Below are 144,179 nucleotides of genomic sequence, written 5' to 3' on the forward strand. Positions count from 1 at the left end.
CTGTCTTTCACCACCTCATCCACGTCAGGAACGGGTGTGAATTTTAAAGAGCTCCTTGGTCTCTGACTTGGCTGTGGTGATCCTGTTGCTAAATGAATTCTTCTTTGCTTCCACTAGTGCGGCTTTATATTTTCTAGCCGCCTGCTGGTAGGCAAGTAGCAAGATAGAAGAGTAGTTTGCTTTCCAGCTATATTATTGCTTAAGCGCAAAAACTTTGAGTTTGCGTAAGGCAGGCGTGAACAAAGGTTTATTTATGGGTGCTGATTTATGCTTCCTCAATTTCTCAGGAGCTAACCGGTTAGTGATGTCCATGAAAGAATCCATGAGAGCTTTGGACAAGTTCTGTACAGAATCTGTGGGCAAGAGGTTGGTCATATGATTGACCAGAGGGGTAATTTTTTCTAAGGTAAGAGATTTAGGATTTTGACCCTTAGTAGGTTGCAATACTTTGCTTTTGTGCTTTACCGGAAAGGTTGAGCAGATATCAAAGTTGACAAAATGGTGATCCGACCAAGGGCAGGGAGCTGTCGTCAGATCTTTTATGGACACATTGGTTGCAGCTACCCAGTCAAGGGTGTGTCCAAGATGATGTGAGGGGTGATGCTTATATTGGGTGAATCCCAAGGTGTCTATTGCGGACTCCAGGTCTGACCCTCTGGAGTCATCCTGGTGCCCAAGCCAATAGTTGAATCACCTGTGACGATAAAACTAGAAACTAGAAAACTACAGTAGCTTGCCATTCCCAGCAATGACCTGACTTCACTAACATCTTTTGGGTACTCTATCTCCGAGATGGCGGCCACTTATTCTGGGTCAGGGGCTCATTCTTTCTGTGTGAGAAAATGTGTCTGAAAAACTTCAGGTGTGACTTGTGGAATGCACATTTTTCAAAGTTCAGAGTCAGCTCTGCTTCCACCAGTGCAGTACACACTTTCTGTAGAGCTTGGTTGTGCTGCTCAGTAGTGGCTCCATATGTCAGAATGTCATCACTGTAGTTGAAACAGTACCTCACATGATGAATGACTTACCTGACGCTCTCTTGAAATATTTCTGCCACCAACGATATGCCAAAATGGAGTCTCTTGTATCTAAAGAGTCCGGTGTGCGTGGCAAAAGTGGGATTGCTCGTCTAGTTTGATCTAATAGTAACCTTTGTTTAGATCAAACTTTGTGAATATCTTGGCCCCTTTTAGTAAGCCAATTATGCCATCCAAGTGCATCCCGGGGCGTCTCTAACACCCAATCGCTTTGTTCGCTTGCCGTATGTCTATGCATATGCGTATCTTGTCCTGTGTTCCCTTCTTTCTGATCACTACAATGTGGGGTAATCATGGTGTATGACCACTGGCTGATTCAATTATATCTTTGTCAAGTAAGCATTGTATCTATTTCTCTACTTGAGGTTGGAGATGAATTGGTATACTCTTCGGGTGTTGTGCTACTGGCACTATGAATTAATCAATGTGGAGAGTAACTGCATGCCCTTTCAGGTATCTGAGGCTTTTAAACAGAGCTGGAAAAGCTTGCATCGTTGGTGTATCATGTTGCATGGTGTATGTCACTGCTGCAATTTTCATCTCAACGGTCATGGGACGGCCTAACAGATTCCTCCCGGTGGCCTCCCCTTTACGTGAGTGTTGTATACAACTTTCTGTGATTGTGTACTAGGCTTTTCGCAGCCCACTGAAAGACTTTCAGGTCCAACGGCATTAACTGCAGAGGATGTATCATTTTGTGAAATTCTGATATGCATTTGATGTTCAGGGTCCCACCAGTATTGATGACAAACTCTGCTTGATGATCACCTACCAGCAGGCCAACATCACTGTTAGACACCGTTGTCAGATTGTTCATCATGTATGCATAATAATTCTGATCTCTTTCTCTGGATGGCGAGGGTGAGAGATTGTCCATTCACTCGTCTCACATGACTTACAAGATCCTTTCTTGCACTCATGTCTCTTCTCTGAGCTGATCACACTATTTTCTTGTCTGATGGGTGTGAAGTTCTGACGTTGTGCTGTGCAGGTTAGGGAATGTTACACATTTTGGTCGTTGGTCCCTTTGGCACCATAGCCGCTTATGCGGATTGATCAGATTGAGCACATCCAAGATGGAGGACTGCAGTACTACCTGGGCGAAGAGCAGCGGTTCAGTCTCTGCACGTCTGCCAGAGACGCCGGGGATCGCTCACGTGATTCCTTATACAGAACCGAGATCCAGTTTCCTTTGCATCGCTACTGTTGTTGCAGGCGCTCCGTGAATTCGCTTCTAGGTGCTCATAGAGTTAACATTCCTTCCCAGACCTGTCTTCCTACCTTTCATTTATAACTCTGTGCTTCTGTTCCGTTTAGGTTCTATCTGCAGGCTCTCCTGTTCGCCCAAGCTCCTCGACTGCTCACTTCAGATTACTGCGTTCCCTTTCTTTCCGCTAGTTCAGCTTCATCCCTCCAGGTACCACTTCTCTCATTATATCAGCTAGAGTGAGTTCCTTCCTTCGATCATTAGGGAATTACTTATCCCGCAAGTCATCCTCACTTACCCTCTGTCCGTTTCCGGGATCCTGTTTCCTAGTGACTCCACTTCATGGACGCTGGTAATCACCCCCTGATTCTTAAGTAATGCCGCGCTAGAAGGCGAGGGACTCCTTCCCTAATTGCACTATTATTTAGCCCTACTTTTTCTTTCTCTCTTAAGAAAAAAACCCTTTGTTTCTCTGTTACTAGAGGAAGCCTTCCCGAATCCAGTACCATCCCAGGCGTTGGTGAGAATCATCGGCATGGCTATCCATTCACCAGTACTCAGACTCGTCCAGGGTTTTCTTCCCCAGAGGGTTTCCCTGACGGTCGTGTCCTTTCCTCCCGGGTTTTTACCTCCAGGTAGGGAGGGACAGGTCGGTTGGGGGAGCTTTCACTTACGGCATTGGCTCTTCCATCGGATATTCAGCTGTCTGCCAAGGTGAGATCGTATTTGCTTCTACAACTGTTTGGTTACAATTGTATTGAGAAGTGAACAATAATAGGCTCACACTATCATTGTAACAGGGAGTTGCAGACAGTCGCCAGATGGTTCTCTTTGCCACATTTGGTGCATTGTTGTCAATATGCAGGGCACCTCAATCCTTCTTCATGAGGGAATGGTAGGTCACAGAGGTAGCATCTTCCTGACAATGCATACATCCTCAGTGAATTGTTTGTGACATATTTGTTCTTTCTACTTTGACTGATCTGATATATTTGTTCTTTCACAGATCCTTTGCTGATTTCTACAATGCCTGTGTGTTTGCTCTAGCTTTGGTTCTGGAAAGCAGTGATATAGTGGCGAGAGTGAGTGGTTTTCAAAGTAATTTCTTGTGAAACGATGATGACAGTCATCCCAGATGATCCTCAATCTGAATGCGTTTTCATTCGTGAATTCATGGAAAAAGTAGTGTGCCACCAGTTTGCCAAGGAAGGTGCTGGACTGCTCAAGTGGGCGGGACAAAGACTGATATGCAAATGGATATTCTCCCTTTGTGAAAGGCATAGTGAGCTAAAATGTGGCTGCAGACTCTTGAATGGGTACTGTATGACAGGCATGGTATCAACAGTAAGACAGACACATGTGACCACAGTTCAAGAGTGTTTTTTTAAATTCAATTGGGTTTGAAAAACACCTACCTAATCCTAAATCTAAAAATGTGAGCAAGCTACGACCATCACATAATAATAACGCAGTCCTAGTGGTGTCTTGTCAAAATAAAAGTGTCTTACTAATAAACATATTGCCAATCTTTACCTCTAAATACAAATAGTGTGGGAAATACTGTTATGCAAAAGAAACGTGCTAAAGAAATGATATGTCAGGATATTCAAGCCGTTGGCTTTCCTTCCCCACGTTTTCAGCACGAGACAAGGCGGAACACTCAATCTTAGCACAATCTCTGGCTTCTCTAGCATGAGGGTGCAGTTAAAAACTTCAACATCATGGCCTTCTCTGCAAAAGTCACTTTGCCATTCAAAGTCTCTTCTTGCAGAGGGCCTGATGCAACAAACAAACAATAAAGTTCCTTTCCTTTTTGTATTTCACATATACACAATTTTTTTTAGGTGATTTACAATTCACCTCGGATCCCCCTCCGCCAGGCTCAGATCCACTTTAACACAATGTTCTCAGGATTTCCACATATCCAATTTCTTTGGTGATTCGCTGTTCACCCCAGATGCCCCTCTGCCGGGCTTGGAACCGCTTTAACACAAAGCTTGCAATTGATCTCCTTCTGAGAGGCTCGGACCAACTTTATCTACTTTGTTATAAACTTTCTTTACTGCATCAACATCAAAGACTTTCGATTGTGCGCAGGATTTTGCTTGACCTGTTGCAGGACCACTTTGATTCACAATCCATTTCCACTCTTTCACTTTTGTCAACTCTCAGCTGGATACCTTACAGAGACCTTTGGTTGAGCACACACGCGGTCCCGGACCACTCTGTCAAAGGTATCGTATCTTGGTTTCAAAGTTCAATTACTCATCTGCAGTTAAACTTTACTCGCATTGGTTATCACATGCGTTTCATACAATGTTCGTCTCAGAGCTTGCCATACAGCAACCTGGACTTAAACACAGACCTGTCTTGTATTGGTCTCCCCAACTCACCTGCTGTGTTGATTTCACTGATGCTGCTTTGTTGTTGGAGCCAAGGACAGTACCACGGCAGCTGGCAATTCTCCCTGCCTTGATTATCGATTCAGGAGGGCCCCGGGAACCTCCGACATACAATGCAGGATTCCTCAGCATGGATTCCCGGTCTTCTGCTTTCTATCCACGAGGCTTCCTGAAAGTAATGGTTCCTTGTCAAAAAGGTCAAGTGAACTTCCCTCCTTGCCATCCCCTTCTGTTTCGCCGTCTTTCTCATTTTGTTAAACTGCCAACTTGGAACTGTTGTTTCCTTGTGTGCTTTGCCTCACTAAGAGCGTGCTCTCGTGCTCTGCCTTTTATCCGTGTGGGAAAGTGTAATGGAAGTCAGATGTGTGTGATGGTCAGTCATTGCGTGACCTTGCCTGACCATTGTATTGTGACATGTCAGGTATATGGCTTGGGTGTTAGTTCGTTTTCTCTCGTTGTGGACTGTCTGTGAGAAAGTGTTTGTGTTTTAAAAGAGGGTCGGCGGATGAGTTCCTAAATATTCTACCTGGTAGGATGGGGTGAAGGTGTTACAGGGAAGGGGATACTGCGCCTCACCATCCGGTGTCCCACTCCCCGAAGACCCCTCATCCAGGTGATCCTCCTACACTGGTCCACCCCCAGGAACTGGTTTCAAAAGCGATGGCCATGTCCTGGCCACCTGCATGACAGATCCCTGGGGACTAGTGGGTGAGACATCTTCTGGTTACTCACAGTACCTTCCCATAGAACAGGTCATTAAGCCATGTTCGTTTTTGGAGAGGGGCGCCTGTACCTCTTTTTCTATGTTTAAGGAACTTGGGGTTGGCCACTCTAAGTTACCTAGTGTTATCCAGATGTGGACCCCTTGCTCACTGTGCTCGGAGAAGCATAGCTCCACCTCGCTCATGAGGCCCTACTAGGCCGAAACACGTGTCTGGGGTTGGTGTTGGTATTCTTGTTCAAAGGGGGATTGCCTAGCATTTTGGTGCTGGACTGCTCAAGTGGGTGGGACAAAGACTGATATGCAAATGGTTATTCCTCCTTTGTGAAAGGTACAGTGAGCTAAAATGTGGCTGGGACTCTTGAGTGAGTACCTTCCCATAGAACAGGTCATTATGCCGTGTTCGTTCTCGCAGAGGGGCGCCTGTACCTCTTTTTCTATGTTTAAGGAACTTGGGGTTGGCCAACTAGGGTTATGCAGACATGGACCCCTTGCTCACTGTGCTGAGAGAGGCACAGTTGCACCTCAATGATGAGGCCCGACTAGGCCGAAACACGTGTCTGGGGTTGCTGTTGGTACTCTTGTTCAAAGGAGGATTGCCTAGCATTTCAGTGCTGGACTGCTCAAGTGGGCGGAACAAAGACTGATATGCAAATGGATATTCCTCCTTTGTGAAAGGTAGTGAGCTCAAATGTGGCTGCAGACTCTCGAGTGGGTACCTTCCCATAGAACAGGTCATTAAACCGTGTTCGTTCTCACAGTGGGGGTGCACATACCTCTTTTTCTCTGGGTTGCAAAACCATCCATGGATTCCACTTCTATTTGACATACAGTGTTGAAGGTGTGGCTTTCATGATCTATGTTTCATTGGGGGTCAAAATAGGTGCTTAGCGCTTCTTTGATACCCACAAAGGTTTCAATCTCATCAGGTGGGAAAGTGGAGATTAGATCTTCCACTTTGTCTCCTACTAAATTCACCAAGAGTCTTGTAGCGAACGTATCAGCTCATCATGGGCTGCAACGTAATTTTCAAATCTTCTGACCCAACGCTCCCATCGTGGACCTAATGCATGCTGGTCACCCATGTCAACGGACGCAGGTCGATGGAAAGCAGCTACACTGGGCATGTCTTCCTCAGTCTGCACACCTTCTGCTTTTTTTAGAAATGAATTGTCAACCTATGTAGTTTGGGAAATGGGTGTCTGTTGTCCATGCAGTATGTTTCTTTGTAGTGACTTGCCTCTGTGTTCTTGAGGGCATTATGGGCAAGATCCCATCCTCGTCGCCAGTTTCCTGTGCTTGTGGGAATGAAGGACAGTGATTCATGCAGTAAAACTGGGCAGTTCAAGAGGGGCATGCAGTCGCGGTCCGTGCAGGAAAACTAAATGACTACATTGAGCCACTGGTGATATAGTGACTCGCCTCGCCTTCTACTAGGTTAAAACAAGCACATTTGTTCAGAAGGATGGCATTCAGTTATTTGCTGTCAGTATGTACACTAGCAGAGAAACAAAGATGTACATATTATATCTCTATCAGCTAATAAATTAACACACAAAGTCACAAACAAAACTGAAAAGATAACAGTAAACATAATTGCCTTAGAAAGATAATATAAAGTAGGCCTTTGACTTCCAACAAGGGGTGTAGCCAAAACAGCGCAAGGGGAAACAGAGGCACATTTGTCAAACTGGTGCAAAAGAGGAAAGCTGAACAAATAATTGAACGATAAATATAAAGAAAATTAAAATCAATTGTATCCTCAATCTTTATCACATATCAGGTTCCCACATTTGGGTGGCATGTTTCACTTGATTGTGCCATGCAATCAATTCAGCCTTCATCTGCTCAAAGCAAATTTGAGTTTTAGAATGTGTAGACATTTTGGAATGATGCTAATTAATCACTGAGAAAAGGCACCGTAAAGGAACACACAAGTGCAAGTATACAGATGTGTACATGGGCATTCTACTCACAATGGTAATTTATGTGGTTCAGAGAAAAAACAACATATGCATTCGTTGGGCGTGGATTTTTGGTGTCGTCCCTCGCGGGTCCACCCCAAGCATTTAGGAGAAGTGGACACGGAGCTGGAGAAGTAACTTCTTTATTCATTTACATCCCAACTCCACATCCTGTCCCTCCCCTTAAACCCACCCCAGACCCAGTAGTTGATAAAGAATGTTCTCAACCGGTTCTACTGTCAGATGGGCGAGTTGAACATTACTCTTCATGTTGCTCATTAAACATTCCACCGTTCCGTTGGCCTGCGGCCATAACAGTGTGATCGACCTATGTTTGAAGCCCATGTACTAAGCAAAGGACTTAATGTCTTGCCCGGTGAATGGGGGTCCATTATCTGATTTAACTATTCTCGGCATGCCATGTTTGGTGAACATCATGTCCAGCACCGGTATGGTGTGATATGTGGCTGTCAACTCTACCAGTTGAATGTCAGGGAAAAGGGAGTATTCGTCCACCGATAACCTTGATGTACAGGTCAAAATCTCTCACCATCTCTTCCACCGGGGCCCTAAACTGCTGGTTTCGGTAAGATCAAAATAAGTAGGTAGTTGCATGACATGATTATCCTGAACCCTCAAGGGCACCGTCAGGTTTTCATCTTCCGACATGATGGTTATGTGTGCAGAAACGGTGGCGGTTGGAATTACTAACCACTGGCACACACAGCTGGGTGGGCGGACGGCCTTTGATTTGGCTTGACTTCAAAACCTGCAGAAATGCCTTATCTGATGTGTGCAATGTGGCTCTGCTTCTCACAAGGTTTTTTTTCTGGACTCTGCGATCCACCGTGTGGAGACTGGTGGAAGGCACAATGGGTGCTATGCAGAAAATAGGTGCAACTCGGCCTTAATTCATGTACAATGTCTACAGTTCAACATCTTGCACCCACATCTTGCAGGAACTTGTGGTAGAACATGTAGGATCCTGCCTCTGGCAGCACATGCTCTTCACTCCCCTTCAGCGGCGCTATGTGAAATCCTGTATCGAGCTGCGCTGCCATTCACTCCTCACTTTTTTATGACCGCTGTGTCGTTCCATCGGCACAGTTCCTTTCAAATAGTGGATTTGCACTCCGACGAATACGAGGGCTGCACCAAGCCTCGTTACGATGTTGCAGCTGTGATCCACCAATGCCGCACCGGTGGAGTTTCCCTCCACGACGGCGCCTGACACCGTAGGCTCCCGGTGCTGACCCTTATCGTTTGGGTCACAGAGAGCACGAGCTGGCTGATCGCCACGTTGCAGGTTTGGTGTTGTCAGTGGTCGAAGTGTACGAAAAGAAGTAGTGGAACTTTGTTCCCTGCTTTTCTGGCCCACTCCCCACAAACCCCATCCCTGCGCCCTCTCCCACACACAATCCAAACACCCAAATAAACACACCTGCTATTTATGGGAATGTGCAGTGCAGTGCACTAAAGTGCGAGCTTTAACTTCTTCCTACACTTTTATTTTAAAACTAAACCATTCCAGAACGGTTTCTTTTTAAAATAAGTATGGGAGCACTGCTCCCGACCTCTCCCACCCACTTCGACCTCCGGGTGTCGTCCCTTGCGGCTCCACCCGAAGCATTATGGAGAAGCGTTTACAAAAAGGTAGCAGGCGGCCCTCTCCAGAAAGAACATGGCATGATAACCTGTTCTGTGGTTTTTTTCCCACTCAGAGTTCGCAGCCATCGCTTTTTGCTCACTGTACCTTTTTTGCATTAAGGAGAAGCGGACACGGAGCTGGAGATATAACGTGCTTATTCATTTACATCCAAACTCGAACTAACTTTTCCCACATCCCGGCCCTCCCTTCCGCCAACCCCGCACCCCGTGCCCGAAGGCTCCCTCCCTTCCCACGTGATTCCTTCCGTGGCTTCACTGGGACGTCATAGGATTAAATCCTAAACTGAAGCAAACACGCCATTGTAGATTTTCAGAAGGTATACGATGTTAATAGCAGCTAAAGAAAGGAATCAATAGACTAAAGATAAAGGGATATTATAGGTTTCTGGTAATCAGAGAAGTTATTAAGAGGGATAGTGTATCAGACAGAAGGTACATACTCAAAGCCTGCTTCAAAAACAGAAGTTAGAGTGCAGCATTACCAGCAGGTATCCTGTGTCTAAAAGCACGTGCAGCATGGAGCTTGGAAAGTCACCCAATAGCCCCTGACATGTGCGCGCCTCCCCATCAATACCTATAACCTCACTTAGTGCTACATTCCCGTCTCACTTTCTCACAACAGACACGTAAGCCTATCCAAGTTTTTTAAAAAAATCGACCAATAAACAAGATCAGCTATTAGGGTTGCAACCAGAGAAAGAGCAATTGTGCACCAGTAAAAACGTTCACTGCAGCACATGTGAAGAAATGCGCTTGGTAGAGCTAACGTAAAAATGTAAACATTGCATGTGGAATGAATCGCGATGTCTCTGCCCTTATGTTGCCACTGTTAGCAGCACAGGCAGACGCCAACAATTTTGCATGCACGTTCTGCTAGCTACGTAGTCAAAAGAAAGGCGCTGCGGTTGTTTTGTCCTGCACCATAACGCCTTCTGCTGGCATATCCGTAAAGGGAGTTAGCGTTCCATGTGCACTCAGCCTTGAAGGACTGCTACAGATATCAAAAGAGGACGAACGTTTATTCATTTTACGGGTCTGTCACCATGGCAACAGAGGAAATTGCCATCCGTCTCCTTGGTTTATTCTAAAATGCTAATTTACTACTAATGGGTTATAATGAAAAATAAAAGGGGAACGCGTTTTACTAGCAGAGGATGTTCTTGTTTATCAATTCTGTTTCTACGAGAAAAGGACGAATCGTCGAATGGTAGGACGTGCTCATGAAAACGATTGTGTCAAGACCTCCATGTTTTTTTCATATTGACTAAATAAAAAGTTACTTGTTTTGCTGGTGGAAGCACCTACTATGCAACATTCACCTGCTCCAATCAGATAGCAACACATGTAATGAACTAATCAGAAAGTAAAGTCAGGGAGCCATATACCAATTAGAAGCACACTATGCTTTGCTGAGCAGCACAGTCCATGTGCATAGAGACAGGGTTTGGCTAGCTCCGGGTCTAAAGGCTCTGCTTCCTATTATGTGCCCCATGCTGTCTGGCACCCTAGACAGTCTCATGGCCACTATGGGGGGATTGGAGTACACTTGGAGCAACAATCCCAGTGAAGGGGTACAGCATGCACTGGGCACAGAAGAGCTACCTGGGCTCAACTGGTAGGGTTATGGAGGCAGAAAGGGACCCAGAACAGGCAAACATGGCCCACGCACTAGGAACAATGAGACTTCGGGGCACATCTTGCGTGGTTTTGGACGGCCTACAAGAGGATGCCATGCCCAGCACTTCGTGCAAGATGTTCAAGGAAGCCTGCCTGGAAGGTCTCTGTCACCTAAATCTATTCAGCCACCCTTCCCAGAACAACCCAAGAAGACAGAAGAAGGAAGCATGAAGAAGGAAGATTGGTATGGAGAGACAGAGAAGAAAGCAGGAGGAGGAACAGGACCAGACGTACCTGACTGCACCACACCTCTATCCCTCCATGGCGTCGTCTTTTCGGCCTGTCGCGCCCACTTTACCCGAAAGGCAAGCAAGGGAAAGGCAAGGTTTGTGCAGCTAAAAGCCTCTTCTGGCCCTATCCATCTGCTCTGATGTTGCTTAACTGATTGCCTTGCTCTGTCGCTGTTCTCTGTGGTTCCGCTCCTAATCTAGAAGAGACAAGGGAAGAAAGAAATAACGTTAAAACAGGACACAGGAAACAAGGAACATGTACCTAAGGACACAGGAAACAAGGAACATTTAAAACAAGACCATATTACAGCATCATTATGCCGACGGCCAGGGTGCAGTTAACTCCAGCGTCTAGTGCAAACACCCCAGAAGAGTGAAGTAACCCTATTACGCCTCCAGACCCTCTTGGACCCTAGGGCATTGCAGGCCAAGATCTGGAAGATGAGAACGTACTTGTGGGTTTCCGTGAAGGATTCCTGATGCGACAATGATCAGTAATTAGATCTCAAATGATGATATCAATGATAGGTTGGTTTGTCACATTGCGTATGGACATAGAATGCTCCCACTGCGCTCTTACTAGCAAGACATTATTCAATGCCACCACACAAATTGCACCAGCAAATAATATTTTATTCGGCCGAAACACCTGTCAGTAACGGACAATCTCATGAATAAAATATTATTTGCTGCCGCAATTTGTGTGGTGGCATTGAACAAGACCTGGAAGAGCCAGTCCCTGATTCATCAAGGGACCAGGCCAAGAGAAGAGACACCAATCTTAGAAACAAAGATCTTGTCTTGTCAAACGAGGGGACTTGACACAGACACACCCACAAGAGAGCATTCCAAAAGAGGCAGCTGGGAGGAAAACTGCTATCCATCCTCCTTTGAATGCCTCTTGGTTGTTTGTGCTAAATATTACCTGCAGCGCGGGTTCAGTGCAGGCAGACAAGCAAAGGCTACTGGCATCAGCATTGTAACGTCCCCAGAAGCTGCGAGATCCGGTAGGACGTTACAGGCAGTAGCCACCCATTACCTCCTTGTCCCTCTTCCTTGTCCCCAGTCTTAGAATATGACGCTTCTGCCTAATGAGACAGGAATCTCCTGCTACATAATGTCCACCAATCAGCCCCCTAAAGGGGGTGATCCTTGTATGTCAGCGTTGGGACAATAAATCCACACCACGGTTAAGTAAGTAAAGGTTCCTTTATTCGCCATACACTCCACGTCATCCTACGTCAGTACTCTGCTTCGTTCTGACTGGTATTTTGTACCGGTCCCAACCATCATCCTCAAACCATGACATCAAAACATTCTATTCCGGGGCATTGTTGTGCAGCAAGGTGGAGTAGAAGCAAAGCCTAAACGCTCCGCTTAGTTGAAGGTGGCCACGGTGGATGGAGTAGAAACTTCTCCGGAGACTCTAGTCTTGTAGGAAGGATTGATCTGGACGAGTGAATAAGCACAGAAGGCACAGATGGGGGGAGATCAAGCAAAACACACGTGGATATTAAGTGAAATCAGAAGAGCACTGGACCCGAGGGACAGAGTTCGAGTCATAAAGATGGCCGCCGGGGCCACTGCTTGGAGAAGGAGCTGGGATCGACCGAGGTGGAGGGGAGAACAAACTAGATTGTCAAAGGAAGGTGAGAGTGCCTACACTACACCCCACCCCCTTTCTTTTACGGTACCCGAGCTGAGAGAGTGAGCTTGAGAAGGAGAGGAGGGAGGAGCGATGACGAGGTGGGGAGAAGGCAACACAAACACGGAGCCGGGACGAGCGGCAATAGAGCCGCAAGACCAAGCAGGCAATGCTGCACCCAAGCTGGGTAAAGTCAAACGCAAGCTAACTGTCACGGACACTAGCAGATAAGGCTGCCGGGTATATAAAGGGATGGCGACATTTAAAAGAAACAAAGGGTGTATTGTACAATCATCTGCTGCTAACCCTTAGAGTCTCTGAGGAATGAAGGAATGGCAAAAGAGACACTTCCTATTAATAGACCCTATAACAGGGCCCAGGGAACACAGAGGACAGGACTGAGAAACCGCCCCTGGAATAACTCTGCTGATCCACATCTAAACCTCTGGCCATTGCTTGGAAGGGCACATCAAAACAATAACAGGGTGGAAAAGGGCGCCAGCAAAGGAGAAATATATGAAGATGAGAACTCAACGCAAAATGGATGCCTACACCACAAATGGAAGCGGGTAAATCAGTGGCCAGAAGCGAAGGTGAGGTGGCAGGAAATCAATCCACACAAGTTATCCTAAAAACTTACAGGAGGCGTGAATGATGCTAGAACACAAAATAGATGTGGTAGGGCTAGACGTTGGGCTGTGGAGACAGGATCTACAGAAGGGCCAGAGACAGTGGGAGAAACAGAAAAGGGGATATCGATTGTGGAAGACATAATGACTCCCCTGCAGGCTGAGGTGAAGAGCCTGATAAAAGAAATGCACCAGCTCGAGGACCAAAAGGAACACGTGCAACGGAGAGTGAAGAGGAACAATTTATGGATCAACAGAAAAAAACGAAGCCCCTCCATGGAATTGTTTTTGGAAGGGTGGGTAAAAGAATGGGTGAGGCCCAATGGGCTCTCCAGGTTCTTTCCAACGGAAAGGGACCATAGGATACTGGGCAAGGTGCTGCCACCCAGAAGTCCTCCAAGACTGGTGATAGCGAACAGGGACTTTATATTGAAGTATAAGTAAATGAGGCGAGCGTCACCATATAGCCTGACTTTATAAGAGCAGTCCAAAAGGAAGGAACACAGGGCAAAATAGATCAAATATGCCACAATATACCAAGCGACACTCAGGGTAATGGGGCCCGAAGGAGTCTGGTTCTTCACAAACACAACAGAGGTGTGGCACTGGGCAGAAACCATACACCCGAATAGAGGAGGAAGACTGGGAGGACAGCGTAGGAAAATTAAGGAAACCACAAAAACTGGAGGAAACCAACAGGAAGACGGCAGCGAGATACCAGATTGATAGAAGGTGCAAGGGACCTTGAGTCATCTATAAACTGGAACAGACATTAATCAATATGTGGGAGCAGACAGGAGGGAGCCGAGTTTGAGTGGAGTGATCAGTGGCACAGGCCCTCAGTAAATCTGACCCTCACCCCCTGCCTCCTGGCGTAGATGAATAGGCTATGCTTTGAAAGGGATAACAGATGCTTCAAGTTGGGGGAAGTATTTGTGGGGTACTCAAAGGAGTTTTTGGATGTTGCAGTATTTGTTTATACAGCAGGATTTGCATCACGATTGGAGGCTTCTAATCACCAGTATCCCAGAGCATAAACGTGTAATGATGGTGGAGCTGTGCTGGGACATTATAGGGATGGGAAATGGTGGAGGGTGATGAGAAAAGGGAGCTGACTTGCTTAAAGAGGCAAAAAAGGCGGCCAAGAAGAAGTGCACCCTTTAAGTAAATGAGGCGGCCTGTTACCCTGAGTGTTGCTTGGTATATTGTGGCGTATTTGATCTCTTTCGCCCTGTGTTCCTTCCACACTGCATCAAATGATTGGCTTTTTGGACTGCTCTTATAACGTCAAGCTATATGGCGACTTTTTCGGTGGCTGCAGCCGAAGCATGGAACCTACTTCCTTGGGCTCTCCGTGCCACCGCCAATCATCTGGCCTTCAGACATGCACTGAAGACTCTTCTCTTCTAGCTCTTCTTGAATCTCTTTCTCTCCTTCTACCCCCTAGCACCAAGATGCCTTTTGGCGTACGCTGTGCTCTACAAATTCACATAACATAACATGACATAAAGTGGAGCGTAAATGGTTTAAACAACACAATAAAAAGGGGATTGGTCTCAAAATATCTAGGCAGGCATAACGCAGGCACAGTATTCGTACAAGAGATGCACCTTATGGACACCTCATGCGGCTTCCAGGGTAGGGGGCAATATAAAGTGGTCGAACACACAAGCTACTATAGGGGATTGATAAGGTGGCCATCATGGTGATACAGTCTATCCCCTTGGAAGTGAATGTAGTCACGTGAGACCTACAGGGGAGTTATATCTTGGTGACCGGGAGCTGTGGGGAGAGAGTGTTGCAGTGTTGAGTATTTACGCACTTTCCCTCTCAAGCAGAATTTCTGGCGGAAATCGAGACACTATTGGCGATGCACAGGGCAGACCTAATGATACTGGGTGGAGATTTCAACAATGTTATGTGTAGGGTGCTAGACAGAACCATGCATTGGTGGGGCACCCCATCCCAATCCCTGAATAAAACCATGCTCGCCACATCCCCTGAAGCAATAGGAATGAGAGATCTAAGGAGAAAAATGGAATGTAGGGAAAATGTATTCTTCTCTACACGGGTTTGGGGTGGGTCACTGAGGCAAAATATTTGCAGAGGGGTATTTCGGAACACCTCCCTCTGCTGGTCAAGATAACTTTGAAACAGTTGAAGGGCCAGGGAGAATGATGGCTTAATGCATACTACCTGGGTAATGAGGAAATAATGAAGGGGCTGAAAGAAGGGACGGAAGAATACTTAAATAAATGAGGGAACAGTGGAAAGTAAAAGTACCCTCTGGGGGGGGGGGGCATACAAATCAGCCCTCAGGGGTAGGGCCATGACAGAGATCAGTCGACCCCGGAAACAAATACAAGCTGAATTGGTAGATCTAGAAAAAGAAATCAAAAGGAACGAAGAGCTATACATTACAGTAAAAACGGCGGGGGCAAGAAGGGAATTACTGCAGGCCGTGCTCCACTTTAAAACTGGGGCAACCAACGAAGCCAAAGAAACATACTGGGCATCCAAGGCCAGAGTATACGAGACAGGGGATAAGGCAGAGAAAATGTTGGTATGGTTACAAAAAAGAGAGCAAGAGATAGTGTTGAGTGGGGATGAAGGCCACATGTGAGGTAGGCAGATAGCCAAGGAATATGCCACATACTATCAGGGCGTATATGGGGAAGTGAGAGGACCGGACTAGAGGGGGATAAGGGAATATTTGAGAAGGCTGACATTGCCAGAGTGATCAAGGGAGAGCGGAAAAGGAGAGGGAGATTTCAGAAAAGGAAGTACAAACAGTGCAAAAAAGGGGGCACCTGGCTATTCTGTGATCTCCCCAAGTAATACAGAATATTTAAAGCAAAATGATCAGAGCGAACCCGGTTGTACAAAAAAGACTCAAGAACAATTGAATGGTACTTATAACATAAACCTCGTACAATTTATTTCATACATGTCAGGGGGCTCATTCCGTGTCCGGCTGTAAAAATCTGGTGTTACTGTGATGGTGGTCCCACCGGTTCCAACACCGCGGGCCGCCGGAAACAAGGTAGCATTATGTCTTGTTGGCCGCGCGCATCCCATATATGTGGAACCGGTGCCACCACCATCACGGTAACACTGGCGGAGATGGATGTACCACCACCAACGTTGGTGGTGCATCCGCCTCTGCCACCTGTATGCCGGACGTAGCGGCGCTGCAGAAATAGAGCTGGAAGCACCATAACCTGAAATAATGTGATCAGTGGAACCAGAAAGAGCTTGGCAGCCATTACAAAAATCACAGTCCACTGCATCTCCCTGTGCTGGAAGCCATCCACCTCTTCTGAGTGCCTGAGCTAATCAAGGGACAGGACAGCCAGGATCCCGCAAAGCCGCCAGCGCAAGTCCCGCTTTGGTGAGGCCGAGCTCAACATGCTTGTTGATCTCATTGTGGAGCATGCTGGGGAGCTTTTCTCTGTGGACCAGCGCAGCAGTATGCAGCTCCGGAGGAAGGGAATCTGGGAGGAAGTTGCCCAGAAGGTGACTGCTGTGGGGGTGACACAACACAGTGTCAAGGACTGTCACAAGTGCTGAGATGACCTGCACCTGAGGGTGCATAACTTCCTTGCTGCACATCGCAGCCACTGTACAGCTACAGGTGGTGGACCATTCTCCCCCATCAAGCTGTTGACCTGGGAGGAGAAGCGCAGTAATGTGCTGCATATGGAGGGGATTGAGGGAGTCGGTGCGTCAGAGGCGGGAGCCGGGACACACATTGAGGCTGGTGAGCACAGAAAGTGCCCAAATGTAAAGTGCACACCTGCCCCCGGTCCCACCTGTACCACCACTGCACTGAAATGGCCATAGCACTGCCCACATCACCAAGACCTGACCCAGCAATAGCATGGCCCCCCACCTAGTCAATGTGGAGCAAAGCAAGTCACATGCCCTGCCTCCCATGCATGCCCCATACCCAACCACATGACAAGGCACCTAACAGTGGCCCACATCCTGACTGTGGGGGTCCCGAAACAAGGGTGCCTGTAAGTTCACCGGCACACATGTCACTGGACCGGCACAGCTGTGTTGCATGTGTCGCCTGCACAGTGCCTGCAGCTGTGGCTACACAACACATGCATGAGTTTGCCATACGATGCAGCACTGCATGCCCCCACATTGTAATGCTGCACAATCACCATGTTGCATGTAACTGTACAATTGTTAGCCATGCAGGTCACTGACATCATGACTTTATTTGACCCACAGGCACATCATATGAAACGGACGGCGGCCAACGAGACACATTGAGGGGCACAGGGCGTGCAAGGCAGACGTCACAATGCCCATCAACTTCCCGTGGCAGTACATCTGGCAGTGTGCACATCCCAACTGCTACCATGCACCAGGCAGCCCCTGTGGCGGATACCCCAGCTGCCCCTGTGCACCAGGCGGCCCCTGTGGCAGATACCCCAGCTGCCCTTGTGTACCAGGCAGCCCCTGTGGCAGATACCCCAGCTGCCCCTGTGCACCAGGCAGTGCGTGTGGAGGACACCCCAGGTGCCACGGACCACCTCACAGTATCCACTGTGGCACAACGACACACAAAGGGAATGGCATGGAGACAGGCACTACCCCGACCCCAGCAGCCTGACTACCATGGGACTGACACCAGTGATGGGGATGCAGCTGGAGATGCTGGACTTCACACAGGGGATGACACCGATCACAACCCGGATGTGGGTGAGACATTCAGCCCCATGAGCCTATGAAGCCCACAGCACTCACCCTACCCCTCTGTCAGGGAAGTGAAAGCACATCTCAGATGCATGGAGGAGCGTCAGGACACCATCACTGCCCTGGTGCAGCAGCACCTGGAGGAGTCCCGCCTCATGAGGGAAAGCAACCAGGCCATTGGACGACGAGTTGCCCCTGCACTTGGCCGGTCAACTGCAGCCACTGTACATTTGGGCAGGAGGGTCCGTGAGGGTAATATAGTCCAGTCTACCATAGCAGAGACAATGGCACTGGCCCTCCAGGCATACATGGGTCGAATCGCTAGCGACCACACACCATTGGCCTCCACCAGCTCCACACCTCCGAGCTCTCAGCCAGGCAGCCCTAGGAGGCGATCCATGCGCCTGTCTGGCATGGCACAGAAGTCCACACATGCCGCCAAGCGTGGGCGCAAGTAGGGCATGGACGTGGCAGGGATAACACATGGGCATTGAATACTTGCACCATGTGTGACTAGTTAGGGGGGCCTGGGGCAAGGTAAGTTGGGGATGTGGAGGGTAAGTTGGGGAGGGGGGATTGATAGTTAGGAGCGATAGTTGGGGAGGGAGAGGGAAAGTTGGCGAGGGGAGGGTGGAGGGAAAGTTGGGGAGGTGGAGGGGAGAGGGTAAGTTGCGGAAGGTATTAGTGGTCCACCTGCTGTTCAAATACTTAATTTACAATACACTTGGTTCTGCATATAAATCACAACTGGACATTCCATTTCGGCGTGAGTATAAAGTGTTTTAATGAATGTGCTCAAAAATACTTGCCACCAGTCGTGCACCATGAGGTTGTGACTAGTATTCAAAAGAAGTTGTTTATCAGTCCATCACATATATGTTGTTCATCCATGGTCTCCCGGCGGGGTCACAATGGCATGCCGTCATCGTCGTCATCCCCATCCGCCTCCTCAGCAGGGTCCATGTCCGTGGGCAACGGAATGTTGCATCTAATACACATATTGTGCAACATTGCACAGGCCAGGACAATCTTGCCCACCTTTATGGGGCTATACATGATGGCACCGGCAGGTCTGTTGAGGCAACAGAACCTTGCCTTGAGTAGTCCAAATGTCCATTCTATGGTGCCCCGTGTACGGATATATGTATGGTTGTAGGCCTCTTCATGCATGTCCCGTGGCCGTCTAACAGGTGTCATCAGCCTTGGTGTGAGGGAGTATCCAGCATCACCTTCATGGGAGTGACAGAAGGGGGATGGAATGATTGTGGTGGAAATTTCAGGTCAGTGAAGTGTGCATGTACCGATTTCCCACATTCACTTAGCACAAGACGTAGCACATGGCACAGATGACCCTAGTGATTGGTGCAATGTCACATGTAATGCCATAACCACATTCAAATTGGTCACTCATTTGATCTGAGACATTTTGGTGTGCTTACTGTCTTCAGTCACACATTGAAATGGCCTTGAATGCTTCTACGTGTACTTTTGCTGGTCTGGAAACAAGCGTGCGTGGCTGCCTAGTAGGAGCCTCGTATTTGGTACGGTGCTAACAATCTGTCTACCGCAGCGTCCAAGAGGCCTCACACTGCTGTGCACTGCTGGCCCGGTAGATAGGGTGCTCACGGGAGCACTAGCAATTTTTTCAATGGTGCCAATCCTCCCATGTCCATATCCACATTACGTACTATGGCACGGACTTGCAATTTACCGGCACCTGGCTTCCTGGGCCACAGCAACCTGTAATGCCCATGTGGCACCAGTAAGCCAGGTGTATGTAAGGTGTCTGGCACAACCCCGGCAAGGGCACGCTCTGGCTTCCCGCAGGCCTCCGGATGTGGCCCAAATGCGTGTTAGCTTTGATGGCTCTCACATATTGATGCCCAATCCTACTGCATTGTTCCTTCATGTTATGTGTTTTGCTTGCTTCACCTTGCATTCTACATCTTCTGAGTGCTCATATGTCAATTAGCATGTATGCGCTCACAGGTACAATTTGTGTCATGATGGCACACATGTGCATCAATTTGGGATATATGTACATGTGTGCAGTGATACGTTTCTCGTTCATCACACATGATGCAGCATGGGTGTGGTTGTCATTCGTTGTCAGAATTAGGTACTGTTTGCAGTGGGTATATGCCATGTGATGTGCACTTGGTGCTTGCTGAACAGTTGTGTTGGGGATTGCGGGTTGCCGATAGGCATGGCGACAATTGCCTTGCTCCCTATGCAGGGTTGTTGACTGGGTGTTTTGTAGTAAGTTCTCCGTCACTGATTCTCACACACCTTGAAATGTTGGCCTATGTCTCCATGGCGTCCTTCTATGCCCATTGCGTCAACCCATACTGTATCCCTTGATATCTGGTAATTTGTTCATCAATGCCATTCATTCATTCATTCATGTGTGCCACAAATTTGGTCCACACACGTCACATGCATTTGGGTATGTTCTCCTGTGACAGGCATGCGTACTGGCTACATGCTGTAGAGTTCATACTGATGGTGTGTAGGATTACATTTATTTGACTTGTCTGTGATGCAGGTGGTGGGGGATGTGCACAGTCTATTAGCAGACACTTTTGTAGGTTGTGTGATGCATTCTGGTACATGTGGTGCTTTTGTGTTGCCTCAATGATTCCTAATTGATAGGGATTGGGTGTGATCCGTATGCCCGTTTGGTACATGCATTCCATGCCTTTGATAACAGGGATGCAATGTATGTGTGTTAGGTTGCATTTACCACATGCTCTGCTCACTGTGCATCTACCCCCCACTACACAGCGGTCATGCATTGGTCAGTTTTGCAGTTTTGCAGTTTTGTAGTTAGAGGTAATCTGCAGAGCGGGCGCTTGGCGCATTTGTCCCTCTCCCTCTCCCGCTTCCTAGTTCATGCTAATCCCTACCTCCCAAGCGACCTGATTGGCTGCTGAGCCAAAGCACACCGCAGGACTCACAACCCGGTGCTCGGCGAGCTGGCTGCTTTTTTTCATACCATCTGAAGAGCTAGAGGTAAGTGGAGCCAAGGCCCAGACCCCCAGGCACCTAAAATTGCAGTTTTGTAGTTAGGGGTAATCCACAGAGCGTGCGCTTGGCGCATTTGTCCCTCTCCCTCTCCTGTTCCCTAGTTTGTGCTAAGCCCCGCCTCCCAAGCGACCTGATTGGCTGCTGAGCCAAAGCACACCACGGGACGCACAACCCGGTGCTCGGCAAGCTGGCTGCTTTTTTTCATACCATCTGAAGAGCTAGAGGTGAGTGAAGCCAAGGCCCAGACCCCCAGGCACCTCAAATTGCAGTTTTGTAGTTAGGGGTAATCCACAGAGCGCGCGCTTGGTGCATTTTTCCCTCTCCCTCTCCTAGTTCGTGCTAAGCCCCGCCTCCCAAGCGACCTGATTGGTCACCCCTCCCATAACAGACTCACGAACCAGGGCAGCACCTGCCTGGCAGCCCTTTCAGCTAAGGGCCCCAACAGAGGTGGCTCCAGAAAGTGTCAGCAGGTGTCCGCAGGGGTTGCCAGTGAAGCCAGCGAGCGACCAGCCGCCAACCAGCAGCAACCAAAAAAAAGTAAGTGTGGCATGGGTGGGGAGCAAAGCAATTACTCTACTTCCGAAAACCCTGCCGCTCAATACTACCTTGCTGCAGAACTGTAAATGTCACCAATGCCACAATTAGTTAGAACTGCGAATATTAGCCTGAATGGTAGCATGTCCCAAACTTAGGTAGAATTGTGATTGGTGTACCACAATGGTAGCATGGTGAATAGTAGTATGTAACCCATTTAAAAGGCAGCGTGTCCTCTCACCTACGTCACTTCTAGATAGGACTGAGAATTTTAGCAATGCCACACTTGGTTAGATTTGTGAATATCAGCCTATGCCAGTCCAGACAGGATTATGAGTGTCGACAATGCCACACTTGGTTGGAGTTTCCAGCTTCTCTGGACCTTATGTAGGATGCTTATTTCCATGTTTCAATCTCCTGTCGCTGTAAACCCAGCCCCGCTGTCTGTGTGCCACTCTGTTCCCTGCCGTCCAGTTCACGTGCTTGGTCTCGGGCGCTCTAAAGATAACCATCATATCACATCACTACGCTTACTCTCTACTATACACCACCATTCAACTAGAACACAGATATACCCCAGTTAATTCGGCCTAGCTGTTCACATACGAACACAACCCCACTAACACCTCATCACCCTAATAAAATGCAACTAGCCGAGCACATTCCGGCCCTGTTGCTCACATAGGCGTCCTTCAGGCCTAACGCAGCCAGAGCCCAGTCTTGGTGTCCACCCACCAGACTGCACACATCCAACTGATATCTTCAACACCACACCTAGCACTAGGATGCAGCTACCATCCGGCAATTACATCAGCTGCACACATATCCGGTGCACACACGCACCCTACGACTCTATCTCTCTCTACTGACCAGAACTACGGTTCCCGAGGGCGTTCAACCTACCAGCGCTTTGAGGTCATACCAATGATATATAAAGCGCTATATAAATGCCAAGTAACATAACAGTGTACCCACCCAACAGCCAGGTGCACTCTGGTGAGTGCTTATTTACGCCCCCGCCCCCACTTAACAGAGGTCATGCATTGGACAGTCTACTCACCCAACAGCCAGGTGCGCTATCCGCTGTGCCGTGCCATGTACCCTGGCAATGTGGTATTCCGCAAGACCATTGAGTCATGGGTGGATCCGGAAAACCGTGCGCAACAATGGGTGATAAGGTGTTCTGCATCACAGACTATCTGTACATTGAGGGAGTGGAATTGTTTGCGGTTCGATAGACTGCCTCAATGGCATGTCTGGCCACCAACTCGATATGGGTGCAATCTAACGCACCAATGCAATTGGGCATGCCTGCCACAGCATGGAAGGCCACTTTGGTGGGATTCAAAAATATTTTCAATCTCACTAACCATTAGTGCATCTTTAGAATGTCTAATGACTCAACAGTACGTCCCTTTATGCTTAAGGGGGGACTGGTATTGGTATCGATTGAAACAGCAAACAATAGTAAGTGTCCAGTATGTGTGACAGACAGTGTACATTTTAAAAAGTCGACACAACTGTGTTTTGGTCTTAAGCCTATTTTGATGGCTGTAGGTAAGACAGCCTTCGTTAAGACCAGGAATTGTGGTCTGGGTTTAGACGAACTCTCCTATGGAGGAATCGTGCCTGAATACTGTAGCACCTGACTTCAATATTGTACTATGCTTCTAGCTGTGGCCACGCCAATCCACCAAAGGTGGATGCGTAATTGAACTTAAGTTGTCCTAGTTTAAGACCCCACTGGTGGGTGATATCCCATGCACATATTATAATTTCAATGTCTCATAGCTGAGGGTCCTTTTGCATTCCCTGTAGCTTCTTCTGCTCGGTGAACCCAGAGCTTGGAGCACCAGCTCATGGCTGCTGCGGTAGACGGGGTGGCTTCACGGGACGCCTATATCACTGCTTCCATTTCTCCCAGCTCTCTTTCCATCTCCTTCGCTGTCCCTTTCCTTGCCTAGGAATGAGTGAGGAAGTACAAACAGCCATAGGTCAATTGCAAGTGGGGAAGACTCCAGGCCCAAATGGGTATCAACTTGAATGTTGGAAGTAATGCAAAGAATGCAGAGATAAAGGGGAGGTGCGGGAGGACTTGAGATTGGCTACTATCGTGGTTATCCACAGGAATGGGAAACCAAAGTAGCTGTGCTCCTCATATCGGCCAATCTCATTGTTGAACAGGGAAATGAAAATACTAGCCAAAGTACTGGCGAATAAATTGATCCGAGTGATAGGCCAACTTATACATTCGGATCAATGCGGCTTTGTCCCAGAGCGGGTCACAAGAATGAACATTAGAAGGGTGCATAATGTGTTGGCAAAAATGTCAGAATGACAGGGGCTGCACGCCATGGTGGTATTGGACTCTGAAAAGGCCTTTGATTCTGCCAGAGGGGATTTCCTGTGAAGAACGATGGGGAAGGTCGGATTTAGGGTAACTATATGGCGTGGATTAAACTACTATACGTGAAACCCAAGGCAAGGGTCAGGGTGAACGGCTTTATTTCTGAAGGCTTCTCACTCCAAAGGGGGCAAGGAAGGGATGTCCACTGTCTTCACTATTGTTTCTCATCGCGATTGAACTGCTGGCAAAAATAATCAGGCCAGATCCATGTCCGAAGGGTTTTGCATGGCTGGGGGGATGGGAAGGCCCCTTCTCATTATATGCAGATGACTTTCTAATATATCTGGGTGAACCAAGATGTACAGGCCCTAGAGCAATAGCAACGATATATGAATTCAGAGAATATCGGAGTCTTAGAATAAGCTGGATCAAGTCGGTATTGGTACCAGTGAAAGACAGGGGTGAGGCGACCCCAGAAGGGTGCCCTCTTGAGACTACAGAGGGACCATTTACTTCTCTAGGGATCAAAATTCACAAAGTGGAACAAGAGTTCCTACAGAACAATTTAGAACCAATTCTAAATAGGCTACATCATGATGCTAAACACTGGGCGACCTTGCCATTGCATCTTATATGGAAAGCTAATCTGTATGTCTAACAGAACACCCCAGGTCGGTCTTTTGTAGGCTTAATTATTATTATTATTATTATTATTATTATTATTATTGTATTTATTGATTGATTGAGCTTGGACCTAGCTACAGAAAGCAATGGAGTGCTTTACAATCATGGGGGAAGAACACAGTGAGGGAAGCAGAGAAAAAAGGAGCAGGGCGCTAACAGGGCGGGGGCGGGTGGCAATTGGCAGCAAGGGATCTACAAGCAACCTGGGAGGACACTGGGGAGAAGATCACTGAGTCTCAGGTAGGGTGCAGGGTATGTGTCCTAGGTGTTAAGGATGAGCCATTCCTTGAAGGAGAAGGTCCTGAGATCTTTCCTGAACTGTAGAAGTGATGGGGCAAGTCTGATGTGGATGGGGGGAGGTTCCAGACTCTTGGAGCATAGACAGAGAAGGCCTTCTGGTTCTTTCCTTCCTGCTCCATCGCAATTCAAGTCTGCATATTTCCTTACTTCTGATGGATCACAGGCCTCTGGAGATGCTGAGTTTCTCAGTTAGGTAGCTTGGGGAAGTCAGGATCACATCCTTGTAAATGATGCAACATGATTTGAAGATGATACATGCTTACAGTGGGAGCAAGTGCAGTTCTATGGGGGTCGGGGTGATGTGGTCAAATTTGAGTCCTTAAATGAGTCTTGCTGCAGCATGCAAGACATATTTTAGGGGTACCAGGCCATTTGTGTCTTCTTTGCTATGATCTGTTTGAATGTGAGGTGTTTGCTGATGTTGAACCCGAGGGACTTGGCACGAGTGCCAGCTGGGGTGTGAATTCCTCAAAGTTTATAGCAGAGTGCCAGTCTGGATGTCAAGGTGTTCAGTGTTGTTTGTCAGCAGTAGAAAATCATTTTGGATTGGTTGAGCGTTAGGTAAGCACTGGAATTCCATGACTGGATCAATGTGAGGCAGGCCTTCAGCCTGTGGATGTCTTCGATGGAGGATATCTTGAGGTAGATCTGCGTGTCATCTGCCTATTGGTGAATGTGGATGTTGTGTGGAGCGTGGAGGGTTTCCGAGTGGTTCCATGTAAAGAGTGAAGATCACGGGGACAGAATGCATCATTGTGGAACTCCACAGGTGATGGGTAGAGTTGGGATCTGGAAGAATGCATTTGTACAAACTGTTGGCAATTCGCAAGGTAGGCTTTGAACCAGCTGAGGACGATTTTGCAGATCCCCATGCAGTGATGTAGATTGTCGATGAGTGTCTGGTGGTCTATTGTGTCAAATTCTGCTGAGAGGTCAACTAGAACTAGGAGGCCAGGATGGCCATCATTGAGGATTTTAAGGGCATTGTCGATCACCTTGATGGTAGCCGTTTCTGTGCTGCATCTGGGTCTGAAGCCACATTGTTAGGAATGAAGGAGGTTTTTGGCTTCAATGTGTTGGAGGAGTTGCATGGCTACTGGTTTCTCAAGGATCTTACCTAGGAAGGGAAGATGGGTGATGGGGCAGTAGTTGCTGCTAAGATCATCAGTGTCCAGTGTTGGTTTCTTAAGAAGCGGGAGAATTTGTCCGGTTTTGGGGGTCGAGGGGAAGGTGTCTTCAGTTAGTGGAATCTTGTGGGAGAACAGCCACATGTCGATTGCATTCAAATTCTTGACAGAATTGGCTTGGGAAGGGGGATTCGGGGCACTGCATGTGCTCAAATACTATTGGACATCACAGTTTGTAGTGGTGAATGAATGGGTGCTAGGCGGAGAGTATAACGCTCACACAAAGTTAGAAGTTACATTAATGGGGAGCAGATCAGTGTTAATTCTGTTCATGAGCAATGAAGTGGAATATTCCAATGGCAGAACCCAGTGGACATTTTGGACATTTTGTAAAGGCACAACATGAACTGCGGGGGTGGAATTACTGAGCACAAAGAACAGTCTAATTACTTTGGTCAGGAACACAGTTTGTATCGTTTCAACTAAAAAATGTGAACATGTTAAACAACTTTGTAGACGTGAATAAGCCCATGGAATGAAAACATAATCTACTGCCATTACAAGTGTCCGCCATAATTTTACATTAAGAAACCTGTCTCCCGCAAGATTAACTACATGAAACCTAGCCAAAATGGCCACCATTTCCGATATAAAAATTAGAAGGGGATCACAGGTAGTCACACTACTGCGATCCTGATGCCCCGCGCATGCTCTGCCAAACAATTGAGAAGGTATGAATACATCATGTGGTGTACAAAAGACAGAAAGTATGCACAATCCCACCTAACTAGTGGTATATTTGAATACAGGACACCAGGAGAGGAACCCATGAAAAACCCAGTGAGAAAGAAAGGTAAGGTGATTTTGCACTAGATACTACATGCAAATTACAGAAAAAGTTAGTTCATTTGGTTGAACATGAATGTATTGCAGATCTACACAGGGGTTCCAGACCAGAAAATGCATCAATATTGCTAATGCACTAACAGTGTCCAAGTAAAGAAACAAAAGCCTGGTAATTATGACAATGTAACTATTAAGGAGCTGATAATATTTTGAAAATAATAGATTTTTTGGAAAAATGTTCACAATTGTTATAATTTCCTTTGCATGATATTCTTTCTAGAAATTGTCCCTGAAGGTGGTCACTAGGATTGAAATACATTGGACTTTGACTTTATAGGCCTTTTCTTTCTGTGGAATAAAATATCTATAAATATATTACACGTACGTGAACTTTTTCGACCGACAGAATCATATAATTCTCTGAAAAATAGAAAATAATTACTAAAATAGACCCATGACAATGAACTAAGAGTGAGAACTCACACAGGACCTTCCAGATTTTCCTCAATTGTGCCTATAGCTCCACTGTGCAAGTGGGGTATTACCTGGCGACAGGACCAAATAACATACGGAACAAGAAAATGACATACTAATAACCAACAATAATAAAGCGTTGCCCGCTCAATCCCATCTGGAAATCTTCTCAACACAGGACTGGTGGTGGCAAAGTGGAACCTAGCTACTAAGTGGGGGGTAGCTGAGATGCCGACAGTGGCTCAATGGAAAGAAGGGATGGATCACTGCAGAACCCAGAAAAGGAGGTAGACACAGGGGCTGCTCTGTGAAATGTAAACAAATTTGGGGGGGATGGGATACGGAAGAATAAAGCAAGACATAGGCATGGCATGTTTGGGGAGGAAGGGTGTTTACACATGCACGGGAAGGCACACCAGGAAAGGGAGTTTCCTTCTGGAAATGAGGGCAGGGTGGAGTGGACAGGATAATGGTGGTGGGATGTGGGGAGGGTGAGAAAGATGCTTACTGCCCTATGTGAGGGGTCAGAAATGCGAGACAGACAAGTAGATCGTTTTTTCACAAGTAGCCATTTTATTAAATAATAAGGATATGACACACCTCACTTCCCCTAACCTAACGAGGATTGACATGCCACTATTTGTTGATGAATTCCTAGAAATGTTGTCATCCGTTAACAAACTGAATAAAACAACACTTGTGCTGTGAGACTTCAATAGGTGGTATGACAATCCCTAGGACATGGAAGCCATCTGCCTGGCACAATGGCTTAAGACATGTGGTTTTGAAGTCCACAACAAAGATCTGACTCATAAACTGGGCAATACACTGGACTGGGTTGTTAGTAAAAACCTGACCCTAAGCCCCCTGGACATCAGACCATGTATTTGTTCTGACCACTTTTTTGTCGAATTCAATCTGACCATACCTATCTTTACAATGGCTTAAAAAAACGCATTGAGAAAAGTTCACAGTAGGAATTATAATAAAATTAGTCAAGAGGATTTAGCGTGCTGCCTTACATCAGACTAGAACTCTCTTGAGCTACTGTTAGCAGAATACAGTAGGGCTATAACTGAACTTCTGGATCAGGTAGCACCTATTAAAGCTAAGATCCTCAGAGAAAAAACGGACAATCAAAAATGCTACACAAATCGGAAAAAAGAAAAACAAAGTGCCGAAAGAGCCTGGGAAAAAATCAATTTCAGGTCAATAAGGACATGTGGAAGTGCCTGCAGAAATCTTATTGTGCAGAGATCTTTCTTGCTAAAGATTTCTACTTTGATTGCCAAATTGCTAGCTCTAAGAACGACTCTAAGAAACAGTTTGAGATCCCTCAAGCCCTAGAAAACCAAAAGTTATGGCACACGCACCTACACCATCCAACATTGATTGCAAAAATATTCAGAAGGCTTTATTAGACAAGATAGTAAAAAGCCCATATACATTTGACAAGGGTGGTTACAATATTTCCCCACTCAATCTCTCTCAATATAAGTGATAAGTGTTGCACCAAAAATACTTGAATTCATTAGCTTGATGCTCAAAAGGGTTACTGGTAGCGAGCAGTCTATTATGCAGCACCCAGGGGTTATCTAACAAAGGCCAACTCACCATTCTTTCCCTGTGCTTCCGTCCGACCCGCTGCTGCTGGTACTTCTTATATCGTCAGGTCCTGGGCGTCTGATAGCTGCGGTCACGCTCCCACAGCACACACTTTCTACACAGGGAGCCTGCCTTCATCTTCGCATTCTCTGGTGAACGCCAACCACTGGAGAGGAATGCCAGACCAAGAGAGCTTCTCTCTCCTACGGGATAGCCAGTAACAACTCTCTCAGCACCATGTCCCGCTTCAAACACAGCAGTGGTTCTGGTGTGTTCTTCTCTCTGCTTCTGCTGCTTCCACTGGTGCTGTCTACTTCTTCTAATGGCTTGCACCTGAAGGGGCTTTAAATATTTAAAAGTCCTGCTCAGGTGTGAGTCATTAGAACTACTAGACTGCACGCTACAGTTCTGCACCTCTGAGCTCCTCTTCTTCGTCCCAGTGCCTACAGTATTATTGGACTTGAAGTCGCTAATGTTCTGAGTCATTTTAACTGTATCTAGTTCACTATGTTTAAATGATTTTTAGACTATGGGCCTCTCCGAGAGTTGGGCGGTATCCGGGCGCATATACCTCTGAGCATTATTTGTGTTAGCGGCGTGAGTTGTGGCGCAAACAACACCCCGTTACGAGTTGGCAGGTACGCGCACACGGCCCAGGCATTAACGCAAATACCGCTTGGCGGTGATAGTGGCTGAAAACCCAAAAATTCAGCGAACATTGCGTTAGTGCCTTTGGCTAGCGCTATTAGCGTGTGTTAATAGCTCCGCAGGAAATGCGTCACCGCCGGAATGGGAAACAAAGCGGCAGCCATTTTAGAAATCACAATCCACCTAAAATCGGAGCCCCCAGAAACCATCCACTCCAACAAATTGCAGAAAATGTCACAGGAGCATGTGAGGGACAAGTCTGCCCTGGATAGGCTGCGCAAGCCCAAGTTCTCAGACTCTGAACTCGTAATACTGGTGGAGGTGGTAATTTCCCACCAGGATGTACTTTAGTGACCCCAGCAGAAAAAGACAGGGTCACAGCGGCATAACCACATCTGGGCAGACATCAGCTAGAAGGTCACTGCGGTGGCCTGTGTCCCCAGGGATGATGAGGACTGCCCAAGCGATTTAACGATCTGCGGGTCCGTGTCCGGGGCCTCCTGGCACAGCACAGGAGTGAGAGCATGGCGACTGGGGGAGGGCCACCATCACCGGAGCTGGCACCATGGCAGGAGCAGTGCACCACCCTCATCAACATGGCATCCATTGAGGGAGTGGGAGGGGTGCAGGCACCGGCACCCAGGAGACTGGAGGTGAGTCACCCCCCCTTGCAAATTACATTGTGAATAGGCCACCACTCCATCCCCAGTGTGAATGCCTGACAGCCGCGCACTGTAAGTGGGTGCAGGGCATGGGAGCAACCACAGCCACCCGCAACAGCACCCTTGTACCAGTGCACCTAGGCGACCCCTGTGATCCAGAGTCATGAGTAGGGCAGCCAATGGACACATGCAAGCACCATGCTACACACATCCATGGCAGGGGCACAGCATTGTCAGGTGGGCGTGTGTAGTACCCATCCCGCCTCACTGACTGCGGCATGCCAGCTGTGCATAAGCATCATATGCATGAACTGGCTAGGTCAACAATTCCAAACTGTGTCACCCCCTCATGTAGTATGCCCCAGTAATACCAACACCGTGAAAACGAAACAGGTCAGGCCAAGCATGAGTGAAACTCTCCTGTACAACCCCCACCCCTGTAAGCACTAAAATGCATGAGAATAATTTGAGGTGCTCTGTCCTCATGCCATACCCTATGTCCCTACAGGCATGCAGGCATCATCAGAGGGCAAGGTGGATGACGAGGAGGCAGGCCCATCCCAACGTGTGCCCAGACACGCCTCCACCAGCACCACCACCCTGCAAAGGGCCTGGCAGGACATGCCAAGGCAGAGGACCCACCCCACCCCACCCCACTGCAGCAGTGTCACACCACCTCGGCGCACCCAAGCCACCAGAGGCTCAGCGCACACAAGCCCACAGGGGCTCACCACCTTGGCAAGCACAAGCCACCAGGGTCACCTCACCAAGCTCATCCCAAGCCACCGGGGGCTCACAGGATGTGGAAGTTGCCACAAGTGCAACCACCCCAGAGGAGGATGTGTCATCCGGTGAAGAGCAGCATGCTGTATCTGTCTTGACAAATGATACACAGTCTAGTGCAGCAAATGGTCACACCCGAAGGGACCCCTGACCATGTGGAGACTCATAGCCACAGTCCACATGTCTGTGCACGACGCCGCCGCGCACACACACCAATGGCGGATGAGGACACACCCTCATATGGGTCATCTGCTGGCAGCCCCTCCATCCACAGCAGCCCCACCAGACAGCCCAGCACCTCCAGCGACAGCAGCCCCACAACACTGCGCAGACCTGCTTGGCACAGCAGCCCCACATGGGACAGAGGAACAGGTCCCGCCACCGCTGTCATGGCATGCCTGGATGTGATGGAGGCACGTCAGATGATGATCGAGGGCATGGCCAGCTAACACAACCGCCTCATCAAGGCCATCAGCAGTGCAAATAGGGGGGCTGCCAAGACCATGGCGCGTGACAATGCAGGCCCACGTAAGGTTATGGAGGCATGCACTGCAGCCCTCACAGGGTTTGGCCAGCGAGTTCGCGAATTGTGCGAGGGGCAATCTGCACATGCAGAACAGAAGCATTAGGCGAACAATCTTCTCCGCCAGCAGCTGCAGTTGGCTGCATCGGTGCCATCAACCTCAACCACCCACACAGAGGGCTTCCTACAGGGGTCACCCAGGCATAGGTCACTGTGTCATTTGCAATACCGCTCACCTGAAGGCGGTGCACGTGGGAAGCGTCAACGTCCATGTTAGATGAACAATGCACTGGACCCATTTGCACTGTGTGGGGGGAGGGGCTATGTGTGCTGAGGAGTTGGAGGGGCACTGGGTTAGTTCCACTTTCATTAAAGCCCGACATAAAGCAAGGACATTCATGATTGTGTACAAGTGTTCTTTATTTTACAAGTGCTGTTCGTGGTATGTGTCCATTCACCATGTTAGAAGAAATTGTCAATCAACGCCTGTCTGGCCAACCTCCCCTCCCTCACCCCATCCCTGTGTGCTATAGACCTGGCACCAGGCACATGGTCATCATCACTCCCATTCCCTGGGGGTTTACTGTCTGCGTCAGGGGGTAGTGGCACATTCCTATGGCAGCAGGTGTTGTGCAGCATAGCACAAGTGAGGGCAATCTTGCCAACTTTTTCTGCTGCATATATTTGTGCCCCTCCAGTACGGTCCAGGCACCTGGATCGTGCCTTCAACAATCCAAATATCCTTTCTACACATATGCGTGTCTTACTCTGGGCATTGTTGTATGCCTGCTCTGCCGGAGTTCGTGGATTCCGCACAGGGGTCATCAGCCAGGTGAGCTGCGGGTATCCTGAATCACCTGCATGGGATAAAATGAGTACATGAGGCCTAGGTCACTTCAATGGGTGTTCAAGGACTAAGCATCAATACACTATCACTGTGGTCCTCTTTGTGTGCAACGGGGACATGCAATGTGATTGGCTGATTGGTTTACATCCATCATCTTTCAGGCCATGAATCATCTGACCCGTACATGCACCCTGTGTGATTGAGTGGACTGTCCTGTGACGGATTACATTTGACTGTACATGGGATGACTGAAGTCGTACCGGTGGATGATGCCCTATGTAAATGGGATTGTGTGTGACACGCCTGCTCATCAAGTACCGTCATGTAGCCACTTGTACTTGGGATGTGGTGTATTCATATTCCATGGGTTTGCTCTGCAATGTGCCCCATGTCCCTTGTAGCCCACTTTCTACCTGCACCGCTTCCTGGGTGTGTTTGGCACAGTGGTGCATCCATACTCTCAGGATGAGACTCCTGTCATGACTGGCTGTTCAGGGCCAGTGGTGATTTGTATTTGGATGTGGCTGTCTCAGTGGATGGTGGAGATTTAGCTACATGGAACCAGTTTTTGTTTTATTTCTCATGCATGTAAATGTGCATTCACGTGTCACACTCGCAGGGATGTTCACGTTCAGGTTTGATCCTGATCATCTACAGTGGTTTAAAGGATGGGTATTGCATTCCTCTCACTTTGCATTCCCGTGTGGTGCCCTGGGTGAGGTTACTCTTGAGTGTCCAGGTGTAAAGTAGCACTGCAACACAGACAAGGTGCATTCTGGTTGTTGTGGTCCCATGGGTTATGGTGTTTTGAGAAGTGTGTGGCCATCACCTTGTGTGGATCCAGGTGTGGTGGCTGTGTGCAGGTGACCTTATGTGCCACACGTATATGGTACTGGTGCTGTGACGGTGCTGGCTGTGGCTACTGGTGGCATGCAAGGCTTTCTGTGGCTCTACCCCTTCTTCATTTAATGTACTTTGGCATGCATTTCAGGCAGGGTTTGCACTTACCCACTATCCATGTGCGTTGTCCTCTGTGCCTCTCCATGTAGGCTGGCAGTGTGCTGTTGCACAGCACCATGGAGTCGTGGGTGTATGCAGGGTAGCGAGCACAGCAGTGGCTGATGGACAGGGCTGGCTACAGGTAATCTGTACGTTCAATGAATGGAGATGTTTCCTATTCCGGTACGCTGCCTCATGGTCCCGGGGTGCAACCAGTGAAACATGTGTGCAGTGTACGGCTGCAATCACGTTGGGCACTTGTGCAATCGCATAGAACTGTGCCTAAAGTTACTTCACCTGTGCCTGGGTGGTGAGCAATGCCATATGTTGGTTCACATGGTGCAGAAGTGCACCCAGCACATGGCCCAGGACTGCACTAAATGTGGACTGGGCCATGTCATGCATCATAGCAACTGTGTGCTGGAAGCTGCCCGTCCCGAGTTATTGCAGGACTGACACCAGCTTCACGAGTTCCCCTGTTCACTGTAAAGGTTTTCACCCAAGACAATTCAGGTAATATTGGGATGGGAAGCCTTGCTCTTACAACAAGCCCTTGGGTATTCCGGTAGTATGGAAATCTCACCCTCCAAAGATGAATGCTGCGTCCCTCCTAACAGAGTCATTCTATTCCCTTGGTGGTCTTCTCCCAGGTGATCCACCTGGCTAAGACCACCCCCCGGGTTAGGATCAGGTAGCAGCAGCCTTCCCCTTGTCGCCTGGGAGGAGACTTTAGGCAGGGATTCTGTGAGGACTCTGTAGTATTCATCACACCATCCAGCTGATGGCGATGTTTCAAATCGACTGGATGTTTATGATATGATTTGTTTTATTGATCTTGTTAAAAAAAAACAATACAAATAATTTATTTTTTAAAACATTTTATTCCTCTCATGAGGAATAGGGCCATCATTAACAGAACATGTCACCCCTCTTAAATAAATGTAAGCCTTTTCTCACTTAACTTACTGCACAGCGTGCTCTATAGTCCATGGATAGGTGTATAGAAGATGAAAGTGAGATGAAAGTGAGAAGCGCTAGGTGCTTTTAAGCGCTAATGCCGAGCTACAGCAACGAAGGAAAGACGTGATAGAAACCTTTTTGAAGCAACCTGTGTGAGATGCAGGAGACGGCTACACTGCCACTGTAGTGGTGTACCTGAGTTCTTCCTAAAGGTGTGGCCGTCACTCGTGTGATCCTGGGCAAAATGCAGCCACTATAGAAAGGTAAGTTCCTGCACCAGTTACAGTTGGAAAACCTCAAGATAACTGATGCAAATAAGCTTTCTTCAGCTCCAACTGATTAAACCAAAAGGGAGAATCTGGTACAAATAATACTACCAACAAATTTAGATTTTTAACAACCCCAAAGAGGGGATCCTTTGTATTTTGCATTTAAACACAACACGTTTAGACCCCAACAGAATATACATATGTAAAAAAAGGAAATGCTTCTTCTTCGTCATAATTAACAGTCCCAAAGAATCTCCCAATAATAATGGACCTTGCCTGAAAATAAATCTATATTGAATATATAACATTTGGAACCATTGCTACTCATATTATGCAACAAACCTATGGCATCCGCAGTCTGCCCAAATATAAAGAAAAAAAAATCAACCTTTTGGGATCCCAATAAGGAGAATATGAGTGTTCCCGCTTATTGGTGTCCCTGGCATGCAGCCCAGTCACTGAATACTTCTTTTGATAAATACTATGTTTGTATCCACTCTGCCACGGGTGGCTCTGATGAGAGGGTAACCTTTCATGCCCCCTTGAGGGAGGACAATGGGGCATGTCTCCCTGAGTGGGAGATGACAACCTTATTGAACATTTCTTGTATAGGATACCCGCTGGGCATGAGTGGCTTTGTCGAGAGGGCTCCTCCCAGGCTCTCAAGGCGTAGGGCCTAGAGGCAGGTCTCCCTGTGAGGGATGTTAGGGAGAATTATATGCAGTACCCTTTGGGAACACCACACACAATTAAGACTACAAGTGACAGTACAAATTCACCTTTGGTACAAGCCTGTACTATATACTAAAGTGGTAGCGATGGCTGAGCAGCCAGACTTATCTCAAGAGCAAGTGAGCAGTATCAATAGTTACACAAAGGACAACATTTACTATGATTCAAACAAACACTGACTCAAGGTTTCTGAGTAAACGAATATACATTTATTTACACATCAGTTGTATAACATCTCACTAAAGTAAATCAGTTGAAAAATCACACTCTTAATACACCACACCACTCCCAATAGATTCTGGACAAGTTAAGCTCAAAAATGAAGTGTGAGCAAAATGGCACTCCAACAATTTAAAAAGGGAGGGAAAGACAAAGTTAGATACAAATTGGGCAGCACCAACAGGTAAGTAAGCAGGGCAATCTAGAAAGAGGAACTACAATGATGGAATCAAATCAAAAAGGCTTACGGCCAAAGTCAACAGGACAAAAGTCTTTTGCTCAAGATCACACAGTTCTGGGTAGTTCGCGGTTAAATCTTTGCCAAGTGTTCCGGACGAAGTTGGTTGGCAGAAAAGTTAGTTTAAAGAGTAGAGATGGACAAGCCCTCGGATTGGCAAAAGGTTTCACACACCTTCACCACGGCTGGACGAAACGAACAACCGGATTTGCACTGTACCTTTAAATGGAGAAGCAGCTGCAGCTGAGGCAGACATTCCTGGCAGGTCCTGCAGGCTCACGGTTCCTGAAACGACTGTCAGACTGACATGAAGTAGGAAGACTGGAGGGTCCTGCACTGCCCAGGGAAGAAACCAGCAGCAGAGCAAAGCAACAAATAAAAGGTGTGCTCCTTAAATCCCAAGCAGGGTCCGACCTTCCTGGCTATCTGGTTCACTGTAGCTCTGTACAGCAAATTCGACCAGAGGAGGGAGTCCTGGCTTGCAGTTTGGGCGAAATGGTTGGTCCCATCAGCTCAGGGGAAGAAGATTCCTGGTAGATCTTCTCTGTCGTTGGAGTCTGAAGATTCGGACCTGCAGCAGGGCTTCACCGGGCGGTTCAGTCGTTGCAGGGGTCCTCTTCTGTCAGCTCCTTGTCGGTTCTTTCGTTCCAGTGGCGACTCTGCCTTTCCAGTCCCAGAGACCTGCTTTTTATGCACTTTTCCCCCATTCACACAGCTTGGCTGTCAATCACACAGCAGGGTGGCTGTCCTGGCGGGACAATCACCTACCCAATCAAACAGGAGTGCGACTTCGGTTACCAAGGGAACCCATGGCAGGGGTCCTAAAGTCAATGGCAACTTTACATGTTCTGGTAGACAGTAGTCAGTCCCACAAAATGGAGTCTGAGTTGGGAAGTCTAAAAGACAATTCTGTGTCACTGCACTGAAGGTGCTGTGTGACACACAGTAAAAAGATGATGCCTATGGAGTAGGTGAGGCTCCACACTCTATGAACACAAGAATGTTAAAACACACACAGCAAAACACATGTAAGAGTGGGAAAATGTAAGAGTGGGAAAAAAGGCTCACACGCTTACCAGGTGAAAAAAAATAAATCCTAGAAATCCAGCAAAGCTGCTGAGGGACTCCGTAGGTAAGGGAAATTAGACATTCTGGAGAATTCTCCCTAACAAGGGATAGGAAGCAAAAAGACTTGCAAATCTCCTTACCTGGTTAGGATACCTCTTGCAGTGGTCAGCGATGAGCCTCCTGGTATCTCCCTGTGGGGGAGATGAAGATCTCATACTGGGATAGGCTATTTTGGGGGGAGCGACCATGGGCCACAGATGATTTTGGTCTCCATTTTCTTCTTTTTCCCATTTTCCTTGCTTTCTGCCTGAATAGTATTTATGTATAGTAACAGACCTAGATGAGAAAGTGGGTAGGGGTGAGGGTATGTGAATTTTTATTAAGGAGGGAATTAGTAACCCGGGAAACAGAGGGAAGTAATTTGAGCCCTGGGTTACATTAACAATAACAAAAATTGAAATACTATATGAATAAATAACATAATTAGATTGACACTGATCGATATGATCTTTTTCCACCTCAATTACATAATCTATATATATATATATATCTACATATATATATATATATATATATATATTTGTGAAAGTATGTTCGTATGTTCGGGGTTGGCTCCAGCCCCTTAATAGTTGGTGGGCTGAAATTCTGGCCCAAGGTCGGTATACCAGTCTGGGGTGTACTGGCGATAGTGAAATTTCACCAACCTCATCTATTCGCCCTTTACATGGCTGGGTTCGGCCTTGTGCTATCAGTTTAGGCGATTTCGGGAGATTGCCGATTTCGCAATTGTTGGCTCCAGCCTCACAACCGTTGGTGGGCTGAAATTCTGGCCCAAGGTCGGCATACCAGTTTTGGGTGTACTGGCAATACTGAAATCTGACCAATCCCACCCATTCACCCTGCACAGGGCAGGGTATGGCCCTGAGCTATCAGAATAGGTGATTTCAGGAGATTGACGATTTTGCGACTTTTCCAAAAATAGGAAGTTCGGACACAAGGTCGGCATACCAGTCTGGGGTGTACTGGCCAAGTGACATTTTGCTAACCCCACCCTTTTGCCATGCACGGGTGTGGAGTGGGGTCCGGCCCTGTGCTATCAATATATGTGATTTCGGGAGATTGCCGATTTAGCAATTTTTCAGTAATAGGAAGTTATGACACAATAAAACATTTACAAGGCCATAACAGACACCCACGTGCATGTCAGCTACAGACCCGGGCAACACTGGGTGGTACCACTAGTCAGTAATAAACATGAGAGTACTATGTGAACAAAATAACAACATTAGATTTACATGGATGTAAGAGTTCTTCCTGTCTTGCCTGCAAATTAGTCTGATTCATACCTTTAGCATCAGATCCATGTTGTGAGTTTGTTTCCTCAGCAGAGATCATGCCTGAGTGCGAGAGAGCAACATCTGAACCTACGGATGCACTATGTTATGCAAAGTTAAAGACAGATCGGAGGGAAGACTCTGCAAATGAACTTCACTGCCTTCCTTCATGTTGACATATTCCATCTTGAACCATCTTCAAGCTTCACAAATGACCCAGACAGCCCAATTACATTCATAGCCACCGAATACTGTATGAAACATTTTCTCACTTTCCTCACAAGCTTTACCTCTACCTTCACCATCACCTGGAGGATAGCTTGGGGACAGTGCGTGTGTCTTGGAAGCAAGATAACACAGAGCAACACAGGTTAGAATCTCAGTCCTGCGCTTAGAGACTAGTCTGCACTGTTAAGAGCGTAATAAAAGGTTATTCAATTAATATCACCTACCCTGATTTTGCTCACACATGCACAGCGGCTGGAATCTGCAGAGAACATTAAGGCCTGTTACCGCACAGTTACCAATTTCCACGTTCACATCTTTTCTGCTACATTGGAACCTTCTACCCAGATCTCTGTGACATTCAGGGACAGTCATAGAACAAGTAAATGTTTCCCTTAATAACTCAAACGGAGTATGGCCCGTGAAGGGAGGAGGGGTTACACGATAACTGACCAGCACTCGCTGGAGCACCACAGGCCAACTCCATTGGTTAGATATTGCAATTTTGACATTGTCTTTCAAAACCCTGTTAAAGCGTTCATACAAGCCATTGGTCTGCGGGTGATAAAGCGACATGCCTGAAGGGCAAAGCCTCGGTTAGCCAGAAACTCTTTTCTCTCTCTGGAAGTGAACTGAATTCAATTGTCTGTCACAATGTACACAGACAAACCCTCCAACTGAAACCATTTCTCCAAAATACCAATCACACTCTACGTGGTAACCTCTGCCAAAAAAGCTACAATGGGCCACTGTGAGCAATAGTCAATGGCCACTAGCATATATCAACGTTCCCTTTCTAGTGTATCAAACGGCCCTGTGATGTCCATTGCAATTTTTGACCAAGACCTATTTGGAAATTCCACAGGTATCCATGGGGTTTCCTAGTTTGTAACACTTTGGGCCTCATTACGAGTTTGGCGGTATTCTGATGGTATATCTGCTGGAACACTGCCCAACCGAATGACTGTTACTGCCACTTGGTCCAGCCGATTTACCTCCGGATTACAAGTGGTGGCAGTGTTAGCCCCCTTTAATTTGGAGCCTATAGGACTCCATGGGGAATTTGGTGGAATTACTACAGCAGTAATTCTGCCAGCGGTAATTCCACCGATTTTGAAGGTTTTTTGACAGAAAGTGGGATGATCTACCTACAGCATGATGATGAAGGTAAATCTCCCACTCCAGGGCCAAACCTGTAGTATGGCACTTTTTTCCTGCACCTCCATATACGTAATGAGCCCCTTTGTAACTTCCTGAGCGTACTTTTCACTCCCTCAGAAATCTCTCCTCTACACAATCCTTTTCAGGATACCAGAAGTCTTCTCTAAGCCTTCTTTTCATTGAGAGACATTCCACAATGAAAGTCATGACACAATTTAATTATCATTTTGCTGAACTTGCTTGGTTTTGCAAATGCATAATTTCTAAGTACATTTCCATTTCCTTCAAACAACTTCTCCTTAGGCTTCCAATAATCACATAAATCTGGTGGCAAATGTTTTTATCATGAGGTAAAAGAACAAGACAGAAAGCACACCTATGTTTAGGGAAAATAAGTGACCAAATGTAGAAGGTGTGAGTACAATTAATAAATTAAAGGTGCAGGGGAGTAAACAGCAACTCTTGCACAGAGGATGCACATCAGAATACTTGGGCCCCATCTCGAGTTGGGCGGTATCCTGGCTGTAATACCACCCAACTGTAATAGCGTTAGCGCCAACCGGTCCGGTGGTATTACCGCCGGATCACGGGTTGGACATTAACGGTAAATCCCAATTCCCCATTGGGTCCTTTGGACCCAATGGGGAATAATCAGTACTGATACTGTGTGCTAATACAGCCGATGGTAATAGCGCCAAAAACAGGGCACTAAATGGGATTTTCACCTCCAGCAAAAACCCAGAGGTAAAACTGCACATTTAGTGCCCAACTCGTGATAGGGCCAGCCCTTAAATGCAGCGGCAATACTGATACCACCACATTTAAGGGCTACCGCCAACTCGTGATATGGCCCAAAGTGTCTAAAAGTAGTGGACACTCACGTCCCCTGCACACTTTCTAAGGTTGGATATCCAACAGAGGTTAAAAGTAATTTAGTAAATTGAGACAGAAAGAATTTAAAGAGTAATCAGGGTAAAAATAATCTTTGGAAAATAAAATTTCACAAATATCTTTTAATCAAATAAATAGTCATAAGTGTGCGCTCAACACGTTTCAGGAATTCTTCTCTTCATCAGGAGCACATTCAAAATGATACTTCATTTTTCCATGATTCAATCTATAATTAGAAAAATAATCAGATTAAGAAACTAATAGTACATAGCAAAAAGTAAATCTGCCCAAAATAGAATTCGGTCAAAATATCGTATATGCTGATCTTAGTCAATTTACCTCTATATGGGGGAAATCCTTCCTACAGAAATGAATTGACTGAGCAGCCCCAAGGGAGGGAAAAAACAATTTATCAATCCATAAATGACAGAAAAGAGGAGTACAAGAGATGTATATAAAACTCAAGGGTCAACTCACAATATGTTAGAGTACTAGGTTACATCACAAAGTGAAGAGCTATGCCAAAAGTACAATGTTGAATTGTTGCAAAAAGCGAGAGTGTCTCTAAAAATAGCTAATTTTCTGCGTATCTATTCAAGTTGTGCGTAGTATTTGAAGGACCTGAAAAGGGTCAGGGAAAACTGTGACATCTGAGAAGGAATACAGACCAGAGAAAACAGGGGGATAAAAGGGAGACCAGCTTACCAATCTCAAAACTGTGTGGTATCAGTACAGAATTTGGAGGATGCTGAGTCACGTGAATCCAAAACGCCCAATATTTATAATATGGCATGTGATTGCGTAAAAAACATGTGATGTCATTTTACGTACATGTGGTCATTGTGTGCTACGACATCATGACTAGCTTAATGTAAACATGGCACAAGAATGACTCATCAGGAGCCTATAACGAGACCCTATGTAGTTGTAAAGTCATCTAATGATGTAAATTTGCACATTTCCAATTATGACAATATATCCTATCTTAACTTGATTAAGACAATGCATACTCATAATCTAAATCACATCTACAGTCCAAGATAGATTCATGTCACAGCATAAGTTATTAACGGAAAGCATACTCAATTGTTTATGATCCCAAGGATGATGACATGATCCATACAATTTTCCACAAATCTATGATAGGTTTTGAGAGTACCAACAAACAGATCCATATATATCTGCAATCTCAGGTTCTGAACAAATAGAATAACAACTTAGAAGTGATGAATGATAGAGACACACTGGTCCTCTATAGAATAGGTTAGTGTACAAGGAGACATGATGTACTTGAATATCTGGATGACAAGCATATAGAGTCATTGTCAATTTAGATAGAGTCAGATGAGGAAAAAACTATGCAAGTGGCAGAAGGTTAAACTCCGCATTCATACCAAATGAATCCAAAGAGTCTAACGTGTGGATGCAGTACATTGCCCTTTGGGACATCTTCTGAACCAGATTGCCACCTCTCAGTGGTGTGTGGATGAGTTTTAGGACCACTAATCCCAATTGGGCAATTCTATGTTTACGTTTGTAAAAATGTCAAAAGGCTGGTGACTTATCACTCTTAGTGCAAATATTTGATTAATTTTCCATAAGTCATTCTTTTACTTTCCTAGTTTTTTGACCTATGTAAAATTTGCCATTAGGGCAAATGTGACCGCAGATCACATTCTTGGAGTCACATGTTGCATAGTGACAAAATGCAATTTTTCATCCTGTGTTAGGATGCCTAATATAATCATCTTTATTCACATTATTGCAGTGACTGCAATTCAGGCAAGGGAATGTTCAATATTCAGGTCCCTGGGGGAAGGTCTGCTTCACAGTAGTGCTTCTTTCTGCCTTTATTAAATGATCCCTGAAATTCTTACCACATTTGAAGACTACCATTGGTGGGTTTGAGAAACGTCTTGATAGCTGCATGTATGGCTGTATTCATTTCCAGTTTTTCTTGAGCCTTTGTGACATCTGGAAGCTCTGGGAGGAATATTTTATGAGGTGAATGATCGGAATGCCCTCATAATAGCAGTTGAGAAAACAAACACTCATGCTAGACATTAATTATTTGTACCGAAACCTAAGAATGAGGGTTTTCCCTTCCTCAATCCCCTATAGCTATCAAGACATTTTCAAAATCCACCAATGGTAGCCTTCAAACTATTGAGTGAGAGATCTGTTAACTAAATGATTGTATAAGAAGACATTGAGGAAATGAAGGAAATGTTGATACTGGAGCATCAACTCACTGTCCCCTTACTTACAGATTGCCACCTGGAAACTGCATAGACAAATACTTAAAGAGGCGATTCTGACTGCCAAAGCCGACCAGAGAGCCACGTATGACCAGGAGGCGAGTGGAGGGCTCAAGAACTTAGCGACAAAAATCCCTAGGTACGGGGAGAGAAGAAAGTCCATGCTTACGGAGACCCAGCCCTAGCCTTTCAAGCCCGGGAACCAAGCTGAGAGTCCCTACACCTGTCAACGGACAGAAACCCAGCGATGAGCCTCCTGGTGTCTGCCTGTGTGGGAGATGAAGATCTCATACTGGGATAGGCTATTTTGGGGGGAGCGACCATGGGCCACAGATGATTTTGGTCTCCATTTTCTTCTTTTTCCCATTTTCCTTGCTTTCTGCCTGAATAGTATTTATGTATAGTAACAGACCTATATGAGAAAGTGGGTAGGGGTGAGGGTATGTGAATTTTTATTAAGGAGATAATTAGTAACCCGGGAAACAGAGGGAAGTAATTTGAGCCCTGGGTTACATTAACAATAACAAAAATTGAAATACTATATGAATAAATAACATAATTAGATTGACACTGATCGATATGATCTTTTTTCCACCTCAATTACAAAATCTATATAGATATATATATATCTCATCTATTCGCCCTTAACATGGCTGGGTTCGGCCTTGTGGTATCAGTTTAGGCGATTTCGGGAGATTGCCGATTTCGCAATTGTTGGCTCCAGCCTCACAACCGTTGGTGGGCTGAAATTCTGGCCCAAGGTCGGCATACCAGTTTTGGGTGTACTGGCAATACTGAAATCTGACCAATCCCACCCATTCACCCTGCACAGGGCAGGGTATGGACCTGAGCTATCAGAATAGGTGATTTCAGGAGATTGACGATTTTGCGACTTTTCCAAAAATAGGAAGTTCGGACACAAGGTCGGCATACCAGTCTGGGGTGTACTGGCCAAAGTGACATTTTGCTAACCCCACCCTTTTGCCATGCACAGGTGTGGAGTGGGGTCCGGCCCTGTGCTATCAATATATGTGATTTCGGGAGATTGCCGATTTAGCAATTTTTCAGTAATAGGAAGTTATGACACAATAAAACATTTACAAGGCCATAACAGACACCCACGTGCATGTCAGCTACAGACCCGGGCAACACTGGGTGGTACCACTAGTCAGTAATAAACATGAGAGTACTATGTGAACAAAATAACAACATTAGATTTACATGGATGTAAGAGTTCTTCCTGTCTTGCCTGCAAATTAGTCTGATTCATACCTTTAGCATCAGATCCATGTTGTGAGTTTGTTTCCTCAGCAGAGATCATGCCTGAGTGCTCGTGAGCAACATCTGAACCTACGGATGTACTATGTTATGCAAAGTTAAAGACAGATCGGAGGGAAGACTCTGCAAATGAACTTCACTGCCTTCCTTCATGTTGACATATTCCATCTTGAACCATCTTCAAGCTTCACACATGACCCAGACAGCCCGATTACATTCATAGCCACTGAATACTGTATGAAACATTTTCTCACTTTCCTCACAAGCTTTACCTCTACCTTCACCATCGCCTGGAGGATAGCTTGGGGACAATGCGTGTGTCTTGGAAGCAAGATAACACAGAGCAACACAGGTTAGAATCTCAGTCCTGCGCTTAGAGACTAGTCTGCACTGTTAAGAGCGTAATAAAAGGTTATTCAATTAATATCACCTACCCTGATTTTGCTCACACATGCACAACGGCTGGAATCTGCAGAGAACATTAAGGCCTGTTACCGCACAGTTACCCATTTCCACGTTCACATCTTTTCTGCTACATTGGAACCTTCTACCCAGATCTCTGTGACATTCAGGGACAGTCATAGAACAAGTAAATGTTTCCCTTAATAACTCAAACAGAGTATGGCCCGTTAAGGGAGGAGGGGTTACACGATAACTGAGCACCACAGGCCAACTCCATTGGTTAGATATTGCAATTTTGACATTGTCTTTCAAAACCCTGTTAAAGCGTTCACACAAGCCATTGGCCTGCGGGTGATAAAGCGACATGCCTGAAGGGCAAAGCCTCGGTTAGCCAGAAACTCTTTTCTCTCTCTGGAAGTGAACTGAATTCAATTGTCACAATGTACACAGACAAACCCTCCAACTGAAACCATTTCTCCAAAATACCAATCACACTATACGTGGTAACCTCTGCCAAAAAAGCTACAATGGGCCACTGTGAGCAATAGTCAATGGCCTCTAGCATATATCGACGTTCCCTTTCTAGTGTATCAAACGGCCCTGTGATGTCCATTGCAATTTTTGACCAAGACCTATTTGGAAATTCCACAGGTATCCATGGCGTTTCCTAGTTTGTAACACTTTGGGCCTCATTACGAGTTTGGCGGTATTCTGATGGTATATCTGCTGGAACACTGCCCAACCGAATGACTGTTACTGCCACTTGGTCCAGCCGATTTACCTCCGGATTACAAGTGGTGGCAGTGTTAGCCCCCTTTAATTTGGAGCCTATAGGACTCCATGGGGAATTTGGTGGAATTACTACAGCAGTAATTCTGCCAGCGGTAATTCCACCGATTTTGAAGGTTTTTTGACAGAAAGTGGGAGGATCTACCTACAGCATGATGATGAAGGTAAATCTCCCACTCCAGGGCCAAACCTGTAGTATGGCACTTTTTTCCTGCACCTCCATATACGTAATGAGCCCCTTTGTAACTTCCTGAGCGTACTTTTCACTCCCTCAGAAATCTCTCCTCTACACAATCCTTTTCAGGATACCAGAAGTCTTCTCTAAGCCTTCTTTTCATTGAGAGACATTCCACAATGAAAGTCATGACACAATTTAATTATCATTTTGCTGAACTTGCTTGGTTTTGCAAATGCATAATTTCTAAGTACATTTCCATTTCCTTCAAACAACTTCTCCTTAGGCTTCCAATAATCACATAAATCTGGTGGCAAATGTTTTTATCATGAGGTAAAAGAACAAGACAGAAAGCACACCTATGTTTAGGGAAAATAAGTGACCAAATGTAGAAGGTGTGAGTACAATTAATAAATTAAAGGTGCAGGGGAGTAAACAGCAACTCTTGCACAGAGGATGCACATCAGAATACTTGGGCCCCATCTCGAGTTGGGCGGTATCCTGGCTGTAATACCACCCAACTGTAATAGCGTTAGCGCCAACCAGTCCGGTGGTATTACCGCCGGATCACGGGTTGGACATTAACAGTAAATCCCAATTCCCCATTGGGTCCTTTGGACCCAATGGGGAATAATCAGCACTGATACTGTGTGCTAATACAGCCGATGGTAATAGCGCCAAAAACAGGGCACTAAATGGGATTTTCACCTCCAGCAAAAACCCAGAGGTAAAACTGCACATTTAGTGCCCAACTCGTGATAGGGCCAGCCCTTAAATGCAGCGGCAATACTGTTACCACCACATTTAAGGGCTACCGCCAACTCGTGATATGGCCCAAAGTGTCTAAAAGTAGTGGACACTCACGTCCCCTGCACACTTTCTAAGGCTGGATATCCAACAGAGGTTAAAAGTAATTAAGTAAATTGAGACAGAAAGAATTTAAAGAGTAATCAGGGTAAAAATAATCTTTGGAAAATAAAATTTCACAAATATCTTTTAATCAAATAAATAGTCATAAGTGTGCGCTCAACACGTTTCAGGAATTCTTCTCTTCATCAGGAGCACATTCAAAATGATACTTCATTTTTCCATGATTCAATCTATAATTAGAAAAATAATCAGATTAAGAAACTAATAGTACGTAGCAAAAAGTAAATCTGCCCAAAATAGAATTGGGTCAAAATATCGTATATGCTGATTTTAGTCAATTTACCTCTATATGGGGGAACCCTTCCTACAGAAATGAATTGACTGAGCAGCCCCAAGGGAGGGAAAAAACAATTTATCAATCCATAAATGACAGAAAAGAGGAGTACAAGAGATGTATATAAAACTCAAGGGTCAACTCACAATATGTTAGAGTACTAGGTTACATCACAAAGTGAAGAGCTATGCCAAAAGTACAATGTTGAATTGTTGCAAAAAGCGAGAGTGTCTCTAAAAATAGCTAATTTTCTGCGTATCTATTCAAGTTGTGCGTAGTATGTGAAGGACCTGAAAAGGGTCAGGGAAAACTGAGATCTGAGAAGGAATACAGACCAGAGAAAACAGGGGGATACAAGGGAGACCAGCTTACCAATCTCAAAACTGTGTGGTATCAGTACAGAATTTGGAGGATGCTGAGTCACGTGAATCCAAAACGCCCAATATTTATAATATGGCATGTGATTGCGTAAAAAACGTGTGATGTCATTTTACGTACATGTGGTCATTGTGTGCTACGACATCATGACTAGCTTAATGTAAACATGGCACAAGAATGACTCATCAGGAGCCTATAACGAGACCCTATGTAGTTGTAAAGTCATCTAATGATGTAAATTTGCACATTTCCAATTATGACAATATATCCTATCTTAACTTGATTAAGACAATGCATACTCATAATCTAAATCACATGTACAGTCCAAGATAGATTCATGTCACAGCATAAGTTATTAACGGAAAGCATACTCAATTGTTTCTGATCCCAAGGATGATGACATGATCCATACAATTTTCCACAAATCTATGATAGGTTTTGAGAGTACCAACAAACAGATCCATATATATCTGCAATCTCAGGTTCTGAACAAATAGAATAACAACTTAGAAGTGATGAATGATAGAGACACACTGGTCCCCTATAGAATAGGTTAGTGTACAAGGAGACATGATGTACTTGAATATCTGGATGACAAGCATATAGAGTCATTGTCAATTTAGATAGAGTCAGATGAGGAAAAAACTATACAAGTGGCAGAAGGTTAAACTCCGCATTCATACCAAATGAATCCAAAGAGTCTAACGTGTGGATGCAGTACATTGCCCTTTGGGACATCTTCTGAACCAGATTGCCACCTCTCAGTGGTGTGTGGATGAGTTTTAGGACCACTAATCCCAATTGGGCAATTCTATGTTTATGTTTGTAAAAATGTCAAAAGGCTGGTGACTTATCACTCTTAGTGCAAATATTTGATTAATTTTCCATAAGTCATTCTTTTACTTTCCTAGTTTTTTGACTTATGTAAAATTTGCCATTAGGGCAAATGTGACCGCAGATCACATTCTTGGAGTCACATGTTGCATAGTGACAAAATGCAATTTTTCATCCTGTGTTAGGATGCCTAATATAATCATCTTTATTCACATTATTGCAGTGACTGCAATTCAGGCAAGGGAATGTTCAATATTCAGGTCTGCTTCACAGTAGTGCTTCTTTCTGCCTTTATTAAATGATCCCTGAAATTCTTACCACATTTGAAGACTACCATTGGTGGGTTTGAGAAACGTCTTGATAGCTGCATGTATGGCTGTATTCATTTCCAGTTTTTCTTGAGCCTTTGTGACATCTGGAAGCTCTGGGAGGAATATTTTATGAGGTGAATGATCGGAATGCCCTCACAATAGCAGTTGAGAAAACAAACACTCATGCTAGACATTAATTATTGTTACCGAAACCTAAGAATGAGGGTTTTCCCTTCCTCAATCCCCTATAGCTATCAAGACATTTTCAAAATCCACCAATGGTAGCCTTCAAACTATTGAGTGAGAGATCTGTTAACTAAATGATTGTATAAGAAGACATTGAGGAAATGAAGGAAATGTTGATACTGGAGCATCAACTCACTGTCCCCTTACTTACAGATTGCCACCTGGAAACTGCATAGACAAATACTTAAAGAGGCGATTCTGACTGCCAAAGCCGACCAGAGAGCCACGTATGACCAGGAGGCGAGTGGAGGGCTCAAGAACTAAGCGACAAAAATCCCTAGGTACGGGGAGAGAAGAAAGTCCATGCTTACGGAGACCCAGCCCTAGCCTTTCAAGCCCGGGAACCAAGCTGAGAGTCCCTACACCTGTCAACGGACAGAAACCCAGCGATGAGCCTCCTGGTGTCTGCCTGTGGGGGAGATGAAGATCTCATACTGGGATAGGCTATTTTGGGGGGAGCGACCATGGGCCACAGATGATTTTGGTCTCCATTTTCTTCTTTTTCCCATTTTCCTTGCTTTCTGCCTGAATAGTATTTATGTATAGTAACAGACCTAGATGAGAAAGTGGGTAGGGGTGAGGGTATGTGAATTTTTATTAAGGAGATAATTAGTAACCCGGGAAACAGAGGGAAGTAATTTGAGCCCTGGGTTACATTAACAATAACAAAAATTGAAATACTATATGAATAAATAACATAATTAGATTGACACTGATCGATATGATCTTTTTTCCACCTCAATTACAAAATCTATATAGATATATATATATCTCATCTATTCGCCCTTAACATGGCTGGGTTCGGCCTTGTGGTATCAGTTTAGGCGATTTCGGGAGATTGCCGATTTCGCAATTGTTGGCTCCAGCCTCACAACCGTTGGTGGGCTGAAATTCTGGCCCAAGGTCGGCATACCAGTTTTGGGTGTACTGGCAATACTGAAATCTGACCAATCCCACCCATTCACCCTGCACAGGGCAGGGTATGGCCCTGAGCTATCAGAATAGGTGATTTCAGGAGATTGACGATTTTGCGACTTTTCCAAAAATAGGAAGTTCGGACACAAGGTCGGCATACCAGTCTGGGGTGTACTGGCCAAAGTGACATTTTGCTAACCCCACCCTTTTGCCATGCACAGGTGTGGAGTGGGGTCCGGCCCTGTGCTATCAATATATGTGATTTCGGGAGATTGCCGATTTAGCAATTTTTCAGTAATAGGAAGTTATGACACAATAAAACATTTACAAGGCCATAACAGACCCACGTGCATGTCAGCTACAGACCGGGCAACACTGGGTGGTACCACTAGTCAGTAATAAACATGAGAGTACTATGTGAACAAAATAACAACATTAGATTTACATGGATGTAAGAGTTCTTCCTGTCTTGCCTGCAAATTAGTCTGATTCATACCTTTAGCATCAGATCCATGTTGTGAGTTTGTTTCCTCAGCAGAGATCATGCCTGAGTGCTCGTGAGCAACATCTGAACCTACGGATGTACTATGTTATGCAAAGTTAAAGACAGATCGGAGGGAAGACTCTGCAAATGAACTTCACTGCCTTCCTTCATGTTGACATATTCCATCTTGAACCATCTTCAAGCTTCACACATGACCCAGACAGCCCGATTACATTCATAGCCACTGAATACTGTATGAAACATTTTCTCACTTTCCTCACAAGCTTTACCTCTACCTTCACCATCGCCTGGAGGATAGCTTGGGGACAATGCGTGTGTCTTGGAAGCAAGATAACACAGAGCAACACAGGTTAGAATCTCAGTCCTGCGCTTAGAGACTAGTCTGCACTGTTAAGAGCGTAATAAAAGGTTATTCAATTAATATCACCTACCCTGATTTTGCTCACACATGCACAACGGCTGGAATCTGCAGAGAACATTAAGGCCTGTTACCGCACAGTTACCCATTTCCACGTTCACATCTTTTCTGCTACATTGGAACCTTCTACCCAGATCTCTGTGACATTCAGGGACAGTCATAGAACAAGTAAATGTTTCCCTTAATAACTCAAACAGAGTATGGCCCGTTAAGGGAGGAGGGGTTACACGATAACTGAGCACCACAGGCCAACTCCATTGGTTAGATATTGCAATTTTGACATTGTCTTTCAAAACCCTGTTAAAGCGTTCACACAAGCCATTGGCCTGCGGGTGATAAAGCGACATGCCTGAAGGGCAAAGCCTCGGTTAGCCAGAAACTCTTTTCTCTCTCTGGAAGTGAACTGAATTCAATTGTCACAATGTACACAGACAAACCCTCCAACTGAAACCATTTCTCCAAAATACCAATCACACTATACGTGGTAACCTCTGCCAAAAAAGCTACAATGGGCCACTGTGAGCAATAGTCAATGGCCTCTAGCATATATCGACGTTCCCTTTCTAGTGTATCAAACGGCCCTGTGATGTCCATTGCAATTTTTGACCAAGACCTATTTGGAAATTCCACAGGTATCCATGGCGTTTCCTAGTTTGTAACACTTTGGGCCTCATTACGAGTTTGGCGGTATTCTGATGGTATATCTGCTGGAACACTGCCCAACCGAATGACTGTTACTGCCACTTGGTCCAGCTGATTTACCTCCGGATTACAAGTGGTGGCAGTGTTAGCCCCCTTTAATTTGGAGCCTATAGGACTCCATGGGGAATTTGGTGGAATTACTACAGCAGTAATTCTGCCAGCGGTAATTCCACCGATTTTGAAGGTTTTTTGACAGAAAGTGGGAGGATCTACCTACAGCATGATGATGAAGGTAAATCTCCCACTCCAGGGCCAAACCTGTAGTATGGCACTTTTTTCCTGCACCTCCATATACGTAATGAGCCCCTTTGTAACTTCCTGAGCGTACTTTTCACTCCCTCAGAAATCTCTCCTCTACACAATCCTTTTCAGGATACCAGAAGTCTTCTCTAAGCCTTCTTTTCATTGAGAGACATTCCACAATGAAAGTCATGACACAATTTAATTATCATTTTGCTGAACTTGCTTGGTTTTGCAAATGCATAATTTCTAAGTACATTTCCATTTCCTTCAAACAACTTCTCCTTAGGCTTCAAATAATCACATAAATCTGGTGGCAAATGTTTTTATCATGAGGTAAAAGAACAAGACAGAAAGCACACCTATGTTTAGGGAAAATAAGTGACCAAATGTAGAAGGTGTGAGTACAATTAATAAATTAAAGGTGCAGGGGAGTAAACAGCAACTCTTGCACAGAGGATGCACATCAGAATACTTGGGCCCCATCTCGAGTTGGGCGGTATCCTGGCTGTAATACCACCCAACTGTAATAGCGTTAGCGCCAACCGGTCCGGTGGTATTACCGCCGGATCACGGGTTGGACATTAACGGTAAATCCCAATTCCCCATTGGGTCCTTTGGACCCAATGGGGAATAATCAGCACTGATACCGTGTGCTAATACAGCCGATGGTAATAGCGCCAAAAACAGGGCACTAAATGGGATTTTCACCTCCAGCAAAAACCCAGAGGTAAAACTGCACATTTAGTGCCCAACTCGTGATAGGGCCAGCCCTTAAATGCAGCGGCAATACTGTTACCACCACATTTAAGGGCTACCGCCAACTCGTGATATGGCCCAAAGTGTCTAAAAGTAGTGGACACTCACGTCCCCTGCACACTTTCTAAGGTTGGATATCCAACAGAGGTTAAAAGTAATTTAGTAAATTGAGACAGAAAGAATTTAAAGAGTAATCAGGGTAAAAATAATCTTTGGAAAATAAAATTTCACAAATATCTTTTAATCAAATAAATAGTCATAAGTGTGCGCTCAACACGTTTCAGGAATTCTTCTCTTCATCAGGAGCACATTCAAAATGATACTTCATTTTTCCATGATTCAATCTATAATTAGAAAAATAATCAGATTAAGAAACTAATAGTACATAGCAAAAAGTAAATCTGCCCAAAATAGAATTCGGTCAAAATATCGTATATGCTGATCTTAGTCAATTTACCTCTATATGGGGGAAATCCTTCCTACAGAAATGAATTGACTGAGCAGCCCCAAGGGAGGGAAAAAACAATTTATCAATCCATAAATGACAGAAAAGAGGAGTACAAGAGATGTATATAAAACTCAAGGGTCAACTCACAATATGTTAGAGTACTAGGTTACATCACAAAGTGAAGAGCTATGCCAAAAGTACAATGTTGAATTGTTGCAAAAAGCGAGAGTGTCTCTAAAAATAGCTAATTTTCTGCGTATCTATTCAAGTTGTGCGTAGTATGTGAAGGACCTGAAAAGGGTCAGGGAAAACTGAGATCTGAGAAGGAATACAGACCAGAGAAAACAGGGGGATACAAGGGAGACCATCTTACCAATCTCAAAACTGTGTGGTATCAGTACAGAATTTGGAGGATGCTGAGTCACGTGAATCCAAAACGCCCAATATTTATAATATGGCATGTGATTGCGTAAAAAACGTGTGATGTCATTTTACGTACATGTGGTCATTGTGTGCTACGACATCATGACTAGCTTAATGTAAACATGGCACAAGAATGACTCATCAGGAGCCTATAACGAGACCCTATGTAGTTGTAAAGTCTTCTAATGATGTAAATTTGCACATTTCCAATTATGACAATATATCCTATCTTAACTTGATTAAGACAATGCATACTCATAATCTAAATCACATGTACAGTCCAAGATAGATTCATGTCACAGCATAAGTTATTAACGGAAAGCATACTCAATTGTTTCTGATCCCAAGGATGATGACATGATCCATACAATTTTCCACAAATCTATGATAGGTTTTGAGAGTACCAACAAACAGATCCATATATATCTGCAATCTCAGGTTCTGAACAAATAGAATAACAACTTAGAAGTGATGAATGATAGAGACACACTGGTCCCCTATAGAATAGGTTAGTGTACAAGGAGACATGATGTACTTGAATATCTGGATGACAAGCATATAGAGTCATTGTCAATTTAGATAGAGTCAGATGAGGAAAAAACTATACAAGTGGCAGAAGGTTAAACTCCGCATTCATACCAAATGAATCCAAAGAGTCTAACGTGTGGATGCAGTACATTGCCCTTTGGGACATCTTCTGAACCAGATTGCCACCTCTCAGTGGTGTGTGGATGAGTTTTAGGACCACTAATCCCAATTGGGCAATTCTATGTTTATGTTTGTAAAAATGTCAAAAGGCTGGTGACTTATCATTCTTAGTGCAAATATTTGATTAATTTTCCATAAGTCATTCTTTTACTTTCCTAGTTTTTTGACCTATGTAAAATTTGCCACTAGGGCAAATGTGACCGCAGATCACATTCTTGGAGTCACATGTTGCATAGTGACAAAATGCAATTTTTCATCCTGTGTTAGGATGCCTAATATAATCATCTTTATTCACATTATTGCAGTGACTGCAATTCAGGCAAGGGAATGTTCAATATTCAGGTCCCTGGGGGAAGGTCTGCTTCACAGTAGTGCTTCTTTCTGCCTTTATTAAATGATCCCTGAAATTCTTACCACATTTGAAGACTACCATTGGTGGGTTTGAGAAACGTCTTGATAGCTGCATGTATGGCTGTATTCATTTCCAGTTTTTCTTGAGCCTTTGTGACATCTGGAAGCTCTGGGAGGAATATTTTATGAGGTGAATGATCGGAATGCCCTCACAATAGCAGTTGAGAAAACAAACACTCATGCTAGACATTAATTATTTGTACCGAAACCTAAGAATGAGGGTTTTCCCTTCCTCTATCCCCTATAGCTATCAAGACATTTTCAAAATCCACCAATGGTAGCCTTCAAACTATTGAGTGAGAGATCTGTTAACTAAATGATTGTATAAGAAGACATTGAGGAAATGAAGGAAATGTTGATACTGGAGCATCAACTCACTGTCCCCTTACTTACAGATTGCCACCTGGAAACTGCATAGACAAATACTTAAAGAGGCGATTCTGACTGCCAAAGCCGACCAGAGAGCCACGTATGACCAGGAGGCGAGTGGAGGGCTCAAGAACATAGCGACAAAAATCCCTAGGTACGGGGAGAGAAGAAAGTCCATGCTTACGGAGACCCAGCCCTAGCCTTTCAAGCCCGGGAACCAAGCTGAGAGTCCCTACACCTGTCAACGGACAGAAACCCAGACAGGTATATCACCCAGAGATCATATGGTGTTACACCTGCACAATACCAAAAACATGGTCCAGTTCTCCCAGGAAAGACCCTAAGAGATGCTGATGGAATTTGGGCTCCTCCAAGCAGAATGCAACCCATGCTGGAGGCTGAAGATCAAACATGATGACCCGAAGAAGATCCAGATCCCGAATATCTTGCAGCCCTGTTCCCTGAGGAGGAGATCCCAGAACCGAGAAACTGGGCAATATGTATTACAGGGGAAACCGACCGAAAGTTTCACCTTCCTGTCCAAGTCCAGGGTATCTCAGCCAGGGCTTTCCTGGACCCAGGCTGCAAGAGAACTCCCAATTGGGCCGACCTTGCGGAGCAAGAAGATCTACACCCTGGCAATTTGATCTAAATCATTTCTATCCATGGATATATGTACGTCTATCCCCAAGCAAATGTCCGCTTCCGGTGTTGCTTCAGAAATGTACGCTGCCAAGAATTATTATGCCACGTTTGACCTACGAGGTTCTTCTAGGAACAGACTTTCCACTATTCACCCAATGTCTGAAAGTCAGCAAGTGGTCAAAGTGAGGGAAAGGATTTAATGAAAAGGACAGAGGTTTGTGACAAGGTAAGCAATCTGTCCTTGTCAAGAAAGGACAGGGGTCCCTCGCAGCTTCAAGGGGGAGGCCTATGGGAAAACCCAGAGGTAGGCTTCACCATGAGGATGCGTAAGTCGAGAGGGCCCCATTTCTTGTCTCCCTTTGTGTGAATCTGCGTGCTTGTATGGCAAGTGTGGTTAGAAAGATAAGTGTAAAGGGCAATTGTGAAGTGGATGGAATGGAGTGCAAGCAGGGGGTCTAATTAGTTTGAGGAGGGAGTGGTAGGTCGGAGGGGGAGTAGTGTGGAGGAGGGATTAGTAGTGCAGAGGAGGTAGTAGCACTGTAGAGGGGGGAGTAGTAGTGCAAAAGAGTGACTGGTAAAGTGGAGGAGGGAGTAGAGGTGTAGAGGAGTAAGTAGTAGTGTGAAAGAGGGAGTAGTAGTAACTAGGAGGGAGGAATAACATTACACGGGGGAGACGAGACCTAGAAAGAGTAAAATACATTAGAGGGACAGGAGAGAGTAACGATGGGAGGAGTGTAAAGGCAGTGCAGAGAGAGGAAAATAAACGAAAGAGTGAACATGAAAGGTAAGATTGAATTTTATAGGGTGTCCGAAAAGGCACGATTCCCAAATCCTTTTAGACCATTAAGAACTGGCTGGAAAAGGGAAAGTTAGGCATTCCCTGAAGCAGATAAACAGATTAAAGAGATGAGCTGTCATTGCAGCTCATATAGGTATTAGCATACTGAGGGTGGAAGAATTGCTAACACTAACCTGGGGATAAGGGCGTCTGGGTGAGTGAGGCATAAAGCAGAGAGTGAGAGACAGCCTTATAGTCCATTGAGTCATCATTTAACCGCTGCAGAGAGTTAGAGTGATTCTTGTGCAATCTGTGGCAATGGGTAGGCCTTTGGACAGAGGGTTGTCATCAGCCTTTGCCATGGCGGTTCAGGGCTGCGGGCAGCCTTCCACACTCAAGGCCTATGCTAGAGACTGACGCTCTTTTGTCATCTGGGGTTGACCCTCTGTCATATGACCTGGTTAGGGCGTTGGATATCCTTCATGAGGGTTCTGTTTTGTTATTGGCTCATTCCACTCTTGGGGCCCAACTAGCTTCAGTCAAGACATTCAGTGCTCCGTGGACTTCCATTGCCCCCCTCGAAGACCTGACATCTCACCACCTTCGTGAGGTTGACATTTTGTGTCCAAAGATACACACTCCTTTTCCAACTTGGGACCTTCCTCTTCTTTTCTAAGAGCTTTCTGTGTGTCCCCCTTGGAACCATTGGAAGAGGTATCTATTAGCTTACTATCTGAATGTGGAGGTTGGGGGCTTTGGTCGCTTCTAATCCTTATCTAAGGTTTGTCCAAGAGGGACTGGTCCTGCGCTCTCCTCCCCACTTTACAGGTGCCCGTGGTCCTCTTGGCCCCGCTGATTGGATGTAGGCATGGTAGTACATTTGTATTTGGCTAAGATGGTGTACTCCAGGCAATATGAGCAGTTGTTTGTCACCTTCTGTCTAGGGAATGCTGCTAGACAGCCTTCTACTGCTACCTTGAGTAGGTGGCTGAGAATCGTCCTTAAGGTGGCTTACAGCCTTCAGGCTTTCCACCCCCTGAATCAGAACAATAGAGCGTAGGTCCACCAATGGTATGTTTGCATCCTGGGCCACATTCAAGGGTGTCCCAGTGGGGGCTATTTGTAGATCCGCCAGATGGGCTTCCCCAGAGACCTTTATCTCTAACTATGTGTTGTTCTCTCAAGGCAGTCTTTTGGGCCGGCAATTTTGTCTTGTGTTACTGACTGAAATTGTTTGGCATTAAACGTTGATGTGTAGCACTGCATCTGTGTAGTGGTCATCTGTGTCTTGTGATTCCCCCCCATGTTGTTAGGGGGTATGTCCTCCTATTGTAAGGACAAGGACCAAGAAGAGGGATTAGGAGGTAACGTTCTTATTACTTACCAGTGATCCTAATACTCTGAGTCCTTCTCTTCCTCATCCCAGTCCTGTATCCTCTTCCTCTCACCATGGGGGTAATTGAGAAGTTCTGCTGCTTGAATATTGGGCAGCACATGTGAGTGGTGAAGGTGGCCCTTATCCCCTCGACGCCTCAGGTGAGGGTCCAGGGTCACCCCATTCAGGGAGCTGATTGGCAGAAATGATCTACCAGGAGATTCCTGTCTCACTAGGAGGAAGCCTTATATTGTAGTTCACTAGGCTTACACCTGAAACACTCAGTATACTGTCCTAAGAATCTCATGGATGTCCAGTGACATTCATTTTTATAAAATGAAACAGTAGTTTTTTTAACAGGCCACATGTGTTCTGTGTAAGAACTTTAATGCGTCAGTGATGTTTTCATGGTTCTTGATATTTTGATTTACATAGAGCTTGTAGGTAAAGAATATTACATTGCATTTTCCACTCTCTCCGCACTAACCTTACCCAACCTCTCTTTTTCAGGTATGTCGGAGTGCCTGGAGACCATGCATACTGTGGTATAAATCCCAATAACATAACATAACATAACATAACATAACATAACATAACAACATAACAGGTAGAGCATGAGCCACATGAAAGCAAGCTTCCCTCACATAGAATGGGAACAGCATGGGCCACAGCAGGGCAGGATTTACTCAGCCACAACAGGTACAGCAGGGCAAGCTTCACTCACACAGAATGTGTACAGCATGGGCCACAGCAGGGCAAGCTTCACTCACACAGAATGTGTACAGCATGGGCCACAGCAGGGCAAGCTTCATTCACACAGAATGTGTACAGCATGGGCCACAGCAGGGCAAGCTTCACTCACACAGAATGGATACACCATGGGTCTCAGCAGGGCATGCTTCACCCACAGAGAATGGGTATATCAAGGGCTACAGCAGGGCAAGCGTCCTTCACACAGGATGGGTACAGCAAGGCAGTGGCCGAAGTGAGTGGAAACTATCGGGAGCGGAGCACCACTACTTTTATTTTTTACTGTTAACAGTTCCACCACTTTTTACAACCATTTTCACCATTCCGGAATGGTTGTCTTTGAAGTTGAAACATACCCCTTCATTTAACCACCCTACAGCAGTTCCAGCTAAACTTAAATCTGTGTCCCCATACATTAAGCCGAGGTGAACCTTATCTGTCTTAATTTTAGCTATCGGAACTAGGAGGCGGTTTTGCTAACACTAAGAAATTATCTCTCGCCACACCTCATCTCCCCATGATTTTTTGAAAACTTGTCAAGTTATTATCTCAAGTTAAAAGCTTACATGTGACAGTTGATAAAGGTCCAGGCCATTTCCACAGGATTGTATTTGAACATTTGGTAGCGACATGGGATGTTCCTCTGCATCACGCTGAACAAGTGTGCAGTAACAGTAGGAGGCTTAGTGTCTAGTCACTTGGACTACTGAAATGCACCCCAGTGGTATACTTAATGACCACCGACTAGTCATCCACCCAGACACTTTCCGACCAGAGGAGATTGAATATTTTCAGTCTTGGGATCCAGGCTTTATAATATATTACCAAATTCTATCCATGTCAGCACCCATTTGTCTGAAGGCAGACCCCTTTTGAAGCAGCTGATGTTTAAGTATGTGTTAAGTGTGGTTCCAGCAGAGTTAAGATCAACCAGTAGAGATTATTTATTTCACAAAGGTCATACATAAATGTTCCAAATGACTGACCAACTAAGAGAAATTAATGAAAAACAGCACAGCGGACCGCCTTCTTTTACCTGTTCCCCTTGAAACATGTGTTGTGCCTTTTTCCCTCCCACCCACCCTGTGCACTGCCAAAATCCCATTTCCTCTACTCGTTTTGGCACACTTCTAGCACTGCAGCAAGGGCCACACGGGTACAAGCGTCACCGGCACAGAGCAGGTGTATCATAGGCCACAGCACTGCAAGCTGTGTCCTCGCATAGCAGGCAGGGCGTGGGTCACAGCAGGGTAAGCTTCACTCACACGAAACAGGTAGAACAAAAGCAACCGCAGGGCAATCTTTCTCCACACAGAACAAGTGCATCACGGGCCACAACCGGGCAGGCTTCATTCACATGTTGCTCAGCAGTGCAAGCTCCAATCACACCGAACAAATCCAGCCTGTGCGGGGTCAGCAGGGCAAGCTTCCCTCAGACGAGATAGGTGGAGCCTGGGCCACAGCAGTGCACGCTTCACTCAAACACCAGAACTACTCCTTCAACATTGCATGTATTGCACTTAACATGATTAGGATTATACAGCTGTGTTATGCCCCTAAATCACACATATTGAAGACAAAAGAAGGAAGAACATGCACATGCAAAAGGTCAAAATGTCACTGAAGAGGCAAAGGGAAAGATGGAGACCATGAGGGACATACATTTCACTAAAAATGCTGAGCATCTACAGATAGAGAGCGAAAAGGTACTGAAGAAGGTGTGTAAATCAAGAGATCACACTCGGGCCGTATGTCAAGAGAGGACCGGAAATATACAAAGGGGGTGGGCAAACATCTGCCAGTCAAGGACAAGCTGAGATGCATGCGCGCCTCTGTGTCATAAGAAGGCGGAAAATTACCAGGCAAACAAAAGGAGCTTGCATGGCCCAAACGTGTCTTTTCTTAGCTTTTGAAACATGTTTTAAAACTAGGCAAAGCAGACCAAAGAAACACTCCCGTCCCCTGTATACCAAATTGTTAATGTAGTACAATCAACATGTACAATTATCACAATGACTAGATTTGCTTGCAAACCTTCTTCTCAACAATCACTTTCTTCAACAAGTACTGTATCTATAGTCATAATTCCCAAATCAGTGCAATGTAACCAATTTGTTTCTTTAATACAACATTATATTTTGTATTAGTATTGTGTTTCTAAGAGAACAAAAGTTGCAAAGAAATCCACAATACATGAATCACATGCCCTACGCGTTTCGGGAAATTCCTTCCCTTTTTCAGGAGCTACAATTCAGAGTTTTCATGCGTTCAAGTGCACACCACTTTTCCAGTATATACTTTTTCAGAGAATCAATCCATAGTTAATTATATTCTGTGTTTGCATCAACAACAAGAAAGTCTGTATACATAATGATTTTATCTTTAGTATTCGCCTGGTTATAGTCTGATGAAAACAGTCCAAGCTGTATGTACCATGTTCCTTGGAATGCTTAGGCTTCGTTGTCAAATCCGGAATTCAAGCAATCTTAAATGGGTAAAACACAAAGGCCCTCATTACGACCCTGGCGGAAAGGGGTTTACGCCGGCGTAAACCATGGCGCACCTTTCCGCCTGACTACGAGTTCCCGTAGCGCCATGGTGATTTTTACGCCTGCTTTTTGCAGGCGGAAAAATCCATGGCGCTAAGGGACCTTGTTGTTAATTACGCCACCGTAATTTACGGTGGCGTAATTAACGCCTTCCCCACTCCCATTATACCCTATGGGGCAAAAATGGGAATGGGGAAGGGTAAATGGGGATTGGGGACTTACCGCCCCGCCAAGGTCGGAATGGGGCGGTAAGTCCGCCAACCACCATGGCGGAGTTGGCAGCTTAGCGCCATGGACCATGGTGCAAATAGCACCATGGATCTCCGCCAGGGTCATAATGAGGGCCAAAATGTCAAGATGTTGCTAATACTGCCTTTTATTCTTACCTGTGTCTAGGTTACGTATTCAATATTATCCTCACTTCGAAATGGAGAATACCCAATAGTTCAGCGGTGTCTTCCTATTCCTGCCCCACTCAAGCAACTTTTCTTATAGGTAACCAGTGCTAAATAAAAAATAAAATAAACCATAACAATTGGTGCTGTCTGTTGTATTGTAAGTCTTGTCTTGTCACTGGCCTGGAGTGCTTGCTATCAGAATGTTGATGTATGAATGAGCAGCTCAGCAGAATGTTGTGTGGATCGTGAGTGAATGTTCTAGGAGTGTCAGTTGGGGCCTGAGCTGGGTATGGTAGGATGGCCGGTGGGTCTACTCCTCTGTATGTAGTGTTATAACCCTTTCCTGTTCCTGTCCTGTCTCATGAACTGTTGTATATACTCAAGAGTAACTGGATTATGTACATACTGTACATTATGTATAATAAAGCTCTACCTGGACCAATCTAAGACTCCACAACTGCTCTGTGACTGAGTGCTGAGCTGATTGACAACAGAGAGACTTTATAGCACTATCCTTAAGAAGATTCAATTTCTTTATGTGCAGTAAAGATATGCTAGGGGAATTTTACCCCACTCAGGGGTGCTCTTGTCAAATACGTTTCCCACAAACTGTAATAGACAGATTAACATCCAATTGTCCTTGGTGCCTGTTGGAAAAACAAACACCCTCAGTGTTCTATGTCCCGATATATCTTGAGCATCTATATACTCCAAGATGCTCCCATGTATATATAGTCAAGAGGGAAATCACTTGTTTTCTTACCCTTCTACTGGATCTATCTGCATGAATCGTCTTTCTCCACTGAGTCCCGACCGTTTCCAAAATGGTCGCTATTTACAGCGTGATGTCATCACGTTGCAACGTGATGATGTCACATGCACAAATCGGATGGTATGCTCAGAGCTTTTCAATAATGTAAATACAAACAATGAAAGGATTCGCACATTGCTTGGGAAGATATGCTTTTGTTATCCAATGGCTGCTCCCATGTAAAAAGGAGAATAATCCTATAACGTGTAAACATATCTGTAGTTAATAATTCCGTTGTCACCTCTCGTGACCATTAGTATTTTGGCTAATTTTAAATTGTAAAATATCCCATAGTGAAAAAGGGATCGTGTCCCTACAGAACTAAACCAAATTAGATTTAAAGTATTGACTTCTCAAGGTGCATTTTTAACAAAAACATCATGCTTCCATTCTAGTGTCTATAATCCTAGAACCACCTGTACATTTCCACTTTTCTTAGTTTCTTAGTTTCAGAGATTGCATTCCACTGCATACGTCCAGACAACAGTCAATTTGTCCAATGTTTTCCCCCTATCATTCCATAACATGTATACCTGTACAGATGACAATTACTTATCACACAGTTATGACAACTCGAAGGGGTGTTTCACATCATGATCTCCGAAGTAGTCGGACACCAACATTGATCATCCTTTCTTATGCTTCTAGCCTATTGTGTGTATTACTCAATAGTTATACAATATTGTATTCATCGGTTACATTTTACAAATGCAGTTTGATTCCCATCATGAGCAAACAGCAGTGTGAATATTTTACACTATGATCAGAAATGTTTTCATTTACCAACTCGTTTAAAAGAACACTGTATGAAAAATGTGGTTCTCTAATGCAGACGGTTCACAAGAAGGCTCCCAAATAGAAGTCTTTGTTCATCCCACCCGGTGTTAATCTGTTATGTTTTTCTATCCAGAACAACAACTTCTGTTTAATTTCTTTCCTTTCAAAACTATGCAAACACAACTTTTGATATTCAACCCAGATATCATACCAAATTGTGTAAAAGTCTACTTTAAGGGTAGAAATCAGTGAACCCCAACATGCTCCAGAAAGGGGGTCCTTCTCCACCCGGCCCCCTTTTTAATGCAAAACGATCTTGATGATCGAGGTGGCTCCTTCCTGGCTCACTGCGGAGGCAGATCACACCATATGCATATGATAATCCCTGACAGCCACGCTCTATCTCTGGAAGGACCGCCTTAAACATGGATAAATACTCTATAGTTGCTTTTGCATTCGTAACATTAGTTAGCCCTTTTCCAAAGCTTTCCAAGGAGCTCAGGCAGACAGCACACCATTTTTTTTTAATGGAACTACGAATGTTCTCAATAAAGTTTAAAGAAATTGGTTGACTTTCGGACCTTTGACTTTTATTTGGATGATCCTTTGCAGGAGGGCTGCTCACTTCAACAGTGTTTTGGCGCTGCCAAGCTTTGGAGATATATATGTTTTAAAGTATTTTATTCATCCAATGTGCCATTTACAACAAGTATATATGACATACGGCTGCATGGTAAAAGTGCCCCGACGAATAAATATCCTATACAGTCATTGGTATCTATCTAAGATTGACCTCCCAAAGAACGGGGGAGATCATTATGACATAATTATGAAAAAACAAAGAGCACTGATATTATGTTTTCCCATAACAGTAGGTCGCAATGGCCATATAATTAGTTCCAGTTATACCCATCAACTATTAGAAACAACAGTATGTGAATGTGTATTTTTTTGTTTAAAATGTTTTATTGGTTTAAAAAACAAGAAATCAGGAACAAATTGATGTTACATGATCCTGTTAAATAAAATAAAAACTTTAACATTACAACTTGATCGTCATCCTTCTATCAGATATCATTCAACATCTCAGTGGTAGGGGCAGATCTCAGGTCCTCTTCACCCTCTCCCTTCAGTGACACTACAAACGCCAACATTTTCATAGTGGCAATTACCAGTCCAATTTGCTCACCTCTCTTGTGTATTTGCTAAATAGCATCTCAAATAACACCAAATGTCCCCGGGTCTCGCCCCAGGGAGCACCAGCTCACGATATAACTCCTCCGATTCACTGGAGTTCACCAGCTCATGCATCCATTGGTTCTCATTTGGTGCAGTCTTATCCATCCATCTCAAGGCTATGCATTTTCAGGATATGAGCAACAGACACACATCACATTTAGCATGGAGCAATGATTTCAGTGGAGGAAGACCCAAGAGACATACTAGAGGGCATTCTACAACTTCAATGGCAGTAATGGGCGCAGGCGTATCAGTGACAGTGTCCCAGAATTCTGAGATCTTGGGACATGTCCATGTCATATGTACGAAGTCGGCCTCGAATTGCTTACCCTTAGGACAGGCCCCGGACGCTATAGGATTGAACTTCTTAACGTCCAAGGGAGTATAATACGTTTCATGTAAAAAATGGTATTGCAATGCTCAGTGTTTATAATTGAGAGAGATGAACCGCGATTGCCAACATATTTTATCCCATTGCCCCTCGTCAATTATGACACGGTGGGAGTGCAAGCTCCTACTGTGTTTTGGCTGTCCTATTTTCAACCTTTAAGTTAGATACAGCCATCACATATAATGGATGTGGTTCCCGCTGTCTGGAGGTATCTCACAATGGGGCTACATTTAGGGGATTCGGGTAAACAGGGATATTTAGCCTTCAGTTCCCCCAACACACAATATTTAAGACTGCAGTGCAAGCATGCTTCTCTTCACCCTCTTCTATCTGTGAGAACCCCTTTTTCCCGCCTTGGGGAGGCATTTAGGGGATTTCAGACCACTTTTTATCTTGCCGGCTTCTCATTTCCTCATGAAGAACCCCCTGCAGGGTTATAGCATCATTCGCAAATGGAATTTATGGAGTGCCTGCAATAGCAGGAGCCCGGGCCCATTTCTTTGTGTTCTGTCCCTGTGTGCATTGTGTGAGTGGGGTTTGAGGCTTGTGGGAAACATTGGCCTCAATTTATGGGAAACGCTTGGCTAGATTTCTCAGAAAAATACCCAGGGATTCTAGCCGGATGAACACCTGACAAAGGCCATTTGTTGGCCCGATGGGCAAAGCTGGCGATTGAGCACAGCAGCTGAGCAAGTTAGAGTGAGGTTTGAGTGGAGGACAAGCTGCCAAGCGGCATATTAAGCACATTCAATTGGGGGCCTCATGTCTTCATATGTCAAGCAGTCAATTCTCTGAACCAAAGATTCTCAGTTCTCTTATTCCTTAGCACCTTGCGTATAGTAATGAGTGGGGTCTCCAGACTTCCCCCTCCCCATATTTGCCATTTCCCAGATCTTTGTGAGAGAGATAGAGAGTGGCATACAGGGTTTAACAGTGGCAACAGTGGAATGTGAAAAAGTGAAATGGGACCTGTCTCCGGTAGGCCAGCAGAGGGAGCGTGTGGGACAACACCAGGTTGTTTTGCCTTGTAAGTCCTTTTTCATGTGTTGCTATGACTTCTAGGTCTTTGCGATGACCCCTCCTTTTTCATGCATTGCTGTGCCATTGTTATGAACTGCTATTTGTGGTTTTCAGGCTTGTTTGCACCCCTCGAAACCCTGCCCAACAAAATCTATGACTGCTCCCTGCAATTGTAGCGGCCACTTTTACTCCCTGAAAATAAGTAAATACTGCCAAAAATAAAAATAGGGAGTAAAAATACTCACAATAAAACATAGGAACCCGACATGTAGAACCTTGAGCCCCTGCTTTCACTCACACAGCTCCATAGGTAAGTTTGGAACAGTAGTGCACAGGAAGAAACTACTACTACTATCAGTGCCTGATCATAAGAAGTAAACATATATCTTTAATTTGTATAAATAGCTACGTGCAAAGGAATAATTATTACAAAAACATTTCTGTTTTCCAGTTAAAACAGATTTTTAGTCGCTTCTAAAATACTCCCCCTGAGAATTGGACATACATTTTTACTCACTAAAAAATAATTTTACTCCCAATTTTTTAAAATAGTCAGTAAAATACTCCCGCTTTAAAATCTTATTTGGAGGACTGCTCTCACATTTTCTTTCCAACACACAATATGCATACCAACTTAGCCACCCACACATGGCGATTGAACACCCTGGCAAACAGACGTCAAATATCAAAACCTTGCATGTTTACAATCCATTAACATACCACACCCTCCACCCCCGCACCCACTCCCGGGCCAATGCATTGTAGCACCATGAACACATGAGATTGCTCTTCAAACACACATGCCTCTATGCTTGTATGGGAGAATTCTCTGTTTAGGCTGAATTTCCTAACCTAGTGAGTCCCCCAGCAGCTTTGCTGGATTTCTGGAGTTTGTTTTTTCCATCCTGCCAAGAGTGAGACTCTTTTTCTCCCACTCTTGGACATGTATGTGTGTAATTCCTTTGAATGTCAATGTGTTCTATGGGCTATGGGGTCTTTTACTCCATAGGGTCTCATATGTTTTTCTATGTGTGTTACACCGCACCCTATGTGCCGTAGCACTGGGGCGTCCTAGCGGACCTCCACCATAGACTCCATACCCGGGGACTGACTACTGTCTCCCCGGGCATGTAAAGTCACCATTGGCTTTACTAGACCTAAATTTACTAACAGAACTAGTACAAACCATCTTATTGTGGACGTACTAGTAGGGGTAATTCGATTACTCCTGGATCTGTTACTCGAGGGGGCACTGTCCCATTCCCCCTCGTTGAGTTTTGGCTGGTGGCAGTGGAAACTACTTGTTATGTTCGACCCCGAACCTAACCCTATGGGATTCGTCCCATTGTTGGAGATTGATACTTTTCCTCGTTAATCTCTAACATACCACCGGTCTACTTATCGTAAATAAGTTTATCGGATGGTATTTTCTGCCAGAACTCGGTTTTTAAAATGGCGTCTGTGTTCGTCTCTGTGACTCCTAAACCAAAGGTTGAGCCCTTTGTTACAATTTTGGCGGGCTCTGTACAGAGACCCTCCAAAGTGGTGCCATTCTGTCTGGGTTACCACAGGGGTGTGGGAGGGGGTTTAGGCACCCTGGACCGAGTTGCCTTGCCAACTCCGGTCGCACTCTGGAGTGATTGGCCCAAGTGGTGAGCCTTCCCGCTCACCACTTAGCATGTGTTGATTGACAGCTAGGCTGAATGAATGGGGGTTTTCTGCATAAAATCAGGGCTTTTGGGACTGGATCTTCAGAAGTCGCCACAGGACCGAAGAATCCGAGGAGGGTAACGCTGAGCCGACCTGCAACGACGACACCTCCGGTGGAGCCCTGCTGAGCCGACTCACCACTTCCCGACGACAGAGGAGATCTCGCTGCCGGAGAGTCTCTTCCCCTGAGTGGTGGGAACAACTAGTCCCCTTTGCTTTTTATTCGCCTCAGGACGCAGTGGTCGAATTGCCCGTGCAGCGCACCCCGGCAAACGGATAGCCACTACCCCTGTACCGCGACCAAAAGGTGGTGTCTTGTGACGAAGCACTCCGCGGCTGGTCTCTTCCCTGGTGGTGCACCGGACTTCACTTTTCTTCGACGACGAGAACCTCTCTACTCTTGGCAAAGACCCGACGTGCACCCACCACCAGGAACAACTGCCCCCGCCGGAGCTGCCCTCCACAACAAGGTACCGTGTCCGTCTGGCTTCCCTTTCGATCGGTTCGAGTGAGGTGTCTTAATCCTCTCCTTTCCGTTGGGGCGCCTCCAAGCTTTTCTCAATTATTGTTCTGAACTGGTTCAATCTGCCGATAACAATTTGCTACAAAGACTTGAATGCATCTCCACTAGAGACTTTTTGGGACATATTGCCTTGCCTCTCTCCGAGTGGGCCTGGCCTCTGAACTTTATGATCTATTGTGGTTCTTGCCTTCTTACCGTACATTTTGCCCGTGAAGTATTGAACTGTGTTGATTTCGTAACCTGCCTATCTTTTTCTCTCCCGTCCTAACTAATATTAGAGTGTCATCTAGGTTGAGGCATACACCTCTGTCTGTAAATAAGTGGTGCCGGTAGAACCTAGACTTGTCGAAATATTGCTAGGGGGATTGATCGTTTCTTCTTCGTAGAGTAATTGTGTTTGATTTGTTTGCCGTGAAAGTGCCATAGTGTTTTTCATAGATGTTTTCGTTATAAATAAATACCTTAATATCGTTACACTAAGCCTCGTTGCGTGTTTACTTGTCTTGCTGGGAAGAATTGCCCTATTTTGTATACTCCACATACTGCTCAACTCTTCGTGAGGGAAGTCTGACTGCTCAGCCACAGCTACCAAGTGAATCTGTGTGGTACAGACTGCTACCAAGTGGGTTCACCGCCAAACACCTGTAGTCCTAAATCTTTTGCAGTGGTCCCAGAGGGAACTGCACAGGTTTCCGCCTAACACTGGTGTACAGCAGTGGGATTTGTATCTAGTATACAGTTTAGGGTGCTTTTCGACACTGTAGGATAACTAACCACAAAACTTTGCACAAAAAGCAACTTTCAAAAAACATGTCTACGATGGAAACTTACAGTCAAGAGTCCTTGTCAGGTGAAAATACTGAGAGTTTGCGAGCTCTCTGTAGGCAAGAGAATCTTTCTGTAAAAGGCAAGATGTTAGAACTAATAGAGAGATTGCTGGCGAACCAAAGTCTGGGTACTGGTTCAGAGGAACCAAGCTCTCCAGCAAATGTAGATAACAGTGATGGTGTTGATCTAAATCATAATTCTGATGATAGCGATGAAGAGGCTGACGAGGACGGTGAGGCTAACGAAACTGTCTCCCCTGCTCCTCTACCCGCCTTACCAGCTGTGCCTACGGGGCCCATACCAGGTCCCACGAGTAACCCTGCTTATTTTGAACTTGAAAAAATGAAGCTCGAATTAGAATACAAACGGTTCTTGGCTCAATCTGAACGAAACCAAGAGCTCGAGTTCAGACGGATGAATGCCCAGGCTGAGCAGAAGCAAGCTGAGATAAGACTCATGGAAATAGAACTTAATCACGAGTTAGAGATGAAAAAGTTCTCTATGGAAAATGCTTCTCTCTCCTCTGGTTCCTCTAGGAGCTCCAGTCCCAAAAGACCCCGGATGCCGAAGGAATTAGTGGGTATGTATGAACCGAGATTGGATGTGTTGGATTGGTTGAAACTGTTTGAATACAATCATGGGCTCCAGGACATCACCGGGAATGCTTTATTTCCCTGGTTGTTCTCTAGGCTCCCTCCTGTTGCGACTGATGTGGTAATGGAGTTGGGGAAGGCGGATAAGATGGATTACGAAAGTGTGAAACTAGCTTTAATAGCTAGATTTGGGAAGATCCCTTCCCAGTATCTTAAGAGGTTTAAAACCCTCAAAAAGCATGATGGTACGCCTTGGGCTACCTGGGTGAGTGAAGGGTTGAAGAACTTAGAGGGATGGATTAAGGGTTACAAAGTGAACACTTATGAGGGTATGAGGAATCTTTTTATGTTGGAGTCTATTTATGATGCCTGTTCTCCTGAGCTCAGACAGCACTTGGCTGATTCGAAGGAATTGGATTCCCGGGAGCTAGCTAAGGCTGCTGACTTATGGGTTGCCAACCGGGCTACTCATAAGGATTGTGGTGCAACTCAGAAAAAGGATGAGGGAAAACAGCCTAAAAAAGACTCAAAAGAGAATTCTAATAACTCACATTCCAAAGAGGGCCCCAAACAAAACCAGAAGGGTAAGCCACAAGGAAAACCACAGCAGAATAGTGTGTCTTCTGGTGCCAAACCGTAAGGAGGTCAGAACAAGCCACCATTCCAGAAAGCATTCGGTAAATGCTTTGTTTGTGGCTCGACTGATCACGTGAAAGGAGATCCCAGATGTAAGGGTAAACCTTCAGGGGTCCAGCTTGTCTCCTTAGCCTTCGCTCCAGAGGAGGAAGTCCAAATGGCAAGTGGAAACTTTCTACTGCTAGCTGACGAACCCATTGGAGTCTCAGCCAGCGTTTCTTTAGTATCTCTAGGGTTGTGGGAACAACAGAATTTAGATGTCTATAATTCTATCCCCGATAATACTAAAGAGTATTATAAGGACAATGTCCAGGTGAATGGTCAGGAGACTCCTGCCATTAGGGACACTGGGGCCAGCATAATTGTGGTGGATAAATCGTTTTTTCAGGCTGAGGATGTTGCTAAGGCACCCAAACGCCTCACCAAGTTAGCTGGAGGGCCTGTGCAGATGCTTCCCCAATTACCAGTTCTCATCCAGTGTAACGACATGACTGTGAAGATACCTGTCAGCATACAGAGTGAGGTACCAGGACGCGTACTGTTGGGTAACGATTTAAAAACTCTCAGAGTTGTATCGCATACTCCCAGATCTCCTAGTAAACGGTTACAGGAGCTAACCAGACCCGCAAGAGATAGAACCATGCGCGGTACTCTCCAGGAGATGATGAAGAAAGAAATCACTCCTGCTCCACTGGAATTGTCGGCCGCTGTCTCCAAGAAATCAGAAGTGAAAGGGAAACCTAAGGCTTCTATCCCGAAACCAGCAGCCAGCATTCCAGTGCAGCCCACACGGACTTCCCCGCGGTTGTCCAAAGTTACACCCGTAACTCCACCTCCAGCCGAGGCTGAGAGGGGGGTACAACCCTGTGTGGTAGAATTAGACTCTGAGGAACAGCTAATGGAGGGCCAGGAACTCATTGGAGATCTGGATCCTGTTGACCACCCTGAGCTGCAGTCTTTACTGGCAGAAGGTGGACCCAGCAGGGCAGACTTCAGTAAGGGACAGAGAGAATGTCCAACTCTGGAAGGGCTCCGCCACCAGGCAGAAGCTCAGGCTGAAGGGCAAGAGCCTGGTAAATACAGGTTGCACTGGGAAGATGGCCTCTTCTACAGTGAACCGACCGAGTCTGCACCTGGAGACTACAAACGACTTGTAGTACCCCAAGAGAACAGACCACAGTTCTTGCAGTTAGCCCACGAGATTCCTTTGGCTGGTCACTTGAGTTTCAAGAAGACTAAGGAAAGGCTCTCTCTCTACTTCTATTGGCCGAAGATGGGGGGCGAAGTAAAAAAACACTGCAGGAGCTGCCACACCTGCCAGATCTCTGGTAAGGTTGGCTCCAAGAATGTGGCACCTTTAGTGCCTCTCCCAGTTGTGGGAGTCCCATTTGAGAGAGTAGGGATTGACATTGTTGGTCCCCTTGATCCTCCAACCTCCTCAGGCAACAGGTTTATACTTGTTGTAGTAGACCATGCTACTAGGTATCCTGAGGCAATTCCTATGAGGACTGTTACAGCTCCGGCTGTGGCTAAGTCCCTCCTTGGTATTTTTACTAGGGTCGGGTTTCCTAAGGAAGTAATCTCTGACAGGGGGTCAAACTTTATGTCCAACTACATGAAAGCCATGTGGAAAACCTGTGGAGTTACTTACAAGTTCTCAACAGCTTACCACCCACAAACCAATGGGTTGGTAGAACGGTTCGACCGAACCATGAAGAGCATGATAGGTGCTTTAGAGGAACCCCTTAAGCGTAAGTGGGACCTTCTACTGCCATGCCTTCTCTTTGCTTATAGAGAAGTCCCTCAGGAGGGCGTAGGTTACTCGCCCTTCGAACTACTCTATGGTCATCCCGTCAGAGGTCCATTGGCCCTGATTAAGGAGGGGTTGGAGAGTGCTCCTTCCCCCAAGCCAGTCAGAGTGACTGACTACGTTATAGGTCTCCGGAGGAGAATGTCACACATGATGACGGAAGCAAGCGATAACTTGAAAGCTGGACAAGCATTGGTCAAGCACTGGCACGATCAAAAGGCTAACATGGTTGAGTTCGCTCAAGACCAGCTCGTTCTCGTTATGATCCCAACAAGGCAGAGGGCCTTGCAAGATAAGTGGATGGGACCCTTCCGAGTCGTGGGTAAACTCGGAGAGGTTAACTATCTGGTGGACTTGGGCAATCCCAAGGAGGCTCCGACAGTCTTTCACACCAACCGACTTAAAGCGTATGTCTCAAGACCTGATGTAGGAGCGTTGCTTCTAGTGTCATCCGAGGAAGAAGAAGAGAGTGAAGCTCTTCCGGATCTCCTCAGAGGCTTACCTTTAGATGAAAAAATTGAAGGAGGAAATCTCTCCTCCAATCTGACACCCGAGCAACAAGAAGAGTGCAAATCTATATTGAATCAGTTTGCCTCTCTGTTCTCGCTTTCACCAGGCTTGACCCCTTGGGGCCAGCACGAAATACTCACTGGTGACTGTCTGCCAGTCAAAAGCAGAGGATACCGCATGTCAGAAAACGTACGAACCCACATCAAAGGTGAGGTCATCAAGATGCTTGATCTCGGGGTAATAGAGCCCTCTACTAGTCCCTGGTCTAGCCCAGTTGTGTTAGTACCAAAGGCCGGATCTAAAGAACTTAGATTCTGCGTGGATTATAGAGCTCTTACTGCAGTCACCAAGACTGATGCCCACCCTTTGCCAAGAACAGATGAGTTGGTGGATAAACTTGGCGCTGCCAAGTTCCTCAGCACATTTGACTTGACGTCAGGCTATTGGTAAATAGCCCTGACAGACCATGCCAAGGAGAAAACTGCATTTTCTACTCCCGTTGGCTTATACCAGTTTAAGGTAATACCTTTCGGATTGAAGAATGCACCTGCTACGTTTCAACGGATGGTAAACCAGGTTCTGAATGGGATGGAGGACTTCTGCATGGCATACTTGGATGACATCGCAGTGTTCAGCAATTCCTGGGAAGAACATGTAACCCACCTGAGAGATGTTTTGCAGGCTCTTGGACGAGCCAATCTGACCATAAAGGCGAGCAAATGCCAAATTGGACAGAGTAAGGTAGTCTATCTTGGGCATGAGGCAGGCGGTTGAGAAATAAGGCCTTTGCTCAGTAAAATTGAAGCTGTGCAAAATTGGACAACACCGACTACTCAAACCCAGGTGAGAGCCTTCCTAGGCCTCACTGGGTATTAAAGGAATTTCATAGAGAACTATGGGACCATAGCTTCTCCACTGAATGTCATCTCCTCGCCCAAATTTCCTAAGAAGGTTAAATGGAACGAGGAGTGCAATCAGGCTTTTGAAAACCTGAAAAAGGCTCTTTGCCAAGCCCCAGTACTCAGAGCTCCTGATTACCGCCAACACTTCATTGTGCAGACAGATGCTTCAAATGTAGGAATAGGTGCCATACTCAGTCAACTGGATGGGAAAGTTAGGGAGCACCCCGTTTGCTTCATCAGCCGCAAGCTGAAGGATCCTGAAACAAGGTGGGCAACAATCTAAAGAGAGTGCTTTGCTTTCGTGTGGGCTCTGAAGAAGTTTAGGCCGTACTTGTATGGTTCTACTTTTGTCATTCAGACTGACCACCAACCCTTGAGATGGTTAATGCAAATGAAAGGGGAAAACCCAAAACTATTGAGATGGTCGATCTGCCTGAAAGGGTTTGATTTCACCATTGAGCACAGGTCAGGGTGTCACCACCAAAATGCTGATGGTCTCTCTAGGATGTATGTCATCGACTAGAGGTATGAGATTCATCCAGGAGTGGATTAAATCCTCCTGTCCCTTAGTCTGGGGGGGGCGAGTGTAAGGGAGAATTCTCTGTTTAGGCTGAATTTCCTAACCTAGTGAGTCCCCCAGCAGCTTTGCTGGATTTCTGGAGTTTGTTTTTTCCATCCTGCCAAGAGTGAGACTCTTTTTCTCCCACTCTTGGACATGTATGTGTGTAATTCCTTTGAATGTCAATGTGTTCTATGGGCTATGGGGTCTTTTACTCCATAGGGTCTCATATGTTTTTCTATGTGTGTTACACCGCACCCTATGTGCCGTAGCACTGGGGCGTCCTAGCGGACCTCCACCATAGACTCCATACCCGGGGACTGATTACTGTCTCCCCGGGCATGTAAAGTCACCATTGGCTTTACTAGACCTAAATTTACTAACAGAACTAGTACAAACCATCTTATTATGGACGTACTAGTAGGGTTCATTGGATTACTCCTGGATCTGTTACTCGAGGGGGCACTGTCCCGTCCCCCCTCGTCGAGTTTTGGCTGGTGGCAGTGGAAAGTACTTGTTATGTTCGACCCCGAACCTAACCCTATGGGATTCGTCCCATTGTTGGAGATTGATACTTTTCCTTGTTAATCTCTAACATACCACCGGTCTACTTATCGTAAATACGTTTATCGGATGGTATTTTCTACCAGAACTCGGTTTTTAAAATGGCGTCTGTGTTCGTCTCTGTGACTCCTAAACCAAAGGTTGAGCCCTTTGTTCCACTTTTGGCAGGCTCTGTACAGAGACACTCCAAAGTGGTGCCATTCTGTCTGGGTTACCACAGGGGTGTGGGAGGGGGTTTAGGCACCCTGGACCGAGTTGCCTTGCCAACTCCGGTCGCACTCTGGAGTGATTGGCCCAAGTGGTGAGCCTTCCCGCTCACCACTTAGCATGTGTTGATTGACAGCTAGGCTGAATGAATGGGGGTTTTCTGCATAAAAGCAGGGCTTTTGGTACTGGATCTTCAGAAGTCGCCACAGGACCTAAGAATCCGACGAGGGTAACGCTGAGCCGACCTGCAACGACGACACCTCCGGTGGAGCCCTGCTGTGCCGACTCACCACTTCCCCACGACAGAGGAGATCTCCCTGCCGGGGAGTCTCTTCCCCTGACTGGTGGGAACAACCAGTCCCCTTTGCTTTTTATTCGCCTCAGGACGCAGTGGTCGAATTGCCCGTGCAGTGCACCCCGGCAACCGGATAGCCACTACCCCTGTCCCGCGACCAAAAGGTGGTGTCTTGTGACGGAGCACTCCGCGGCTGGTCTCTTCCCTGGTGGTGCACCGGACTTCACTTTTCTTCGACGACGAGAACCTCTCTACTCTTGGCAAAGACCCGACGTGCACCCACCACCAGGAACAATTGCCCCCGCCGGAGCTGCCCTCCACAACAAGGTACCGTGTCCGCCTGGCTTCCCTTTCGATCGGTTCGAGTGAGGTGTCTTAATCCTCTCCTTTCCGTTGGGTCGCCTCCAAGCTTTTCTCAATTATTGTTCTGAACTGGTTCAATCTGCCGATAACAATTTGCTACAAAGACTTGAATGCATCTCCACTAGAGACTTTTTGGGACATATCGCCTTGCCTCCCTCCGAGTGGGCCTGGCCTCTGAACTTTATGATCTATTGTGGTTCTTGCCTTCTTAACTGTGTTGATTTCGTAACCTGCCTATCTTTTTCTCTCCCGTCCTAACTAATATTAGAGTGCCATCTAGGTTGAGGCATACACCTCTGTCTGTAAATAAGTGGTGCCGGTAGAACCTAGACTTGTCGAAATATTGCTAGGGGGATTGATCGTTTCTTCTTCGTAGAGTAATTGTGTTTGATTTGTTTGCCGTGAAAGTGCCATAGTGTTTTTCATAGATGTTTTCGTTATAAATAAATACCTTAATATCGTTACACTAAGCCTCGTTGCGTTTTTACTTGTCTTGCTGGGAAGAATTGCCCTATTTTGTATACTCCACATACTGCTCAACTCTTCTTGAGGGAAGTCTGACTGCTCAGCCACAGCTACCAAGTGAATCTGTGTGGTACAGATTGCTACCAAGTGGGTTCACCGCCAAACACCTGTAGTCCTAAATCTTTTGCAGTGGTCCCAGAGGGAACTGCACAGGTTTCCGCCTAACAATGCTCTTGATACAGACCAACTAGAAACGGACACACACGCAGAGCTCAGGGTTCTACCGGTATAAAAGCATCAACACAACAGCATAGCTGTCTTCCATGTTCTCCTCTCTTTCCTTTGGCCTCATCCACCCTGCTCTCTTTAAGATCTGCCAGAGCTCCTGGTGACTATGGAAATGGCAGGGGCATTGTATAAAGCCCAGTGACATAACATAACATATGATCACCTGCTTGTAGTAAGGTTTTGTCACAGACAAGCAAATTGTTACTATCCAAATTTGAAGTTTATGAAATAATGTATGTACTTGCCAACAAGCATCCACTAATAAAATAAAATAGGGGGCTTTACAAATGGCATATATATTGTGATGATGCCATTTAACCACCTTCAGAAATGGCACACGTTTGAGTAGCTAACTGTGGCTGTCACATGCAAACGGTAACATTGCTATTTTTACCAAACCTAACTCTAGGGGCAAATAATCCCCCGACCCGTCCTGAGGCACTTCGGTATCAGGTTTCTTTGTTATGGGAAGAGCTTAACTCTTCCCATAGAAGAGGCCATGCAGGGGACTGTTGGGGAGCTGCTTGCATGGGCGTGGCCTGGGGTGGCACATGCTACCCCTGGAATCTGATTGTCCACCCCAGGAGCCACCCCATTATCCTATTAAGAAGTGTGGGTGTGTGTGTGCGTGCGGGTGCGCGTGCTCTCGTATTTCATGTCTCCCCTGCATAAGTCAGTGCCCCACTCGGGAAACCTCAGTCAAAAGAGTCCAGACAGGCCACTGGCTGCTTGCGGGCTGCTCTCCCTGTGGGGCACTGGGCCATTGCCATCACATGCACTCGTTAAGAAGTCACTGAACGCATGTGATATTCCTAAGGCTCTTAGGCCCTGGATACAATAAATGCGAAATACAGATCAGAAAGTACATGTCTAATGCATATGTACCGAAGTACTATGATGCATTTAAAATGAAGATAATTTATGAAGCCATGTGATGTGGAAAAGTGGTATAAATATAATAAATAAAAGCGTGCTCTAATAGAAAGAACATGGTGTGCTGTGTCTGAGGGGAGGGGTAGTGTTCATGACACGGTGCCAGTGACTAATGCCTGTCTCGAACATTCTTCTGAGTGAACAGGGGCAATCGTCCTAATCGTTAATGAAATGTGGTCTCGTCACAATGTTTTGTGTGTCTAGTCCTTTAAGTTACTGTCTTTAACTAGCCATTCCTCGCCTTTGGAATATCACACTGTGCATCTAAATATTCACGCGTGCCTTGTGGGTGTAAGCTCCAGGCCTCATTTGCAGCGGCCCAAGATTCCACTCTGCTGCTGAGGTTTCATGATGGCTTCCCATATCACAAAGTCGAAGTTTAGAAATGCGTTGATTAGCACTGAACACTTTGGCTGGGGCACCCTTTGGCATGTCCCTCTTTCCCCTATCTCCCCTGGATGCTTCCGCCCTACCCCATGCAACGCTAAACCCAGAGGTTGTTACTAGAGATGGGTAACCCCTACTGCCTAATGTCTGGCTGATTGGTTGTGATGGGCTTAGGGCACACACCTTTTCTCTCTCCTCCTCTGTGAACAACCTAGGGCAATCCTAACCCCACAACAGGAACGTTATCAAGAAGAGGTGACTTCCACTCACACAGGTTCACTTGATTTTATCCTTGCACGCTTTTGTTATCCTTGCCACGATGTTCTATCCTTCCCCATGTCTGCCTTTTACTCTCTTCTTCCACTCTCCTTGGCCCCTCTCTCCTCTTCTGCTCTATTCCCCCCCATTGTTTTCCTCCTTACTTCGTCTCTCTGGTGCTCCCCAAATCTCCTCTCCCCTCTCCTACTACTCTATCCTTTCCACACTGCTACTCTTCCCTCTCAAAACTACTCTACACTACACCCACACCTTCTTCCTCAGTCACCCTACTCTCACTCTCTCATTCACCTTCCCAGTCACTCTTATTCCCCACTCTTACCCTATTAGCCTCACTCACACACTGTGCATGCACTCTCAAACCCAACTACAACTTTATCACACCAACTAATAGCTCATCTTGCACACTCTCTCAACAATCCTTCTCCACGCTCCTCTGCCCCATTCTTCCTCGGCTTTGTATTTGGTCCTCCTTCTCTTCCCTTGACCTCACTCCTTCTCTTCCCTTGACCTCACTCATTCTCTTCCCTTGGCCTCACTCCTTCTCTTCCCTTGACCTCACTTGAACAACCCACACCTTCCTGTGCCCCATAACTATGGCTATGCAAGAGCCAGCTCCCAACGGAATTCCAGCTGCTAATGATAAAATACTTAACTACCGCAATGACAAGCTTTTCAGATGCCTTTCTTTTTAAGACATTTTTTGTCATGTGACAGCCATTAGTTTATAAATATGGAGACATGTGTGGTAGAATGTTTATTTAGCATACTGTTGGGCGTTATAACAGGAGCTCTGGAATCTACAGTACTTACATGATACCACTTAATGTAAACCACAAAGCCGGCTTTTAAATGGATTTTGAATTAAATTGCTGAAAATATTAGTAGCATGTTACAAGTCATACATTGGTATGTTTTTCCACCTCATCAGATTCTTCATGTATTCATCATATCCACAACTGGAATATCTCTTATATCATAATGCTTACGAGACAAAGGGGCTCATTTTCGTTGGGGCTTAAGAAACATGCACGAAAGCTTTGCGTAAGACTTTTACACATGTTATTTATGCCATGCTCAGTGGTCGAAGTGTACAAAAAGAAGTAGCAGAACTATTTTGAATGCTGGCTTGTCCCGTTCCCCACAAACCCCATTGCCTAGCTCCCTCCCGTGCACCATACAACCCCTAAACAAATGCACCTGCAGTACGTTCAGTGCACTGCACTGAAGTGCAGGTTTCAACTTCTTCTTGCACTTTTATTTTAAAACAAAACCACTCTGGAACGGTTTCATTTTAAAATAAAAGTATAGGAACAGTAAAGCTTAATTTTTAAAGCTACAGGAGCGCCGCTCCCAACCACTCCTGCCCACTACGACCACTGGTCATGACCCATTTTCATTCATTTGAATGACACGGAGGAGGGGCGAACGCAGCATGCTTTTCCACCGCCTTCCTTCCTCTCTGCCATATTAATGCTCCAGCATTTGCGTCAGCATTTATTTTCCTGCCGGCGTAAATGCTGGCGATCCCTATGGGGTACGCCGACTTTATGCACAGCAGGTTGACCCTATAGAGATCCATTGTAAACGCTGTGTGCAAAACGTACATGGCAGCCAGCGTTTACTTCATTTGCGTGTTAGAGAGCACAAGTGCAGTAAAAAAAGGGGGGGCACGCACTTGTACGCCGCATTTTGCTCTGCACTTATGCACTCTGATGTGCAACTTAACACAATTCGGTGGAGGTGGAGGGCAACCTTTAAAGAACCAGACCGAAAAATAACAATCCTCTAGGGAAAAAGGCTAGGTGCACCCTTTTGTGAGGAGAACAAGAGCTTTATTTTGTATACAAAAAGGAAGTGGCGACAGGGTACTAGAAGTGTACTGTCACAGAGCTCTCTCTCTTCTTCAAAGCAAACAGCACGTTATGACTATGAAAATCATCATCTTGACGTACACAATATACTGTGTTTATCCCCCACCCTCATTGGCTGCCAGCTATTTACATACTACTGACCACATATGGTGCCCCAGATCATTGATCACATCAGTCTCTGACTTCAACTTCTTCACACGTGGGTGACAATATCTTCACCTTGGGTCGCTGTAAAATGATTGGTTAGGTTTCCGAAAACACTACCTTTCCCTAAAACCTAATCATGTGATGTGCACCTCGCCGTCAACATGAGCTCAGCGGATAACTTCGAGGTCAGCCTGGTCCTTGCAAATAAGGCAACACTTTTTTCATCTCAGGCACACAGGCGCCCCCCATCATGCCTCACTGGCACAATCTTATAAGAATTGGCATCCCCCTTTGCTCTCTCTAGTTCAAATCATGGTCCTTGTACTTCCCTTATCAGCTACTCCTTCCATGGGGCAGGCCTGGGTTTCCTGCAGGTCCCACTAATAAGCTAATGCGTAAAGGATTTAGGAGTTTTACTCATGGGCATCTGGTAGTTCAAATGAGATGACCATTATCCTGGGGGGCACTCATGTACTAAATCTCAACTTGTGTTTTGGCAGCTTAAGACCTCTGCCCTGGCTCCCATTGGTTTGTCCTTCACAACTAGCTGCAGCCCTATTCGTATTTGTCTGCTCACATGCCTGCCTCGTTTACAACATTCTAGCTGTATACAATTGTGTATGTGTGTGTACACGCGTTCCCTACCTTGCCTGGGGGTCGGGATGACATATTCGAGCACAAGGCCTCGTTGGTCTGTGTTTCCCACATGGCCTGTGAGGTTTCAGGCCTACGCTTGATTAAAATGTTGATTCATGCTATCTGTGTTGTGCGCATTCTGTGTATCTTACCTAGCACTTTGGTGCTATTACCGCCCCATTCCAAGGTTGGCGGGGGCGGTAATTCCCCATTCACCAGGGCCCTTCCCCATTCCCATTTGAGCCCCTATGGGGGCTGGGATATGAACGTGCACCTGTCGCCCGAAGTCATTCTGGGAAGTGTAGTCTATCCATGCGCGCAGCCGTCACGGTAGGCCCCAATGCTGTGTGCGCGACTGACCATTTCGGTGCGGGACGAGAGTCCAGATAACGTGGCGGGGGCTCTGCAGCGCCGACCCTCTACCACCACCAGGTAGCCCATCAAGCTGGCGATTGTGCCCTGACGGGCTGGTTTTCCTGGGCCACACAGTCCCCTCTAGGCCTTGGGAATGAGTTCCTGATCTGCCATTGTCACATTATCCAGTCTTCTTATTTTCTTTGCAATATGGAACATGCAGTCCTGAACCTATAATTGAAAAAATAACCAGGCAGTCCAGAATTCAAAACATAAAACCAGCACTAGATAGGCCACTCCCACCTGATATGGAGCTAGCTGAAAGCTTGTCCTATGTAAAAAAAATGACTGCATCCATGTGACTTTATCAAGAAGGTTTGTCTATGTACTATAAGCATTACTACTCTCGTGATAACTGAGGAGAGCTCAAGTTGTTTCATGTCAGCTGTGAAAAAAATCCACAAGTTCTGGATTTTAGGCTTACAACATATTGAATTTGAGTACTTATAGACGTTTATAATGTGCACAGGAGTGCAAAATGATATGCGCTAACAAAAGGCAGGACATACAGCACATGATTAAAGAGCTCTGTTTCAGTTTATTTTTGAGACACAAGATTGTGAATGAGGCATTGAATTAGATGAGACGCGTGGGAGGAGATGTGTCAGCGTTTCTGGCGTTAGGCTTTAGAGTTTTCATACTCAGCAGGTACTGCACATACACATTACTGCTGTTGTGTGGAGGAAGAGAAAACATGTACTTTTTCCACTGAAGAGGGTTCCTCTCAGGGTGCAGGTACACATAAAGTTAGATCCCTCGAGGTGTACGTACAACATGCATGAACATGTTGTTATTCCGCCCTGGACGACTCTGCCTTTCATTTTTCTGCAGAAGGTAAAATGAGTACCATTATCTTCAGAAACAGTAAAATCAGGTATTTACAGTGTGATGAAACAACAAAATTACAGACGCCGGTGCCGTCAGCGCTTGGTTGGAAGTGCACACCTCATGCCGTTTGTTTCCACAGTGGGCGGAGGCCACACCGGCACCTGTGTGCATTAGTAGCACACACATCATAGTATTAACACGCACCGAGCACAGTGTCTGACAGCCACATCATATCGCATGACTTCGCTCCGCGCACGTATATACTTGAATGCTGTGCTGTGCGCGATAACGGACCGAAGCTGGGGTCACGCTGCGTGTCCCTCATTAGCACGTTACGTTACGCACACCGACTTGCTGTCATGAGGCTGGTGGGGTGCTTGGCATTACGGCAGATTTCAGCTCGCCACGCAGAGCCACTCTGCCACTAAGTCAGCCGAGCGAGGAAGGTCAGTGTGGTGTTCCCCCTTCGGGCCTCGCTCGTGGCGCAGCAATAATTACACAGACACAGAGCGTTTGCAGGTGCCTCCAACTTTATTCACTGCACACGTGAAACTACCCATCTCCCCGCCCTCCTGCGTCACTTCCCTTTCCTCCCCTCCCAGTATCTCCCACCCCCATTGTCCTAGGAACATCAATGTGACATCTGCCCCCTTTTTAAACAGTTACCAAACTCTTCGCAACAGGCGGCGGTCTGGTGAGCCTCTAGTCCATTTCCTCGATCCACCGACGAGGTCTGTTCCGGGCTCGCTGCGGCTGTGCCAGTCCTGGTCTCGCCGAGGTTCCACCCTCGGCATATCCTTGTTCTCCCCCTGATTCAGATTCTTCCTGTTCCCACAAGTCGCCTGCGCATGGGTCATCGGACTCATATTCCGGGGGAACGTGCACTCTTCCACTCAGACGTCGCGTCTCGGTTGTGGGAAGTTCCTTAAAATGAGACGAGTTTCGAGTAACAGATCCAGCAGGCCCTTGAGCCGTTATCATTGACCCTTTTCTTTGAGTGACGAGAAGGGGCTCTTCTCTGAAGGCTGCGGTGTGCTTGTGTGTCATTTGCTGACGGACTGCCACCACATCACCCAAGGCGATCGGGAATGGCTGTGCCCTCCTTCGACTATCTGTATACTCTTTCATCTGAGCCTTGGCGGTCCCATCTCGCTCACGTACCTCCATGTCCATCGCGGTCCATGGGTTGAGCTCTTCAACTTGAGGAATGCGTGTTTGAGTGTTTTGTCCAAACATGAGGTCAGCCGGGGGTTTTCTGTTGTGCTATGAGTCGTCCCCCAATAGTCCCTCAACAGCTGATTCAGCACTTGTTCATGCGGTTGTTCCATTAGGCGAGCAACTTGCAAGGCTCGCTTGAGATTGGCCATGAATCGTTCAATCATACCATTGGCTTGGGGCCACAAAGGAGTAATCTTTCTGTGACGAAATCCTAAATACTCTGCAAACTGGGCGAATTGATGCCCGCAGAACGGGGCCCCATTGTCCGTTTTGAGCACCTTGGTACTCCGTAGGCTGAGAACATGTGGTCTAGTGCTGGGATCACGTGATAAGCAGCCGTGGAGGAGATCAGTTGCACATCGGGTAGTGTGAGTATTCGTCCATCACAGCTATTCTAACACATACTTCCCCCCCTTCGATGGTTCCTAAGAATTCTGCTGCAACTGCCTCCCAAACGTTCTGTGGAAGCTCTGACATGCGTAGCGGTTCAGGGTGTCGGTTTGGTGTGATCAGGCAACAGGTAGGACATGCTTTGAGTGCAGCCTCTACCCGGGCATCCATGTTCGGGAACCATACCTTTTGTCGGAGCATGCGCTTTGTTGAGACTATGCCTCGATGAGTCTCATGTGCGAGGTTGATGACTTTCGCTATCATGGCCTCCGGAATCACCAGCTTGCAATCTTTCAGTAGGAGGTGATCGTCTGACACTGCCAGCTCTTCTTTCACTAGCAGGAGCCGCTCTATGTCTTCCCTTACTTGGCCTCCTGCCACTTTTCCTCTTTCTCTGGCTCTTCCCCACTGCTCAGATTCTAGTCCTTCACATATGATGCAGCAGGCTGGGTCATTTTCCGTTTCTGTAGCAAGTTCCTCCAAGTTGACCCCCTCCGGTGTGGTCTGATGGACTAGATACCTTAGGTATCGGTCAGCCACTGATGGTTCCGGTGTACTCTCTCCCCTTGGTCTTCTCGAAAAGAAGTCAGCAGGGTTGTCGCCTTTCCCTGGCCTGTGGATGATGTCGAAAGCGTAGTCTTGGAGTCTTAGGGCCTCATTACGACCCAGGCGGAAAACCATGGTGCTAATAGCACCATGGTCCATGCCGGTAACTTACCGACTCCGCCATGGAGAAAGGGGGAATTACCACCCCATTACAAGGTTGGCGGGGCGGTAATTCCCCCTTCCTCCATGGCCCTTCCCCATTCCCATTTTTGCCCCATAGGGCTCAATGGGAATGGGGAAGGCGCTAAGTACGGTACCGCAAATTGCGGTACCGTACTTAGCACCAAGGTCCCTTTGCGGGTCCCTACTTTAACGGCTGGTGTAGACCAGCCATTAAGGTCGGGTCCCGCAAAGGGACCTCGTAATCAGGCGCTAATGGGTTAACGGCGCCGCAGCCTTTTACGGCGCCGTTAACCCATTAGTGCCCGGGTCATAATGAGGCCCTTAGTCCCCAACAGGTGATCCTCGGAGGCATTTTGGCTTGCGGGTTGCCATAGAGGAATAGCAGCGCCTGATGGTCTGTGACGACTTGAAATGGCTTTCCGTACAGAAACAGATGGAAATGCTTGCATGCCCATACCACGGCTAGTCCTTCCTTCTCCGCTTGGGAGTATGCCTGCTCGGTGGTGGATAGGCTGCGGCTGGCGTAAGCCACTATGTGTTTCAGTGAGGGGTCTTGTGGATCGTATTGTGCCAGGATGGCTCCTAGCGCCACAGGGCTGGCATCGACTGTCAGTTGCGTCTTCCTGTTAGGGTCGTAATATGCCATGTTCTCTGCCTTTGAGACCCTCTCTCTTATTGCTTCAAAGGCCTCCTGACAGTCACTAGACCACTCAAACTTTTCATCCTGATGGGCTAGTTTACGTAGTGGCTCGCTGACCGAAGCAATGTCCCGGATATATCGGCTGCAGTAACTGGCAAGGCCCAGAAACGACCGTAGCTCGGACACCGTGGTTGGGGCCGCTGTATCATTCAGGGCTGACACTTTGTCTGGGTCTGGGGTCATCCCTGATTCCGAGAAGACATGGCCAAAGAATTTCAGGATATTCTTTCGAAATTCGCATTTGTCCTTGTTTATCGTGAGATTGGCATCATGTAGGGCCTTGCACACTTTCATGAGGGTTTCATTGTGTTTATTTACATCAGTTCCGAAGACTAGAATGTCATCGGAATAGTTGAGTCAGTTTGGGATGTGTTTGATTATGTTGTGGACTTCTGCTTGAAATGTTTCTGCTGCCGAGGACACCCCGAAGCTCAATCTTTTGTACCTGAATAAGCCAACATGAGTTACAAATGTGGTTATGTTGCGGCTCTCGGGATGTAGTACCAGCTGGTGTACCCCTTCTGCAAATCCAGTTTAGAGAAAACTTTTGCCGCGTTCAGTAGATGAATCATGTTGGTGATTCGGGGTGCCGGGTATCTCTCCCTTTTGATGGCTTGATTTGGGCGTCGCATGTCGACGCATAATCTAATGGCTTCGGAACCCTTCTTTGGGACTGGGATGATTGGAGAGACCCACATGGTGGGTCCAGTGGCTTTTTCAATAATTCCCTGTTCTAGACGCTTTTGTAGCTCATCCTCCACCTTCTTCTGAATGGTGACTGGGATTCTGCGGTATGGCTGGACTACCGTGCGTACGGAGTTATCCACGTGGAGTTTGATTTGTCTGTTCCTCAGCTTTCCAATTCCTTTAAATATCTTGGGGTAGAGGTTACTTATTATTTCCACTGGGTCTATGTACTTGTGGACCATGATGTTGTAAAGTATGTGTATTAGGCCCATGTTGGCGGCTGCCTTAAAACTCAGGACACATCCGCTGTCAGTCTCGGTGGCCAGAACGTGTATCGGAACCCTCATTTCCTGCCCCTTGTATCGACAGAGCCCACTGAATTGTCCCAGGCATTTGAGGGGGGTCTTGGCTCCGTAGGCATATATGTCAACCATGGCTGGCTGGAGTTTGGGTTTCTGGATTAGCTCCGAGTATATTTTTTCACTTACCACATTGACCATGGCACCAGTGTCTATGAGGAACTCCGTTGGCCGTTCTTGTAACTTGATGAAGAGGGTTGGGCTGTGAGCCGTCGACGTGGGATTCCCCAGGGCGTAGACGTATGCCTTCTTTTTTTGGTCACTCCCTCACTCCCTGACGAGCTGGGGTCCGACTCGGTAGGGGATTGCTCTACCAGATAGCGTACATGCTGTCTTGATCTCTGTTCAGGTCGCGCCCGCATCACGAATCTCCTTCTCTCTCTCCTTCTCTGCCGGTCTTCCCCAGAGTCCCTGTCCTTTTGTTCACTGGGGGCTAGAATCTGGGTATTGGAGGTGCTTGGGGCTGGGTTGGCGTTGGACGGCCCTCCGTAGCGACTTCTAGTGCGCGATGTGTTGTCTCGTGGTCGCTCCCTCTCTCGGTCTCAGAATAGCCTGCACACTGCCTTGAAATGTCCTTCCTCACCGCAAGATGTGCAGCATTGTTCAACGGCGGGGCATGTTCCTTCATGGGGATATTCGAATCCGCACTTGTAACAGAAAAGTTCCTCTGATCTCTTTTCTTGCTGCAGTCTATTTATGTTCTCTCCGGCAGTGGTGTTTCCGAAACTTTCTACTTGAGAGTCGATGGCCCTTTTCGACCCTGGCCAGCGCTAGCATTTCTTCAAGCGTGCAGGATTTCTGGAGCAGTTTCCTGTGGAACACTTGAGACTCGCACCCAGATATTATTTGTGACCTGAGAGCTTCGGTATTCGAGTAGTTTGCGAAGTCGTAGTGTTTCAACTTAGTGCGTAATTGCATCACATAGGCGTCCATGGTCTCCCCTTTTACCTGTTTCGTGCAGGTGCCTTTCATAATCAACGTTGGTGTGTGATGCGAAGTAAAAACAAAGAGGTGATGGCTGGAAGGTTTAGAATGAATCTTAACCACTGGCATTGCTCTGGGCAACCCTCCAGTCCACCGTTCTTCGCCTGCCAAGCCATTACAGAAGGTGAAAGACCATATGCAAATCAGGATTGGCCCCACCCCAAAAGGGCAGTCCAGCTCGAACTGCTAGGCCACATCCCTTCTGCACGAGACCACAAGCATCCCCAAACATGTTTCGCCCTTGTTGGGGCTCATCAGCGAGGAGTAGGTTGGGTCTCTAGGCCCAGCAGGCACGGGACCCATGTCTGGGCATACCCGTCCCACTCGGGGTGACAAAGCAAAAACAAAGGGGTGATGGCTGGAAGGTTTAGAATGAATCTTAACCACTGCCATTGCTCTGGGCAACCCCCCAGACCACCGTTCTTCGCCTGCCAAGCCATCACAGAAGGGGAAAGACCATATGCAAATCAGGCTTGGCCCCACCCCAAAAGGGGCAGTCCAGCCTGAACTGCTAGGCCACATCCCTTCTGCACGAGACCACAAGCATCCCCAAACATGTTTCACCCTTGGTGGGGCTCGTCAGTGAGGAGTAGCTTGGGTCTCTAGGCCCAGCAGGCACGGGACCCACGTCTGAGCATACCCGTCCCACTCGGGGTGACAAAGCAAAAACAAAGAGGTGATGGCTGGAAATTTTAGAATGAATCTTAACCACTGGCATTGCTCTGGGCAACCCTCCAGACCACCGGTCTTCGCCTGCCAAGCCATTACAGAAGGGGAAAGACCATATGCAAATCAGGCTTGGCCCCACCCCAAAAGGGGCAGTCCAGCCCAAACTGCTAGGCCACATCCCTTCTGTACGGGACCACAAGCATCCCCAAACATGTTTCGCCCTTGTTGGGGCTCATCAGTGAGGAGTAGCTTGGATGTCTAGGCCCAGCAGGCACGGGACCCACGTCTGGGCATACCCGTCCCACTCGGGGTGACAAAGCAAAAACAAAGAGGTGATGGCTGGAAGGTTTAGAATGAATCTTAACCACTGGCATTGCTCTGGGCTACTCCTCACTGATGACGCCCAACAAGGCTGAAACATGTCTGGGGATGCTTGTGGTCTCGTGCAGAAGGGATGTGACCTAGCAGTTTGGGCTGGACTGCCCCTTTTGGGGTAGGACCAAGCCTGATTTGCATATGGTTTTTCCCCTTCTGTAATGGCTTGGCAGGCTGAAAAACGATGGTCTGGAGGGTTGCCCAGAGCTTTGCCCGTGGTTATGATTAATTCAAAACCTTCCAGCCATCACCTTTCTGTTTTGCAAAAGTCAGCCCGAGTGGGACGGGTATGCCCAGATGTGGGTCCCGAGTCTGTCGGGCCTAGAGACCCAAGCTACTCCTCACTGATGACGCCCAACAAGGCTGAAACATGTCTCGGGATGCTTGTGGTCTCGTGCAGGAGGGATGTGACCTAGCAGTTTGGGCTGGACTGCCCCTTTTGGGGTAGGACCATGCCTGATTTGCATATGGTTTTTCCCCTTCTGAAATGGCTTGGCAGGCTGAAAAACGATGGTCTGGAGGGTTGCCCAGAGCTTTGCCCGTGGTTATGATTAATTCAAAACCTTCTAGCCATCACCTTTTTGTTTTGCAAAAGTCACCCCGAGTGGGACGGGTATGCCCAGACGTGGGTCCCGAGTCTGCCGGGCCTAGAGACCCAAGCTACTCCTCACTGATGACGCCCAACAAGGCTGAAACATGTCTGGGGATGCTTGTGGTCTCGTACAGAAGGGATGTGACCTAGCAGTTTGGGCTGGACTGCCCCTTTTGGGGTAGGACCAAGCCTGATTTGCATATGGTTTTTCCCCTTCTGTAATGGCTTGGCAGGCTGAAAAACGATGGTCTGGAGGGTTGCCCAGAGCTTTGCCTGTGGTTATGATTAATTCAAAACCTTCTAGCCATTACCTTTCTGTTTTGCGTGTGGTGCGAAGTAGGCTGCCAGCGCCTCTTTGAGATCTTGTATTGAGTCTATGGAATCTTGGGGCATCTCATCAATGATGTCGCGAGTGGCAGAGCCTACAGCCAGTTTCAGCAGGTACATTTGTCTCGCGTCAGCGACTGGCCCTGTGGCTCCCATGTAGAGGTCAAAATCCCTGATCCATTTGGTCCATCTGGGACCCATGTTGCTCGTGTCCATTACATCAAATGTGCCTGGCATTTGGGCTGCTAGTGTGTCCGGCAGTTGATATGGCACGTGATCAGGTGTTGGGGCGATTGGCGCTGGGGGCCCATTTCCTTGAGCTTGCGCTCCTTGCCCGACGTCCTGGTCTGACACATTGAAGGGAGTGTCAAATTCCGGGGTTTAGATTTGTCAGTGTGTCCTCCTTCACAGGTGTTGAATGGCCGCCTGGTAGGGCACGAGCACCATCCACCTGTCCTTCCTCTTTGCAGGGTGTTTACAGTGCCACCCGCTGTGCTTTGTGTCCTTGTCCTTTGTTGTGTGTTGGTGGGCACACCCACTCTGCCCTGCCCTTCCCCCCAGTCTTGTGTGGATTTGGGGGTGCCACCTGGGGTCACTGGGGCTTCTCCCCGTGGTGGTGGGGCGTGGATTCCTTCCCTCTGCGGGTCTGGGGCGGTGTCTGGGCTCCTATCGTGACATTTGTTCTCCGGTACCTTATGTGGGCCTCCTCATGCAGGTGGGGCTCCTCGCTCCTCTTCCGCCATCTGCGCCGCAGTAAATCACTGTTGCGGCCCGGGCGAGGTGTGGCTCGCGGGCGGGGCTCTCCTCTCAAGCTCACCGCTGCAGCTCCGGTGAGACGTGGGGCACGGGCGGGGCTCCCTGCGGGTTTCACTGGCCTCGTCCTGAGGTGGTGCGGTGAATTTCAATGCCGGGCGTGGGTGCCTTCGAGCGCTCTGCTTGTTTCTGGGGGATTCGTGGGTGGGGGGGCCAGGTCGCGTCACTCTAACTCGTGGAGGCGGGCTGCCCCGAATCCCATCCTCATCGCCATTGTGGTGTTCCCCCTTCGAGCCTCACTCGTGGCGCAGCAATAATTACACGGACACAGAGCGTTTGCAGGCGCCTCCAACTTTATTCACTGCACACGTGAAACTACCCATCTCCCCGCCCTCCCGCGTCACTTCCCTTTCCTCCCCTCCCAGTATCTCCCGCCCCGTTGTCCTAGGAACGTCAACGTGACAGTCAGTCAGGCAGTGCTAGCTGAGCTCCTGTTCAACTTACAACAGAACGCTATTTTCCATCCAAACGAAGAAGATAACATACATTACTAGCACAACTAAGGTGGATTGCTCTCATCAATTCCACTGGTTAATAAATAAGTGATCCACACTCATGACTCATCCCTGGGCCTTGGCAAACATCAATTACTTCAATGCGACAAAAATTGTTGCATTGAAGTGATTGATTGGGAGACAAAACAACGTTAAATACAACGTTTTAGGTTTAAAAGGTGTGCACCTTTTATACTTTGTCAGCAGCATTCTAGGAACCACTCCCATTTTGGACATGTTCTGTTGTTGCTGATTAATCTTCTAAGAGGAAAATGCATAAATATGGCTTTTTCAACAACACATGACCACGGACACACATAGCCCTGCACACAGACCTCACAGTACTGTGCTACTGTTAAAAGATGCCAGCCCAAATGCCAGCTACCCACCCTCTGTACAGCGCTCTGCTGCTCTCGAGCTAGGTCAGCACTTTAAACAATAAAATAACATAAAAATGAATATTTGTCCTGTGCACTTTCTTCCTCTAGGAAAAGCCAATTGAATGGCATTTGCATGTATCACTTTAGCACATGTCACTGTGCCTGCGCTGTCACTTGACATTATATATGTTAAGCGCCCCCGTCTCTTTTTTGGACACTGCACAGAACGTTCCCTTGCGAGTGAGGCGGAGGAGAGTGGCGTTTCTGCGCAGAGCTGGCCCTCCATGGAACCAGGGACTCTGTTCACGGCGCCGTCTGTCACGCGCAGGGAACGCCGAAGTCTTGCAAAGGATTCGCTGCTTCGGACTTTCCCTCATGGGAGACCCCTGGGTTACACACCGCCCTTTGATGCTATTTTTAGCTGCACCCAGCGGCAGCGAGAAGCCTTCCAAGGAGGCGGGGATGAGGGGCGAGCGCCTTCCGCGCAGAAGCCTCTCGTCTCCTGCTGCCATTGAAGTTCTCGCTGGGCGTCGCCCTTATGTGAGCAGATGGTGAAGCAGAGAGGGGAGGGGCGGGGAAAGGGATGCTGCGGCCGGAGAGCCTGGAGAAGGAGATGACAGTGTGAGAAATGGAGGAGGGCTACTGGGGGAGATGGTGGAGGAGAGGGGCGGTGGGAGAGGCTAGACAGCACTGTCAGACAGAGGGATGACAGAGAGCGAGAAACTGAGGAGGGCTAGTGGAGGAGATGGTAGAAGATAGGGGTGTTGGGCGAGGCTAGACAGCACTATCAGACAGAGAGATGACAGAGAGTGAGAAACGGAGGAGGGCTACTAGGAGAGATGGCAGAAGATAGGGGTGTTGGGAGTGGCTAGACAGCACTATCAGACAGAGATGACAGAGAGTGAGAAACGAAGGAGTGCTACTGGAGGATATGGTAGAAGATAGGGGTGTTGGGAGTGGCTAGACAGCACTATCAGACAGAGAGATGACAGAGAGCGAGAAACGGAGGAGGACTACTGGGGGGATGGTAGGGGGCGGTGGGAGATGCTAGACAGCACTGTCAGACAGAGAGATGACAGAGAGCGAGAAATGGAGGAGGGCCACTGGGGGAGATAGTAGAGGGGCAGTGGGAGATGCTAGACAGCACTGTCAGACAGAGAGATGACAGAGAGTGAGAAACGAAGGAGTGCTACTGGGGGAGATGGTAGAAGATAGGGGTGTTGGGAGTGGCTAGACAGCACTGTCAGACAAAGAGATGACAGAGAGCGAGAAACGGAGGAGGACTACTGGGGGGATGGTAGGGGGCGGTGGGAGATGCTAGACAGCACTGTCAGACAGAGAGATGACAGAGAGCGAGAAATGGAGGAGGGCCACTGGGGGAGATAGTAGAGGGGCAGTGGGAGATGCTAGACAGCACTGTCAGATAGAGAGATGACAGAGAGTGAGAAACGAAGGAGTGCTACTGGGGGAGATGGTAGAAGATAGGGGTGTTGGGAGTGGCTAGACAGCACTATCAGACAGAGAGATGACAGAGAGTGAGAAACGGAGGAGGGCTACTGGGGGAGATGGTAGAGGGGCGGTGGAAGATGCTAGACAGCACTGTCAGGCAGAGAGATGACAGAGAGTGAGAAATGGAGAAGGGCTACTGGGGGAGATGGTAGAGGGGCAGTGGGAGATGCTAGACAGCACTGTCAGACAGAGAGATGACAGAGAGTGAGAAACGAAGGAGTGCTACTGGGGGAGATGGTAGAAGATAGGGGTGTTGGGATTGGCTAGACAGCACTGTCAGACAGAGAGATGACAGAGAGCGAGAAATGGAGGAGGGCTACTGGGGGAGATGGTAGAGGGGCAGTGGGGGATGCTAGACAGCACTGTCAGACAGAGAGATGACAGAGAGTGAGAAACGAAGGAGTGCTACTGAGGGAGATGGTAGAAGATAGGGGTGTTGGGAGAGGCTAGACAGCACTGTCAGACAGAGATGATAGAGAATGAGAAACGGAGGAGGGCTACTAGGGGAGATGGCAGAAGATAGGGGTGTTGGGAGTGGCTAGACAGCACTATCAGACAGAGAGATGACAGACAGTTAGAAACGAAGGAGTGCTACTGGAGGATATGGTAGAAGATAGGGGTGTTGGGAGTGGCTAGACAGCACTGTCAGACAAATAGATGACAGAGAGCGAGAAAACGGAGGAGGACTACTGGGGGGATGGTAGGGGGCGGTGGGAGATGCTAGACAGCACTGTCAGACAGAGGGATGACAGAGAGCGAGAAACTGAGGAGGGCTAGTGGAGGAGATGGTAGAAGATAGGGGTGTTGGGCGAGGCTAGACAGCACTATCAGACAGAGAGATGACAGAGAGTGAGAAACGGAGGAGGGCTACTAGGAGAGATGGCAGAAGATAGGGGTGTTGGGAGTGGCTAGACAGCACTATCAGACAGAGATGACAGAGAGTGAGAAACGAAGGAGTGCTACTGGAGGATATGGTAGAAGATAGGGGTGTTGGGAGTGGCTAGACAGCACTATCAGACAGAGAGATGACAGAGAGCGAGAAACGGAGGAGGACTACTGGGGGGATGGTAGGGGGCGGTGGGAGATGCTAGACAGCACTGTCAGACAGAGAGATGACAGAGAGCGAGAAATGGAGGAGGGCCACTGGGGGAGATAGTAGAGGGGCAGTGGGAGATGCTAGACAGCACTGTCAGACAGAGAGATGACAGAGAGTGAGAAACGAAGGAGTGCTACTGGGGGAGATGGTAGAAGATAGGGGTGTTGGGAGTGGCTAGACAGCACTGTCAGACAAAGAGATGACAGAGAGCGAGAAACGGAGGAGGACTACTGGGGGGATGGTAGGGGGCGGTGGGAGATGCTAGACAGCACTGTCAGACAGAGAGATGACAGAGAGCGAGAAATGGAGGAGGGCCACTGGGGGAGATAGTAGAGGGGCAGTGGGAGATGCTAGACAGCACTGTCAGATAGAGAGATGACAGAGAGTGAGAAACGAAGGAGTGCTACTGGGGGAGATGGTAGAAGATAGGGGTGTTGGGAGTGGCTAGACAGCACTATCAGACAGAGAGATGACAGAGAGTGAGAAACGGAGGAGGGCTACTGGGGGAGATGGTAGAGGGGCGGTGGAAGATGCTAGACAGCACTGTCAGGCAGAGAGATGACAGAGAGTGAGAAATGGAGAAGGGCTACTGGGGGAGATGGTAGAGGGGCAGTGGGAGATGCTAGACAGCACTGTCAGACAGAGAGATGACAGAGAGTGAGAAACGAAGGAGTGCTACTGGGGGAGATGGTAGAAGATAGGGGTGTTGGGAGTGGCTAGACAGCACTGTCAGACAGAGAGATGACAGAGAGCGAGAAATGGAGGAGGGCTACTGGGGGAGATGGTAGAGGGGCAGTGGGGGATGCTAGACAGCACTGTCAGACAGAGAGATGACAGAGAGTGAGAAACGAAGGAGTGCTACTGAGGGAGATGGTAGAAGATAGGGGTGTTGGGAGAGGCTAGACAGCACTGTCAGACAGAGATGATAGAGAATGAGAAACGGAGGAGGGCTACTAGGGGAGATGGCAGAAGATAGGGGTGTTGGGAGTGGCTAGACAGCACTATCAGACAGAGAGATGACAGACAGTTAGAAACGAAGGAGTGCTACTGGAGGATATGGTAGAAGATAGGGGTGTTGGGAGTGGCTAGACAGCACTGTCAGACAAATAGATGACAGAGAGCGAGAAAACGGAGGAGGACTACTGGGGGGATGGTAGGGGGCGGTGGGAGATGCTAGACAGCACTGTCAGACAGAGAGATGACAGAGAGTGAGAAACGGAGGAGTGCTACTGGGGGAGATGGTAGAGGATAGGGGTGTTGGGAGTGGCTAGACAGCACTATCAGACAGAGAGATGACAGAGAGTGAGAAACGGAGGGGGGCTACTGGGGAGATGGTAGAGGGGCGATGGGAGATGCTAGACAGCACTGTCAGACAGAGAGATGACAGAGAGCGAGAAATGGAGGAGGGCTACTGAGGGAGATGGTAGAGGGGCAGTGGGAGATGCTAGACAGCACTGTCAGACAGAGAGATGACAGAGAGTGAGAAACGAAGGAGTGCTACTGGGGGAGATGGTAGAAGATAGGGGTGTTGGGAGTGGCTAGACAGCCCTGTCAGACAGAGAGATGACAGAGAGCGAGAAATGGAGGAGGGCTACTGGGGGAGATGGTAGAGGGGCAGTGGGAGATGCTAGACAGCACTGTCAGACAGAGAGATGACAGAGAGTGAGAAACGAAGGAGTGCTACTGAGGGAGATGGTAGAAGATAGGGGTGTTGGGAGTGGCTAGAGAGCAATGTCAGACAGAGAGATGACAGAGAGCGAGAAATGGAGGAGGGCTACTGGGGGAGATGGTAGAGGGGCGGTGGGAGATGCTAGACAGCACTGTCAGACAGAGAGATGACAGAGAGTGAGAAATGGAGGAGGGCTACTGGGGGAGATGGTAGAGGGGCAGTGGGAGATGCTAGACAGCACTGTCAGACAGAGAGATGACAGAGAGTGAGAAACGAAGGAGTGCTACTGAGGCAGATGGTAGAAGATAGGGGTGTTGGGAGTGGCTAGACAGCACTGTCAGACAGAGAGATGACAGAGAGCGAGAAATGGAGGAGGGCTACTGGGGGAGATGGTAGAGGGGCGGTGGGAGATGCTAGACAGCACTGTCAGACAGAGAGATGACAGAGAGCGAGAAATGGAGGAGGGCTACTGGGGGAGATGGTAGAGGGGCAGTGGGAGATGCTAGACAGCACTGTCAGGCAGAGAGATGACAGAGAGCGAGAAATGGAGGAGGGCTACTGGGGGAGATGGTAGAGGGGCAGTGGGAGATGCTAGACAGCTTTGTCAGACAGAGAGATGACAGAGAGTGAGAAACGAAGGAGTGCTACTGGGGGAGATGGTAGAAGATAGGGGTGTTGGGAGTGGCTAGACAGCACTGTCAGACAGAGAGATGACAGAGAGCGAGAAATGGAGGAGGGCTACTGAGGGAGATGGTAGAGGGGCAGTGGGAGATGCTAGACAGCTTTGTCAGACAGAGAGATGACAGAGAGTGAGAAACGAAGGAGGGCTAGTGGGGGAGATGGTAGAAGATAGGGGTGTTGGGAGAGGCTAGACAGCACTGTCAGACAGAGATGATAGAAACATGAGGAATGTGGGGAGGGCTGCCTGGGGAGATGGTGGTAACAGAATGAGATGGTGTTATTGGGGAGAAAGCGAGGGAGTGAAGAGAGGAGGGCAGCGTGTGAAAGATGTGGCTACTGGGAAGAAAAGAAGGCAATGACAATACTGGATGCATTGACGAATGCAGTATTGTGGGTGATAAAAGTCAAAACATGCATAACCTTATGATAATAGTGTTGGAACAATTTGGGAACGGGGATATCTGTATATGATGCTTCACTAGATAGTAATGTATAGATGGTTACACGTAGCATGAATGACTGTGTGCATAATACCTCAGGCCTCCACGAAGGTCTGCTTGGATAAAAGAGGGAAATGGGAATGGGGACATTTTAAGAAGGAAGGGGAAGTGGAGAAGGGTGAGTGATAGATGGAAGGGAGGTCACAATGTATTTAGGCGACGGCGCACCGTACACAATTCTAAAAGAATTCAAATACAACAAAAGACAAAGTTAACCAATAAGAAAGAAAAGTTGCGATAAAAAAAGAGGGCTGACGCGGAATATAATTCCAAATAGAGGGGCATGAATGCAGTGGATGGAAAGGTTACCCTGGATAGACATGTGTGTAAAGCCTTCATGAAGACTAGGAGAGAAGGAAGAAGACAGATCTTTAGGGGAGGTTTTGGGGGTGAGGGGTCCCCACTGTAGGCGCTGCAGATGAGAAATCCTGGATGGGATATGTAGCTCGGCTGAATTTTGAAATGTCCAAGTTCCATGGGTGGACTGGCGCAGAAGGAGCTCTGTATTTCCTGGTGGGCCTCTGCATCATGGGCCTCTTGGATGTGGCCTGCTTGGCTTTCTGCTCCTCTTACCCTCTTTACCCACACCCCACACCCTTACTTCAGTCCCTCCTCCCACACCCCCCTTTGAATCAAATCATTTCTTATAAACCTAACCTTATGTTATTCTTCACTTTTAACAAATGTTTCATGTTTTTTGTCATGTTTAACGCGTTTTTTTACATCTCAAACAAGCACAAATGTGCTTCAAAATGCACTTATTGATGCCATTTTTCCAGGTTTCCTGCTTAGAGGTGTTTAGCTTGCTCGCTTCATTCCATTTTGCCAGGTATCCTGCTTGGAGGTGTTTAGCTTGCTCGCTTCATTCCATTTTGCCAGGTATCCTGCTTGGAGGTGTTTAGCTTGCTCGCTTCATTCCATTTTTCCAGGTTTCCTGCTTGGAGGTGTTTAGCCTGCTCGCTTCATTCCATTTTTCCAGGTTTCCTGCTTAGAGGTGTTTAGCTTGCTCGCTTCATTCCATTTTGCCAGGTATCCTGCTTGGAGGTGTTTAGCTTGCTCGCTTCATTCCATTTTGCCAGGTATCCTGCTTGGAGGTGTTTAGCTTGCTCGCTTCATTCCATTTTTCCAGGTTTCCTGCTTGGAGGTGTTTAGCCTGCTCGCTTCATTCCATTTTTCCAGGTTTCCTGCTTAGAGGTGTTTAGCTTGCTCGCTTCATTCCATTTTTCCAGGTTTCCTGCTTGGAGGTGTTTAGCCCGCTCGCTTCATTCCATTTTTCCAGGTTTCCTGCTTAGAGGTGTTTAGCTTGCTCGCTTCATTCAATTTTTCCAGCTTTTGTGGTTAGAGGTGTTTAGCTTGCTCGCTTCATTCCATTTTTTCCAGGTTTCCTGCTTAGAGGTGTTAGCTTTCTCGCTTCATTCCATTTTGCCAGGTATCCTGCTTGGAGGTGTTTAGCTTGCTCGCTTCATTCCATTTTGCCAGGTATCCTGCTTGGAGGTGTTTAGCTTGCTCGCTTCATTCCATTTTTTCCAGGTTTCCTGCTTAGAGGTGTTAGCTTGCTCGCTTCATTCCATTTTGCCAGGTATCCTGCTTGGAGGTGTTTAGCTTGCTCGCTTCATTCCATTTTGCCAGGTATCCTGCTTGTGGGTGTTTAGCTTGCTCGCTTCATTCCATTTTTCCAGGTTTCCTGCTTGGAGGTGTATAGCCTGCTCGCTTCATTCCATTTTTCCAGGTTTCCTGCTTAGAGGTGTTTAGCTTGCTCGCTTCATTCCATTTTTACAGGTTTCCTGCTTAGAGGTGTTTAGCTTGCTCGCTTCATTCCATTTTGACAGGTATCCTGCTTAGAGGTGTTTAGCTTGCTCGCTTCATTCCATTTTGACAGGTATCCTGCTTGGAGGTGTTTAGCTTGCTCGCTTCATTCATATGCATGAGGTAACATCATCTGAACGTTATTTCCAGGGCCACTTTTAGTTCCCAGTCCACCCGTTTGTCCAAACCTTTCGGATCAACACTCCTAACGACTCCGCTCCCCCGTAATGTGCAGCATCTACACAAGATAAAATGGCATGCTGAGGACAAAAGCCTTGAATTTCAGGCAACAAAACCTGGTGAATATACGAAGTGAAGATTAATTAAAATGGAGGTAAAGTGATCACATCTGTGTGCCCCCCGCCCAGTAGCTGCCAGCGCTAAACCGATTTTAGAGAACCCTTGAGGACTGACTACTGCAACAGTCTCTCCCTAGGTCTACTTGAAACACGACTTCACCAGAGGAATGTCATCCAAAACAAGACGGAAAGATCTATCCTGCGTTTTAATCCTAGGCAACACATCCGCCTGCCTTGAGATCTCTGCACTGGCTCCCGTTGATGGCCAATTTTCCTTCAAGGTTCTTTGCATCATTTACTGGGCCTATTGGGGCACCAGCCCTAGACAACGCTGGCATAAAAGAACCCGGTACGGGCCTTCGGGACTCTTAGGATTTGAATCCATCTGATCCCTGCTGCACGTCTGACACTCAAAGAGGAAGGAGTTTAACGGCACAACTTTTGGTGCTGCCGGGGCCAGCCTCTGAAATGACTTGCCTATTGTACTCCAAGCACACACAAAACCTCACCATTTTGGAAAGAGCCTCAAGAGCCTCTTTTAAAACATTATTTTGGCTTGAGAACTGGCCTCCTTCCTGGACCTGCCCACCCATTTGGGCCTGTGCCAGCCCACCCCTGTGATTGGACTGATCGTCCTTGTCTTGCACCCTAGTGCGGTTCGCGGATCATGGATCCTCCCCAGGTTGAACTTGTTCATGCTCCGGCACTTGTGGACTGTTAGAATGGATTTCTAAAATCAACCCCGGTGGGCAGATTTTAGGAGGCCACCCTAGTTATGGTGAACAGGGAGACTCTGAGAGTTTACCCAATCAAGGTAGTGTGGAGAGCAGCGAAGGCTTAGGGGCTCATTACGAGTGTGCCTGTCTGGTAAAAATGCCAGATAAAATTCTGTTAATACTGGCTCTGACATTTCTACCAGACAGCACACTCCGAGTTTGCTGGTAGGGGCTTTGATCCACCAGCATGTGTGACCTGCCGGTAGTTCAAGCCCCTAGCAGCAATTAATTCCTGAAATCACTGCCTGCGGTACTACTGCTGCTGGCGATTGCAGCAAACCCATTCCATGGAGTCCTGCGTGACTATATCCCGGTAATACCGGGATATCGGGCGCTGGTAACGGTAAGGTGGGTTTTCGAGTAACCCGCCAGAATTACTGCCGCGTTACTGGCAAACCCATAATGAGCCCCCAAGCCTCAGGCGATTGTGAGCCTGGTCAGGGACCCTCAATGAGTCAACACAGAATAGCACACAGTAATTAAGCTTATACAGTCAGTTATACAAATACAATTATTTATTTAGGCTTTTAGAACACATTGAAAAATGAAACCAGCAGGTAGTAATATCACACAACACCATATAAAACAAATATATACATTTACCTGTAGGTTCACTTACAAAACATAGCTAACTAACCGGGTGACGCAGGTAAGTATTGCATATGTAGGTAAAATGATAAGAACCAGTCACAAATATAGTTCTCTATAGTTTAGAAGCCTAAGATGTATGTGGCCTGTTTCCAAAAGTCACAGGTTTCAACGCCATGTTTCTCAGAGGGGATGTGATGGACTTGTGGTGGTGATTCAAAACAGTCCCAACTATTTCAAAGTTCAGCAACAATATGTCAGGAGACAGGTAAGTTCTCTCTTCTAGGTCCAAGGCTAACCCAAGGGCAGGATACTTGACCCAGGTTCAATGACCAAAGGTAAGTAAAAGGGAAATAGGAGACAAGGAGCTTTGCACCCAATGCTATGCTACAGAGGACAGGGGGGTCAGGGGGAGGCATGCTTACTTTCCCCCTGCCTCCGATTTTCCCAGGGGTCACAATGGATTGTCTGGTAGTCGCTGGGAGCACAGACCTCTGTCCTTTGTTTGGGTGAGAGGTGCCTAGGGGTTGCAGGCTCAAGTGCTTTTTCTGTCGGGTGCAACCGGAAGATGCAAGCCCATTCAATATAGAAATGAAGACTTTCATGATGCAGACCTCTTCAGGACATTCACAGGCTGGAGGGAAATTATTTCTAGTGATGATCACCGTTTGCAGGTGATGAAAGGCGTCCTTCCAGTCACAATCAAAGAAGCAGCTTCTGTACAGATTCCCTTGATGATAGGAAGCTAAAACCTCGGGAGGAGGCGAGTTATGGCACAAGCTGGTTCCCGGCTTGAACGTGGAACGATGATTCTGGCGAGGTAGTCCACCGGGCAGTCCAGGGACTCTTCTGAAGGCTCTGAGGGCATGCAACCTTGAGAAGATGTCGAAACTAGCTGGTCCACTAGTCCAAGGGATGAAGCACCGATGAGAGGCTTCTGAGATTAGGTAATGGAGCAGGGCTTCAAAGGGCCAATCACTGGAGGGGATGCTGGTCCACTGCAGAAGTTAGCCCCGGGTTGTCAATGGGCTGCACTTCTTCAAAGGATTTTTGTCTCCAACATAGATCTGAAGAAGGCTGCAGGAGTCTTGGAGCTGAAAGCAAGTCCTAGCCGACCAATGGAAAGGATCTTCACCATTCAAACAGCCAGAAGTTGTCCAATCAGGGACAACTAATAGTTTCACAGCTGTGCCAGCAGCAGACTTTCTGGCACCAGGGATATGGACTGTCACTAGACAGTCTCAGCCCCTCCCTGGCCCACACAAACACAAAGGCTAACTAGCCAAAGAAAGTTGTTGCTTTCCTGGGCAAGCGCATGTCCTTATGTGTGATTGTATGACCTGGGAAGACAGGAAGAAGGCCAAACTACAAAATGACCAAAGAACAAGTGACTTCAAAAAGTCAGGTCAACTATGGAGGGAAAATTACAAAAAGAAAACATTTTTTAAAACTCGTCCCCACCCCATACTAGGGGGATGTAACTTACCCCTGGATGAGTTTCCTGTTCCAGTGGGTTATACATCCTCAGCATTGCTATGTTGAGTACCTGGCCTATATTCAATGGTGAAGTTAAATCCGTGATGGCTAATGGCCACCTGAGAAACTTAGAATTATCTCTCTTCATGTTCATCAGCCACTTTAAGGGTTTATGGACATTCTGCACAGTCAAGTGATTACCAAAGGGGTAGGGTTTCAGCTTCCAAAGGGCCCACACAATGGCACATCTGAGCTATCTGTCCTTAGGCTGGCGTCTGATAAAACATATAGGATGTTCCCTGCCTTTGTCATCTAACTCAGAGAGGGCTAATCCTATCTCAGTGTCAGAGCCATCTGTCTACACTGTAAACGACCTCTGGTGATCAGGTGTCCTGAGAACAGGGGCCTGGCAAAGGGAACCCTTTAAGCCTTGGGAGGCCTTCTCACACTCCTCAGACCACGTGACTTTCGTAGGTTTCTTTGGAGTAGGGAGGGCAGTCAGAGGGGCAGCAATAGTGCCATAGTCTGCCATACAATTCCTATAATACCAGTGAGGCCTAGGAAATCTCTCACCTGGGTTTAGGTTGAGGGAGTTACCCAGTCTTGCCAGTCTTGTACAGCTTTTCTGGATAGAGGCTGAATTATGCCCCCACTAACCTCATGTCCAAGGTAGGTCACTGAACCTTGACCAATCTGGCACTTGGTAGACTTTATGATCAAGTGGGCCTGCGGAAGAGCCCACAGTTCAATTTCTAAGTGTCTCACACGCTCTTCCCAAGTGGGGCTGAAAACTGCAATGTCTTCCAGATATGCCATGCAGAATTCATCCATCCCATTCAGGACAAAGTTGTCCAGGCTTTGGAAAGTGGCAGGTGCATTCTTTAGACCAAAGGGCATTACCCTGAACTGGTAAAGTCCTCCTTGAGGAGGTTGAGAATGCTGTCTTCTCCTTGGCATTTTCTGTCAGGGATATTTGCCAGTACCCTATAGTGAGATCAAAATAACTGACATACTTTGCAGTACCCAGTTTGTCCACTATCTCATCAGTTCATGGCAGGGGAGGAGCATATGTCTTGGTGACAGCATTACGTGCTCTTTAGTGCACACAGAACCTCAAATCTGTTGTGCCTGTTTCTGGTACCCAGACCACTGGACTGGACCAAGGACTACGAGTGGGCTCCATCAATCCAAGATCCAACATCTTGATGACCTCACACTTGATGGGAGACTTTACTTTGTCTGAAATTCTATAACTCCTACTTTTGGAAGGCACACTATCTCCATTATCAATGTCATCCTTACACCAAGGTGTTAAGCCTGGATTTAGGGACAACACGGGGGAAAATTGCCTAAGCAAAGTGTTGCTGTTGTAGTGTCAGTTGAGGGACAAATTGACACCCTCAATGGAGTCATCCAAAGGGCTGCCATGGAACAGGGCAGGGAGAGGTTCATATTCCTCTTCCTCATTTTCTGGAGCTAGAAGCATGGCTCCCATTTCAACCCTAGGGGTGAATGACTACAGTCTATTTACATGAAATATTTTGGGAGCATGACTAGGTCTTCCAAAGACCACCTACTCTCTAAGCTGTCCGGTAAGTACCAGACCACTTTTCTTGTAAGGTTTGAGGCCTTATAGGATACATGATCAAGATTTATTGGCCTGAGACAAAATGAAGAAGTGAAACCTTCTGGTCATACCAATGTTTCAGCAGTGCTTTCCAGCCTTCAACTTGTCCTTGACCTGAGCACATAGTCCACTACATTTGCAGTGGCAAGAGGAGTGGGGGACTCCCATCGTTCCATCACTATAGAAAGGGTTCCCCTGACAGGGTTCCCAAACAATAATTCAAAGGGGCTAAAGCCAACCCCTTCTTGAGGTACAGCTCTGTAGGCAAATGGCAAACATGGCATCATAAGGTCCCACGTCCTTCTTTTTGGCTCCCCAAGAGCTCCAGTCATGCTTTAGAGAGTTCTGTTGAATCTCCCAACTAGACCATTGTTTTGTGGGTGGAATGCGGATGAATATTTGTAAGACGCCCCACATTGCTACCACATGGCCTGCATATACTTAGAAATAAAGCTGCAGCCTCTGTCAGACACAACATCTTTAGGGAAGTCATCCCTAGTGAAAATGCCCAGTAATGCTCCAGCAGCTGACTTGGCAGATACTGTCTTCAGTGGGAGGGCCTTAGGATATCTTGTGGTGTGGTCAACTGCCAGTAAGTTAAGCATGTTGCCTTAGGATGTGGGCGGGTTCATGAGACTAACCACATTAATCCCTACCTCTTTAAAAGGTACATACACTTCTGGTAGTGGTAAAAGTGGAGTCTGACTATGTGTTCCATTCTTGCCAGATAACTGATAAGGTATGGTACTCCTGTAGTGGCTTCCTACTTGGGCTCCCGTCTTAGTCCAGTAGAGGTGCATGGGTAACCTCCCCATGGTTCTCTAGATGTCAAGATGAACTGCAAGAGGGACTTCTTCGCCAACTGCTGGAGGAAGTGCCTCACATCCTGAGGGACCACAAGCCTCTTATAGTCTCTTCTAGTGTGATCTGTGGGCCTACTATCTAGTGACCCACCTTCCTCATGGATTCTATGCTTCACGGAGGATTCACCCTGCAACTGAGAGCAGGCCTGTCTCTGAAATCTTCAAGTGATGGACACTCACGTTGACACTTACTAAACTCATCCCTAATGTGGCCCCCTGCTGCAAGTAAACTTTGCAGTTCAGGGTGCTGGTGGGGAGTGAGAATTTCTGGCAGCCCTTCTTCCTCTTCAGGTTCAAGTGTTTGGTCAACTACCCCAACTTCAGTTGTAGGTATCTCAGGTGGTGAATTCCTCTTCCCCTTCTTTGGATTTTTTACTCTGGTTTATCTATAAGAAAGTGAAAGCACATTCACATGTTTTAGTGTTGTCTCTGGTGTGTTAAATAGGAGGTTGCCATAAAAAACGTCCCTTTCAGGAAGGAAGTGTCCTGTTGAAAGGAACCTAGCCTGGAAATTGCATTGTGGTTTTGAAGTCAGAATGTTCAGATTGCAGTCAATACCAGATGTTATTGATTAGACTCTGAACATACTGATTGGTTTGGAGAAGGTCAATAATGATCTCCATGTGCTAATAATGAATAGTGCATCAAAAACCTGAAATCTGATAACATTTCTTAATTAGGATTTAGTTAGTCTGTGTATCTACTCATTAGATTCAGTGTTTTTACCAGGTAAGGGAGCGACAGTGGCACTCTTAGCTGCTACCCCGATTACCAGCAAGAGGATACCTGGGCCCAAACAAAATCCCGGCCGCAAGAAGGGAAGACTCAACCATAGGACAAGGTTTACTGTCTTTATTATCCAACAAAAATGACAGGGATCACACTAGAACAGTACGTTGTTTCCAGAGCTCTCATCCTCCAAAGGTGTGTTACACCATTTTAACCATAAGTGACGTCATAAAAACAAGTTACTTCCTCCAAAGCGTATCAAGGACAGGGATTGGTCAGTTAGGTAATATATTGGGGTTAGTTTTGTCATTGGATCGCCATATCTGGTGGCTCCTCCTAGGACCACCTCTAATGGCAACAAATACAAAGTTGCAGGAACACGGAGAAACTATTGGCCACTGCAACATAATATGTCTTTAACGCGAAAGGGTGCTACAGATTGGGTAAAATGTGTCTTCCCAGCCTTGGGACCTTGGACAGCTACCAGACTGAGTGGACCTTTCCAAGGAGATGTGAACTTTCGCAAAGTTGCTGTGTGTCCCCACCATGTTGCCACCTCTGATCACCTAAGCCCTGAGAGATTACATCCAGTTATGAACCTGTTCAGCAATTGTATTTTTCCCCCTCTGGTTCGATGGGAACAGCTTCCCTCCATCTACCTCAAGTGAATAGGCAGTATGCTGTCCTTCCCAGTCACGTGTGCAGAGACCACAAAATGGAGCTCCCTTGCTTGGAATTATGTGGATTTCAAACCAAATCCCTTGCATGTGTGTTATCGTCTGCTCGTCCTTGGCTAGAATGTGTACTGTCTCTGCCCTGGAAGCTCTGTCTGCCCGCCTTCAGCTGAATCAGGTTGTCAGCTCTTCCATGTATTCGTAGCCTGTCTCACCTTCCCCATTCACTTCAGTGCACCTATAGCTTCCATCTTTGTTCTTATGGCTCTCCATGTCAGTCGCAATCGAGCATGCGCAAGCTGGAAATATGTATTCTTGGGGTCTTGTTTCTGCTTTAGCAAAGGATATATATGTGTATCAATCATCTATCTGCGTGAGTCATAAGCATTTGTTTTGTGTCTATCTGCGAGAAACAAATGTATGTTAGTGTAGATCTGTGCATGGATGCCTATATGTTTCATGTCTATGTGCACCTACGTTATGATGTCAGTGATGATGTGATTAGATTTCACAGTTGCAGTCAGTCAACTTGTTCGATCATCTTCTCCATATCGTCAATCGGGTATGGCTTGAATGGCTGTCTGAGCGAGTAACGTTTCTCACATCTGCGATACATCGACGATGGTGATGAAGGGCTAAAGAGTAATGGTCATCCATCACTTCTCTGCCTTTGGGCCGCGAATCGGTGGGTGACACGATGGCCACACTTGGACCTCTGTCTTCAATCCCCCCTGTGCTGTGGTAGACGAGTCGACCACACTACCTAGATGACTCTTTCTATTCACATACAGTTTCTGGGAGCCAAACCTTTGTTTTTCCTCTGAGGTGCCCATGATACTTTGCATTGGTTGCCCAAACGCCACGTCAAATAACTGCAATCTCAACTAGGGTTGCATCATACCCATTTTCCCCAATAGTCATGTGTGTTGAAGCGAAACTCGAACACTGTTCCTGCCTGGAATGGAGGACACTGCGTCAGTTGTGATTGCAGTGCATTACAAGTCTTTGTTTCCTCTTCTTATTCAGTCTCTAGGTCTATTAATACTGCCATCCCTGTAGTCTTTTCCGTGGTCTTCCTGCATTGTGATATTGCTACTCTGATGACACAGAAGGCGAATAACACTATTACCAGTGCTGCTACCAGTACTTTCAGTCCATTGGCCATCCATGATGGTATCCAGGAGAAGATGTATGAAAACCAGTCGTCATCCTTTCCAACAGTGTCTGTCTCTGCCTCCATTTTAGTGTGCAGTTCTGATAGTTCGGTGATAGCCTCTCTCAGTGTCCCATTCGCTTCATCATGGGCAGGTTGAATGTACAGCAAGAAGGCCAGATCATGGCCTAAACACCTCCTTCCAATGCTGTGAGAAGGTCCAGAACATATCAGTTCTGTAGGGCCATTAGGCTGACAGCTCTCAATTCTTTTTTGATAGCATTGAACCCATGCATCAATTCCCATCAAGTGATCTGGAGCCATTTGGCATTCACATTCGCTTGAATTGCTAAAACAATGGATGCATATATCATCTCAGTCCTGCTGAACAGCCTGTGTTCTGGCGGTATTGCATCCAGTGCTTTTTCCATCTTTGATGACGCATAGTTGTCTTTCTTCACTCTTGTCAGCTCTACAGATCTCTTCTTCCTTTGATGAGCATCCATTTAGGGAACCCCTCTACTTGTATGTTTTTTTGAGGAACTACCAATGCTGGAGTGTTCAGCTGTACTAGAGAGCATATTCATGCTCCTCCCCAGTTAGGTGGCAGTTGCATGAATGCCTTGGACCCGCAGGCCGAGTAGTGGTCCATTAGTACGGCAGTACTGACCTTCATGCCTGGTATCTTTGAGATTTGCTTGCATCGTTTATTCTCCCCAATCGACACTGGACCATCGTTCTGGAAACACAATGAAGCACTCTTGAGTGGTAGAATTGGCCTAGGACCTGCTTCATTTTCCACTTATGTGAACAACTTTGCACTTGCTTCCAATTCCTTGAGGCAGTTGCATTCTCCTTTTGCAATATTTCTACTGGAACTGTTAGGAGTGCGTGTGATTTGCTCCCAACCATTCCCTCCTTCCACCGTTTTGCTGTGTAGATTTGTCCATATACTAATAGCTGTGGCCTTTAGCAGCATTCTGGCATTCCTCCTATCTCCCTTTGTCCTGCCTTGAGGAATTATAATTCCTTTTGTTCCACTAACTTTGCTTCTGATTTATGTGGGCCATCAGAGATGTATTCTATTGTCTGGTCAGTGCTCCAATAATCATCTATCATGTCTTGAGTCTTCATATAACTATTTTCACGCGGGAACGTCTTCTGCGACATCAACCTTAATGTAGCCCATCTCCCTTGAAATCGGCCTCTGGTGGTGCAGAGCGACAAATGCATGAGGCATTGTGCTGTAGCTGTTGGAATTTCATTTGCTATTATTGTTCTGAATATACCCATTCCATAGGGGATGAGAGAACATACATAACAGCTTTCCTTTGTAGTTTCTTTACCCACATTGGTCATGTACTTGTACCACATGTTATTAGAGGTATGGTCTGAATCAGTTAGATATATGATTTTACCTGGTCAAAGTCTACATCTGCACTGCTTTTAAGTCTTTTTACCTCTTTGGCAGTGCTTGTCATTTGCCCAGATATGGCTTCTGTAAAAGCATGGATCAGGTTGTGTTAGTAGGGGTCAACGCCTGTGCTTGCGAAAATAAAATCCTTCGTAGTGCAAAGAGGCTAAAGAGGTAGAGACAGCAGAGGGCACAAAACAGCAATACAGCAGTTTGAATCACAGTTCCCATTTGTAATACTGAATGTCCTCTTCTGTTGCTCCGAAGATCCATAAGATTCACATGAAAAGCCTAACAAATTAGTGATTATTGTTTAGTGTGTTAGGTTTAAGCTCTTTGTCTAAAGTTTTGGGAGAGCGCTGTATAGAACAACCGCTCCCATACTAAACTTATCCTAGTATCACTCAGTAATGTTATGACAGAGGGGTCTCCGTGGGTCAGATGTGGATAGGCTTGTGCCACGTAAAAATAAAATAAAGAACAATCAAGGAGGGATCATCCGTTCAGTCTCAGATTCAATTGCAAATGTAATAAAGTGCTCCTCAAGGTTTGTGTGCAGGTACGGAATCATGTATTTAAAGCAGTCCTTTACTTTCGCGATGAATACCTAGTGTAAGGAAAATATAGTGTAGCTAATCTGAGTGTGCGCTTTGTCCTTCCCTAACTCCAGCCATAGACCTAGTCAGTTCTTGTGATGGTGCTTTTTCTTTGTCTTGTTCTTCTTGCATCAAATTGTCTTTGTTCTGGTGGTAGAAGGTCTCACCTTGGCAGGGCTTAATGTCTCCAATATAAATCCAGCCGTTTTTTTAACAAAGCTTAACAGCAAGATCAGTGGCCTGCTCAACTAGATAGGGTACCTCGAACCTTGGCTTCAACCAAGGCTGCACAAACCTTCGCAAAATAACAGTACCCCCTGGATAAAGTAGCAGTGGTTTCAAAAGCTCTTGGTTAGTTTCTGGTGTGTTGTTTTCCTTACTCTTCATCAACCTCTCCTGCAGGGATTGAAGCTTTCGAGAGATAAAAGAGGCACTAGCCATCATCAAAGCAATGTAATCATACATTTCATCTCCCAAAAAACAGCAGAACCATGAGCCTCTGTCAGTGCTCTATTGGGAGTCACAATTGGGAGTCGCATTCGTCGTCCAGTCTCCACCTCATGTGGGGTTAAATGGTGGTCGAATTCAGGCTTATTGCGCAATGCAAACAAGGCTAGGAGCAGGAAGCAGAGCCATCCCTTTTTCAACAAGGCTTTAATTTTGGCTATTTTCTCTTTCAGCAGGCCATTGAGGCGCTCACATATTGTATTTGCTTGCGGGTGATAAGCATTGGAAAACTTGTGCTTGATCCCCAGTAGAGCCATTATATGCTCAAAGGTCTCATTTACGAGGTAAGGTCCATTGTCAGACTGCAGGACCTCACACACCCCCCATCACAGGAATACTTCTTTAACAAGGAATTTGCAGCTCTGAGAGCATCAGGGTGCGAACAGGGACAGCTTTGATCCACCGGGAAAATCGGAATTCAACCACTATCATGTAGCCGTAGCCCTTGTGTACTTTAATCATGTCAACATAGTCTACATGGATGTGTTGGAAAGGCCCAATTGGGTGGGGTATTGCTCCTTGCACTACGCGTAAAGTATGGCCCACATTACATTTTTTACAGATAGTACAGTTCTACATGAATGTGGCTATATACTCTGCCATATTTGGACAGAACCACTCGTCCCCAATGTGTGCAGCAAGTACGTATCAACCTAGATGAGTGGGATGATGCAATTACGTGAGCACAATCTGCAGCAATGCTACTGGGATCACTAGTTTTCCTGTGCTCTCCTGTCACCATAAAGCATCTGTAGGGGGTATTGAACAACCCCTCTTCACCCATATTTAATTTTCTTCTACTGGTGCTTTTCCTTGAAACTCCATTATTTGCATGGCAGTTAATTAACTATCCCCTTCGTTCAAGATCATGTTTTGAACGCATACACATGTGTTCGATGGAGTATAAAACTCATTTATTTCTGCAAAACATGCTGCACACTTTGCTTCTGCGCCTGTGGCTTTGTTGCCACAGGAGACTAGCCCCCACCGCTTTGTTTGTGCTTGGCATTTCACGACTGCTATGGCTGATGGGAGTTGGAGCGCATCTATGACTCTACCCAAAAGGGGCGCTTGCTGTAGTGATGTGCCATAAGCACGTTGGAAGCCCCTCCTCTGCCATCGTGACACTCCAGCATGAACTGTAGACGTCACATAGGCCGAATCGGAAAACACTGTAACTTCCTTGTCCTTGCGCACTTCTAGTGCCATTATGAGAGCCACTAATTCTGCTGCTTGCACAGAAAAATGTGACAGCAACCTTGCACTTGCTACTATTTTGTCTGTCCCTTCTGATTTCATTTTCACCACTGCTGTCCGAGTATGCCTTTCTCCTGTTGCCTGGTCTATCATCGAGGACCTGTCAATATAAAGTACGTCTCCCCCCTCAAGGGCAATGTCCCGTTCTTTAGGGATGTCGTCATATTGTTTCATGTACACGTTACAGTTGTGCACATAGTCTCCCTCTTTCACTGGTTCAGCTACGAATTCTGCATCTCACTACCTTTATTGCTGGATTCGAGATGATTACCTTGTATCCAGATGCTCTCTGGGTAGTGTAAGCAACTCATGGTGGCAACAGTAAAGACAGGCACAAGTGAACACATTTCAAGGGTGTTTATTAAACTGTATAAATGGGTGAGAAAAACACCTAATCTAAACCTAAATCTAAGATGGGAGCAAGCTACGACCATCAAATTATTATAAGGCAGTCCTAGTGGCATCTTGTCAATTAAAAAGGACCTTTACTAAAAAAACGATTGCCAATCTTTACCACTAAGTTACAAAAGAGTGTGGGATAATGTTCATCAGAAAAGAAAGAAGTGTTCACAAAATGATGAGTCAGGATGGTATGGCTGGGTCTCCCCCACGTTTTAAGCAAGGGACAAGGCGGACCTCCTGAGCACAGCATACTCCTGGGCCTCACCAGCACGATTTTCACAATTCCATTCAACGATACCAGAACTTTCAAGGGCCAAGTCTCTTTTCTACAAAGTCTCTTGCCTTAGAAGACCTGCTGGATCAAAAACAACAAACAAAAGTTCCTTTGGTTATCTTGCACATTGGCTGATTGCTTTTCAACCCTTGGATTTCCCTCCGCCAGGCTCCGATCCTTCTTGCAATGTGGGCCTCCCTCTGCTGGGTTCACTGCGGCCTTTCACTCTGAATATCAATACTATCACGATGCAGGATTTACTTCTCTTAGCTTTTCCCTTAGCATCCTTCTGTCAGGTTCATATAGCCATCTTTAACACAGTTCATGAATTTCATGATTTGCTTCATCTCATCAGAAAGCATGGTTTCGCTACTCCAAGCTTTCTCTTGGCAATGAGTCAGAGACTTTCTATTGTACAAGGGATTTGACGTGGCCCTTGTAGGACCACTCTGACACCTCACGCCGCCCTTTGATGGGGCCTTCTGGTACTTTCAGTTTCAACACAAAACAAAAGGGGCCAGCGAGAGTCCTTTGAATGAGCACTCCTGCTGTGCCTGACCGCTCTGCAGCTGGTCCTTTTCGGGGCTTTCCCAAAAGTTCAAAAACACACAAGTTCTTTGTTTCCAAGTTCCTTGCATTCATATAATGTTGCCACTTACAACCTTGGGCTCAACACAGTTCGGTTTGCTATCAGCTTCCTCCGACTCACCGGCCATGTTGAGTCCATTGGCTGGTCTTGCTTCTGTAGTCAAGGATGGTACCACGGTAGCCAGCGTGCCTCCCCACCTGTGCTATCGATGCGGTAGGCCCCGGTGCACTGTTGACATCCGTCACTCCACACGCCAGCTGTAAATTCTCGTCTTATAATTTGCCTTTCAAAGGCTTTGCGGGTCTGAGCCGAAAAGGGCAGGGGCAGCTCCCCCTTCACCGTCCCTCCAGGTCTTGCCACCTTTCTCCTCTGCTTGAACTGCCAGTCCGGTGTAGCTGTTTCCTCGTGTGTTCAGCCTTGCTCGTAGTGTGCTCTGGTGCTCTGCCTTTTATCTCTGTGGGGAAGGTAAATGGCTGTCAGGTGTGTGTGATTATTGTCAATTGCTTGACGCTGCCTGATCCGTGTGTTGGGACATGTCAGGTAAATGGCTCTGATGTTAGCCTGTTGTCTGTCACAGTGTAAGAAAGTGTTCATGTCAGAAAGGGGGGTAGAGCGTATAAATATCCTACAGGGTAAGATGGGAAAAAGGTGTCACAGGGAAGAGGGTACCACTTCTCAACCTTTGGTGTCCCACTTCCACTCCCCGAACACCCCTCGTACAGGTGATCCTCCCCCACTGGTCCACCCCCAGGAACTGGATTCAATAGTCATGGCCGTGTCCTGGCCACCTGGATGACAGATCTCCGGGGACCAGCGGTGAGACACTTTCAGGTTTCTCACACTAATCAATGTACTTTGGGGTTTTTCGAGGGTCGCAAATTGGGCGTGCTCCATGTAAAGTGTGGTGCTGCACCCCATTGTGATACTCGCTGACTTCTCTACGGCAAATGTAGCAGTGGCCAAAGCTTGTTCGCATGGATATTGTCCTCTCATCACTGGGTCCAAATGCCCACAATAGTAAGCCATTGGTTTGTGTCCTAATGTTGTTTTCTGCTTGAGCACCGTGGTCATCTCGACTCCATTGGAGTGTGAGAACAGATAGAATTTGTCATGGTAATCAGGAATCCCTAACAATGGAGTTGTGCATATTGCCTTCTTCAGCTCCTCAAATGCTTCAGTAATTTCTTTATGTGTACAATAGGTTACCATCCCCTCTCTGTACCTCACGAAGCCCGCTTAATAGGGCTCTCGTATATGTGCTGCAGTCAAATACCCAAGCTCTGCAAGAATTACAGAGGCCAAAGAATGGCTGCATCTCTCTCACTGTGTTTGGCATCAGCGTTCTGAAGTTCACCTCTGCTCTTTCTGGAGTTACATTACGGCCTTCCTGCGATATCAACTGTCTGATGTACAACACTTCCTTCTGGAAATACTGTCATTTTGAATTGTCTACCTTGTAACCTTTCTCTGCTAATACTTTCAGCTAGTGTACTGAGACATTTCAACACTGCTCTTCAGATATGTTGGCTACATACTGAATAATGGTACTCTCCATCTGTATGTTGGCAAAATACTTTTGAAGCGCCCTATTAAGATAGAGGGTGACTCACAGTACCTGTGTGTTAATCTTGTGTGTTTCCACTTCTGGTTTCTATATAGGAAGGAAGTCAAGTCCTGTGATTCTTCATGGAGTGGTATAGAAAAGAAGGTGCTCTTCAAATCTATTATCGTGAAATGGGTAGCTTCGGTGGAACACTACATAAGATTGTCGCTGGATTGGGAACTAACAGAAATTCTGCCTCAACAATTTGGTTCAAATGGTGTAAATCCTGAATGAAACGCCATAATCCCCCTGCCGCCTTACTCACCGGGTACACAGCTGTGTTACACTGTGACTCGGAAGGGACTAAAATGCCTTGTTTTACTAAAGCGGCGATCGTATCATAAATGCCGCCTGTCTCTCTTGATAGGGGATATTGTCTTGCCCTTGGTAAAATAGCAGCTGGCATGAGCTTTATTTTGACACCTACTATCCTGTTTAACAGGCCCATGTCATATGGACTACTAGTCCATATGACACTGGGTAGTGAAATGATGGTGGTGCCTTTTGCAGCAAAACCATTCTCAGTGGTACTTCACTGTAATGTATCCCCACCCAATGTGTAATGCTCATGGAAAACACGGTCTCGTGATGTGTGTGGTCGCCTCAAAACAGTTCCTCATCTGTCAAGTCAGCCAGCCTATGCCCTTCCCCAACTGCGATTACTGTCCTCCATGATCGTCCTGTGTCACCAGTTCCATGCAATACTACTCTTTCATCCTTTACTATAACCGCCTCAAGTTCTATTGGTATCATCTGTCCTTCCTTCTCATCTAGGGGAACCTCTGAATTATTTGGCTATGCGTAATCATTTGCCTTGTATCCCTGGAACCCATGCTATCAACACTTCAACACCATATTGGAAAAGCTTGAGGTTCGCTGGAACCCCCCTCTGTACAGTCTGCCGCAATAGGCCTGAATGATTTCCCTCACGTTCATGTAGTGAATTCCTGGTGTCAAGCACACTATCCCTTGGTCAGTGAATGAAATGGTCATGTTGAGTCGGCCCATCATGTCCCTAACCATTATGTTTACTGGTGTCTGTCGGGAATATAACAATGGCATAGTCAGGTCGTGTTCTCCTATGGAAATCGGAAGTTCGTCAGTGAAAGGAACCTAATCTGTAGCCCAAGAGAATCCCTGCATTGGGTATCGTCTTCCCTCCCTAATACAGGATCGAGTTGCCCCTGTATCTACGAGAAAGGAGAAAATCTTGTCACCTATTGTCACCCCCATACGTGATTCCTAGTTCGGGTTGGGTTTAACAGATGGGACTGAACACATCAGCTTTGTCTTTGGGCTGTCCTATTTTGCGGATATAACGATATTCCTGTCCCCGTAAATGGTTTGTTCCCCCCACTACAGTCATCCCTCCCAGTTTCTGTATGGGAGTCTGCATCATGGAGTCTGTGTGTGTCGTCGCTACAATGTTTTGTTGCATCAGTGGTTGCTGTGCTCGTTGAGGTGGCTGCATATGTTCCTGTGCTTGTGGTGCATGTGTCATGGGCGGATATGGCTGCACTTGCATGTTTTGTGTGTGCGCCGGTTGTGACGCGTATGCCTGAGCTTGCATGTGATCCTCGGCATAATAATCGGTATGCTCTGTCTGATGTGCCGGCTGATGTGGCATCCCCCATTCTATTGCATTTCGCCCCTGCTTCTGAACATTCGAGCTATGTGCCCTATCCTTCCACATAGCCAGCACTGTATTGGATCCCCCATTGGTCTTGGCTGTCCCCCTTTGAATACATCTCCACCCTGCTGCATCAGGTATCCGAAGCCCCCTACCCCGGGGCACTCCTCCTTGTCCCCTTGGCCAATGGTTTCTGTCGCCTCTTCCTACAAAACCTCTTCCTATTGACTGTGGTTGATTTTGTATATTCTGAGTAACTACTCTACACTCGTCAGCATCGCCCCTTCCATTGTATACTTCGATAACTTCTTCTGCACTAACTTTGTTTCTTCCTGCTTTCTCTCCTCACGCTTCTTTCTTAAATTCCCTTGCATTAACCGACAATAGTGCCGACTATAGTTAGTTGGATCTCTGACCATGGATTAGCCTCCATCCCCATTAACTTCTTCAGCTGCTTCTGTACCTGTTCTGGCAACCCTTGATATAATATGTGATTAAATAACCCCATTGGTTTATCTCGCTGCTTTTTTGTCTTGAGACGCCAACGTTCTTGAATCCACTGAATGTATTGAAGTGGGTCTTCGTCCTCTCGCATTTTGCGTGCCATAATTGCGCTTATATCAGATTTGTCTGGGTACTATATTCTTAGAGCTTGCCATACAGCTGCTTGGCAGTTGTTGAATGGTGTGCTTTCACGTGCCGTGTACTGTGCTGCCACTCCGGGGTATCCTGCTCTTTTCCAAACATCATCTGCTACCTCCCCAAGAATGGCTGAAACTAAGCTCTTCATGTCACCCACTGCCAGTGTTGTCCCTGCTGTTAGTCTTTCAATCTCATTAATCAATTTCCCAGCACCTGCAGTCAACAAAGGTAGCTTGCACCTTAAGTTACCCTTGTCCATCTGTTGCCACAGTATATTCTGTGGTCGTCTGCCACCCTTCTCTAGTTAAAACCCTGATTTTCTGCTGTTGGGTCCATGTCTGCAGTTTGAGGAGGAGGAGGGGGAGCTGATGACGGTTCTCCTTCCATATCACATTGACTCACCATCAATTGCTTTTGAATTGAGTCCCCTTCCTCACCCTGAAACATTTTCCATAGCTCTAATATAACCAAGCAGTTACTTAATTTTCCCCCCTTATAAACTGCATGTAAGTACACGGCCATATGTTGCTGCACACATTTGGAAAAGCTTCCATCTTTGGGCCATGGCTTTTCCAATTTGCCCTCGGTATCACAAGTCCATTGCGTGCTATCCTTGCGTATTTTGTCTTGATATGGCGGGATGGACATGCACAAATGTTGAATGGGTATATCCCTCATTTTGACACGTTATTTTACATTCATCAATACTTACTTGACCTCAAATTGGGATTTCGACATGTTCAATTTACCATGTGAATTTGCAATTTGCATAATTAACATTACTTTTTAATTACAATTCTCCAAACCATGACAATGCAACAATCTTTCTAACAGCCTCTCTGGCTCACCACCATCAACAAGAGCATGCGCCGTGCACCGCCCACACTCCATTTTACCACCCTGAAGGCCCAACCACAACTCCACCACCTTCTACACACCTCGAGTCCTATTCGACAACTTCACAGGTGACATCACCAACTGCCTAGAGGAAAAACCCTTAATACTTCACTATACATGTCTGCTTTCAACAACATAAACACAATAACAAACATGACATAACACACAGCCGTCTCAAACTCACGTGGTCCCCCTTCTATACCGCTGCATATAGGAACACATGTCAAAGAGATAAATTAGGAAACCACCTTCGGTGATATAAGATAGCTTCTCCTGCTAATACCTAAACACAGTTAACCACACATAATCATCCATGAACCAAGCTAAACTGCCTAACTCACAGCTATACTTCTTTTTATTTTTGAATGTTTTTCGTCTATAAACCAAGCTTAACGCCTCGAATTTAGGTAACCTTTTTATAATATTTTTATCTTTTTTCTTCCGTAAACCAAGCTGACCGTGGAAGCTGACCGACTAAACTGACCTCCTAAAGAATGGGTAACCTTTGCACAAAAACACAAAACATAGAATCACAACACTAAGCAGAACTTTCCCCTTCCCCCATGTTTGCCATATAGTCGAGTCAATACTTACACTCTGTGGTTCTCTGAAGTCCCTTGGACACCGACTCTCCCACAATCTGCCACTGTGCTGTCTGGTCTGCTTGGTGTCCCACAGGGAGTGGGCAGGAATTTTCTCCAAAGCAGCTCCTGTCAACCTTTTCGCTTATTTCCCCGCGTGGTGTTGGGAGTCGGTCCTCGCGGGTTACTGCGCAGCCCTTCAGGCATGCGGCAGGACGAGGCCGGCTTAGTGCTCAAAGGTCTTAGCAGCCGTCCTCTGCTACCACTTGTAAGGGAGCGGCAGGGGCACTCTTAGCAGCTACCCCGATTACCAGCAAGAGTATACCTGGTCCCCAGCAAAATCCCTGCCGCAAGAACGGAAGACTCAACCACAGGGCAATGTTTACTATCTTTATTATCCACCAAAAATTACAGGGATCACACTAGAACAGCATGTCATTTCCAGAGCTCTCGTCCTCCAAATGTGTGTCACACCATTTTAACCATAAGTGCATCATAAAAACAAGTTACGTCCTCCAAAACATATCAGGGATGGGGATTGGTCAGTTTAGGGAAACTACATATATGATATATAGGGGTTAGTTTTGTTATTGGATTGCCATATATGGTGGCTCCTCCTAGGACCACCTCTACAGGTAACAAATACAAGGTTGCAGGAACGTGGAGAAACTATTGGCCACTGCAACATAATGGGCCTCATTACGACCCAGGTGGTAAGGGATTAACGGCGCCGTAAAAAGGTGTCGGTGCCGTTAAACCCTTACCGCCTAATTACGAGGTCCCTTTGTGGGTCCCGACCTTAATGGCTGGTTTTACCAGCCGTTAAGGAAGGAACCCGCAAAGGGACTTTCGAGGTAATTATGGTACCGCAATTTGCGGAAACGTAATTACCACCTTCCCCATTCCCATTGAGCCCTATGGGGGTAAAAATGGGAATAGGGAAGAGCCAATGGTGAATGGGGAATTACCGCCCCGCCAACCTTGGAATGGGGCGGTAATTCCGCCATTCACCATGGCGGAGTTGGTAAAATACCGGCGTCAACCATGGCACTAATAGCGCCATGGTTAACGCCAGGGTCGTAATGAGGCCCAATATATCTTTACTGTGAAAGGTGGCTACGGATTGGGTAAAATGTGTCTTCCCAGCCTTGGGACCTTGGACAGCTACCAGACTGAGTGGACCTTTTCAATGTGATGTGAACTTTCACGAAGGTGCTGTGTGTCCCCACCATGTTGCCATCTCTGATCGCCTAAGCCCTGAGAGAGTACATCCAGTTATGAACCTCTGCAGCAATTGTATCTTTCCACCTCTGGTTCGATGGGAACAGCTTCCCTGCATCTACCGCAAATGAATAGGCATTGTCCTGTACTTCCAGGTCACGTGTGCAGAGACCACAAAATGGTGCTCCCTTGCTTGGAATTATGAGGATTTAAAACCGAATCCTTTGCAGGTGTGTTATCGTCTTGGTAAACTGGAAAGTTACTGTCTCTGCTTGTCCTTTGCTAAGATGTCTACTGTGTCGGCGCTGGAAGCTCTGTCTGCCCGCCTTCAGCTGAATCAAGCTGTCAGCCCTTCCTTGTATTCGGAGCCTGTCTCACCTTCCCCATTCACTTCAGTGCACCTATAGCTGCCATCTTTGCTCTTATGACTCTCCATGTTATTCGCAATCGAGCATGTGCAAGCTGGATATATGTATTTTTGGCATCTTGCTGTTTCTGCTTTAGAAAAGGATATATATGTGTGTCAGCCATCTATCTGTGTGAGTCATAAGCACTTGTTTCCTGTCTATCTGCGAGAAACTAATGCATGTTTGTGCAGATTTGTCCATGGATTCCTATATGCTTCATGTCTACGTGCACTTAAGTCATGATGTCAGTGATAACGTCATTAGTTTTCACGGTTGCAGTCAGTGAACTTGTTCGATCGATGGCAACTCTATCTCCTCCATATCATCAATCTGGTATGGCTTGAATGGCTGTCTTAGCGAGTAATGTTTCTCATATCTGCAATACATCGACAATGGTGTTGAAGGGCCCAAGACTGATGTACAAATATCACTTCTCCTCCTTCCAGCTGTGAGTCGGGTGGGGGTCATGAGGGCCACACTTGGACCTTCGTCTTCAATCATATTTCCTCTGACATCTTCATGGTGATTGTCTAAAATCAAGTATGCAATGTTTCCTCCATTTATACCTAATAGGAGGAACTATATTTGTTGCAAGTTGAGCCTAAATATTCAGTCCATCTTAATCTGTGTTAGAAATGCCTGGGCCCCAGTGACAGCCCGGTCCCCTTGTGAAACATATACAAGCACACAGATTCCTGAGGTAACAGCATTCATGTAGATATCTGTACTATAAATCTATTATGTTTTAGGAATGTCCTATGGTGACATGTACCATTCTGAAACATAGTGATTAATATACTCAAATGCATACATTTAAAAGGTTTTAGAAGAAGGCTGGGTTCAATGTGTGATGTTTAGGAGCCTTTGCAGTCTGGCTGACAGATTACTGCAGTTATCTCTACTGAGGTACTCTCCCTCAAATTTTTGTTTTCGGGGGGCCAGTGTCTCGGAACGGGAGGCACAATAACAGAAAAACACACAATTGAGAAAAACTGACTACCCCACTCTATGTCCAACCAATACTGGCAAAGTGATCTACAGATTTATTGTGAACCTGGCTTTCACCTTCAAATTAAGTGAGCCAGATTTATACAAAACATTTCGTATTTTGTGCAGAAGGAACGGAACCATACAACTCAATTAATACACACTAAACATGACCATTTTTCAATATGTACATATCAATTTATTAAGTGTTAGGATCACTTTAGAAAAGTTAAAAAAGGGAGAGAGATAGAAAAACAAATCAATGAAACACACATTAATCGTGGTACTTCAATATATCTTCTCGCTCACTTCTAAAAAACACAATGTTTCATATGGGGTTTTGTTGTCTTAATAGAAAAAACCACTCTGAACAATTCAGTAGTTTACAGATACCAGACTATATTCTTTAGCTAGTCTATTGTCAAGTGTCGACATGTTTCGGCCGTTTTTGGAGATAAAACACTATCCCTAGTGTCTCTGCAACCAATACTTTTTAGCCCTTCTTCAGGACAGACAATTTCTTGTTAGTTGCTGGACATCTCTATTTCAAATCCCCCGTAACAGGATACTCTAAAAACAAACATGAATACATTTATACATTAATCACACGATAAAACAATGGTTCCATTCCAAACACACACATTTTCTTTATTCTTTAATCGATTTACCATATTCTCATAATCTCTTAGGTTGTTCACAATCAATTTAGATCTATCGATCACACACGCCTTTACTTACATCCTGGTTGGACTTGAGCTTTATACTAGGAGACCCCTAGTCGTAGCAGGTCTTAATTCCTGCTTCCCAGATGTCACAAATCAATTCCGGTTTATCTTATTTCCTGGCTGTGTGGGAGACCTATTTGACATAAGGAACCCAATTTTCTTTTAGTACATGTTCATTTGATGTATATTAGTTTAAGACACAGCACTCTCAAACATACTCCTGGTGTCATACTTACTCAGAATGACACCCCTTAGTTTATGTCCCATATTCTCTACATTATGTACACAGGAGAATTAATCCTCTATGTTGCTAAATAGTTTCATACTTTCATCACCTTATTAAACTGTTTTCTTAGACTTTTACTTTTCCCTTTTTTTCTTTTCTCATTTATATCTTACATTTGTATTCCCCATATGGGCATGTGTTTGCAAAACTAGCAACACAATCGTAGTCCCACACTGACTTACTTTCCTTCCGCTAAATATGGCTGGCCCGTAACAGAGTTTATTCCATTCGGTGCGCGGGGAGTACTTCAAAAGCTTCAAACTCTTCACAATACTACACAGCTCGACAGGGTGGGAACAGCCCTCGGGACACGTACGTGTCAGAGTAGCTCAATACATTTCCCCAATAACCTATGAAAAACATAACAAAACAAATGGGGGCGGTTTAGTCAAAAAGCCTCTCCATCATCTGAAACCACTATGTCTCCCCCAAAACCGACCCGCCTGAGGAATGCGCACGGCCGAGTGGGAAGGAAGTCCCATACATTTAACAACAATGGCGGTAGTAATATTGCCATTATAATCGGCCGCGTCTACCTTGGTACGCGGGGCGGCAGGCTAACAAGCTTAGCAAAGCTTTTTAGAGAGTCGGGCTTACCTTACTGTTTACGTCCGGGTCCGGCGAGACTTCACGAAAGCGTCTAGGCTGTCGTATTCGAAACTATCCAACTCTCTTCTTGTTTTATAACTGGCTGGAACGTTCACGTGACATGTGCTTAGCCCACTGGGCTTTTAAAGCAACAGCGTAGTATTTAATTGCTCAAGTTCTAAAATTCTAAACTGAACTATCGTAAGGAGATGAGGGAATTCCACTCTACCGCTGAGTTCAAACCTGTTTTTGCTGTGTTCAAGGAATAGATCCATCTTTGTTCACCCAGGCTTAGTAACATTTCCCTACTGCCTCCTCTTTCGGTTGCCGGGATTGTTTGTAACACAAACCATAAGATGTCAGTATGTTTGTGTTTTTTTGTTTCATAATGTGCAACTAACGGTTTGTTAGGTACTTTGTTCTTCAGACAAGATTTATGTTCGCAAATTTGTTGTCTAATGCATCTTTTAGTTTTACCAATGTAGATCAAATTACATGGGCATTTAATTCCATAGATGACCCATGATGATCCACAGTTGGTGAAAGAGCGGAATACCCAGTTCTTTCCATTGAGGTCGATTTCTTTCAAATTGGTTGTAGTTGCACAAGCAACGCACTTGCCGCATTTATAGTGTCCCACTACTGGTGGTAGTTGCCACAAGGTGGTCTGGGTAGCTATTTTCTCTTTCTTAGGGTACGAGTGAACTACTAGATCTCTTACATTCTTTTGTCGCTTAAAAGCGAAACGAGGAGTTACTGGTTCAAAATCCAGCGTTTTTAGGATATGCCAGTTCTTTTTAATAGTCCGTCTGAGTTGATTGCTAATTGGACAAAATGTGGTGACACATGTTATTTTTTCTTGTTGTATTTTTGGTTCCGGGTGGAGACATCTATCTCTATTTTCATGTTTTGCTCGCTTCTATGCAGTATGTACTAATCTCTTAGGGTATCCCCTGGCTTTTAGTCTTCCTTTCAACTCCTTGCCTTCCTTTACATAATCACTTATGTTAGAGCAGTTTCTCCTGATACGCAGAAATTGCCCGATGGGGAGATTTTCACGTAATGCCAAAGGGTGGAAGCTGTCAAATTGCAGGAGGGTATTTTTGTCTGTAGGCTTTCTAAACAACGTGGTTGACAAATGGCCACTTTCAGTTTTGAGGATCAATAGGTCAAGGAAAGTAATGGACGATGGATTCCATGTCATAGTGAATTTTATATACATGCTCTGATTATTGAGCCACACCAAGAAATCTTCTAAACTCGCTACATCACTTTTCCAAATCATAAAAACATTGTCTATATACCTACACCAATGTTCCATCCGTTCTTTGAATGGATTATTGGCATGGTATACGGACGTGGTTTCGTGATGGTCCATGTACAAGTTTGCCAGATCTGGGGCAAAAGTGGCCCCCATACTTGTTCCATGGATTTGCCGAAAGAAACCTCCATCACAAAGAAAGACATTTTCTTTGAGGGCTAAGCGAATGCACTCCAAAATAGACGAGGTGGGGACTGAATCGAGAGTCGATGTTCTTCTATTCAGAACCTCTTCCATAATTTTCAAACACTCACCCTGAGGTATGCTTGTATATAAAGCCGTTACGTCTAGTGTTACATGTAAACAGTCTTTTTGACATGGTAAATCATTGATGATATTCACCATGCTTGTGGTGTCTTTAACAAAAGACTTCATAATTCTTACAAACGGTCTCAGAAACCAATCTGAATACACTGACAAAGGTTCTAAAACCGAATTTATGGCAGACACAATGGGTCTGCCCGGTGGTGTCACTACGTTCTTATGCACTTTTGGCAGAAGGTAGAAAGCTGGAATGGTCGGATTGTCTTTGACCAGAAAAGTGTGTTCATCTTTTTCTATCCATCCTTCTTGCATTGCATGGTTCATCAAACTTTTGATTTCATCTTTAAGACGCATAGTAGGATCTCGATCGAGCTTGCGGTAAAAAAGGGGATTTTGGAGATGAATTTCGATTTCTCTATCGTAGAGCAATTTATCCCATAGGACAATCCCACCCCCCTTTTCAGCTGGTTTTATATGGAATGTCTGATTCGTTTGTAGTGATAATAGGGCTTTTCTTTCTTCTCGACTCAAGTTGTCTTTGTGTCGATTATTCGAAGATATTAGTTTTTTACTTTCTTCGGTAATTTTGTTTTCGAAAGCTAATATAGCTGGAGATACCATGCTATTGAGGGGAGTGAAAGTCGAGGGTGGTTTCAGACCCGTTATACTTTGTTTTTTATTCGATGTAGGTGAATCTTTGAAAAAGTATTGGAGTCTAATATCTCGAAAGAATTTCTGTAATTCTATTTGAGTTTCAAAATACTTTGCTTTTGCCGTTGGTACAAAACTTAAGCCCTTTTTAAGGACTTGCATTTCAAACCTAGTTAGTTGATGGTTTGATAGATTGAATACTGGGATTACCATGTCATCGGGGGGCCTCTCCAGTTGCGGGTTTGCATTCTGGGGGGCCCCTGCTGCCAGTTGCGGGGTTTCCTCCCCCGGCCTCTCTGAAAATGGGGCTGGTTGTTGGGATTGTTGGGATTACCTCCCGAATTTGTACTGGTAGTGTTCGAGGTATTAGAAAAAGATACAAATTTATTCCTCTGACGATTGGTATTCTTTCCTTTATTTCTTGCTAGTTTGTTTTGATCTTCATAGTATGATTCAACAGGATAAGGGTAGGTATTAGTCTCCTTATATGTTTCTACATCTTTTTTATATTTCCATACTTTTTTATCCAACGTAAACTTTTTGAATTTAACAACTTCTTCTTCCATTTTCTCCAATTTCGCTTTAATGTCTTTGATAAGTTGGTCTCCTTTTAATTTAGTAAACCCCGCAACTGGCAGCAGGGGCCCCCCAGAATTTTGTACCAACGGCAAAAGCAAAGGATTTTGAAACTCAAATAGAATTACAGAAATTCTTTCGAGTTATTAGACTCCAATACTTTTTCAAAGATTCACCTACATCGAATAAAAAACAAAGTATAACGGGTCTGAAACCACCCTCGACTTTCACTCCCCTCAATAGCATGGGATCTCCAGCTATATTAGCTTTCGAAAACAAAATTACCGAAGAAAGTAAAAAACTAATATCTTCGAATAATCGACACAAAGACAACTTGAGTCGAGAAGAAAGAAAAGCCCTATTATCACTACAAACGAATCAGACATTCCATATAAAACCAGCTGACAAGGGGGGTGGGATTGTCCTATGGGATAAATTGCTCTACGATAGAGAAATCGAAATTCATCTCCAAAATCCCCTTTTTTACCGCAAGCTCGATCGAGATCCTACTATGCGTCTTAAAGATGAAATCAAAAGTTTGATGAACCATGCAATGCAAGAAGAATGGATAGAAAAAGATGAACACACTTTTCTGGTCAAAGACAATCCGACCATTCCAGCTTTCTACCTTCTGCCAAAAGTGCATAAGAACGTAGTGACACCACCGGGCAGACCCATTGTGTCTGCCATAAATTCGGTTTTAGAACCTTTGTCAGTGTATTCAGATTGGTTTCTGAGACCGTTTGTAAGAATTATGAAGTCTTTTGTTAAAGACACCACAAGCATGGTGAATATCATCAATGATTTACCATGTCAAAAAGACTGTTTACTTGTAACACTAGACGTAACGGCTTTATATACAAGCATACCTCAGGGTGAGTGTTTGAAAATTATGGAAGATGTTCTGAATAGAAGAACATCGACTCTCGATTCAGTCCCCACCTTGTTTATTTTGGAGTGCATTCGCTTATCCCTCACAGAAAATTTCTTTCTTTGTGGTGGAGTTTTCTTTCGGCAAATCCATGGAACAAGTATGGGGGCCACTTTTGCCCCAGATCTGGCAAACTTGTACATGGACCATCACAAAACCACGTCCGTATACCATGCCAATAATCCATTCAAAGAACGGATGGGACATTGGTATAGGTATATACACGATGTTTTTATGATTTGGAAAAGTGATGTAGCGAGTTTAGAAGATTTCTTGGTGTGGCTCAATAATCAGAGCATGTATATAAAATTCACTATGACATGGAATCCATCGTCCATTCCTTTCCTTGACCTATTGATCCTCAAAACTGAAAGTGGCCATTTGTCAACCACGTTGTTTAGAAAGCCTACAGACAAAAATACCCTCCTGCAATTTGACAGCTTCCACCCTTTGGCTTTAGGTGAAAATCTCCCCATCGGGCAATTTCTGCATATTAGGAGAAACTGCTCTAACATAAGTGATTATGTAAAGGAAGGCAAGGAGTTGAAAGGAAGACTAAAAGCCAGGGGATACCCTAAGAGATTAGTACATACTGCATATAAGCGAGCAAAACATGCAAATAGAGATAGATGTCTCCACCCGGAACCAAAAGTACAACAAGAAAAAATAACATGTGTCACCACATTTAGTCCAATTAGCAATCAACTCAGACGGACTATTAAAAAGAACTGGCATATCCTAAAAACACTGGATTTTGAACCAGTAACTCCTCGTTTCGCTTTTAAGCGACAAAAGAATGTAAGAGATCTAGTAGTTCACTCGTACCCTAAGAAAGAGAAAATAGCTACCCAGACCACCTTGTGGCAACTACCACCAGTAGTGGGACACTATAAATGCGGCAAGTGCGTTGCTTGTGCAACTACAACCAATTTGAAAGAAATCGACCTCAATGGAAAGAACTGGGTATTCCGCTCTTTCACCAACTGTGGATCATCATGGGTCATCTATGGAATTAAATGCCCATGTAATTTGATCTACATTGGTAAAACTAAAAGATGCGTTAGACAACGAATTTGCGAACATAAATCTTGTCTGAACAACAAAGTACCTAACAAACCGTTAGTTGCACATTATGAAACAAAAAAACACAAACATACTGACATCTTATGGTTTGTGTTACAAACAATCCCGGCAACCGAAAGAGGAGGCAGTAGGGAAATGTTACTAAGCCTGGGTGAACAAAGATGGATCTATTCCTTGAACACAGCAAAAACAGGTTTGAACTCAGCGGTAGAGTGGAATTCCCTCATCTCCTTAAGATAGTTCAGTTTAGAATTTTAGAACTTGAGCAATTAAATACTACGCTGTTGCTTTAAAAGCCCAGTGGGCTAAGCACATGTCACGTGAACGTTCCAGCCAGTTATAAAACAAGAAGAGAGTTGGATAGTTTTGAATACGACAGCATAGACGCTTTCGTGAAGTCTCGCCGGACCCGGACGTAAACAGTAAGGTAAGCCCGACTCTCTAAAAAGCTTTGCTAAGGTTGTTAGCCTGCCGCCCCGCGTACCAAGGTAGACGCGGCCGATTATAATGGCAATATTACTACCGCCGTTGTTGTTAAATGTATGGGACTTCCTTCCCACTCGGCCGTGCGCATTCCTCAGGCGGGTCGGTTTTGGGGGAGACATAGTGGTTTCAGATGATGGAGAGGCTTTTTGACTAAACCGCCCCCGTTTGTTTTGTTATGTTTTTCATAGGTTATCGGGGAAATGTATTGAGCTACTCTGACACGTATGTGTCCCGAGGGCTGTTCCCACCCTGTCCAGCTGTGTAGTATTGTGAAGAGTTTGAAGCTTTTGAAGTACTCCCCGCGCATCGAATGGAATAAACTCTGTTACGGGCCAGCCATATTTAGCGGAAGGAAAGTAAGTCAGTGTGGGACTACGATTGTGTTGCTAGTTTTGCAAACATGCCCATATGGGGAATACAAATGTAAGATATAAATGAAAAAAGAAAAGAAAAAAAGGGAAAAGTAAAAGTCTAAGAAAACAGTTTAATAAGGTGATGAAAGTATGAAACTATTTAGCAACATAGAGGATTAATTCTCCTGTGTACATAATGTAGAAAATATGGGACATAAACTAAGGGGTGTCATTCTGAGTAAGTATGACACCAGGAGTATGTTTGAGAGTGCTGTGTCTTAAACTAATATACATCAAATGAACATGTACTAAAAGAAAATTGGGTTCCTTTATGTCAAATAGGTCTCCCACACAGCCAGGAAATAAGATAAACCAGAATTGATTCGTGACATCTGGGAAGCAGGAATTAAGACCTGCTACGACTAGGGGTCTCCTAGTATAAAGCTCAAGTCCAACCAGGATGTAAGTAAAGGCGTGTGTGATCGATAGATCTAAATTGATTGTGAGCAACCTAAGAGATTATGAGAATATGGTAAATCGATTAAATAATAAAGAAAATGTGTGTGTTTGGAATGGAACCATTGTTTTATCGTGTGATTAATGTATAAATCTATTCATGTTTGTTTTTAGAGTATCCTGTTACGGGGGATTTGAAATAGAGATGTCCAGCAACTAACATGAAATTGTCTGTCCTGAAGAAGGCCTAAAAAGTATTGGTTGCAGAGACACTAGCGATAGTTTTTTATCTCCAAAAACGGCCGAAACATGTCGACACTTGACAATAGACTAGCTAAAGAATATAGTCTGGTATCTGTAAACTACTGAATTGTTCAGAGTGGTTTTTTCTATTAAGACAACAAAACCCCATATGAAACATTGTGTTTTTTAGAAGTGAGCGAGAAGATATATTGATGTACCACGATTAATGTGTGTTTCATTGATTTGTTTTTCTATCTCTCTCCCTTTTTTAACTTTTCTAAAGTGATCCTAACACTTAATAAATTGATATGGACATATTGAAAAATGGTCATGTTTAGTGTGTATTAATTGAGTTGTATGGGTCCGTTCCTTCTGCACAAAATACGAGATGTTTTGTATAAATCTGGCTCACTTAATTTGAAGGTGAAAGCCAGGTTCACAATAAATCTGTAGATCACGTTGCCAGTACTGGTTGGACATAGAGTGGGGTAGTCAGTGTTTCTCAATTGTGTATTTTTCTGTTTTTGACAGATTACTGCATACATATGCAAGGTTTTTTAAAACAATATATGGCGTAGAAAGTATTTCGTATTGATGTACCTAGTTGTTAAGCATGTTACATCCCAACTTAGAAACTGGTGGCACCGTTACGAAGAACTATGTGTGTAAAATCAATGATAAGCATTGGTTTTGATAGCGACCGCAAAATCCAATTAAATGACTGTATATAACTTTTCTGTATATAAGTTGAGAAAAATCTTGTTGCTTTCAGAATCCACACTGGGGGTCGTTTTGAACCGAGCAAAGTGCAAAATGAAAGTGAAACAGTGAGCCCTATTGCTTTTGCTCTTCCGTTTTGTGCTCCAGGTCATTTTAGGGCCCTTAAAAGGCGTAGGGGGCGGGAGGCGGGGGGCACAAAGCAGAGTTTGCATCTCCGATGTGCTTTCCTCCTCTGTCTTGGAAGAGCACAAGGTTATACATCTGTATGAGATTTTCATGCAGTTGCAAAATGAATGGCTTCTTATTGAATCCGTTTTGCATTTGCACCTGCTAAGGAGCTGGCTGAATCCATTCATAAACGTCGCCTGCAAAGCAGCATTTGCAGGTGGCGTTTCTTTTTTGTACAAAGCAGAGGGTAAAAGCGAAAAGCAAAGGTGATTTCGCCTCGTTTACTCTTCACAATTACACTGCGCTCTGTAAATGTTTAAATGTCGCATGCAACAGACCGACCAGCATGCAAGTGCTGACGTTGACGGTCCCCTGCATGCAAATTGCATTGAATGTAAAATAACCACAACAGTATTTCTCCCCCACCCTGCCCCCACACCCATGTGGAAATCTTGGGAAACTGCAAGAGGGTTGAGTTTCCTCAATTCTTCATATTTAGCAGAGCAATGCACACTTTAAAGTCCTACCCTGGAGAGCCTGGCAGGGCTGCCTCACAGTCTGTGCGCAGGAAACCTCCCGAGCAATCCTGCACCAGAGGCTGGGCTATTCCCTGTTCGTTCTGATGTGTCACACTGATGCTCAGCAACACAGTTATAATTAGGCCTGATGGGCCTCAGCATGGAGTGGCAGCTTTATGGGTGACAAAATGTGTCATCCTACTTTATATCAGAGATTCGGAGTTCAAACTTGTATGTGTCACCCTACTTTATATCAGAGATTCGGGGTTCAAACTTGTATGTGTCACCCTACGTTATATCAGAGATTCAGAGTTCAAACTTGCCACAGAAGGCGAGCGACGTTTCTGGGGTAGGGAGTCAGCGTTATTGTTCTGTGAATGATAAATGCCAAGGGTCTGCAGAGCTTGAACACAACTCAGGGTAATGCATTTGTGTTCGGGAGTCTGCAATCTACAGCGCTGCAGATATGTTGGACTAAGACTCCCATGACCCTCAACATTGGGCATGGTATCTAGGGCTGATGGGGGTTGAAGTCCAAAACATCTAGAGAGCCAAAGGTTTCATGAGCTCTGTCATCACCTCTGAGAACAAAGGTAAAAGGGGCTGGTTGGTCTTGCGTCTATGTGATGTTTACAGGCCAGAGAATGCCAAATGTTAACAAACTGTGAAACCTAGACCATGTGAAAGTAGAGCTCACGTCTATGGGCTATGTCCCTTTGTAAAATGCACGGTTTGTGGCTCGTGTTTCTGAGTTTAAGCACGAACTGGAAAATACATAATTGATGTGTTATTAAAAAAACAAAATGAGTTGGGCTTGAACTGAAAAGAGCACATGGAAGTCTTTCTGAACGCTGCCTCCGCCAGTGGGGGCGGGGGCGGAGGAAAGTGCAAGTTGTTCAGGCTGGCTGCCCCTACCCCTGGGGTCAGGGAATTTATGGCCATCCACCCTCGGACAAGTCACCGTTGCCTTAGTTACCCCAAATCACATTTGGTCAGGGGAGTTGCTAGGCCTGGAAAAGACCCGGGGCTATGCTGAACTGTTGGGACTGGGGGCTAGCTAGTCTTTTGGCTGTAGCTCCTGAGATTCTATCCGGGGCTACAACCAAAAGATCAGGGGCTATAGCCCCCTCAGCCCCCCCCCCTAGCAACGCCCCTGCATTTGGTGACGACCAATGGCTGGAAGGTGGATGCGAGACCCGAGGGGCAGACTGGATAAGATGAGATTGATGGAAAGGCAACGAGTGTTGTACATCTCCCACCAGCCTGAGTTTAGGTGTGTGCAAAAAAGAAAGTGTGTGTGCGTGTGTGATTCTGTATATATACAAACCGTGGTTATGACGTAAAAGCCAGGCTAGCAGGCATAACTTGAAAATGTTCACCTGGAGAGATGCATTTATTCACTATTCACTTGGCTGCTCAGCCACCAATAACATGAGGAGGTTCCTTTTCCGCCTGGCTGAAGCGGCTGCTGTAGGTGAGCTGCCTGGGACCGTGAAGCCTGCTGGGGCCACGCTGTCCCCCGATCAGGTCTCAGGCAGGCTGCCCGGGGACCGCAGGGGCCTCCAATGCTTGAGCATCATTGTCTGCCTCCCCCGCCCCCAGGAAGGTAAAGATGTCTCCTAGATACACAGCGCCGCCTCATGGTGTGCTCAGCGGGTGCAGCCGCACACGGGCGCCGGCCCGCGCAGTAAATAAAGGGCCCCTTGCCTCCAGTTCACATGACACTGAGCTGGAGGCTCCAGCTCAGGGCACTGGCAGACGTGGGGACGGCCCTGTTGGCACGTACAAAAAGGAACTGCAGTGTGAATCCCATGGTGCGTAACAACAAGCTGCACGCCTTGGTCAAATAATGAATGAACGCAGGCCCCAGTAGCGGAGACTCTTTAGGATTGCCTCTTGAAGTTTTCCAAAGATTAGGACGGTGTGCTGAGCTCTGAAACGTGCATGGTCTTACATAAGCCCTTAAGCTAGTACTGGCTTTAAAACAGCTTAATGTAAACTCACAGCACTTCATATTGAGATACTCGTAGTCCTGCATTTATAAATAGTGAAATTGACAGTAAAAGTCCATTAGAATATGCAAAATGACATAACCTAAAAGCCATGAGTGGCATAGCCATAGGGGGAGGGGTATCAAGGGAGGGCAGACGCCCCCACCAGGTCCCCCCTGGTGCCTAGTGCAGCCCCCAGCCTCCCACTGCCGCCTTATTATCTACCCCCTAAGGCCACCCCACCCCTGGCACCAAAAGATGCCTCCGCCACTGCCTGGACAGACAGAGCATCTGTTGTGAGCGCTTTCCATATGTTTGAAAAATAAGTGTAAAAGACAAAGGCGTGACATTCGATTAGACACGTGGGCAAGAGTTTCTCAACATGCCCTGGTTTGCTGGTCTTCCGTATGCCCTCCTCAGTAGATACCTGGCATGCAGATAACGGTTATTTGACAGAGCACAAAACATGCTATACTGACGGACCAATCAAGCGAATCATAAGGGACCCACGAGCAGCCCCCATCTACTGACTGAGGCTGCCATTGCTTAACTGCGATTCGGTGTTCTCTGACGTCTCTGATGTCTCTAACATGTTATTGGACATGCCATGTGCTAGATATTTCCCCCACTAATCACTTAAGGGCGTGTGCACTGCTTCCTCCACAATGAAATGCAGCCAGCCAGACTGTAGCGCTTTCATCCCCGGCCTCAACCAATGGGAGCCTGGACTGGTGGGATCACAGACTTGGGGACAGGGCCGGGCGGGCTGATGAGCTGGCCCCATTAGCAGGAGATCACAGTTCGCCCCTCTGATGCTTATAGACCCTGTATATAATATTGATCGCTTGATTCTGTGTGTTGAAGGAGATCCGGAAGATGTGGCCCTGTCCAGTATCAAGGGCAAAGTCTTGGTGTCCATTACTGCTCATGTGAGGTCACCCGTGTGGCATTTCAACCAATTCAAGTGCTTGAAATTCTAGTGTACCTTACTGACATTTATAACAGTCACACTAATGTTATAGGGCATGCTAAGCACATGCTGTCAACCGCTTGCATTGATGCCTGTGCTCTATGCAGCATTAGTACCCGGGGAGGGACAATCACATTGTAACATTCATTATGATTGGCCCTCACTGGGTCCTTACCCGGCTGACAAAGATTGACCTGACTTCGATGGATGCGTGCCGTGTCCCTGGAAGTTCCTTCCCGTTCTGTGTGTGGCCGCCATGAAAAGGGAGCAGGGACTACGCTTTGCTCGGGCTTATACATTGTTGCCCGGGGGCATTACCTGACTGGTAATACCCCCTCCTCGGGTTCTATTGCTTTATTATCACAGACTTTGCATGGTTTAATGTCTCATGCAGAGACACAAGGTGGAACACGAGTTCTGCCGAGTTACGTTGCATAGGGAGTAAACGTGAGAGGGATATATTTCTCTATGACACCATGTAAACACATGCATCCCGTCAATTCTGCTACCGTGCTCCCCGCCAAACAAAGTGGAGCTGGAGTGAAGAGATGGTGCCCAAGTCCTTCACAGCCAGAAAGCACATGCCCACACGCCTGCCCACCAAAAAGGCCCCAACTCGACCACTCCCAAAGAATAAAATAAACAAAGACCCTTGTCTGTTGGCACCCCACTTACCCACCTTTAGAGCTGTCACCTTGACATCTGTAATGCCCTTACACTGTGCCTTTCCCCTGTTTGCACCCTGTAACCCCCATTGCCTTATGTGCCCCTCTATGCCCCGGTAGCTCCCCCGTGCCTGCTCAGTACCCCTTTGCCACTTGTAACTCCCTGTTGACTGCAATTTTCCTATTTGCCCTCTGTACCGCCCCCTTGACTGTGTCAGATCCCATTGTCCCCTGGAGTCCCCCATTAGACTGTGGCTGCTCCCATTTGCCCCTATAACTCCTCATTGGCTGTGTCTGCGGTCCTTTGCCCCATGCAGCCACACTTGACTGTGTCTGCCTCCACTTGCCGCCTGATATGACTCTTTCTGACTGCACCGCCTTTAGCCCCATAGCCCATCCTCAACTGTCGGCCTCACCTTTCCTGCCTGTAACCCCCTTTGACTGTGTCTGCTTCCCGTTGATGAGTGAGATCCCCCTTGACCATTTCCTCATATAACCCCCATGTGGCACTCTTCCCTACTTTCTCCCCTGTAGGCCCTAGTTGTCTACTTCTTTCCACCTCCCTCACGACCCCTTCTTGACTGTTTCACTGCTGTGCTCCTCCCCTTCACCTCCGTGTACCCCCACCCCTTGTTTCTGGCACCCACCATCTAGCCCCTGCGCCCTCAAACCTCCATGCCTTCTCTGCATCCTTTTTCCCCCAAACCCAGTTCAACATCTGATTCCATGCTCCTGTGACCACAACCTGTGGCCCACTCCCCATCTAACCAGTATCCCTCCTTCTAAGCACAACACCGGGTACCCACCAGAACCATGGCACAGCCTCTGCTCCCCATGTTCACTGTGGATGAGCTTAAAGTCCTGGTGGAGGGTGTCTTAAAAAATATTGCGCGACTCACAGGTCCTGACCACCAGAAGATGTTATCCCACCAGAACCACAAGACCTGGGAATGCATCCTCACCATAGTGAATGCTATGGCACTCACCTGACGTGCCCCATGCCAGATCGAGAAGTGTTGACAGGACCTGCCAGGGCGTGTGTACAAGCTCGTCTCAGGTCACTGCAGGGAGTGGCCACAGGAAGTGGTGTAGAACCACCAGAGCTCGAGCTGCAGCTGTGGGTGCAGAAGGTCAGGAGTCTAATCAACCTTACTGGCCTTCGAGGAATCGGAGGAGTTGTGACCAGGGTCAAATATTATTACAGCTCATGCATGCACTACACAAAGCCAAAACGCGGCCTCCAAACTGCGTCACCTAAATGACTATGTTGCCAAAGGCACAACAGAAGACAACCACATCAGTAAACAACAACTCATTCAGCTATCAGGTGTGATCTGGTGCACCATTGACCTCTGCCCCTCCCAGGCGATGTCTTCATATATGTTAACCGGCCCTGATCAAAGCGCCTGTTCCATGTTGGTGGTTGCAGTGTTGGCGTACACATGCCAAAAAGGGAGAATCATTGGAGCAAGAAAATACACTGGCCCATTCCACTTCACCACGGACATTGAGCTACCAAAACCATGCCTTCCGGGGCTCGTGATAACGTGCATGCCGCCAGTCGCACATGTAAGTGCCTGTGAATACCATGTACTAACTGTGCGACAAGCAATTAGCCCCACGAGGTCCTCTGAAAAAACTTGCAGAAAGCAGGGAGAACACAGCAAACGTGTCCACACCACACAACTCTGGACAATGACACTTGTTCGCACATTGATTTGCAAATAGTGCATGTTAATGCTATTGGTCAACAGTTGACGCCATCATGTGTAGCTTTTACAGAAACCCTTTATAAATGGCCTGACCCACGTGTGCAGGGGGGGGGTCATGAAATATAAACTGCACGAAGTATTCGAAATCCATAAGAATGTCTTGCATGCATGTCAGCATGGACATCCCATGCTGCTTCAAACTGATGACATGGTCATGTAGAAGGGGGAGGCTGCAGCAGGCATCCTGTTTAGGGCTCCCCCTACCAATGGTCAACTTATCACGCCTCCTTTTGCTTCAACCACAATGTGCAATTATTCCCACCTTGTAGGGTCATGTACGCACAGATGCCTCAACACTCTTGACACGTACACAGTGGGTTCCCAAGTGGGCATCCATTAAATACAATGCAACCCAGTGTAAACCCCTCCACACCAATCCTAAAATGGGCATGCTTGCAATGTGTGGTGACAAGGGAGGTTTGGAATGGGCAGGACATTGTGTGCAGAAATCATGCATTTGCCAACCTCACCAATGTGGGCCGAGGTCAACATTTGTGTGAAGCATCTATCCCCTCTCTATTTGCCATCCAACAACATTTCTTTAGGGAACCACTCAAATCCTTCACAACACTATCACCTTTACCACCCAAACTTTCCAGCAGATGCCACAGCGTGCAGGGAAGGGGAATGGGAAACGTAAAAGTGGCCTGTGAAAACATAAAGGAGAAGGGAAGAGTAAGATCTCACTAATGCCTTGCCCAACCACGGCCGGCATGCGCCCGAATGGCAAGACCCAACATTACAGGTCAAGCAAGGCTCAGCTTCATGCATGTATCATGTTCAAAGTCCCCCCAGGTGGCATGCTGACAGTTAAAACGTAGCAAGTTGACTAATGCGTCCTTGTGGCGTTACATGACGGATCCCTCCTGCTTCCAAATCCGTCCGTCAGAGAGATTGCAAGCCATGCAGGAGGGTGGATGTGTTGCCACGCCAGCCTACCTATGGCATGAGCATACACTATTCAGGTGTCTGGAATGCATGGTGTTAGCAGACTCACAATGCTATGATGGCTTCTGCCTTAAGGGGGTGGGGGGAGCACAGGAAACAGGGATATTGATGCGCCCGAATTCCCCCGAATAATGTGTACATGTAACTGTTGGAGCGATGTTAGCCACAGTTATTAGTCCCCAAGCCCACAATCAATCTACAGCATGCGGTATTGACGTGGCTCTTCCTCTGCCCTCCGTCGCGTCCAATCCACCCCCTACCTGAATGCCTGCAGCACGTGTAGCTGGATGTGTCCATGCATGTTCGCAGTCCAAATAATGTGCAGACAATCATTCCCACATAATGATATTACCATTCCTGTGGATACCTGTCACTCCAGCAACTTTTCATGTAGTAGAAGGTAGACACCGAGGAGAGATGTCCAACAGAGAGAAGTGGTAATTATGTATGACATGTATGAAGTGTCCCAAGGAATCTGGCCACTGATTTTGTGTTTCCACCCACAGGGGACTCCGACGAGAAGAGTGCACCCATGGAGGGGACAAGTATTCCTGGCCCAGACATGGGTGAAGAAATGGATGCTCCACAGGACACAAACCCAAGACCCATCATCAATCTGGATCAAGCCCTCAGCTAGCACGAGACTGGTGACTAGGACAACTCTGCAACATCTCTGGACATTGTCATGATGGCTGAACAAAGGGCACAGCTGCTAAAGGCTGGGGACATCTTGGAGGGAGTGTAGGACATACCAGTGGAGCACTGTCAGTCACTGTCCAGTGGGGGGGGGGGGGTTTGCAGCACCACCTCCATGCGCCCAGGAATGAGTCCCTCACCAGAAACATGCATTGACTGTCCTTCTCTATACACCATCACCAGTCCCTGTGGCTGACACTTTCTTAGCGGAGATCATTGAAAGAGTGCCAGCCATGCAGGCTGGCCAGTCACAGAATGAGAGGGAGATGGTGGATTCCTGGTTGGGATCAATCAGGGCTGACAGCAACCTCTCCCTGGAGCAGATGCTTTGAAAATTGGAGGCAGCCAACCAGCTCCAGGCAGAGTTGCTAGGGGTGGTGCGGCAGATAGGCAAGAGGCCAGCGAGAAGGCCTAGCTTTCCCGGGAGCGCTAGTTCCCAAGCAAGGGATGATACCAACTGACCAGGGAGATGCCCACTGCTGATGCTGCAGCAACAGAGGCCTTTGCTGAGGCTTGGGAGGATGCTCAGCTGGCCCAGAGTGCCCACTGCTGCTGCTAAACAGGCCTGTGCTCAGGCTAGTGCGATGACGCAGCACCCTTAGGTCGGATGCCTGTCACAGTGGGCCACTGGTAGCCCCAAAGCTCCCGGTGCCAAAAACACTTCAAATTGAGGCTGGTAGGCTTGGGAAAGTTGGAATTGCACTCCAGACAGAGCCAGTCTCTTGAGATTAGAAAGACCACCTGACCAGGAGTAAATGCTGAAATCAGGGACAAGCACAAACTACAGCCCGCAAGTTCATAATATCAGCCCGAATTCCACCCAAGCGAGAAGAAATAACCTTTAAATACTAATCCAGCACAGCCATAATTTCCTAGTCTGTGGGGGACGGCCATCACGAAGGTTGGAGTTTCAGAGAGAGCCTAAGCAACGTGGCTTTGTTGGAAGACGGAGACCGACTTATAGAGAGCTGGCCATAGAGGAGCAACAGATCCTTGGAGACTTGGGTCAAGGAGGAAAAGGAGAGCCCAATGGAGAAGTGCTGCAGGGAGCAAGCTCTGCTGAGAGGTGTATTGTGGGAATCGAGGAGTAGTATTGACGGAGTGGGATTGTTAAAAGGAGGGTTACAGGCCAAAAAGGGTGCCATCTTGTAGAAGGGGTACTGTCTGCGAAGTAGGAAGTGGAGTGGGTTAGAAGTGTATAAAGTATGAGGAGGAGATTGCTTGGGAAGAGAGCGAGAATGGCACCATATTGCAGAGAGAAACAAGGGGTGTAACTGGTAAAGTAGAAAAAATGCAGAAGAGCAGCGAGCTATGGAAGAGCTAGAGAGAGTGAATGAGCTTATCTGGCAAGAGGGAGAGAAGAGTGCCACCTTGTATGGGAAAGTGCGGGGTGCAAACGCAGGCAAGTAGGAGGAAGAGAGTTTGAAGAGAGTGAGGTTACAACGGATAGAGAGAATGTTAGAAAGGTGACAGAGAAGGATAGTGTGGACTTTGAGGAAGGGCATGAGGAGAGACAGAGACCATTGAGAAGAACTAGAACAAGAGAGACCATGGTGAGAAAGACAGTACTTGGGGCAGGGGGGAGAAGATGATGGACATTGGCAAAGGGGTGAGGAGGAAACCAAAGATCAGAAGAGGAGGCTAGACCATTGGGACGAAGAGGTAAAGGAGATGACATTTTTTGAAAATAAAAAGAAGGATAGAGAGACTCTTGAAGACCTGTTGGTCCCAGGGCAAGACGTAGGATGAGATTTGAGATGGTAACATTAGACCGGGAAGCAGAAGGAGAGAGTAGGAAGAACTGGGAGATGAAAGGCTGCCCCATGAGGAAGTATCAAGTGAAGAAGTGGGTAGTTAGGATTAGAAGCCTGCTTCCTCACCACACCGCACTGGGGCTAGAAAGACCTCCCGCTAAGTGGACTCTGGAGAGACCTACTGGGAGACCACCTAGCAGGCAAAGGTCTGGTAGACCACCGAGACACCAGCCTGTTGAGAGCCATGGGGCTGCTGCAGAGGATGACCCATGTGGAAAGACAAGAGCAGAGAAGCAAACCATCACCCTTACGGACCTCAGGAGAGGGGATGTCCTCCTTTAGAGACTTCTGTATGATATTTTTGTTTGGACATTAGAAGACTCTTTATTGCACTTTGGGGGTTTTGTTATTTTGATCACTTTGTGCTCGGCTCTTTGAACCCCCGACATTTAATGAAGGGTCCACTTTGATGCAAGAGGGGAAGTCCCAATGCTGTTGCGTTTTTTATTAGGAAAAGCTTTGCCACTTTCTTCAAGTTAGAGATGGACACTTTGGGAACATTATCCAGCTCTTTGCTTTTGGCCAAAATTATTACCCGGATGCTCTTAGCTACATTTGAAGAGCATTTGGTCACTTTATTTCGAAAGGTATCATCCTTGTTCATCTCTACTTACTGAAAACATAAGTGATGGGGTGGAGAGACCACACAGCAGCCCAGACACTCCAGGAAGGATGGGCACGCCTCCAGGCATACACAGGCTTCAATCCATTCTGCCATTCTTCCAGCAGCTCCATTGTTGCTGCCTTGCAATTGGCATGCAGCAATGCTACCCTTTGCCATTGGATGGTGGAGGCTAGCGTGTGCCATGACTAGCCACAGAGAGCATTGCCCGTGCTGCTGACCCAACAGTAGCAGCCTCTTGCCCATATGCAGGCGTGCATTGGTAGGGAATCCACCCCCAACACACCTGGCATCTCACCCTTCTTTTAATCTTTGGCAAGATTGCCACTGTATTTATTTGGACATGTCGACATTCTAAATTTCGTTCTTTACCCATTGCACCCTCTTATCGTTTGCACACACTCAAGACTTGCCCATATTCGACATGGTCCTAGATATTGTTTTCTCCGGACACGTCATTTTTTGGAAATTGCACCAGACTTTATGAACTGTTTTACCTTCACTCCAACCCCAGTGGGAGAGCAGTGTCCCTCACCACCCTTACCTGTGCCAGACAATCTTTTATCAGTCACTTGGTGTGTGCCCCGTGCACAGAGGAAGTGGGTGGTGAGGTGGAGGGGCATGGTATTGTTCACAGGGATGCACTCACCTTTATCAGAAGATGTTAGCAACATTCTCCCAAAGGGCTATACCAATGAGGTAGTCATTTTGCTGCAGAGGCCCTGGTGCCTCCCAGCCATGGCCATGGCCACCATGATAGGAGTATGGGTCATCACCATCCTCATCAGGCAAGAGCACACTGCGCCGGATCACAATGTTGTTCACCATGCAACACATGGTCATGATGAAGTAGATCCTCTCAGGCTGGTACTTGAATGCATCAACTGTATGGTACATGCACCGAAAGCGGTACCCAAGAACCCCAAGCGCATCCTCAATGGGTATTTGGGTCTGGGCATCATAGCTGCGACTCTGTCCGGGGTTCACAGGATTGCACAGTGGTGTTATTCGCATGTGCATGGGATAACTAGCATCACCTGAGCATCAGACTGTATGGCAATACTGGTCATCCCATTAATTTTACAGGGTGTTACCAGCAGCGCCTCCTATGTGGAAATGCATCTACAACTAGCTCTGCAATGGTTGTGAACATGCAATGTGCACGTGCCCACGGTCTGCAGTGGTGGAAGGAGTGTAGGCGAGACTCACGTCTGTATGTGCAAGATTGGCCTGATGTCGATGTGGAGGCCACAGAGACATTGATGGAGGCATTGTGCGGGATTCCTTGTGGCAGAATTCCTGTGCCTGAGCTATCCTTTAACATTCATGTATTTTATGGTACCCGATATTTGTACTGCACCCTTCACCACTGTAGTGGTCTCACGGCACCTAAACAATGTCTGAGGGTTTGGTGGATTATGACCCCCACGGGGGTTGAAAGACCTTAGCCTGTTGATAGTGAGGAAAAAGGTTGGGGGAGGCAATAAGAAGGAGATATGCCGGTAGACAAACCATAATAGTACGGGAAAAACACATGTGATGGGGGAGAGGGGATATGGTTGTGTTTCAATGAACGCATGTTTTTATTTTAATGAGTTCACTTCTCGGTAAATATGACACAATGTCAAGAATGTGCAGCTCCTTTAAAACCAAGGCTTCATTGCGATGGCAGCATCCAGTCCAGATGATGTTTGGCAAGAGATGGTGTTAGTGTGTGGTTGCATGATGGACTTGAGAGCTGCTCAAGCAGGACCTAGTAATGTGGAGGCTTTCACCAGATTTGTATAAAAGAAACATACACTGCATAGTGAGTAAAAACTGGTTTTGCCAAACCAGCTGGCTGAGATGTCAGCGCCAAGAGTTGGCCATGTGAAGAGGATTGCTTGGGGAAAACATGAGGTAAGTATCAAGGGAAGGGAGGAGGAGACACGCTGAACTGGGGACCAAGTAGTATTACATCCATTAAGCTGTGAGCTGGATGTAATATATTGGGCTTCACCGGCGGGTTGCTGCCAACCCCATAACACTGAATCCGGCACCTGACTTCCAGGTGCCACCGGGACATCACAAGTCCCAGCGGCACGGGAAGTTAGGCACCAGATTTTGTAAGTCCCCATTCCCTATAGGAGTCCATGGGAATGGGGACTCGCAAGCAACAGCACCATTGCTGATGTTGCAGGTGCTTCCATGGCAACTCTGCCTGCCGGGGCCGCTGCGCACGGCAGTGTCAAAACTGTCGGGCGCAGCAGCCCTGGCAGGCAGTTAAGCTTACCGGCACCCTTGTTTCCGGACCGCCACACTTGTAATGAGGCCCATTGTGTCAGGAATGGTGGCGTAGTGTGTTGGAAGCCTCTGCTGTCCGATGTCTGTCTCCGGACCGTGGCGGAACTACATTCCCCCTAATGCTTGGGGGCGCGGCAAGCTAGGCACATCATGTGCTGCGCTCACCATGACACGCGGGAGCTGTTAAATGCGCCTCCCTCGCCTGTGTTCGGTGCTAGTGATTGCAGCTAATTGGGGTGCATGGCACGGGCGGGATTTCTGTGCGGTGGTTGGTGATTTCCTCAAGGCTTTTCATGGCAGGCGAACGGACGCTCATTGTAACGATGTCTCCCGGGCTTTAGAGAAGTCTTCCTGAAATACTGACTCTGTGATTGAGTTTTCTGCAGACGTTGGGCACTCGTGGGGGTCTTACTCGGCCCTCCTAGCTCAGCAGCACCAGAGCTCGTAATTTTACGGGCATACTTATGATTCCCATTATACACCCCTGAGGTCCTGAACATGGTTGGGGTAATTGTGATTCTGGTAGGAACTGACAGGAGGATTTGTCGGTCTGTGTTTTTTGTCACCATTTCGTGCATTTATGTACTTAATTCATACAATTTCAGAGGCAATCATGTTAGTGTGTTCCACCTGTGTTACGCTAGTCATACTGTTTCCTGTGCATTCAGTTCTGTATAGTGTGCGGCATTCATATTGAGTAATGACCAATTTGCCAGTTCATGTAGGGTGACTCAGGGGCATTCCAGGCGCAGAAGTAAGGGCTGTGCATTTCAAGAGGAATGCACGTGGTAATCAGGTGCTTTTAATTACAGTGCTTAGGCAATATTTATTCCTGTGCTTCTCCGTTCCTATCCATTCAAGTTCCTTAACTCTCTTTCCGGTTTCTCCAATTTCCCCTTCCAATCCACAGCAACTCCCTAACCCTCTTCCCCCCAATTAGCTGCCACGTCGAGACCTGTTATATACAACATCAGGAACCTGTGCCAACCACGGTGGGAGGCGTCGTGTTTCATTTGGCTTCTGTGGTTAAGGAGGGGCTGTGTGTTACCTCCAGTCGCGACATATTGTCACTTTTAAAGTAGCTGATCTATATCGCTAAGAGTTTAAATGTCCTGGTCAGGATTTGGGTTACAGTAGAAGACATGAGGAACGGTTTACGGTAAAAAGTGCTACAACTCTCCCAGCATGATGCACTTTAGTAGCCAGAGTGGAAATCTCTGCTTTCGAATCGGTGACCTGTCATACTGGTTTTGTGATAGAACATGGGTAGTATTAGTCACAGAGTGCTGACAATGGTACTTGGACTGCAGGTCCTATACATACCTGCATATGTGTCACAAGAGAGCCAAGACATTCCACTGCTCTGTGACTCCGTGGACTGCGGTCCGCTCATTCACATGTTGTGTATGAACTCAGAGACAGCCATGTGTGTTCTGTGTGAACTGTGAGGAGAGGTTTAGTCACATGCGGGGTGAGGGTGTTATCTGATGCATTTTAGAAAGTGTGAGCTTTCTTATACATGCCAAGCAGCCTTGCCTGGCATTTCTGGAAGCGCCCCATGATGTGTGCCAGGTTTCTATTTCCTAGGATCATGGAGTCATGGTTGCAAAATCGGGCACACACCTGAGTAATGAGAGGGTCATCACAGATCATATGCATCGGTTTTGATGACCTTCGCTTTTGCCCTGGGTGGAACTATGCCCACATGTGTACAGTTCACAGCCTCCACAACATTGGGGAAGACTGGTATGGCATTGAACCGGCCTTTCATGTAATTTAGGACCACCTAGCCAGTGGGGAAAAAAATGTGCTGACGTATTGATCTGATCATGGGCAGTGGCGTAGCACAAAATTTGGGGGCCGCGATGCTGCTCGGAAACAAATCACGAGTCGCACTACAATCTGGGCCGGCATAGATTACCACGCTTGTGCAATACGCACAAACGTGCTGCTGCAGGGGTACACCACACACTGCACTAGGAAAAAGATATAAATATGTGTAGAAAAATTGGTTGAAAAAGCCAGAGCATTTGCAATTGTTTTGTAGGGCAACCACAATCCAAAAATCCAATACATGCAGTCACCAACAGTGCACAGGATAATGCTATAATTAACGTAATGCTTTTCTAATAAAAATGCCATGCCACAATTAAAACATGTCCAACTGGCTGCACAACATAGACCAGTCTAGACACGTAATAACATATTACAGTAAAGCATGCCAGGCCACATTTATACACGCCTAGACTGGTTGCACCAAAATGCCAATTGAAGCAATAACACGTATCATTGTTATTTTATCACAGATGCCCCGAAAAATATACAGTGCCACAGTAAGATACGGCTAGAGTGGCACCACTCAAATGCCAGTCTAGCCAGGTAATTACACTCAGCAGGACTGCTTTATCAGAGATGCCCAGTTAAAAAAAAGTCAAGCCAAACTAAGAAATGACTAGGCTCGCTGCACCAAAATGGCTCTCTAGTCACAAATACCCCATATCATGCCTGCTTAACCTGGACATGGATGACCATTAGGATTTATCGCACAATCCTCATCTCACCCTAACCCCCAAAATCAGCTCCTCTGCCCAGAATGACCTCCATGACCCTCTTCATTGCCCCAGTGATTACGTATGAGGCACCTTGCCTCATAGGTACGTACTGGAACAAGGAAGAGTGAGACTACGAGTAATGAAGATTACAGGTAACTAAGCCAGGCATTACCATGTCCCTCTACCTCACCCCAGTACTTGTGTATGAGGTAAAATGCCTCAAACACAAGTACTGGGACTAGGACGAATAGGGCTAGGAGTAATGACGATTACCAATAAGTAATAAAGGCATTAAAGACAAGCAGTGGCGCAACACCATTGAGCTGACTCGGCTTCAGCCTCCCCATGCCCCCAAATGGTTGGCCTCGACTTGGCTGACCTACAGAGCGGTTGCCGGACAGAACAGGACACAGATGTTAAATGGCACCTGGGTTTCACTGTTAACAAAGGCCTGGTAATTGCTCATGTAAAGCATTACACTGGTAGTACCTGCATTCAAATGCGTAATTTGTAGGCAATTGAAATCGTGATGTAGGTTTAGTACTTGCATGCCAGGGGAGTGATTGGAAGGGTAGAGTTAACTGCTTGTAACATTGAAGCTGCACTGGAATAGTCTCATTAGACTGCGTAAATAATTAGATGCCCCCACACTAATGGATTTGCCCTGCCCCACCAGCTGTAAAGTTAGCACCGCTCCCAACATTTTTATTTATTTTATTGTTTTTTTAATAAACACACCTAATACCGTACCTGAGTTTGATTTTTAAGCGCAGAACCGGGATTCAAACCTTTGTTGCTTTGCATCATTTTGCTTCCAAGACCAGAGCGTTGCCCCTGTGCTACTCTCCATTCACAAATGGTTACCCCATGCCCCCCAGAAATGTATGTTTCGATGTACCCCTGAACACACACACACACACCATTTACCATACAGGCACACACACCCAGGCAGCCACCCATGCATTTAAGTGTGCACCCTTTCACCACACACTCCCACATGCACAACCAGCCAAACATAAATTTAAGTGTTCGTGTTCTCTCTCTCTCTCTCTGCCCCCCTCACCTATCCCCCCCCCCCCGTGGGTTCAGGGAACGAGTCCTTCAGCTCTGTGCAACAGCCAGGAACACTTGTTCCCGTCATCAGCAGAGGATCTTGAGGCCTCCATGTTATGGGGTGGACCGAACCGTAACAGAAATAATTTCATTATGAAGGCAGGGTGACTACAAAAATAAAATATTGCTTTTTTTTAAATCATAGGGCTGCCACCACCCCATGACATGGTGGCCACCAACCTGGAGGCTTCTATGTCATGAGGTGGGGGAAAGCCCTTGGACTTCAAAAGGAAATAGTTTCTTTTTGAAGTCACTGCCTTCATAAAAAAAATATTTCTGGTGTACCAGAAACAATGTCTTTATGAACGCAGTGATTTCAAAAAGAAACTATTTAATTTTTTGGAGGAAATTATTTTTGATTTGATTTTTTTAGGGGGCCCATCCAAGGATATGTACTGGCAGGGGCCCCCGCTAGGCCAGTGATCAACAGGGGGTTAGAAACTGCAGTCTGCTTGTTGAGCACAATGGATTTCCTCAATTTCTGCCAGGAGGCTGTAGATGGTGGGCAGGTTCAAGCGACAAGGGACATTTCTGCTGAAATGTGAGGTCATGGTGGAACAGCTTGGGTATGTACACCCTTGATGTGTAGGGCCTTTGAGCTCTTCTACCCTCCCCTGTCCTGAAGGTTATGGGGGAGGCCTTGGCTGAAAGCAGGTGGGTTGTCTGTGTCGGTGCGGGTTGGGGTACTGGCTAGTGGGCTGCCTGTGGGGGGTTAACTTGGGTGAAGGCTGATGGGCTGCCTGTGGGTAGGCCTGTGGTGCCAGCTGATGGGCTATCTGCAGGGGGACCTGGGGTGATGGCTGGTGGGAAACCTAGGAGGTTGTCTGAGGCCTACGCTGATGGGCTGCCTGCAGGGGTGCCTGGGGTTGGGACTGATGTACTGCCCGCATGGGAGACTGTGGGGAGACTGTGGGGAGGCTGCTGGGCTGCCGCAAGAGGGGTATGGGGGCAGGTTATTAGGCTAACTGCAGGGGGGCTGGAGTGCAAATTGATTGGCTGCTTGTAGGGTGTTCTGGGATGCAAGCTGGTGGGCTAGCTGTTGTGTTGCTGTTGTGCCATCTGACAGGATTCTTGGCTGGCTGAGGTGTAGCACAAAAGGTCCTATTCTTTCATTGGTGTGGCTGGGGTGTGCTATATCCCCTCCTCTCCTTCCCCCCTAATTGCTAATTTTATTCACGTGAAGATAGTTGTGGGTGGTTGGAATGCTTGTTGACCTGTTTAACCCACATCTCTGTGAATGGCCACTTTTGTACAAAACAAATAGTACCTGCTTATGAGCGTGTGCTATTTTAAGGTATACAAGTCGGTGTCAAATAAAGTCGTATGGTGTTGCATTAGGAGATGAGATGATTTTTACAAATGTTAAATTAGGACATAAAAAACAAGACTTAAAGCAAAGCGTAAACACAGAGTAGGTTCACTCTGCCTTGTTTTTGCACTTTTTTAAGGGGTGTTTAGAGTAGAGGTTAACACCAGGTTGTGCATTATGAGTCAGAGAGGAAAACCATAGCATAAACCAGCTTGATTTTGTGCTTTGAGTGCCCCTGTGTGTTTGTGCACTAATATT

The sequence above is a fragment of the Ambystoma mexicanum genome, chromosome 2q (genome assembly GCF_040938575.1).
Source record: "Ambystoma mexicanum isolate Mex_15411 chromosome 2q, UKY_AmexF1_1, whole genome shotgun sequence".
Taxonomy (NCBI): domain Eukaryota; kingdom Metazoa; phylum Chordata; class Amphibia; order Caudata; family Ambystomatidae; genus Ambystoma; species Ambystoma mexicanum.